The 144,179-nt window shown below is 39.0% G+C and overlaps 1 protein-coding gene across 1 annotated transcript; it reads right to left on the bottom strand.

Moving 5' to 3' along the window:
* Positions 1-20,674: 20,674 nt before the first annotated feature.
* Positions 20,675-119,991, bottom strand: MGAT5B (alpha-1,6-mannosylglycoprotein 6-beta-N-acetylglucosaminyltransferase B). Its single transcript, XM_074220979.1, has 17 exons — positions 119,946-119,991; positions 113,940-114,081; positions 82,551-82,663; positions 81,525-81,598; positions 77,574-77,744; positions 76,323-76,487; positions 75,353-75,522; positions 51,313-51,444; positions 49,153-49,286; positions 43,959-44,089; positions 42,139-42,144; positions 39,748-39,903; positions 38,017-38,163; positions 37,268-37,384; positions 26,014-26,088; positions 23,597-23,859; positions 20,675-22,695 (listed from the first exon to the last, which is right to left on the bottom strand). The coding sequence occupies exons 1-17, from the start codon at positions 119,989-119,991 to the stop codon at positions 22,497-22,499; spliced, it is 2,241 nt and encodes a 746-aa protein (XP_074077080.1). The 3' UTR covers positions 20,675-22,496.
* Positions 119,992-144,179: the final 24,188 nt, after the last annotated feature.

The raw sequence follows: 144,179 nt of genomic DNA on the forward strand, positions 1-144,179 counted from the left end.
TGAATTTTCTTAGGAATAGGAGAATAAAAATGTAATATGGGGTGACTAGGTGGCACAGTGGATAAAGCACCAGCCCTGCAGTCAAGAGCACCTGAGTTCAAATGTGACCTCAGACACTTAATAATTATCTAGCTGTGTGGCCTTGGGCAAGCCGCTTAACCCCATTGCCTTGCAAAAACAAAAGTATCTCAAGGGACTGTTACAATAAAAGATACCTTCCAGTGGTTGTACATAGAGTATCTGAATCAGAAAATGGATCAGAAAAAGTGATATTTTAAGTGAAGACTGTTATGTATTGTTACATAAAATCTTACCTCAAACTAATAGAAGATCCCTTTCTCTCAAAGGGAGAGGACCTTGCCTAGAACTTCAATAATATAGACTCCTAGAATGATCCTTTTATCAAGTGCAGTCTTAGAAATGCAATCCTCTAACTCTGGTGATGATAGTAAACATTTAAAACCAGACAAGTGAGTAAGGATTTTATTAAGCACAAAGCACACCTCCTGTTTTCAAGGAACTTACTGTCTATTGGGAGATAAAGCATATAAATGAATTGAGACAGTTGGTGCAGTGGATAGAGTGCTGGCTGGGTTTGGAGTAAGGAAGGCAAGTTAAAATCTAACCTTAGATGCTGTGTAGGTCACTTATCCTTTGTTTGCTTCAGTCTGCTCAATTGTAAAATGGGAATAATAATAATATTAATGTGTTCCTTCCCGGGGTATTGTGAGGATCAAATGAGATAATATCTGTAAAACTCTTAACATCATGCCTAGTACATAGTAGTTGTTTAATATATGCTTAATCCTATATTCCATATTTACAAATTATATATAGATATAATATATAATGCATATCTATATTTGTGTTTATAGAGGAATTCACACTGAGTATATACATATGTGTTTGCACATAAATATAAATATATACACATTCAAAAAATAATATAATTTTCTTCTGAGTCACTCCCTAGGGGGGGGGGGCGGAGCTGAAAGAAAGTAGATAAGAGCAGGCAAATAGGGATAGGTCCCTGATCTTAGAAAAGCACAAGGGCTGTTTCCAAGTCATCTCACAAGCAAATGCCAATGTTTTTCCCTTCCTGATTGGTTTTAGTTAAGTCTTTAGACTTCACAGAGTCCCCAGTAAAGACTGCCTCATCATAATTAAGGGGAACCCTACTCTCTGTCTTCATTCTTCCCTCAGTGGGGAGTAGGCCAAAGGGGAAGGAAGCCCTTACTACTATTTCTTCTGTCCTTTTAGTTGCTGTCAAAGTGGATAGTACTACTAGCATTCTTAAATCCTTAAGTGGTAATTTTGAGTTTGTTTCTGTGATTTTTAAATTGTATAAAAGTGGATAATTATCAGTTGGTATGATATATTTGTTTGGATGGGAGGGAGAAGAGAAAGGCTAGGAAGGAAGAATATATAAATTATTGAGCCTTTTGTAAACAGTATGGACTGCCAATGTAAGTGGTGAAAGGTTTGAGAGGCTCACATTTAGCTAGTGGAGAATTTATTAATTTGTCCAGAAAAATTGTTCTAGTAAAAACTGAACCAGTATAAACTACCAGGCCAAGAGGACTAAAATTTGAAAGGAAATGCCAAGCCCTTAAAAAGGAGTGAGCACAGATACAGCGGGTAGAACACCAGCCCTGGAGTTAGGAGGATCTGAGTTCAAATGTGACCTCAGATACTTACTGCCTATTTAGCTGTGTGATCATGGGCAAATCATTTAACCCTGTTGCCTTGCAAAACCAAATAAACAAACAAAAAAAGTAGAGAGTTGCTGAGAAAGAAAGTTTTGCTTCTGGAAAGGGAGGAAGAGAATGAATTTTCCCTAGCCTAGGTAAGAGACAGGCTCTTCAGGCTTTGTTAGTTTGACCAGTGGGGCTCACCAACAACCCCTGCTGAATTACATTGGGATCTTTTAATATTTCTTGTGCAATGCCTATGCTATCTCTTGCTTTCTGGCCTACTTTTGAGGGGAGGGGCGGGGAACACATGTCCTGGATATTTCACAAGGCTTATGTGACCTAAATACTATTATTAAAATTCAAGAACTTTAAATATTTTAAATTTCCTAGGAAATAACAACTGACATGTAGCTGTGTTTAAGTATTTTACATGCAGCTTATAGATTATATAAATACTATCCTTATTGTACAGATGAAAACACTCATATGGAATTTGGTTTGGGCATAATTTTCAAGGACTAAGGGGCACTAATGAAGAGGACCAGCTCACACTGAACATTTGGTTCAGAGGTTGATTGTTCTGTTGACCTCAGCCCAGGTAACTAAGAGATTTATTGATTGAGAACTGAACCTGAGGATATAGCAGGTACTATGGATGAGGTCCCTTTAATACTCACAACAATATTTTACTGAACAATTCATTGAACATAGTTTCAACATCTCTTTCAGGGTCTAGCTCCAGCCCCATATCCTCTATGAAATCATCTCTAGTAGACCCAGTCCTTTGTCTGTACCACTTATTTGGACTTTAGTAGAAACTGCCTTGGATTGTTATTTTATCCTTTTTTATATGTCTTTTCTCCCTAATAAGGCAGCATAAGCTCAGAACTCAATATAACTAAACAACAATTAATAAATACTCACTGATGATGATGATATTGTAGAACTACAGATCAGGAGGCAGGAGAGTGCTGGAACCAGCTTAAACCTATTCAAGAGATTCATTTTGTTAAATTTTCAATGTGAGCCATTTACACCTCAAAAATTAGTAAATATGGGTTGATTGTCTAACCCTAAGAAAATGATGGAGAAAATGTAAATTGTGAACATTATACTGAAAAGTGTCCATAGTTTTTAATATATTTGCATGTATTTAAAAAGCTGGTTGTCAAATATTTACTAAGCAAACCCCTGGCTTGAGGGGATTTTGGAGGTAATATAACTTTCTTAAGAGGTGAGAAAACTGAAGGGCAGAGAAGTGAAGGGACTTAATTATCTGAATCAGATGGCAATCAGGTGAGTTAGATCACTCTCTAGTAGGTCAGATAATTGCAACTTTCTGTTCATTCTAGGAAAGTCCAGAAAAGAGTATATATATATATATATATATCCATAGTGGTCAAAGCAAAGGACTAGGAGTCAGAAAACATGGGTTTTGGTCTTTACTTAAATCACATTTTCCCAGGCCTCACATTTTTAATCTAAATAATAGAGAGTAGAAATGGATTGCAATCAGACATGGCAATGTTCAAAGTCCTTTTGTTTTATGAATATGGGTTATTCTTCCAAGCACCAAGAATGTTCTACTTTTCTCTGGGACATTCTGTTTTCAATTGACCTCCCCCAAATTCTCTTTTCTGCTCAGTGAACCAGGATAATAGTGTGCTTAGAACAAAGATACAGCTGAGAAATAGCAGTTTTCTAAAGGGATAAGTTAGGATTTAGTGTTTCTACTTCAGTAGCTATTGGATCAGAAGGAATAACTTTTAGTGATTCCAGAGACTGGAGAAGGGATTTCCTGCTCAACTCAAAAAAAAAACACCTCACACCTGCTTCTTGATTTCTTATAACTTGGATTCCAAAACTCTAATTAAGATATAAGAATTACTGAAGGATTTTTTTTTTGGTTTGTTTGTTTTTGAAGCGGCCGTGAACTGGCCCTCCTAGGCCCACCTTGCTCCCCCACCCTAAGTCTCCCTAAGTTTCTATTTTCTATAACAGTGTCAGTTCTCGATAAATGAAACCTAAGGACCAAGTGGTTGGGAAACATCCTGTTAGACAAACAACTCTAGACCACGAGAAACTCAGCTGCTGCGAACGTGTCCCCACTCAGCAACTCGTTAAACCACAAAGAAAAATCCCCCTTGCGGTTTTCAGACATAAAAAGACTGTGCTGAGAGCAACTCGGGGCCAGTTCTTGACTGAGCCCCAGCGCGCTGGTTAATAAATCCTCCTGCTTTTGCATCAAGTCTGGCCTTCTGTGGTGACTGGGGTTCTCTGTCGGTCCTGAGGGGCTTTTCGGCCCTAACATCTGGGGGCTCATCCGGGATACACGGGGACCCCCTTCTACTCCAGGAGTCAGCCTTGGAGGTAAGACACTTGCCTAGGCATCCTAATCTATGTACTGTCAGTGTCGGTGTGTCAGTCCCCGTTCTATCTGTATCTCGCTTGAGTCTAGCTTCTGGTTTCTGTTTTGGGATAACTCCTGCTGTCCGTGAGGACAGCAGGTCCATGGTCCGCAGACGTGTCAAGGGACCACAGTTGTCACCCTGGGGGACGCCCCAGGGAAGCGGGGAGAGCTGGGGACGCTCGGCGTACTCCTTGTTGGAAGTAAGACGCCCAGGTCACATGGCATTCCTCTTCAATTGGTCTCTGCGGGCCAAGTTTCTTACTCTTTTGTACGTTTTGTGTGTAGGTATCGCCGTCTTATGTTTTGAAGTTATGGGACAAACAAACAGTAACCCTCTTAGCCTCACCCTGGGACATTGGGCGGAAGTAAGAGCCAAAGGACATAACCTATCGGTGGTATTAAAAAGGGGTCATGGAAAACCCTTTTGCAGCTCCGAGTGGCCCGCCTTTGGGGTGGGGTGGCCAGCTAATGGGACCTTCAATCGGTCTGTTATCTTGACAGTGAAAGGAATTGTATCCCAAACACAGAAGGAGGGCCACCCAGATCAACAACCTCACATCTTAGTGTGGCAGGACCTGGTGGAAGACCCTCCCCCTTGGGTCAAACCCTGGGTCCCTCCTCTAGTTAAAACCCTGGCTCTTAAGGCTGCCCAAAACCCCCAGCCTCCACTTGCTCCTCCTTGAGTCCCTATCACCCCCTTACCCTACAGTTGGACACCTCCCTCATGCGCTGCTCCCTTCCCCTCACCCTGATGCTTTCCTTCAGCCCCTGAGGCTCCGGGACCAGCCCTTGGCACTCGCAGATGCTGAGCGGCTACTCCCGATTCCACAGTGGCCCTCCCTCTCTGAGCGCTGGGTCCCCCTCCACCCACTACGGCCGACGGAGAAACCCCCCCAGCCCTACCTCCTGCGCTCCTCTGTATCCAGCCCTTCTCCTCTTCTGATCTCTATAATTGGAAAACTAACTATCCCCGCTCTCTAACAGCAGCTCACTGGGCCGGTAGAATCCTTGATGTTTTCTCATCAGCCCACTTGGGACGATTGTTGCAGACTCTCTTCACCACAGAGGAAAGGGTACCTGTGGTCCAGACGGGCAGCTCACGCAACTCCCCCACCTGATTGAAACCACTTTCCCCTTACTCAACCCGCCTGGGATTTCAACACGGCTGGAGGTAGGGAGCGACTGACAGTCTACCGCCAGACTCTTGTGGCAGGCCTGAAGGGAGCGGCCAGATGGCCCACTAATTTGGCAAAAGTAAGGGAGGTCCTCCAAGGACCCACAGAACCACCACCCTCTGTCTTCCTTGAGAAGACTAATGGACGCCTTTCGGCAAATTACACCCTTTGACCCGATGGCAGATAGCCAACGGGCCTCAGTGGCAATGGCCTTTATTGGTCAGTCTGCATATGATATCAAAAGAAAACTACAGAGGGTGGAGGGCTTATAGGACTACTCATTACAAGACTTAGTCAAGGAGGCGAAAAAGGTGTACTATAAAAGAGAGACTGAGGAGAGAAGAGAAAAAAGAAAAGGAGGGAGAAGAATTTGACCCGCATCCTGGCAGCAGTGAGGGGAGAGCAGGGTCAGTTGAAGGAGAAAGCATACAGGGTAGAGGGAGAGAAATCGGCGAGGGGTCGCCAAACGTGCACCTACTGTAAAGAAACTGGGCACTGGAAGAGAGAGAATGCCCTAAAAGGAAGATAAGAGAAGGAGGGACTAAGCTCTTGGCATTAGGAACCGACTCAGAATAGGAAAGTCAGGGATATGCGGAGAGGAAACCTGTAAAGTTCCTAGTAGATACTGACACCCAATACTCCATCCTACTGGACCCCAAGGAGCCTATGTCTAGCAAAAATCCTGGGTGATAGGAGCTACTGGCCACCAGCAATAACCTTGGACCACCAAACGAACTGTGGACCTGGGAACAGGGGAGGTGGCTCACTCCTTCCTTGTCATTCCTGAATGCCCTGCCCCTCTATTAGGGAGAAATTTGCTAACTAAACTGAAGGCGCAGATCGCTTTCCGCCCGAAGGGGCCCTCCGTTACCTTGGAAGGACAAGAAGTTGCCGCACTTACCCTAAGATTGGAGGACGGACACTGACTCTATCTGAGCTTGCCCCCATCATCATCAGGAGTCAGCTTAGCCTCCCGATGGGTGACTAAGTTCCCCAATGCCCGGGCAGAAACAGCGGGACTGGGGTGTTGGGGGCGGGGGGAAGAGGCTTGGTGGTCACTTAGCGGGGGAAACATAATCCCCTTATAAAGGAATGTTACAGAACTCGGCCCCTCATTGTTTAAGAGTTCATGGGAGGGAGGACAGAAGGGATAAAATAATCCCATTATAAAGGAATGTTACAGAACTCGGCCCCTCATTGTTTAAGAGTTCATGGGAGGGAGGACAGGGGGGATAAAAGTGTCTGCTGAGAGGTGGGGAGGGAGCGGGAATGTGATCACAGAAGAATAAAGACTCATGACCCACCTCAGGCGCTCTGTCTGGTTCTTCCCCCATCAAAGAGTGGGGGCCGGAGGTACCCCGAAGACTCACCACGCGTTGGACTGGTGAGTAAGAGGACGGACTAGCATTAAGAAGCCGGCGTTGTAAATAAAAACCCGGCAAGTGGTGCCGAAACCCGGGACCTGATTTTGCTAGGGAACGTCTGAATCCGCTGGTCGGATTCTCCAGACAGCCTCGGTCGTTTCTGACCGGGAGGAAGGAGAGGGCGTTTACTCTCAGATATTGCCTGAGGGACATATCCCTATTGTGTTGACTATGCTTTCTTTCTCTCCCCTTTCTCCTTCTGCTCTAATCACGCTCCTTGCCGTGCTGGCCTGTCTGATTGTGCCCTGCTTCCTCCTTCTCTTTTGCCGAACGGGAACTTTCCAGTTCTGCCACCTGTTAGGATTGCAGCCTCCGCTAGTAGACAGCATGGGGGGCCGGAATAGTATTCCCGCCTTTGAGCCGGAGGAAAAAGAGGCCGTTGCAGCGCAGCTTTATAAACTCTGCGCTAAGCATGGCTGTAAATTACCTATCAAGATGTGCCGTGCTTTTGTTGAGAATATCTGGAACATCTGCCCTTGGGTGCAACATAGTGGGATCCAACCAGATAAATGGAAGGTGGTAGGGCAGCAGATGGCCTCCTATAATGACACCTTCCCGGGAAAACTGACCCCCAAGGATTTTACAGTGTATAAGATAGTGGATGCAGCCCTGCATCCCCAGAAGGTGACTTTGGCACGAACAATCAGCACTCAGGTGGGTAGCTCGTTGGCGGGATCGGATTCAGAGGGCTCAGAGGAAGAGGGAAGGCCACCCCCTCCCCTGTATCCGTGGGAGGAACTTAGAAGAAACAATGGGGGAACAAGGGGCCCCCAGGGAGAAGATTCAGGGCCGGAAGTTTCCGAGCGCGGGAAGGGAGGGGTGCAAACAGCCCTCAGGGGTGGCAGGAAGAGGAGCGTGAGTAGGTGGGACCGGGAGGCTGCTGACGAGGAGGGAGAAGTCCGCGCTGATTGGACAGCTGCCGCGCCCCAGGCTTGGCGGCCCAGCCAGGAAACAGAGGCAAAAAATCCCCCGTGTTCCTTGTCCGCCCTTCAGAGATCCCCTCAAGGGCTCCGCCCATCCGGCCTACTTGCCACCAGTGCCTCCATAGCAATAGAGAAAGGGGAGGAGGTGGACTGGGATGACTGGGGCCTCTACCCGGTATTTACGGACCCCCTTACCGGAGCCCGAGACTACCGCCCTGTCCCTTTTAAGATGCTTAAGGAACTTAAGGAGGCCGTGACTAAATATGGCCCAAGCTCCCCTTATGTAAAAAGACTGATGCAAAACCTCTTTGCTACGCACCCTTGGACCCCTGCTGACTTTGACGAAATTGCAGCCGCGTGCCTAGATGCCTCCTTATATTTAGCTTTTAAGGCTCAGGCCCGCAGAGAGGCCTCTAAGCTGGCAAAATCCCGGGGTTATACTCCCCTGGATTTAGCCATTGACCTCCTGTGTGGAACTGGAGCCTATACTGACCCTGCTGTTCAGGCCCGGTATGGCCAGTTTGAGCTAGAGACTGTTAAAGAAACACATGTTGCAGCTTGGGATAAGATTGGAGCCATGAAAGGGGGGAGAGCCACACAGAAGTTGGTTGGGCTGAAGCAGAGAGCAGATCAGACACCCCTCTCATTTGTGAACGAGGTTAAAGAGACCTTGATTAATGCCCAACCCTACGGGGTGAGAGGAATTTCTTCCTTTTTCAGGCCTTCTGATCGTCGTAGGGATCCTTGGAGGTGCTCCATCTGAAGGAAATCCGACATGGGGAATACTCCGAGTTATTCCCTCTCCCCTTCCGGTAGCACGGAACTCCCCAATCTACCCTCGCCTGCTAGTGACCAATACATCGATGGGGCTCCCTTCTGCATATATGGACCCCGCTGAAGCACCGGTCCAGAACTCCTTCTGCTGGGACCTGAACAACTCCCTATGTTTCGACATCGGGGAAGAAAATCGGTCCTGGAACTTCAACTCCACAGGGCAGAACGATTTTAACTATAGCACTGCCCCGACTGACCCCTGCGTCGGCCTTTTCCCGCAGACGACTGTCAGCCCAGCAGGGACAAAAAAGGGGACCCAGCTCCGAGACCTTCTGGGTTGGCGACCCCTGGTGAATCAAACTCAACGGGACTTCACGATTCCTCGGTGGGGCCCCTCATGTGTGGCCACAGGGGAAGACATCGAGGATCCCATACCATGGAGGGATTGCCAGATGGCGGGAGGGTACCCCCTTGAGGGTGAACAAGGACGCTGATTCTGGGAATCACCCTACTTGTTGTCTGTTTCTGCCGCCTAGCTAGGCGACAGAGGGGCTATATGCTTCTTACTCAGAAAGCCTTCATGGCCATGGAGACGGGGGAGGATCCCCAAGTCTGGCTAGCCGCCATGCATGACATGTGACACCTAGGGGTAAGACGAGGTAAACCCCAAGACGGGCAACTTCTCCTGACCCAGCCACCTAAGACGGGCAAGGTCCTGGGTTGAAGGAGATGACCTAAGACAGGGTTCCTCGCCCCCGGCGGATCCCCAAGTCTGGCTAGCCGCCATGCATGACATGTGACACCTAGGGGTAAGACGAGGTAAACCCCAAGACGGGCAACTTCTCCTCACCCAGCCACCTAAGACAGGCCCTGAGGGTGTCGGGCGCCTAGGACGGGCAAGGTCCTGGGTTGAAGGAGATGACCTAAGACAGGGTTCCTCGCCCCCGGCTATCAGAGGCCAGTAGAAATGACACCGCTTAAGGCTAACCTCAGCACCGCTTAAGGTCACACCAAGTGATAACCTTGTAAAACAGAAAGGGGGAGATGTTGGGGGCGGGGGGAAGAGGCTTGGTGGTCACTTAGCGGGGGAAACATAATCCCCTTATAAAGGAATGTTACAGAACTCGGCCCCTCATTGTTTAAGAGTTCATGGGAGGGAGGACAGAAGGGATAAAATAATCCCATTATAAAGGAATGTTACAGAACTCGGCCCCTCATTGTTTAAGAGTTCATGGGAGGGAGGACAGGGGGGATAAAAGTGTCTGCTGAGAGGTGGGGAGGGAGCGGGAATGTGATCACAGAAGAATAAAGACTCATGACCCACCTCAGGCGCTCTGTCTGGTTCTTCCCCCATCAAAGAGTGGGGGCCGGAGGTACCCCGAAGACTCACCACGCGTTGGACTGGTGAGTAAGAGGACGGACTAGCATTAAGAAGCCGGCGTTGTAAATAAAAACCCGGCACTGGGGTTAGCGAAAACAAGACCCTCCATTGCCAATCATGCACTGCCCAGGACACCAGAAAGGGAACGGAGAGGTAGCTAGTGGTAACCAAAGAGCGGACCAGGAGGCCAGGCTAGCCGCCAATACTACGCCCACCGCTCTGCTCCTCTAAGAAGAAAAACACTGAGTATTCTGTGAAACCGACCCACGACACACCAGGAACACAAGAGCTGACAGAAGAACAGGCAACTCAACTACTTCAGCATCTTCACAGTCTGACTCGTTTGGGGTATAGGAAACTTGAAGCCCTAGCTCGGGCCACCCCATACAAGGTACCGGGGCTTAGGGAACTAGCACAAAAAGTGACTGAGAACTGCAAACCTTGCCAACTGCTGAATGCCCCTACACAGAAATCTCCAGCAGGAAGGAGGGTAAGGGGAGACCGACCAGGGAACTGTTGGGAGGTGGACTTTACAGAAATGAAACCAGCTAAATATGGGTGCCAGTATCTTCTAATTTTTGTGGAATACTTTCTCAGGGTGGGATGAGGCTCTCCACACAAAATACAGACGGCTGCTGTAGTGGCCAAGAGAACTTTTACATGAAATCTTTCCCCGGTTCAGGTTACCCAAAATGATAGGGTCAGATAACGGGCTGGCCTTCATAAGCCAAGTGAGCCAGGGATTAGCAAAGGCCTTGGGGACAGAGTGGAAACTACATTGTGCTTATAGGTCACAGAGCTCTGGGCAAGTGGAAAGGATGAATAGGACCCTGAAAGAAACTAACACAAAATTGCCTATAGAGACTGGCTTGAAAGACTGGACAGTGCTCCTACCGTATGCTCTGTTCAGGGCCCGGAACACCCCCGGGCCCTTACAGCTCACGCCCTTTGAAATCCTGTTCGGGTTTCCCACCTCCCCCTCCTTTAGTGGCGATGGTTACTCCTTCCCTCTGTCCGCTTGCTTCTTCCCTTCTTGACAGGCTTAAAGCTCTTGGGATTGTCCAGTGGGGCGTCTGGAGAAAAATAGCAGCTGCCTATGCCCCCGGGGACATACAGGTGCTGCATCGCTTCCAGGTCAGCGACTTCGTCACGTGGCCAACCTCGAACCCTGGTGAAAGGGTCCATACCTGGTGCTTCTCACCACCCCTACCATTGTCAAGGTCGATGGGGTCGCTGCCTGAGTGCATGCTTCTCATGTTAAGCCTGCTCAGCCACCTGATTCAGCATGGACGGCCAAGAGAACTGAGTACTCCCTCCAGCTACGCCTCTGTCAGGCAGGCAATGATAGTGACAATCCTTCTGGGACTTCCCCCGGCTAGCCCTTCTCCAAACCCCCACATGCCCCAAAAGCTGACCTGGCAGGTGTGGTCCCAAACGGGGGAGCATGTCTGGAGTGCCACTGAAGTACACCCCCCTTGGACTTGGTGGCCCACTCTGACCCCTAAGCTCTGTGCCCTCATAGCGGGCTTGGAATGGGGGGGACATCCCTGACCTCACTCATGAGGGGCTCCCTAAGGATGGGGAGACAGTACCAGCCCCAGCCTATATCTCCAAAACAACCACGGGGTGCAGCAACCCATGGGCCTGCAGCGCCCTGGGAAAAGCTAACTTCTATGTCTGCCCTTCTGAGGGGAGGGATAAAAAGAGGAATGCTGTTTCTATGCCGATCACTCAGGGGTAGTGAGAGACTCCATGTCAAACCTCCGGAGGCGGCTGGAGGATCGCAGAAAGGAGAGGGAATCCCACCAAGGATGGTACGAGGGCTGGTTTGGCAGTTCCCCCTGGTTCACAACCCTTCTCTCTACCCTCATTGGCCCCCTCATGATTCTCCTGCTACTGCTCACCATAGGTCCCTGCGTCATAAACCGCCTAGTGGAATTTGTCAGAGATCGAATTAGTGCTGCTCATGCTATGATCCTCAGTCAGCGGTATCAGACCCTCCCCTGAGACGACGAGCTTCCCCTAGAGTTTGAAGAATCAAACTTCCAATAGGAAAAGGGAGGAATGAAGCGGCCGTGAACCGGCCCTCCTAGGCCCACCTTGCTCCCCCACCCTAAGTCTCCCTAAGTTTCTATTTTCTATAACAGTGTCAGTTCTCGATAAATGAAACCTAAGGACCAAGTGGTTGGGAAACATCCTGTTAGACAAACAACTCTAGACCACGAGAAACTCAGCTGCTGCGAACGTGTCCCCACTCAGCAACTCGTTAAACCACAAAGAAAAATCCCCCTTGCGGTTTTCAGACATAAAAAGACTGTGCTGAGAGCAGCTCAGGGCCAGTTCTTGACTGAGCCCCAGCGCGCTGGTTAATAAATCCTCCTGCTTTTGCATCAAGTCTGGCCTTCTGTGGTGATTGGGGTTCTCTGTCGGTCCTGAGGGGCTTTTTGGCCCTAACAGTTTTGGACTAAATTTGTGCCACACAGCTAAGCTGACAGGCTTTGAACCCAGATCTTTATCATTTTGTTTGACCTCATATCTGTTACTTCTTGATGGTGGAGTTAATACTTAATAATATAAGAAAATATAAATTACAGGGCTAACTGGGCTAACTAGGTGGCAAAGTGGATAGAGCACCAGTACTAGAGTCAGGAGGATCTGAATTTAAATTTGGTCTCATACATTTACTAGCTGTGTGATCCTGGACTTGTCACTTTGAATTGTATCCAAAAAAAATAGAAAGTATAAATTTCAGATAGTTATAAAATATACATCCTGTGCTGTTATATTTAGGTGGAAACTTGGATTTGTCCACTCTTCCCTGATCCATTTTCCCAAGAAGAAACTGAGAGAGATCCTGAAAGGTGAAGAGACTTAGCCAGTCTGAGGCAAATCCAGGACTTTTAACACTAGCTAAATGATTCCTCATCCCAGGCTTTTTCCTCTACCTCAGTTTCCTGAAAGCCAACTCTTAATTGGGAACAAAAGGCAGTAAAGGAGATCATACTATTGAGAGAGAAAGAACACCAAAGGCAGGCCCTAAGGTGGGAAGAAACATTTCATCTACCACACAATCTACCCTGGGGTCAGATATTGGTGGTATCCCGAAGGGTAGAGATGAGATAAGAACAAAAAAGGGGCATCCTTTGTTAAGGAGGCTTCTCTGCTCTAACACATTTCTTTGTACTTATTGACCTTTGCCAGCAGGGAGGACTTCTTCCAGCCCTTTTATCAAGTCTTCTGAAGCTAGGTCAAATATTGCTTTAGACATCATACTGCTCTCAAAAGAGCTGTTTCTGAGCTAAAAGCCCATGAAAATTCATTGAGGCAATGTACTGGATAGGCAGAACTTCATTTGGTGGGTAGAGTTGGCAAAGTCATTATGCCTTTCCCATATCTCTACCTTCTTCCATTCCAAGAAACTTGAATATTTGTAGTGAGACTCCTTATGGATTTCATTTGATTTGCATTAATTTCTATTGAATAATTAATTATCCAGGGATTTAATACTTTTAACCTGAAGTCTGAATTATAATATCTTTTTTCATAATTACAATTATATAGAAGCATTAAACCATTGAAGAGTATCTGGGAATTGTAGAGAGAAAGGGGAAAATTTGAATTTGGTACTGACAAGAATCCTATGACCTATAGACAACAGGAAGGTCCAGGGACAGATTGGGAAGAACCTCCATTGAATAGGCCTGGGAAATCCCTAATAATTCCAGACCTTTTCTAGGAGATGATAGGATTATTGATTTAGGGTTGGAAGGGATATTAAAGAACATCTATTCTAACACCTCATTTTACAGATGAGTAACCCAAAGTCCAGAAAAGTTAAATGACTTGTCCCAAGTCCCTTAGGTATCAAGAGGCTGAGACAGGACTTGAATATAATTCTCCTCATTCAAAATCCAAAACTCTTTCTAATATACAAATTGCTATCTTTGTTACTTAATGTTCCAAGATTTGTTTAGTCTTCTCTGTGAAAAATACTTTGAAGCTTTTCAAGTAAATGTTCTTGATAAGTATAGTTAACTCCTTAATTTTTATCTCATATCTATTGTTACTAGCAAGGGGGAAATAGCTTTGGTTTAGATAGGCAGGGAGGGCTTGGAGCAGAAGCCCCAAACACTGTCTGTTTTGTCAATCAAGTTGATGCTTGGGTTCTTGTTGGGGTGGGGTGGGAGGATACAGCTCTAGAAGAGATGGTTTCAATGAAATTGGTCAGATACCCACTTTGGAACAAGGATCCAAAGCTCTTGGTGTGACAGCAAGAAGGCTAATCTGGCAGAACCCCACCTAGCCTCTTCTTTGTTATTAATTAGCCCTGTGACTTGGGCAAGTCACTTCATTTTTCATTTGTAGGACAGAGTTTTTTCATTTGGATTATAAGATTTTTTAATTTTTTATTTAATATTTATTTATTCTCATTTTGTACAAATAATTTTTTATATATTAATAAAATATTCTTGTTTAAGAGTAAACAAAATACCCCCTCCCCCAAAAAATATAGACTCACTTGAGCAATAAAGGGGAGAAAAAAATTAAAATTAAAAAAAATAATAGTAATAATTGTAGGTATGGCCAGGTGGCACAATGGACAGAGCACCAGCCCTGGAGCCATGAGCACCCGAGCCCACATCTGGCCCTGTACACCCAACAATCACCCAGCCGTGTGATGTGCAAGCCACCCCAACCCCACTGCCCTGCAAAAACCAAAAAAAAAAAAAAAGACCCAAAATAAAATAAAATAGTAATAATAGCAGGGGTGGCTGGGTGGCGGACAGAGCATTGGCCCTTGAGCCAGGAACACCCCGATCATAGCCTGAGCCCAATTTCTGTTTTTCTTGGAGTCTTTAGATGCAGGAGCTTGTGCTTCTTCATCTTCAGACTGAGTGTTTTGATCCTTCTTGGGCTCATATGCAAAATATTTCTCAATGGTGTTCCTCTTGTTTCTCTGCTTGCTCATTTTCCCAGTCTAAGCCTGTTTTGGGGTGCTTCCTGAGCTTTTGGGACACTCCCACAAGGATCTCAGTGTGTGAGGCTCTGTCCTACCTCCTGGTCTGTGAATGACCATATGCTCCCCCCTCTACCATGGGGCTGAGGTGGGGGGGCTCTGCTGTTCTATGGGGGGGGGGCCTAGACTGAGATCAGGATCGGAATGTGGTCAGAGCCCCAGAGTCCTGTTCCAGGGGCAGAGGACAGAGCTAGGCAGTCTCTCTCTCTCTTCACTCCCCTCCCTAGGTTCAATGGGCTCATGCCCTGGGGGCTCCTGCTTACTGGCTCCACCTGCTTCTGTTTCCTGGATCTGGGTTGGGCTGCTCTGCTTGCTGTGTGCCCTGAGGGCTGGGCTTCACGTGCTGGCTCTGGCAGAGGTCCCTGCTGTTCCCCCAATTTGTATCTGGTGTTCTCCAGGGTGTAGATCAGGAAACTCTCCCACTGATGTAAGCCAAGGCTCCCAGCGCCCTGGGGCTGCCTCTAGGAGGCTGAAGTTCTTTCACTCTAGTGGGCCACCCCTCCAGCCCCGGGCAGCAGAGCCTTTCTGCTCTTTTCCAGCTTACCTTGAGTAGGAGAACTGCCTCACTGGATCCCTCTGTGGGTTCTGTCTCTCGAAAATTTAGAGCCCTTAGTTTCGAAGATGTATGAGAGAGCACCTAAGACAGGATCTGCTCTTGTCGCCATCTTGGCTCCAGATTATAAGATTTTTAAGGGATTACTTCGAATTCTGATAGTTTATGATTAATTTTATGATTAATTCAACTTTTCCCTTGCTATTATTTGATCCAGCAATTGACTACTAAACCTATATTCCAATGAGATCAAATGAAGAGGAAAAAAGATCTACATGTATGTAGCAGGACTTTGAAACATGTCCAGATCACTTAACATTGCATCCTGTGTTTTCCTACTACATGAAGGGAGGGTGAGAGTAACTTCCTTTAATTTAATTTGGAACAGGTTATGTCTTTAAAACTGGCAGACTGTCTCAACTTCTCCTGTGTCTCACATGTTCTTTCCTATCGGGTCCAGCAGATGAATCACACACAATTTATTGAATGTCCCACAGTTTGAGTACTATGATCTGAACTTGGAAGAGGAAATACACCAATCCCTGCCCTGCCTTTGGATCTTAGAAATGAGCCTGAGGTCTTTGTTTATTATGTTTGATTTGTATTTCTGTTTTATGAGTCTTCTGAGGGTTGGAGTTAGGACTGGAGTCAGGATTCCAGGTGGGATATCACAGTTAACCAGCTGGTCCTGTGGGGAAGTCCTGAGAAGTCAGGGTAGCTGAGACTCAAGTCAAGGTAGGTTTTGGACATAGAATCTGGAAGCATATAGGTACTGATCTAAGCTAATCTTTTTCCTCTTCCCAGAGACTGAGTTGGTATAAGAGGGTAGGGATTAAGCACCATTTGTTGAAGGTATAAGTTTGTATATTTGTAAATATGACTTTGAAATAAATATTTCTTTGTAAAAGTCTTTTATTGACTAAATGGAACTGGGGTGCCAGGTTCTCATCTCATAGAATTGGGGGAACACCATCAGTAGGGACTGGAACCAATGGCAGAAAACTAGGATATCCTCAAATCCTTTGAAGGGAACCAGAGAAAGTTGGAGAGGGGTCAGATATATCATATCTAGCTTTCAGGCAGTGGGTCCAGGGTAGACAATATTATTACATATGCAAAAATATTTACAGTAATTCTTTTTAAAATATTCATTCTTATTTTCTGTTCTGAATTCTCATTTCCTTCTTTCCCCTATAATTGAGAAGACAAGGGAAAAATTCACTATAAATACACAATAATGTTTGTCCTTCATTTTTGAAGATCACAACATCAGGGAGGTGATGCCATGACAAGCAGGTGAACTGGATTTGAGTGAGGGAGATGCCATGTTAAGTCACCAGACACACTTTCTCCTCCAGAGCCACCTGAGTCCAGTGGCCAGATATGGATCAGGACAATTAGAGATGGCCTTGGATGTGAGGCAATCAGGATTAAGTAATTTGCCCAAAGTCACACAGCTACTAAGTGGCAAGTGACTGACTCAGAATCGAACTCCTGTCTTTCTGAAATCCAAGGCCTGTGCTCTCTCCACTGTGCCATCTAGCTGCCTGTTATAAATACATATCATCATGGAAAACAAATTCCTGCATTAGCTATGTTCCCCCCTGCCCCCCAAAAAAAACAAAGAAAAAAGAGAAAATAAAAGAAAATATGCTTCATTCTGCCTCTAAGTTCATCAGCTCTCTATCTGGAGGTAGAGAGCATCATGAGTCTTTTGGAATAGCAGCTGGTCATTGTGATGATCAGAGATTTTTAGGCTTTCAAAATTGATTATTTTTGCAATATTGTTATTATTGTATAAATTGTTCTTTTTCTATAGTAGTTCTTTTTCTTATAGCAAAGAACTCTAAGCAAAGTGAGTATCCATCAATTGAAGGCTAATTATGGTCTATAAATATAAAGGAATATTATTGTATCACACTAAATGATGAATGTGTCTGTTTTGGAGAAAGCTGGGATGACTTGTATAAGATGATACAGAGTGAAGTGAGCAGAACCAGGAGAAAAAAATCAATAAAGTAACAGCAACATTGTAAAGAAAAACAGCTTGGAAAGACTTAACAATTCTGATCAATGCCAGGACCAAATAGGACTCCAGAGAATCAATGATGGATGAACCATTCTACCCACTTCCTGACAGAGAGGTGATAGACATAAATTTTTGTACAAGGCAATTGTGAGAATGTTTTGTTTGACTATGCTTATTTGTTACAAGAATTGTGTTTTCCCTTTGTTATTTGGGGGATACATTTGAGAAAGGGATAAGGAAGAGCTAGTGACAGTGTTGCTAAAAAAAAAAAAGAAATAAAGGAGAATCACTGAATGCCCAGAATGGAAAAGCAAGCTATATGTAATACAGACTTTTGTTTCTCATATAATTCTCTTTCTCTGTTCTGTTTTGCACATAGAAATGTTCTCCTTTTATTTTTATTTTTGATGTCAATTAATTAATAATTTAAATAATACCTATAGATCAGCCTTCCAAAAGTAGTCCATTTTGGTTGTGACTATGAGTTTCTTCTTTGTCTTCCCTTCCCTTTCCTTGTCACCACCTATATTACTGTTGAATTTAATTTGATATTTCTGCCCTAAACCCTATATAAGTTTGTGTGTGTGTGTGTGTGTGTGTGTATTTAACCTTTCTTTATCCAGTTCAGATAAGAATAAGGTTATGTGGTTCTAAGAGAGAGAATGGGGTGGTAGGGGTGGAGAACTTTTCTCTCAGATTCCTTCTTTGGGAAATAATATATTCTCCTTATTCTTCATTTTGTCTGTATTATATTCCTTTTTCCCTCCCTTTTTTTTTTTTTAGGTTTTTGCAAGGCAAATGGGGTTAAGTGGCTTGCCCAAGGCCACACAGCTAGGTAATTATTAAGTGTTTGGAGACCGGATTTGAACCCAGGTACTCCTGACTCCAGGGCCAGTGCTTTATCCACTGGGCCACCTAGCAGACCCTATTTTTTCTTTTAAAACTAAGAACATAGGACACAACTACATCCAGGTACTATGTTTGTTTTATTTCATTGTGACTACTAAAGTCATTATGATTCTCAAAGTACTCTTCCATTAGAATGAAAGCACTTAATCATTAGAGTCTGTCAATGTAATCTCACCTTGTCTCCGACTACTGCCATTTTCCATTTTTGTCATTAGTTACCAGTCTAGAGGCTCTGAGATATAGCCTCAGAGTTGTCTTAATTTGTATTTCTGTTTTGAGTGATTTGGGGCATTTTTATATAGTTGTTGATAGCTTGCTTTTCTTCTTTTGAGAACTATCTGCTTATATTTTTCAGCCATTTGTTTATTGGAAAGTGACTTCTGTTTACATATTTTTAAATCACTTCTCCTTTTATCTTGAATATAAGACTTTAACAGAGACAACTGTAGCAAAAATTTTTTCCTGGTAACCATTTTCCTTCTAAATTTTGTGAATTTTATTTCCTACTTTTTTCCCCATTTATTATCCTTGATAATTCTTGATTCTCTAGATGAATTTTATTATTTTTTTATTTCTATAAATTAACCTCTTTGTCAGTTTGATTAGTATGGCGCTGAATATATTAATTTTGTTTGTGCAAAATTGTTTTCAATTTTATATAATCAAAATTGTCCATTTTATTGCCTATGATCCTTCCAATTTCTTCTTTGGTTAGGAACTCTTCTCAAGATGGTGCAGTGCATTGAATACCAGTCCTAGAGTCAGGAGGACCTGAGTTCAAATTTGACCTCAGATAATTAAAATTACCTAGCTGTGTGACCTTGGGCAAGTCATGTAACTTTATTGCCTTAAATAAAAAAAAATTTTAAATTATTCTCAAGTCCATATCTGCTCTTTTAATTTGTTTATGTAGTTATCTTTTCTATCTGGATCATGTAATCATTTAATACTTATTATGCATTTTATATATAGTATAAGGTGTTGGTCTAAACTTAATTTTTGCCAGACTATTTTTTCAATTTTCCAACAGTTTATATATAATGTATATATACATATACTTTCCCAATAATTTGGTACCTTGGATTTATCAAGCATTATGCTATTGGGTTCATTTGCTTCTGAGTCTTATTTTTTTCTATTTTTAAATAGCTCCCCTCTTCACCTGTTTGCTGAAAAGGTACTATTAAAGTTGTTTCCTGCTTCCTTTTTTCTCATTTCTAGTTCCCTGTTCCATATATTTCCCTCTTTATTGGATAATTTTTTTAAAAATCCTTTTATTTTGCCTATCTTGTAGATAAGAGAACAATTTCTTATTGCTACTATATTGGGTCTTTGTCTTAAATGAGATATATTTGAACTCAGAGGGGCTATGGAATTTCAACTACAGCATAGATTTTCCACTCCTCTCTTCCCTGTACCCCCCTCCCCCACTCCCACTCCCATGTGTTAATCGATGTGAGCACTGAGGCCAGAACATTGAGTGTCCTTTCTAGCAACTGTTTTCTTCCTCCCTTTGTGGGTAGCAATATTTGTTAAAAACAATTTCTGTATGGAACAACAGATTTCATCTGAACTCCCTTGCATGACAAATACCAAATAACTTGATTACTCCTCTGTAGTTAAGTATCATTTGAAATCTGGTACTACTAAGCACCCCCCCTCCCATTATTATTTTTGACCTTTAGAACTGGGAGCAATTGGGAAAGGCTTCTTATAAAAGAAGGCTTTCCTAAATCTATCTCTATTACTAACTTCATGTGTGACCTTGAGCATGCTACAGCTCTCCAGGCCTCAGTTTCCTCCTCTGCAAAAGCTGGAGTTTCTAAAGGCCTTCCTAGCTCTGGACAGACTATAAAACATTTATGAAATGTTGCTGCTTCTTTCAGGTTCCAGACTTTTGTTTCCTCTCCCTGTGTATTCAGAGCCTCCCCTACCCGAATCCCACAACCCAGAAAGGACCAAGAAAAAAAACAATCCTTACTTTCTGTCTGACATCCCAATAAAATATTTATTATTTCAAGAAATAAATCCTTTACAAAGAGAGGAAGATAGGGAGGGAGTAAGGAAGGAAAGGAAGGCTGAGGCAGACAGAGGAGAGGGAGGCAAGGAAGAAAAGAAAAAAAAAGTTTCTCTATTGTATTCCCCCACCCTCACCCCCACCCCCCAATCAGGAAGCAGACCCTTAATATCATGTTTCTAGCCCTAAAGACTTTTTAACTGTTCTCTTGGTTCCTTCTTGCTTTTGAGTAGGCTGGGACCCACTCAGTCAGAATGGGGGTTCCTTCTTGGTCTAGGAACTTAAAACCAATTCCTGTAATGCTGCCCTACCCTTCAGCAGCATTTCCCCCCACTCAATTTTTTTAAAGGAAGGGATAAAGAGGAGGGGTAGTGCTTGGTGTTGCATTCCAGGACAGCAGGTACCCCTCAAAGGGGAAGATAATTAAGGAGAGGGGAAGTGTGGCAGTGTACCTGGATACACAATAATACCCAAGTCTGGAAGGCTCTGGGCCTGGCTAGTCTATTTGTAAGGTAGAGGAAATGAGAGTGAAAGGGAGTCAGGACAGGGAGTCCCCAGTAATTGGGGCTGAGGACATGCTGCATAGGACTGGATTAATTTTAAGAGTTGACCAAAGACTTGAGAAATCCAGAGGCAGAAGGGACAGTTTCTTTTGGGGCATGAGGGTTGCCCCTTTGGAGTGGGAGGGTAGCTTTCCTCAGGGACTCTAATAGCAATAATAATAATAATAACAATAACTGATATTCATGTGGTACTTTAAAATTTGCAATATATTTGTGCAACTGGCTCCAGATGCTCACCAACTTCTGGGTAGGCAAGTACCCAGGAGTGAGCCATGGAGTAGTTTCTAGAAAACTGCATTTCTCTTAAATGAAGATAAGGGGCAGAGGGAGGGAAGTTATGGTGACCTGAGCCTTCAGAATTCTGCCAACAGAATGATTTGAAAATCCTAGGGATTTGTCTGGAAGGCTTGGAAGAAGCTGTCCCATCCTTTTTAATAGTCCTGGCCCTTGCATAGGAGGGTCACTGACTTTGCACCATGGGCCTAGGCTGATTTATTTTTTCATTTGTGAGGCAAATTTTATTTATTGTGAGGCAATCAGGGTTAGTTAAGTGACTTGCCCAGGGTCATACAGTTAATAAGTGTCATTTGTCTGAAACTGGATTTGAACTCAGGTCCTTCTGACTCCAGGGCTGTTATTCTATCCACTTCACCACCAAGCTGCCCCTAATTTAGAACTAGACTTATTAAATAAATAGATTTCAAGTCCAGACACAAAAGAGGGAATTTAGAATTACAGGGTAGAAAGATCAGCTCCCAAGGCCTGGGTAACAGTTTTTACACCCCCAATGATGGCTCCTGCTACTTGAAGGTGAGTTGTGCTGGGCCCTGAGAGCTGCTCAGCTATTTTGGCTGTTCAGTGGAGAGCCCTGAAGAAGGAACAGATCCGAGGCAGCACCAGACTACCAGGCCCTCCCTCATCTAACTGTCTGCCTGACCATGTCCTGCAGAGGACCAGAGTCCAGGGAGATCATGCAAATCCTATAAAGAAGGGCAGTTGTGAGGCAACCAAGAGTCAGTTTCCTCATGTATTCCATGCATTGAGATCTCAGAGGGTAAAAACATCCCTTTTCCCCTTGATCTCTCTAACAGGGCCTTCAAACCAGCCTCTTTCCCAACTCTCGGTTCCCACTCATTTACCCATTAATGGTTCTTGCCCTGGGCCCAAGATGTCTAAAATCTTACCCTGGTCTACATCTGGTTGGGCAGGACACAGAAGATGAAGTCATGGTGGCTGCTCTTTCGGAGGGCCTTCTAATTCATCTCAGTTCTAATTCCCCTAGTATCTAGGCCTTTTAGGGGTCAGAACCAGGAGCATAGAACTGAGACTGAAGGTTTGAGACTTGTCCTTTTCCCCTTCTCTACACCGCTATTACCATTTTCCTGCCTTGGAGAAGGACCCATTTCCACTATTAGGAGTATGCTAGCCTGGAGTAAGGGAGGGTAGACCATGAGAACCCAAATTGCTGGTGCTTTCTCCTGGGAATGGGGTGGGGTAGCCGCCACGTTCCAACAGTTCTCAGTGAAGGTAGGAGATAGGGGATGGAGATGAAGAGGAAGATAGAGAGAGGAAGGTTGGCACAAAGGAGGCCATCAACAGCCCCTAACCCCAGCTCCACCGAAAGACATCACAAGCAGTCCTGGCAGAGGGCCACTTGTCCCTTCTGGAAGTCTCGGCATGGGCAGAGCCGGCGATACTTGGAGTTGGAGCCAGCGCAGCTATAGAGTATCGGCTCTTTTTGCAGGTAGCACTCTTGACCTAGCTGGGCAAAGGCCGGGTACAGATGATTCATTTCTGACTCAGTTCGATCACAACTGACATTCAACCTGTGGGGAGGGAGAGGAGCACACAGACACCTGGCCACCCAGCTTCCCCCAACTCTAGCAGGTCTAAGGACATTGCCCTCCCACTCACCACCTGCTCAGTTCCCTATCAGCCCAAAGTTACCAATAGATTCCTCTCCCTTCCTCCCACTTTCTCCCCTCCCCTTTGCTTCCTTCACAGTGGCTTCTAGGAAAAAATAAGATATAAATTACTTATTCAACTCTTTCCCCCATCCTCCCTTCCAGAAGAGATACATATGGGGAAGCATGAATGGTCACTAAATGGTCACTAAACAAACCTGATTTTACCATTTGGCTTCCTACTCAAGTCAGGGGAATATGTCTGAGAGAAGGTCTGAGGATAAGAAGTGAATTAGATGTGGCACTCTTATAAGACATGGCCAGGGTGACCTTAATATAGGCCAAATGCAGGTGAGGTAGCTGCAACTTTTTAGATGAGTTTCTTTGGAGTCCTCTGTGATTTAAAAGTTTTAAAATGCTCAGAAGCCTTGGAAAGATGTGTTTTTTAACTTAGGAAAAGGGTATGAAGGGCTAGTAATATGGAAACCAAGAATCCAGGATGTCTAGGACTTGGGTACCAACCCTTTTTGAAGTGTCAGAGGAAGCAGGAAAATCATTTGGTGAAGCTTAGAGGTTTTCAGTACATTTGGGGAATAAGATGGGCAAGGGAGGAAGGATGGTACCACGGAAAGAGAATGGATCACAAGTCGGAAGTTAAGATTTTCAGTCTTGATTTTGCCACTTATGTGTATAACCTTAGAAAAAATTGCTTCATCTCTCTGTACCTCAGCTCTAAAATGAGGGAATTATAATACTATGATTTTTTGGGGTTACCCTTTTGCCCAGAGGCACAGCAGTGAAAGAGAAATGCAGAGTAACTCACTTCAGAAAAGCATCCTGGGTGTTGAGGAGGTGGAAGAAAGAGGGCTCACAGATGAGGCCCCTGTCCAAACAGGTATCTGTGCAGGTCCTCCCGGTCTCTGCCAGCCAGCCCTGAAGTGAGTGCACAGGAGGCCAGGCTTCTGAGTCCAGGCTGCCATTGTGGGACCAAACAAGGTGTGTGACATTGGGTGCCAGGGCACTGGGGGCTCCAGCAGGTTGGGGTGGAGTCATCAGTGGGGATGGTTCTGTGGTTATACAGAAATCCTATCAGAAGAAGAATAGAATTAGGAAGGAGAACTGGGTAGAGTTGGACAAAGACACGACCAAGAGAACTGGCTTCAGTGCCCCCTTTTCTTTCCTCTTGGAGAGGAACAGGGGAACTGGCCCTGAGCCACATATGTGTGGGAAACAACACTCAATTTGGAATCAAAAGGGTTGAGGTAAAATCCCTATTCTGCTTCTAGTATGTGACTTTGGTCAAGTCATTTAATTTCTTTTCTCCTCTATAAAATAAAAGGAGAAACTACTAGATGACCTTTAAGAGTTAACACACCTACCTTAAAGGGTAGTAGGATCAAATTAGATATTTGTTAAAAAAAAAAAAAAGCATTCAGCAAGGGGGTCTGTCATATTCTCTCTGCCTTCTTCCTCTTAGGTTCTTTCTAGCTATCAATAACCTTTCTTGGTACGTACCTTCCTTCCTTCCTTCCTTCCTTCCTTCCTTCCTTCCTTCCTTCCTTCCTTCCTTCCCTTCTTTCTTTCTTTCCCTTCTTTCTTTCTTTCCCTTCTTTCTTTCTTTCTTTCTTTCTTTCTTTCTTTCTTTCTTTCTTTCTTTCTTTCTTTTTAAGGTTTTTGTAAGGCAATGGGGTTAAATGGCTTGCCGAAGGCCACACAGCTAGGCAATTATTAAGTGTCTGAGGTTAGATTTGAACTCAGGTACTCCTGACTCCACTGTGCCACCTAGCCGCCCCCCTTGGTACCTTTCTTGAGCCTCTTTGGCATTTGGTACCAAACACAAAGCTGGTGATGGATTGACTTGCCTAAAGTTCTATAGTACCTTCACCTCCCTACTTCTATGAATTTCTTTCACATCTCCTGTATCTCCTGTTTTCGTTTTTTCTCCCCCCTTTCTATTTTCATCTTCTTGATTTGTTTTTGAGGTCTATTAATTTTACTTCATTCCTTATTCCCTTCATATTCTTGGGGCATTGTTGTGCTCTGCTTGGGGCAAGCTTGGGGCTAAAGGGGTTGCTGGTCCCTCCTTTGACTTGCAAAACCTATTCCTTTTTCTCCCTGGACTCTTTTCCTCCCTCACATACCTGTTTGCTTTTAATATTAGATGGTTTCCTTGGTTTATTTTTCAGAAGGGAAATTTTTTTCAGAGGTCTCTGCCTGAATGATAGAAAGGAAAACATACTTCCTGTGAGGTCTACAGGCTCTGCTCTCTACCCTCATTTTGGAAAGGTATTTCTGTAAATCCTGCACTGTCTATTCATGACTTGCTGAATGTTTATAGAAACATCATGTTGTTAATATGCCTTGAACATATATGCTTATCACCATGCTTGTCCTAGATTGTAAGGTCCTACAGAACAGGAGATAGTCTTCTTTGTCTATTTGAACGAGTGCAGGTTTAGGAGAACTTTGGAACTTTGTAATTGCTTTTTAATGATGATGATGGAAGTCTTGTAGGGGTGTGCTGGAGCCTGCTCAGACATGCTGGGAAATTGTCAAATTTTCAGTTTGAGCCTTTACACCTCAGAAATCAGCAAATGTCATAAATGAGGGTTCTATTTGTTGTTTTGTTGATTGTCTAGGCTTTTAAAAGTTATGAGAAAAATGTTAATAATGCATATGAAATATAAAAAGGTAATATGAGCACATAGTTTTCCCCTTCAGAAAGTTGGTTATTAAATATTTATGAGTACACTACTGGCTGCATGGTTTTTATAAAAAGAACTCTGGATCAGGAGTCAGGAGACTCAGGATATAATCCTAACTCTACCACTAAGTTTGGGTAAATTACTTGCCCTCTCAGTCCTTCATTTTCCTCAACTGAAAAAAAAGTGGCAATTGTATTAGATGATGCTAGATCTTAGGTTCATCTAGCTATGAAATTAGACATCTATATTTTCTCCTAACCTCCATCCCATTCCCAGATCAGTCTGTCTTCAGAATGGGATAGAGGTGAGAACAAAATAGAGATATCTATAGACTGGCTAGTCTAAAAAGAATCAGAAGATAGAGGGTCTATCAAAGACTAAGAGGTCTCTTCACTATTTAATTTATAGTTTTTTCTAATTTCTTTCTTATATCTGATGGGCATGGGTTGGTTAGGAAGTGGAGTGAAGAAGCAATTAATCTAACATGGTCCAGGAGAAGGCCTTAGGTAGGGAAGGAGGAGGGTTTGAGACTGACCTGATGTTGGATGTAGGCATAGATCCTCTCAAGCATTCCTTCACAGGTATATTCATAGGGCAGATAGGGGTCCACCTGTAAGAAGAAATAGGTGGAGTGAAGAGAGCAGGTAGGGTCAACCCATTCCCCCAGACTCAGCTATTACCTCCAGAGACCCAGGCCACTAGCAGTCTCTAGATCAATCTATGGTGGGGAAAAGAGTTTGGTGGAGATGAGAATATCCCAGGTACAGATAAACTATAAGTGGCCTCCCCTCAGCAATCATGCTTAATTTAGCATTAACTGGATTAAATTTTCAGACTATCACAAGTGAACAAGGATTAATACCCATATGGAAGAGATGATCAGCTATGTGGAGTCCAAGGAAAGCATCAATATGGGAATGGAGTTAAGGAATAGAGCTTGTTTAACCCTTGGAAATAACTCTTCTCTTGAACACACAGAGGGAAATACAGAATAGTAGATAGTGGGCTGTACTCGGAGACAGGAAGACCTGTGTTCAAACTCCAACTCCATTACCTGCTAGCCTTGTGATCATTTAACCTCTATCTACCTCATCTACAAAGTGAAACTAAGGCTCTCTGCAGTTCTATTTCATAGGGTTTTTGTATCAATCAACCAACAAATATGAATTAAGCATCCACTAGGCATAAACTGTGCTATGCACTGTGGATGTGAAACAGTCATTTCCCAAAAGAATTTATATTCTAGTCGGGGGAGGGAGGGAGGGAGGCAGGGAGGGAGAGAGAGAGAGAGAGAGAGAGAGAGAGAGAGAGAGAGAGAGAGAGAGAGAAAGACAAGAGGACAAATGGGTTAGGTGGCTTGCCCAAGGCCACACAGCTAGGTAATTATTAAGTGTCTGAGGTCGGATTTGAACCCAGGTACTCCTGACTCCAAGGCCAGTGCTCTATCCACTGCACCACCTAGCCATCCCCCATATCTTTTTTTTAAAGATTTTATTTATTTTGAATTTTACAATTTTCTCCCTAATCTTGCTTCCCTCCCCCCTACTCCTCACAGAAGGCAGTCTGTTAGTCTTTACATTGTTTCCGTGGTATACATTGATCCAAGTTGAATGTGATGAGAGAGAAATCATATCCTTAAGGAAGAAAAATAAAGTATAAGAGATAGCAAGATTACATAATAAGATGAGGGGTTTTTTTTTTAATTAAAGGTAATAGTCTTTGGTCTTTGCTCAAACTCCACAATTCTTTCTCTGGATATAGATGGTATTTTCCATCAGATACCCCAAAATTGTTTCTGATTGTTGCACTGATGGAACGAGCAAGTCCATTAAGGTTGATCATCACCCCCTGTTAGGGTGTACACCTGTTAGTGTGTACAATGTTCTTCTGCTTCTGCTCATCTTGCTCAGCATCAGTTCATGAAGATTCTTCCAGGCTTCCCTGAATTCCCATCCCTCCTGGTTTCTAATAGAACAATAGTGTTCCATCACATACATATACCACAGTTGGTTAAGCCATTCCCTAACTGAAGGACATTCACTTAATTTCCACTTGCCACCACAAACAGGGCTGCTATGAATATTTTTGTACAAGCGATATTTTTACCCTTTTCCATAATCTCTTCAGGGTATATATAGATCCAGTAGTGGTATTGCTGGATCAAAGGGTTGCATTGCATATCTTATATGAATCTGTTTTTCACATACATGTGTATCCAAGTCATATCCAGAGTCATCCCTTGGTCTAGCTGGGTATTTCAGAAGAAGGCAAAGGACAAGAACTGGAAGAGAAGAGTTCATCCCACAAAGCAGAGGTTTTTTTTAGCACCCTGCTTTCCCATCCACCAGGTAGGCATATTTTCTTAATACCATTACAGCATGTTTCTTATTTATGCTTATTTTTTTTCTTGTATTACAACAATTCCATGAAAGAAATCTTTTTTCCCCATGGAAGTTGAAGTTGGAGGATCTCTTAAGCACAGGAGATTTCCAGTGGGCTATGTTGATCATGTGTCTACATCAAGTTTGGGATCAATATGATGAGACCCTGGGAGTAGGAGGCTACTAGGTTGCTTAAGATGGGGCAAACTAGCCATTGGAAATGGCAAAGGTCAAAATTCCCATTCTAATCAAGGTAGGATTAGACCCATGAGTGGTTTCTGTACTTTTAGCCTGAAAGAAATGGGGAGTCCTAGCCTTAAAAAAAAATTAAAGAAAGGTTTTTCCTTTTCTTTTCTTTTTTTTGTATTCTTAGTGTATCACAGGTGCAGCACAAAGGATTTCTACTCACTTTTATATTCTCCTTCTTTTCTTTAGGAATGGGTAATGGTGGATGAGACTTCATAGGAAACTGAAGTCCTGCTTCCTGTAAACCCCATCCAGGGCTGAAGGGAAATCTAACCCCAAAGACAGGAAACATAAGACTAAGGGGAATCTAGCTATATAATTGTGGGTAAAGCAATCCCCTTCTCTGTGCCTCAGTTTTCTCTTCAATTTCTAAGGTTCAGTATGGAACATATCAGCTTTTCTTCTTAACCAACTTTCCCTATCTCTATTGAGGGTACCACTATCCTTCTAGTCATCCAGGTTTTCAATCTTGGTGCCATCCCTTATACTCCAACCCTCACTTCCAATGCCTACTCCCATGTTCAAACTATAGACCAATGAAATTGTCTTCATTTCTTGGCAAAATTTTCCTATTAATGAAAGAGTAAGGGAATATTTAGAAAAGGAACTGACTTCATCAAGAAAGACCGTATCAGACAAACCTTATTTCCTTATTTCCAAGGAATATTGTTCTACAGTATAAAGATATTCAGATATCTAGATTTTAGTACAGCATTTGATAATATTTTATGGAAAAGATAGAGAGATATTGATTAGACAGTGGAATAATTGGATTTAGTGCTGGTTGAAAGGCCAGAGCCAAAATTAAGTCATTAATGGTTCCAAATCAACTTGGCTGTAGTAGATCTTTCATGCAGTGCTCCAAGAATTGTGTTTGGCCTTGTGCTATTGAATATATTTTGAATCTGACTTATTTTCAGTGTCTTAGATAAAGGCATAGATGACATCTTAAAAAAAATTTCAAATAACACAAAGCTAGGATAATTAAATACTAGATATCAGGATAAAAAAAGATACTATTGATGGGATGAATCTAATAATATAAAACTCAATATAGATGGGTATAAAGTTTTTATTCTTTACATTTCCATTCAAGTCTTACACAAGTCTTAGACATTCTATTCAGTAGTGCAAGGTAGAAAAAGTATAAAGATCTGGGAGGTTTTGGTGGGATGCAAGCCTCAAATGAGTTGATTTTGAAATAAGAGAGAAATGAAGAATTTGATGGTGTTATTGTTCTCTACCCATATCTAAAGAATTATGTTCAATTTTGGGCATCACTTTTCAGTAGGATGTTGAAAGATTAGAGAGGGCCCAGGAAATAAATAGGATGGAGAAGGACTTCAAATTTATATTATGTTAGGATAAATTTAAGAAGTTGGATGTTTAACCTGAAGAAGATATGGTTATTGTTTAGTTGTTTTGGTTATGTATGACTCTTTGTAACCCCATTTGGAATTTTCTGGTCAAAGATATTGAAGTGGTTTGTCACTTTGGTCTTTGTTCAAACCCCACAATTCTTTCTCTGGTTATAGATGGTAGAAGTGCAAAGTAACTTGGCCAGGGACACACAGCTAATAAGTGTCTGAGGCTAAATTCGAACCCGGGCATAATGCTCTACCTAGCTGCCTAGGGGAACATGATAACTACCTTCAAGTATTTGATAAGTTGTCCTCTGGAAGGGAGATTAGACTTAGTCTGCTTGGTCTCAGATGAAGAATTAAGAGCAAAGGGATGAAATTTACAAATTGGCAAATTGAGCCTGGATAGCAAGAAAAAAATAATCCTGGTGTTCTAAAAGTAGCATGGAACATTTTAGGAAAGTCTCCCTCACTGAAGGTATTTAGGCAAATAGTGGATGACCACTTGTTGGGTATGTCTAAGAGATAATTCCTTTTAGGACATGAATTAGACTAGATGACTGCTGAGGTTCCTTCTAATTTTGTGCTTCTAATTAGTTGCTAAGTGCTGTTGACTCTGTCACTAGGACATCCCTCCAATCTATCCTCATCTACTGTTTCCATGACCTCTAAGGAGAAAGCAAGGTTCAATGGAAAGACCACTGGCTCTGGAGTCAGAGAACCTGGGTTCAAATACTGAATTAATACTTTACCTGTATAGAACAACTAGGAGGTACAGGGGTTCAGGCACCAGCCTTGGAATCAGGAAAGGACATGACAAGTTGGCAAGTTATTTAACTTTCCTGGGCCTCAATGTCCTCAAGAATAAATCAAAAAGGTTAGTTTAGATGATCTGTTAGACCATTTGCAGCTCTAGGTCTATGATCCTATCATCCGACCCTGGTTCAGGCCCTCATCACCTTTTGTCTATTCTATCACAATGGTTTACTAATTTCACCTTTCCTAATTTTATCTTCTTCACTCTCCAAATTGTCTTCCAATACCTATTGCTTTAATATTACTAAGATACAGCTCTGATCACATTATTCCTCTACTCAAATTTTTTTTTGGTAGCTCTCTATAATCTCTAGGGTAAAAATACAAACTCTTTAGTCTTGCATTTAAAACCTTCCACAATTTGGTTCCTATCTACATTTATGGTCTTATTTTCACTGTCCCATTCCCACCAATTTACACATTCTTTGTTACAACCAAACTACTAGTTGTCACCTAAACTTAACCTGCCTCCAAGACATGGATTCCCTCCTCACCTTTTCCTTTTAGAATCCCATATTTCCTTTAAGGCCTCCCTCAGACCCTCTGAAAATCCATTCTCCATTAGCTAGCTATTAGGGTTCTTTTCCTTCTCAAATTATCTTGTAAATACTTATCTGTTTAAGGCCACATCCTCTTTGTAGAAAGTAAGTTGCTAAACAGGAATTGTTTCTTTTGTGTCATGTACAATAATGCTAACAATAATAATAGTAGAAGTTGTTCAGTCATGTCTGACTCTTCATGACCCCATGAACCATTCTGTTTGTGGAATTTTCTTGACAAAGATACTGGAGTGGTTTGTCATTTCCTTCTTTTAGATTTTAGGTTTTTTTTTTTTTGCAAGGCAAATGGGGTAAAGTGGCTTGCCCAGGGCCACACAGCTAGGTAATTATTAAGTGTCTGAGACTGGCTTTGAACCCAGGTACTCCTGACTCCAGGGGTGGTGCGTTATCCACTATGCCACCTAGCCGCCCCATTGTCATTTCCTTCTTCAGTGGATTAAGGCAAAAAAGAGATTAAGTGATTTACCCAGAGTAATACTACTAGGAAATGTCTGAGACTGGTCTTCCTCTAATAATAACAGCTAATAATAATTAGCATTTATATAATAATTACTATGTTCTAGACATTGTGTTAAATGCTTTACAATTATTATCTCATTCAGTCCTTATAGCAACCCTGGGAGGTAACTGTAATAATTAGCTCCATTTTACAGTTGAGGGAATTTGAGAAGATAAGCAACTTGCCCAAGGTCACACAGCTGGTGAGTGTCTGATCTGGATTTGAACTCAAGTCTTTCTGTCTCTAGGATCAGCATTCCATTCACTGAGCCTTCTAGATCTAACCTCAACTTAAGAGACAGGCCTGGACATTTCTATGTTGTTGTTCAGTTGTATCTAACTATGACCTCTTAGACATGGTTTTCTGGCCAAAGATATAGGAGTGAATTGTCATTTCCTTCTCTAGCATATCCTTATTTTACAGATGAGGAACTAAATCAAATAAGGTTTGGTGGCTTGCCCAGAATCACACAGCTAATGTGTCTGAGTCTGGATTTGAATTCAGATCTTCCTAACCCCAGAACCTGTTTCTACCATTGTATATCTAATTATATTCTTTGCCCTTTGAGTCACCACTGTAGTTTGACTTTCAAGGCACTTACCCTATCTATGGGACCAAACCACATGGGCTATGCTCTTTCCATTACTCTGCCATACTCTACTCTTTCTTGAACTAATAGTTCAAAGAGTCACAAGAAGGGTGCTATGGTCCCAGCAGGCCTTCAAATATTCTTCCTGAAATCTGTTTCAGTCATGTTCCTGAAGGCAGCATCTGCTACCATCTGGAAGCATCTTATGTACAAAGCTCCAGGCCTAAGTTATAAATAAACACACCGAGGGAACAGATTTTCTTCTAAAAATGTTGTTCCCTATGCTTGCTGACAGCAGAATTATTCCTCCTCAGTCGTTTGAAGCCCTTGTCAAACCTAAATTCAAAGTCTCAGCTGGCAGGCAAAGCTCCCAGCCAGATACTTCCTGCCATAAATATCCTGCCAGAGAAGTCAGCCAGACTCGAAATTACACCCATTAGGTCTAATTACAGGTGAGCACCATAATCAGTTCCAATAGACTGTTGGGTGTTGATTCTGTTTATGAATACCAGGCTCCAGATTACTAACAAGAAAAGCAAAGAGGGGCTTTGATTGAAGATGTATTTGGCCAGAAGAACATCATCTTTTTCTTATCACCTGGAAAGGCCATTCTAGCATTAGAAAAAAATGTCAAATTTGCTAATCCATTTGGAAATGTAAGTTATGCCTCTTGATGGCTCTTTTCACCAAGATAAGTTAATGATGGAAATGGCATGAAAAATGCTTTCGTGTAAAGGATGAGATTTATATAGTCAAAGAGTGTGGTATATTGTCCCTGTTTTGAATAAACATTTTGATATCTAATACCAATAGAAAAAGAACACTAATATATCCTGCTCAAAAATGAATTTGAAGAAACACAGTTTAGACAAGAAATTGATTTGTAGAGTAGATTTAGGAATTTATTAACAATATGGAAATAATAACTTGCTTGTATGTGAACAGTTCAAAATTAGTTAGAGGCAAAGAAAGATCTATTATTTATTTAAAACTAGAAATATGTGATTGGAAAGAAACATAATTTTAAGAACATCAAAGAGATTGAAGACATTTTTGGGAATTTCAAGGTAGAGGCACAAAATATATCCCCTTAAACTTGCATATGTAAGTTTTTATGACTAATGAGGGCAAAACTAAGAAAATGGGAAATCAGTCAGTCAACCATTTATGTAGCCAGGTCCTAGGCTAAGTGCAGGACCAAATGAAGATGTGTAAAGTGAAGTGTAATTGAAATAGGACTGTTATTTTGATAAGAGAAATTTGGGAAGTTGTGACTTTTTAAAATAAAGGATGAATCTCTAAGGATAATTTAAATCACTGACCAGAGCAAGAGGGAGATGGGCTGGAGAAGATGATAGCAGAATGTAATAAACAATGAAGGCACAGGGGTGGGGATAGAAAGAATGCTCCAGCTGGCTGTTTCCTGATTGGTGGGCAAGAATGAGCATCATTGGGGTGGCTAGGTGGCACAGTGGATAGAGCACCGGCCCTGGAGTCAGGAGTACCTGAGTTCAAATCTGGCCTCAGACACTTAATAATTACCTAGCTGTGTGACCTTGGGCAAGTCACGCAACCCCATTGCCTTGCAAAAACCTAAAAAAAAAAAAGGAAGTCAAGTGGTGAGCAGAAAAGCCATTTTATGTGGGTTAGTAACACTGAAGCTTGCAGTTAGAATTATGAGTTAACTTAAGCATATAAATTTTCCTCTCTCTTGAATTTTCATTCTAAATTCCTATAAGTATGCAGCTGCTCCTCACCATGAGTACATTGGTGGGAGAATGTGATCTCGGTTTTAACGTATTTTGCATAGTATTATCTATGTATTTTCTTTAAAAATAGATGGGGTAGTGCTGGACCTGAAATCAGGAAGACTCATTTTCCTGAGTTTAATTCTAGCCTTAGACATTTACCAGTTGTATGATCCTAGGTAGGTCATTTAACCCCATTTGCCTCAGTTTCATCATCTGTAAAATGAGCAAAAGGAATTGACAAACCACTTCAATATCTTTATGAAGAAAATCCCAAAATGGAGTCATGAAGAGTTGAACTGAAATGACTGAATAACAAAAATCTACACAGTATTGTCTTTTTTTTTTGCCCTATTTAGTAAATTGTTATATTTAAGATCTGAAAGTATTGTCATTATAAAATGGTTGGTTATATAGTTAACATGCACTGTGTGTATGCATTATTGTGAGTAACTGGTTATTTGGATAGAAAACATATTGGATGGGTTCTCAAGAGCTAGAGTGTGTGAGTAAGAGAAGAGTATTTCTTCTCAATAGTGTTGTGGACCCTGACAGAGTTTAAATGTAACCATATGGTAGTGGTCCATTTCTTTTACTCATTGACAAGAGAACACATTGGAGTAGTTAGCCCAACCCAATGAGAAGTAGGAATGTTTCTGCAAGCTAGACAAGAAGTATGAGGTCCCGAATTTTATTCTGTCGGATTATTTATACCCCTTTTGCTTCTAGATCCCACCTAGTACATATATTGTATAAGCATTGAAATAGATTACAGACTGCTATCTTTCTGTCATTACAAAAAGGAAAGAGTTAAGGTTATATTCTTTGGATTTTCAAGGTCATTTGTATTAGGTACATTGATCTTCCCCCACCAGAATTTTCCTGCAAGAGGAGAAATAAACAAGATTCAATGTCCTCAAAGTCTATGCCTCAGTTCCATAGTGTAAATGTGAACAGTGAATGAAAGGAGATGTGAGACTTACTGAAGGTGAGAGGACCAGAAGTCAGAGTTGTGCCCAGCCATCCATGAATAGTGGAGGAGGAAGAAGGAAAGAATGGGGCTGTGCTCCTTGACTCCAACCTTGACTCTGACTTTTGAAATTTTAGTTTTAGTGAAATCTTTAGTTGAAGAAAGAAAGTAGTTTGCATTTTTATAGCATTTTATTGATATAAGGTGTCTTATTTGTTATATCATTGGTTGGGAGATAGCACAGCTTAGTAGGAAAAATAGGGGATTTAGAAGGGTAGGTAGGTGGCTCAGTGGATACAAAGCCAGCCAGGAGTCAGGAAGATCTGAGTTCAAATCTTGGCCTACTAGCTTTGTGACCCTGGGCAAGTCACTTAATCAGTTTAATAAATGATTCTTCTCTTCCTGTGTCCTGGTTCTTTTATTCACTATATAACTTTAGTGTGGTCCCTTGACTTCCCTGGGCCTCAGTTTTTTCATCTGTAACATTAGGAACTTGGCTAAGATGATCTTCAAAGTTCCTTATAGCTCTAGATCCTATGAATTCTCATTAACCTTGGGAGGCGTGTTGGACAAATATATTCCATTGGTGAGATAACTAAGGATTGAAGCTGAAAAGATCATACTCACACTCCCTTTTGTAGTGACAAAACAAAGTCATCCCCTGAAAGCAAAGCCATCTGACCTTTATGTAAACATGCTGATAAATCCCTAGATTTTCTAAGTGCTAATTTCTCACACGGCCTTGGTCTTTGAAGGGAAGTCCCAAAGGCAAAGTATAACAAAATAGTGTTGGGAGGAACCCTTCCAGCTAATTCTCCCTTCATAGTTATAAGTATTAGGTATTTCACATGCTATAGAGGTATAGAGGACTGGCAATTTCATTTGCTATTACCAAACTCTTTCTGGAAGCTATTCCTTTTTTTTTTTTTTGTGAGACAAACAAGTTTAATTCCCCATTGGAAGTTATTCTTGACATCCACTGTCACAGCAATCAGCATCACCTAACTTCCAGAGAGAAATCACTCCCCATGGTTACTCCCATCTCTATATTAGACATCAAATCTAGCCTCAGATACTTACTAGCCATGTGATAAGTCACTTAACCCCAAATGTTTTTTTTCTTTTATTAAAGATTCCAAATGGTTTTTGTTTTGTTTTGTTTTTTAGGTTTTTGCAAGGCAAATGGGGTTAAGTGGCTTGCCCAAGGCCACACAGCTAGGTAATTATTAAGTGTCTGAGACAGGCTTTGAACCCAGGTACTCCTGACTCCAGGGCTGGTGCTTTATCCACTATGCTACCTAGCCACCTCTTCCAAATGGTTTTTTAAAAAAGTATTTTGAATGACTCTGTCTTAGTGGGCAGACTAGGTGCTAAGAAAAGTGAATAGAAAAGCTGAGGGTGATTTGAAGGAAGTTAGGAACAAACAGAAATACAAATTTATTCCAACCATAAGAATACCTGGGCATAGGAAGTCTTCACAGCAAAGCAATAATTAGGAAAGGGCAGCTGGTACTTTGCTTCTAGGTCCCAACATCTGGGTAGGATTTGTACCTCAGACTCTAATACTGTGTGCCTTTGGGCAAGGTCTCTTAATTTCCTAGAATCTCAGTTTCCTTCTTAATGAAATGAAGGGGATTGAAATTCCAGTTCTATTTACTTATGATCTTAGCACTCCCCAGTCTCCATCTTCCTTGGTCCACTGGAAACTTCTTTTGTTAATAAACTCCTTTTTATCCTGGAATAGCTCCCGTCACTTTCTTTTTAACTTGATGCAGACACTGAAACCTAACTTTTTCCTAAAGGTACCAATTTCTTAGCTTCCAAGGTTAGCTGCTTCTTCATACCCCCTGGCACAGCCCTGCCATTTTCAGACCCTCTCTGCTCTGATATCATCACTCAGCAATCACTGTTCTTTTTTAAAAATCCATTCCATATTAAACAGACTTTTGGTACTTTTATCTATGGACCTCCAGGTCTCCCTCTTTCCTGAAAAGTTAATTACCAGGTTCATGATCTTTCCCACTTGCTTAAGCAATCCAGTTCCATACTGTCTCCTCCAAAGGATTGCTCCCTCTGTCATTGCTAAACTCTTTTTTTTTTTTTTTGGCAAGGCAATGGGGTTAAATGGCTTGCCCAAGGCCACACAGCTTGGTAATTATTAAGTGTCTGAGACTGGATTTGAACTCAGGTACTCCTGACTCCAGGGCCGGTGCTTTATCCACTGTGCCATCTAGCCACCCCCCAATTTATTTCATTGGTCAATGAGTGAAAGTATAATTCATCTTTCAAATGACATTCTTTATATCTAAAAAATAACCATCACGCTCCTCCCCATTTTCTTTTCTCTAGTCTAAACTTTGAATACTTTGGCCTCTCTGCTTTATAAATTTCAACTTCTATGAAACTATCTTCAGCAAAAAATGATGGTAGTGAATAGAAGAGATAGTTAAAGTAGAATGGCTATGTAACTGAATTCACATGACAGACCAGCAAACTGGTAGATAGAATAGACCATAGTCTACGAGCTGACTTTTTTTATCAGCTTGGATTCTCTTGGTTCTGCCTTCTTTCCAGGGAGCTTTCCCTCTAGAGAGAATTGAGCTTACCACAACCTCTTACCTGAATCCTCATGATGGCCTTGATGGCAGCCTCAAACTCTTCTGAGTTGTTGTAGTCAACTGTCCACACATGTGGCTTGCCAATGAAGTTCTCAGCATATGGGTGTTGAGAAAACACCTGGCCAGGACAAAAAATGTTTTGAGTTTTTCTGTGTCCTATAGTATAGAAAGCCAGACAACCCTCCAACCCAAGAGTTTGCATCCCAAACTCTTTGATCATGTTTGATTTTTTTAATATTTCCTTCTAACTCCCTCCACTGCCCTTTCCAACTGACTATATTCTAATACCATTTTTTGGATTCTTTACTCATATTTCCTAGACTCACAAATTTTTCTCTTTAACTTCACTTCCCATGCCTCAATCTCTCTCCTCATTCTGGCGACATAATGTAATAAGCAAGAAAGTGGTACTTGGAATCCCTAGATTCCAAGCTGAAAGTAGGACTCTGGTTCTAAAGGAAATTCAGTAATATTTACCCCAGGCCTTCTCTACCATTGAAAGGAGACAGAGGAACTGGAAAATGGCAGGAAGGATACATGGTGATGGGAATAGGTACCTGATGGAAAGTGTACATCAGTGATAAAATTCTAAGGGTACTAGGGGGAAAGGTGGGCCAATGAATAAGACTAATTAGCATGGAAAGGCCATTTAAAGGACCATCAACACTCCTACAGACATCAATGTCTCACTTCTAGTTTTGACTCTATCTGAATCCTCCCCCTTGGGACCAGCATTCTCCTATTACTTACCTCTCGGGAAGTGGGTTTTCCTCGAAAAAATTCATGATTGAGAGAGCTATGCGGTGGAGTGAAGCGGGACTGCAGGAAGATACAGCCATTGGCAATAGCCTCTAGAGGAGCAGGGCCTTCATAGGGGAAGCCAAAACCTATGAAGAGCTAGGGGAATAGGTAGCAGGATTGTCAGGGCAGGAACTGACTAAGGTCACACATGTTGGAGAAATAAGAGTGAGTATATAAGATTTTGGAGCAAGGTTGGGGAAAAAATGGAAAACAGGAAGATAATTCATAATTTTTCTCCCAGGGGCAATCATAGATTCAAGTAGCACTTATTTCTGCATAGAAACTTGTTTATTGTTCTATCAAGCTTGCCAATCTCAGTTAGATTAATACCATCAAGGAGTTCCCTTATGGGTCTTCCTGTGGCACATTACTGTCCACCTGGAAACCCAGACTTCCTTGCCATAGTTCCCAAAGCAGCAGATGCTAACTCTGTACACTTGAGGATGTCTGGAGCTAGTAGCAAACCAAGTGCTACTGGCCATCCAAGAGTACTAGCACCTTCACCTACCATTCCTTCACCCCAATAAGACTTTGTCCTCTTATACCCAGATATTCTAAAGTACTTTGTTTTATGACTCTCTGATATAATTACTATAAACTGAATTACAGTTAATATGTGCAGGTTCCTGACTTTCCCTTCATAAAAAGAGAAACAAAGGGACTATCTTTCAACTTGATTCCATATGGGGATGAATGGTGGTTCATAAACTTTATGTCCCTCACTCTCTAGCATTGGGTTTTGCATGTAGTAAGTGCTTATTAAATATTTCTTAAATTAAATTAAATGGAAAGTATCTAGAAGCTAGAACCAGGGTCAGTTTTACATGGAATCCTGTTGGTGAATGCCAAAGGGAGCTGACACTAAGTGCTAGTGGACTTGAACCAAATAGGGGAGAAAATAAGAGTTCAGCTACTTTTCTGTCACATAGCTTTCCTTTTCCTCCCCTCAAAATAGGAGTTTTTGACCTGGGATCCATGGACCTCTAAGGATGGAGGCATGGTGACACATGAAATAATATTTTTTTTATAACTATACCAATATTATCTGAAACTCTTCCAGTATAGTTTTTTTTTTAGGTTTTTGCAAGGCAAATGGGGTTAAGTGGCTTGCCCAAGGCCACACAGCTAGGTAATTAGTAAGTGTCTGAGGTCAGATTTGAACCCAGGTACTCCTGACTCCAGGGCTGGTGCTTTATCCACTATGCCACCTAGCCACCCCCCCCAGTATAGTTTTTGATAACTATACCAGCACAGTTGGAAACCAATATAGTTTGTTTCCTTCATGGTTCTTTGTATTTTATTTTATTTCTCTGTATTTATTTTATTCATTTATTACATTCATTGTTCTGAAAAGAGATCCATAGGCTTTACTAGATTGAAAGGTTCAAGACCCAAAAAAGGATAAGAACCAAATAAGAATTTGGAGGTCAACCTTCTAGCATACTTTATTCTGTAAGCTTCCCTTCCCTCCCTTTTCCTTCCTTTTTCTTGGTCTCCTCCCCCTACTGGCAGTCCCTGTTTTCCTGACTTTTCCAGGTCCAAGAGACTATGACAAGGACGAAAGGGAATGAGCTACTAGAAAAGCAAAGTTTGCTATTAGAGAATGGACTGGAATAACTTTTACTTCTGCTGCTCAAGTCCACCCACTGCCCTAGCCTTATAAGAGACTGTGCTCCTCACCTTGGCTTTTCTCAATAGTTGTTGGAATTCCTCCTGTGGCAGAAGGCCATGGTTCTTTACAAAGGGAGGAACTTCTGGTGGCCGCTGGGTTTCATAGTACACAGTGCCATGGATCTCCATGTATCTGTTCAAGATTCCCAGAAATTTCTCTTTGCCCTAGAGAGGAAAAGAGGAATTATCAATACCAGATATTGCAGAACTGTCCAGGAGATATTGTGGTATAACATTGTACTAGGAGTCAGGAATACATGGATTAATGGAAAGAACTCTGAACTAGGAGACAGGGAGAATTGACCTCTAATTCAGTCTCTGTCACTAGCTTATAATGTGATCTTGGGCAACAACTTCCTCATTTATCAAAATGACCCATTTGGATTAGGTTGATTTTCAACTCAATACTCCCATGACCCTTAGCTCTTTATCTAGGGAAGACAGGAGAGAGAAATGGAAGGAAGAAGTTAAAGCAAGATTCTGGCCCTAAGACTTTCTCATTACTGGGTCCAAACTGAGGAGGGGAGGATGAGATCATTGCATCATTTATGGCCTGGGAGAGTCCCATGTCCAAGTGCTCACATCACACCAGGCAAGGGACCTTGGTATTTGAAGCTTTGATGTGAAAAGTCATGCCAAGGATCTCACCACTTATCAGTTATTTATTCATTTTCATTTTAGAAATTAGAGACCTAGTGAGTCATTTATGGTCTCTGTGCCTGAGACAGCTTTCAAGATAATCTTTACAAGATACAGGTTTGACTACATCACTCTTCCCTTCTCTCTCCCCTCCTAGTTCAAAGTCTTCAATAAATCTCATTTTTTTAGGACAAAATGCAGGCTCTTTAGTCTGATAATGAATATTTTCCATAATATGTAGTAAAGATACCTTTCCAGCATTATGTCTTTCTACCTCCTTTCTTTGATCCCATGTTCCAATCAAATTGGACTATTTCCTAACATTCACCTCCCATTTCAGTGCTTTTGTACAATCTGACTCCTATGCATGGAACATACATCCTCATCTTTTCAGAATCTTCCTTAAATTTAAGGTTTAGTTCAGGTGCCACCTCCTTCTTGAAATTTTCTTGATCCCCCTAAATCATTAGTGCTTTCTCTTTCTCCTCAAATTACCTTGTATTTATTCATCTATTAAAAAAAAAGGCATTTAGACTTTATGACCTCTAAAATCTCTTCCAGCTTGGAATCCTTTGATCCATTAACAGGTCAGGTATTTTTCCAGTGCTGGGATATATTTTTCCTTATTCTCCCTGCTTCCCTTATAAGCTGACTACATGATTCTGGGGACAGAAATGAGGCTGTGGAACAGAATGAAACTAACTGGCTCACACATTTAGATGGAACTGTGGCCCCAGTCTCATTAACGCTGCACTCCCCTGCAAGGCAGAAAATCATTGAAAACTGCATTCTTCATTACTAGCCCCATTAAGCTACCACTGGACTGGAGCCTGTGCCCCGTTCAGGTACATAATAACCTTTTCCCTTTCTTCTTCTACTCCTTTTATCCCCTTCTCCCATCCTTAGTTATGAATCTGTCCCATGATTCAATTAATTCTCTATCTTCTTGCAGAAATTCTTGCAGAACTCTTATTCTCCTGGAGTTCCAACGACTGTTGCAACTACTTATGAGGTCATTTGCTAAATAACAGTGCTCCAAGCATTTAAAATTGGTGAAGAGACCCTTCACTTTCTAGTCTTCGTAATTTTCTTCTCTCAGGGCAGTTTTCATGGCACTTTCTTGTAAAACTGGGCTTGCTAGTTTTATTACCTTTGCTGCATTTTTTTCTAACCTCTAGTACCCAAATCTTTCCTTTCTTTGTTCCTCAGCAACCATCATTTTGATAGAGAAGCAACTATCCCATGTGAGAAAATCAACCTAATCCAAATGGGTCATTTTGATAGAGGAATAAGCTGTTGCCCAAGTCAAGAATTTTCCCAGATCCAGTCCTTCTCCTTCCTACTTCATGAAGGTCATTGAGGTTTTTACTAAAAATTAAAACTATTTTGCTCTTTCCTTTAATACTCCCCTCTTCATGTCTTTACCCCTTTACTACTAGGTCAAAACTAGCCTCTTGGTGCTACTGTTACCTTAGCCTATACAGTGTATTCCTTGGCATTCCTCTTACTCTCAGGGAGCAATCCATAGGACAATGTGTCAAACTGAGTTTGGGGGTCCTGACTCATCTAGCCATTCATATAAAGAGAAGAACCAAAGGAATCATGGACAGTTTTCTATCCATTTACTCCTCCCACAAAACTACTTTTCATAGCAGTTAAATCTAATCCATATAGCTCAGATTCCAAGTTTCAGCGTTCAAGATGCAACAGAAAGGAGGAGAAAAATCAAGCAGATGTTGGGGCACCCCCCTTGTCCCATACCTGCATCTGCAACATCCCCAAGAGGTTGGCAGAAGAAAAGAAGGGAGAGAGGGAATAAATTAGCATCACATTCATTGATCCAAACTCTAAGAATAGGATTAATTTCCTGAATTCATTGGAAGGGGTTCTCAAAAACGGGCTGGTTTTTTTTTTAATCTCATCTGGGTTAACTGAAAGAGTTGGTAAGTTTTTTATGTGATCTCTAAGGATCCCCAGGAAAGGGGAATTTACAACTTCCCCCAGTTGTCAGTTTATTATCTTACCCAATAGTCAAGTTTCTATTTGATATTTAACCTAATTGCTTTTGTCCTATCCCTATGAGGGAAAGAAGAATAACTGGATATGTTCTTCTGTCAAATAACTTTAAGGATGGTAGATGGTACAGGACTCAAGGTCAGTTGCTTTTTAAGTATCATCTCAAATGTCTCCTGGTCTAGCAGTGAGGGTTGAGTTCTGGAAATGGATGGGCTCTAAATTCCCTTCAAACAATAACATTCCATGAACTTACGTTTATGTGGAAACCCTTTTTCTATCTCAGTATTGGAAAAGACCTTAGTAGTCATTTAGACTAATCCATACCCTACAGGGAATCATTTTGACTCTTGCATTCTCTACTGCTCTTTGCTTGCAGACTTTTGGTGAGCACTATCTCCCAAGACATTTTTGTCTTGATATAATCTTTCTTGCCTCTCTGTAACTTTCAACTTTTTCTCCCAGATATAGTCTTTGAGTTAAGCAAAGCAAGTATAATCCTGTTTTCCATGTTTCCGAGTTTACAATACTCCAAAATGTATTCCTACAGTCTTTTAATTGCCAAGCTAAACATTTAGTTGGTTCAACCAATATTCCCATAGCATGATCTAGAGACTCTTTTCCCACCATTAATACCCTCCTCTTTTCACTTTCTGTTTGAAAATGTATTGTCAAGAATTGAATGCAATTCTCTAGAACTGGTTTTTGTCAGGACAACATATTCAGCTAATTGTATTGTCATCTAATTCATGTCACTCCATCTTGTTGGTTCACAGGAATATCATGAACTTGTCAAATACTTCACCAACATCTTCGTGTGTGTGTGTGTATATATAGTATCTATCTATCTATCTATCTATCTATCTATCTATCTATCTATTTATCTATCTACAATAGAGGTATATATATATATATATATATATATATATATATATATATATATATATATATATATACACACATTTCCATGACCTTCCAGTTTAGTGACCCAATTTAAAAAAAGAAAAAAAAGTTTAGTTTGGTATCACTTCTTTTGGAAGTTATGCTAATTCTTTGTCATCATTTCCTTTTCTAGATGTTTGCTAAACATCATTAACATATTTCTGAGTATACTATACATAACAATACATTTTCACAAATGATTGTTCAATCAAATGGATGGAAGAATCAAGTTTTTTTAGGTTTTTTTGCAAGGTAGTGGGGTTAAGTAGCTTGGTAATTATTAGGGTCTGAGACCAGATTTGAACTTAGATACTCCTGATTCCAGGGCCCGTGCTCTATCCACTGTACCACCTAGCAGCCCCTGAGAATCAGTTTTAATAGCAGAGTTTTTACTATCCTGAATTTCTCCTTATCCCACAGTCCCATGATACACATTGCTCATGATCGACCTTGGCCAGGTGTGATAAAAGGGGACCTTTTCATGAAAACTTCCCCTAATTCCTTATGTCTTGAGTTGTAATCCATGTCCGCAAATGCTGGGAATTTGGATGAGCAGGGGATGATAGAAGAAGAGGAGTGCAGCTTTAGCTTCAGAAAGATTTGCAAAGCCCAGTCCTGTCCCTCACCTTCCAGATGCTGGCTTCTTTGCCGTATACCACAGCCATATTACTGGCTTTGTTGTTCTTTATAAGTTGCTTCTCGGTTGAGTTGAGCTCTTCTGACACAAAACCCATGAAGGAGTTATCCGGTGTGTGAGCTGCCGGGAGATGCAGGAAGGATAGGAAGGAAGGAAGGTCACCCACACATCCAGGGCCTCTTCCTGGGACTATACATTCCCCCCACATAGGGAACTTGGTCATGCAGCCATTGGGGTAGGGGTGGCAAGGAAGGAGAGGGCCTAGAGAGGGAGTGGAAATAAAACTTCAAGGTATTCAGTTTCTGCTTTGGGGAGCCAATTTTCATGGATTTTTTTTTAGAGTTGGAAGGAAATTTAAAATTTAAAAATAATCTGATTAAGGCTTGTGAATGATTACCAACTTCTTCCTCTTCACATTACAGTCTCCTTCCCCCTCTGCCCCACTCACATAATAACACACTCTTTTAGTCAAAGGAAAACAGTTCTCTTACCTGGGTGCAGACAGATCTCAAATAAATAATTAGCCTTGGAGACATTAGGGTTTAAACCAAGAGCTTTCCTTTCAGCTCAGACTGTTCCATCTCCCTTCTGTCCATCTCCCAAAGGTTAGCCTAACTTCCAGTGCCAGATTTGAGCCTCCTCTATAACTCTTACCTTTATTCAGTAAACTTCCCCCCCACCCCCAACAGCTCTTTCTTCTTGAATTCTGCTTTCTTTTGTCCTATTTTACATGCCTATATATGGAACCCTCATCTCCTGAGCTCTAGTCCCAAATCCCCAGCTGTCTGCTGGACAACACTTGAATGCTCTTAGGCGTCTCAAACTCAAAATGTTAAAAACAGAGCTCATTATATTTTTCTCCCCAATCCATACTTCCGCCAAACTTCCCCGTGTCCACAGAGAGCACTCCTACCCTCCCAGCTACTCAGTTTCATCATCTTGAACTTATCTTTGCTTCTTCCTTCTCCTTCCTGTTCCATATCCAAACAATTGCCAAGATTAGTTAATTCTATAGTTATACCTTCCATATTGTAGAGGTTCGGGCATCCTCCCTAACCCCTCCCTCCCATATCTAGAAAATCTGGGTAAAATATTTGGACCCTCCCTTCATACCAGAAGTATTATGATATTAAAAGACAAAATATGTTGATATTTATATGATACTATATATATGTGTGTGTGTGTATATATACATATATATATATATATATATATATATATATATATATATACACACATATATAGTTTATGCACATTTGAGTTACTAAACTTTTTCTGTATTATCTGCTGGCCTTCATGTGTCCTCTCTGACTTCTACAACACTCCCCCCCAAATTCCCATTTAATTTCTTATTCCAACTTGCAAATTTCAGTATAGAAGAGATATAACTGTAACCTTCCGCAGGCACAGATCTGATCATGGTATTTCCTTGATCAAAAAATTTCAGTGGCTCCCCATTACCAATTGTCCCCCAAGCCTGTAAGCATTTTTTTTCTTTTTTAGATTTTTCAAGGCAATGGGGTTAAGTAGCTTGCCCAAGGCCACACAGATAGTGTCTGAGGTCATATTTGAACCCAGGTACTCCTGACTCCAAGGCCAGTGCTTTATCCACTGCGCCACCTAGCTGCCCCCCTGTAAGCATTTCTTATCTCTTAGAAAACTTTTCTTCCTTTAATCCTTAGCTTCTGTCATTTTTATAAAGCTTTGCTCAATCTCTGCCTCATTCCTCACCCTTCAGTTTATCCTTTCCTCAATTTTCCTAGTACTATACTTCTATTGATTTAGGTTTAGGTTGTGTTGCCCTACAGGAACATAAATTCTTCGAGGGCAGGAACTCATGATTTTGTCTTTACCTCTTTTTCAGCCTGGTATGGTGACATTTTTATTTTTTTTTGGGTCCAGGTTCAATTTCATCAGTTGTTTAAAAATGTGTTTGTTGAACTGAACTCAAATGACATCTCCCCATTCCCCCCTTTATCAGTAGTGACCTGGAATGTTTTCTAATAGTTTGTCTTTTAACCCTTTAAATCACTTAAGCTTATAACATTGTAATTTTCAAGTATTAGGTTGTAAGTTCTTTGACATAATATCTAAATCATGTATCTTTCCCAGAAGAAATATAGTATTATCTGAATATAATAAGTAGGTACTTAATAAAAATGTTGAACCAGCTGTAGCAGGACATAGTGAGAACAAAGCCCACTCCCACCATTTGGCTTTCCCAGTCCAGACTGTCTGACTTCTCTTTCTTTACCTTCTGCAGATGATCCCAGGGTCACCCTATTTATGCCTCCTTAGAAGAGACTTCAATCTAGCCTCAGACACTGATGAGCTGGTTGACCTTGGGGTGAGTCATTTAACCCTGTTTGTCTAGGAGGCAGCAAGGTGGTTCATTGGATAGAGTGCTGGCCTCAAATCTAGCCTCAAACACTTATTAGTTTTCTGACCCTGGGTCTTAATTTGTTTCTTTTAATCCACTAGAGAAGGAAATGGAAAACTGCTCCAATATCTTTGTCAAGAAAATCCCATGGAAAGTATGGTCCACAGGGTCAGTAAGAGTTGGACATAGACTGATCAATAACAAAGACATCTCCAGGACATATTCTGCAGCTGAGTGGCCAATGGATAGAACACTGGACCTGGAGTCAAGAAGACCTGAGTTCAAATCTGACCTCAGATATTTTCTAGCAATGTGACCTAGCACAAGTCACTTAATGTCTTTCACATTCCTCATCTATTAAACATGGATAATAATGGCACCTACTTCCCAGATGATCAAATGAGATAATAATTGTAAAACTCTTCAAATAAGGCCTGGCAATAGAGTTAAATAAATATTAACAGTTATCATTATCACCCCTTCCCTTCTCAGATAGCAGCAGGAAGGAATTTGTCTGGACTGATTTGGAACTGGATAAATGAAAGATTGAGATACAGAAATACTATAGATAATTAAATGGTTCCCTGGAGGAAAAGCCAGGAGGGTAAGATCTGGGGAAAAAAGCATTCAACTTCCACAGTTTTTCCCCCACTGGGAAAATAAATCGATAGTTATTAGTTTGAAAGGGACTGAGAGCTGTTTAGGAATTTCTTTTTAGACCTTGACTCTTAGAAAGCAGACTGAGTTAGATTTGGAATCAAAGAATATGACTGAAAATCCTGACTCTATCATTTACTTGAGGTTGTTCAGTCCAATTCTTTGTGATCCCATTTAGATTTTTTTCCTGGCAAAGATACTGGGGTGGTTTGACATTTCCTTCTCCAGCTAATTTTATAGATGAGGAAACTGAGGCAAACAGTTACGTGACTTTCCCAAGGTCATTCAGCTATTAAGTGTCAGTGGATGACTTTGAATCCAGGTCTTTCTGACTTCAGGCCCTGAATTCTGTCCATTGTGTGACCTAGCTACCCCAGAAAAACTACTTAAGGAACTACAAAACCTTAGCTTACAGGGGCCATTTTATGTGAAGGCAAATGATTAATAACATCTAGTAGTACCACTGCAGATTTTGGATTCAGAATCAGAAGTCAGTCAGAAACACACAAATGTGAAGTTAGTTAGACATAATTATTTATAGCTCTAAATCCAAAATACTTTCTGTTTTTGAACTTCAATTTTCTCACCTGTAAAATGGGCATAAAATGCTTTCCCTGTTTTGAGGATGTTTCCATTCATTAACTCTTTTGGTGCTAAAAATTTTTTTTCTTTCCTCTCAATGTTGACTATTTTGTGCCAAATTTGGGTCAAAATATGAATTTCACACTTTTATGTGCAATTTATGTGAGTTTCTTCCTAACTACCCTAAAATGGACCTAAAACAACTAAATCACAAATAAAACCTGCAGAAAACATATCTTTTCCTGATTTTCAACATATTCTGTTGAAAAATATGCTCCCGCACCAAAAGGATTAAAGTGATAAAAAATCAAATAAAAAACAAAAAACCTTGCTGTTTATAATAATGCTTATAAGTTATCAAAAAGTCAATATTCTTTGTTTAGAAAGTTGCCCAGAATTAGATTACTGGTCAGGAGGTAGGAGTGTTGGTATTTGAATGCAGATTTTCCTGGGTCTTCAGCTGGCTTTCTATCCACTAAACATAATCACAGAGCTGGTTGTTGTAGAAAAACAGCTAGGGCTAGCACAACCTACAATATTTATAACAATTTTCCTCAGTCCAGGAGTTCAGATATCAATGAATCTACATCCTATTCTTATCCCTAATCTGGAACCAGTTTAGAAAGATTACTATCAAATAGAAATCTTCCAGCTCTGAGGTTATTTTTTTTTGGTGGGTTTTTTTTTTGATAGACAATTAGGGTTAAGTGACATGCCCAAGGACACAGATAGTAGTATCTGAGGATGATTTTTAACTCAGGTCCTTCTGACACCAGGTCTTTTGCTCTAACTACTGTGCAATCTAGTTGCTCTCCAGCTTTGAGTTTGGACTAGGTTTGCTCCAATTATTTAGATTGTTTTCTATGGTATGACCTATTCCCCAGAAATGGTGGATAAACAATGTATTTCTGTTTGTGTTTCAGGAGACAATATAATATAATGGAGGGAGCTCTGAATTGGGAGTCAAGACAAATAGATACTAATTCTGATTTGACAAATTACTGAAAGATGTTAAGAAAGTGAACTTCTTTGGTCCTCCTCATTTTCTTCATGTGTAAAATGAGGGATTTGGGTTAGAAGAGCTCTAAAATCCCATCTTTTTCTAAATCTTATGACCTTTGGTAAATCTCTTGACCTCTCTGAAAATCTACTTCCTTCTCTATGAAATGAGAGGTTGGATTAAATGAGCTCCAAGGTTCCTTCCAGGTCTAAAATTCTTTGGTGTCTTCCAAGAAAATCTCTTTATCCCCTACTTCTCAGACTCCGCAAAAGATTTCTTCTGTGGCTATGCCTTCCTTTCTGAACCTCCCCACCTCTATCTGTTACCTCTGCATTGTTAAGGGGCAGTAATTATCAGAGAAACATAGCAGACACAGGGTAGAGCTTAGAGAAAGTGGAGGCTTGGGGAAGATTCACCTCAGTACCTCCCTGTTCCTTTCTCTCTTTTCTTTTCTGGGAAAGAAAAGAGAGAGTCTAGATAAGATTCTAGTTGACCCATATTGTAACACTCAGCACTCATGAGAAGGCCCTACCCCTCACCAGTCCCATATGGAGGGCCACTCACGGAACATCGTCATGAACTGCTTTGGGTTGAAGTTCCAGTAACCCCAGTTGGTTCGGTAACCATGCAGAGTGGCATACTCCTCATGGTTGTATGCAGGTTCTGTACCAAAGGTGTCAATGACTCGGAATCGACATCTGTCAGAAAAAAATAAGGGTCATGGGTCAATAATCTATCTATCTGTGTCTAAGTAGCAGTAGATATGGAATCTATATGTTGTGGAAATCTTTCTAGGGACAGGCTGCTCTTTGTCTCTGGAAGAGTCCTAAGCTTCCTATATCCTGAGACTGTAACTATCCTTTCTGGGGGGTATTCTTTTAGGCATGTAAGAAAATTCAATGAAATTGGAACACGTTATCTTTGGAGAAGGAAACGATAGTTTCAGAAGCTACTCTTAAAAACACCTCTGCTGCTTCCATGCTAGACAAGATCTTACCTTATTCTGATAACTTTCTACCACCTTCAATCCTGTCAGACTGTCTTAGTCATTTGTGCCTTACCTAGATGACCCAGAGAAACCTTCTTTATGAAGGATCCCACCATTCAGAGAAACAGGTCTGACTGTGGCCTAGTTTTACAGCTATATCCAGACACAGGCACATAACCCCCTTTCCCTAACTGCCAGAGGAAGGGAAGAGATGGACTCAGCATTTGTTCCTACAGAAATAGAAAAAAAGTCAATAAACTTTAGACTTCCTCCAAAAGGAATCTCATCTCTCTTCTCAGAGATACAGGCTGTTCCAAGGTGCTTGCTCCTCACATCAAAGGAATGTTGAAGTTGGCAATATTCCTATTGTGAGAGATTGAGGTTGGGTGGGGGTGCAAAAGAGCAGAATGAATTCAGCACATTCATTTTTAATAAAAGTAATAATGCAGCCTGTCACTTTTTACTCTAATAAAATCATGTAGGATAGTCAATGGGATTAGGAGAAAATGTAATAAATAGCAAGATGATCTGTGCTAAATTTAATTCCATATTTTGCTGGCTGTGGATATACCAGGGAATGATGCCATTTGTCTTTTTCAGGGCTAAAAAGGAGTTGAGGGATGTGAAGATAGAAGTTAGATAGGGGTGAAGGGATGAAACCAGTAGAGACCTAGGAGCCCCTATTTTATGTCTTAGATACCCTCTTGATGCTACCCTCCCTGATTCTTTCCCCATCACCATCCCCTTCATCAGTATGACTTCTTGCTCTGCCAATTGAGCGGCATTTTCCCAGTCATGCCCTCCAAATGGAAGTAGGGAAAAACAAAAACACTGTCCAGGTAGTTCATAAATGATCAAATGGTTTGGCCAAAGTCAGAACTAGACCTTGTCCAAGAAGCAGAAAGACAACCTGGGAAAGGAAGGAAAAGGGAGCAGAGAAGCTTCTGTACTCCTCTCATTTGTACTTAAATATGTTTTGGTGGGGTAGACAGGGATGAGGGATGATGCTGGGGGGTGATTCTGGTTCTGTTCTATTCTGGTTAGGTTGATGACCCAAAAACAAATGATGGGTGATTTGAAATGAATTGAATTTATGCACCTAGGTTCCCTCCATGTTAACCTCCTCCTTTATGGACAGATTTTGCATTCCTACCATAGTAGCTTATTAGACCAATCAGTACAACAGGGGAAATGTAGGAGAGGGAAGGAGGGGATTTATTCTCAAGCAGATACAACATGGCATCAGAAAAAAGTTACGTGCCATCTAGAAGAGGTTCCAAGGTCAGCAAAAGTACCTACCAATCTTAATGAAACTAGAACAAGTCATTCTTGTGAGGCATCCTTAAATTATATTTCTTTCTCTTTTTTAAGGTGAAAAAGGTACTATTGGATAACTTCTCATTTAAGCAATAGTTTCCTAAATGGGATTCAACTAATTTATTAATCTATCATTCTTATAACATGAAAGCACCCCCTTGCAAAAAAAAAAAAAAAAGAAAATCAGAGAACAAATAACCTGCCCTCTCCCCCACAAAAAATCCCTAATGTTGGCGGTCAATCTGGAAAGGAGGGACTAGAATAAAGGGGTGTTCTTCTGAAAACTATAGTCCTGGAGCTATGGTAGTAAGAAAAATCCTGGATTTGAGAATCCTTAGGGATTTCATCCACATGTTGCCTTCCAACTCTTCCCCCCCCCCCCCACTGCCCCCGTCTCTGGCCCAGCAATTGCCTCTCACCTGTATTTCTTGAAGGAGAGTCCCATGTGCTGTTTCATTTGCTGCAGGCCATGGTAGTCAGTATAGATGAGGTCAAATGGCAGGGGCACGGTGAGTGGGCAGCTTCCCCGGCCTGGCGGCACCCCTAAGTTACTGAGAAAGGAGCCCTTCAGAATTTGGGCCAACTGGCCAAGAAAGAACAACCCTGTTGCCCCAACCAAGTCTATAATAATAATAATAATAATAATAATAATAATAATAATAATAATAATAATAATAATAATAAAAATATATTAATAATAAAAATAAAATAGTACTCTAATTTGTTAAATGAGATTTAACTTCATTCACAAACTATTTATTAAATATCTAGTATGTTGCAATCACTGTTCTAGGTGACAGCAATATAAAGACAAGAACAAAACAGTCTCTCTTCCCAAAGAGCTTATATGCAACCAGGGAAGGAAAAAGGAGAACGAATTTATATATAGAAAATTAAAAGCCAAATATGTTCAAAGAAGATAAAAGGTAATTTTAGAGGATGCTAGTAACAAGGTGGATTGAGAGATTCTTCATTCTTGTACTTGAAGCTTAGCTTTGAAGGAAACTAGGTATTCTAAGAGATAAAGGTGAGGATGGAGGGGCATTCCAGGGAAGGGAGACAGTTTTGAAAGGTAGAGAGATGGGAAATGTAATGATATATATGAGTTACAGCAAGTAAGTAGACCAGTTTGGTTAGAATTTGTGAAGAGGACTGATATATAAATGCCTGGAAAGGTAGACTGGAAGGAGATTATAAAGGGACTTTAAATGCTAAACAGAAGAGTTTATATATTTGACTCATCTAGCTGAATTGCTGTGGTCTGCAAGAAACCAGTCCAGTTTATTAGCCAAGTGACTTGTTTACCATTGAAACTACTTCCCACAAGTAAACCTTCATCAGTCTACTAATTGTTTATTAAGTTGAACTTAAATTACGATTTTGAAGGAAGGAAAATAAGACCAGAGAAGGTATGATGACCTAGTAAAAGACAAACTAAACATTTTGTGAGGATAGAGAATAGGTTCAGAGAAATGGTACAAGCACAAGGAATAGAAGGAAAGGTAGGAGTTTATGATATCTAATCTGATATTCTTTAATTTGGAATTAATATTTCTGATTTATATATTTCTTAAAAAAATTAGTCTCTTAACCTTAATTAATAGTGTTAAATTTCAGTGTGTAAAAAAATATAAGACCTGTCTCCTACAACCCAAAATGTTTACTTGCCTGTGTCAATATTATCTGGTCATTTTAGGGATAGCAAACCTTAAGATAAGAAACACCATGGATGAGGAGAGAGCAATCCTATTGCTATTTATAAACATTTACTCTCCAGCTTAAGTGGGACTCTTGTCAATAGGAATTTTAAGCAAATATTACAAGATATGAGAGGATCATATTGTAAAAACTTGTCATCTATGTGAAATCTTACTGATTACTTAACTGTTTTTATTATTCTTTATCCTTTCTGTATAAAAGAACAGAATTTTGTATCAGGGTTGGCATTCATAAGGATACCATCTACCCATGGTTTTTTTGGTAAGATGCTAAAGTAAACTTCATTTACAAAACTAACTTTGTTATTTCAATTTTAGGCCAAGAAAATTGTGTTTAACAATGGTCAGATAGAAGAATTTTAGTGTTAATAGGATCATAGATTTAGAGATTTTGAGACTCAGAGAGGTTGACACTTACCCAGGGTCACACAAATACTGAGTGGGGTGGAAGATTATATTTAAAACTTGTAAATATTAAGAAATTATACTTTTCTATACAAAAACAAAACTTTCTGGATTTTCTTGTTTGGAAGTGGATAGGTTGAAGACAAAAAGATCTTTCATAGGGAAAGGAATTAAGGGTAAAGACTATCCTTTTAACAACTCTGGTGAAATGATTGGGTTACAGCCCCATCTAAGGGCAGACTCCTCTACTTCATCCCCTGAAGGTATCAGCTGTAGACACACCCAAGAGAACTATCCTTTTTGTTATTCAGAAGAGATTCTTAATACTTATCTCTGGGAGGAGTGTGTGTGAAAGTAAAAATAGTTTCTCATAACTATATTGTAATAGAAGATTCATTCCCTTAAGAGAATACTATGCCTTTCTCTTATCACCTTGCCTCACTAGTTAGAAATTAAGTCTCTCCTTATGTTAATTACCAATCTAGGAGAACAATGCTCAGGTTGTAAGGAGACCTTTTACTCTGGAGGAGAGGAGAGAACAGAAAGAGATACAGAGAAGATAATCTTCATAGATCAGTTTTGGGTAAAGATAGTGTTCAATTTCCTAGGTACAGGCCAGTAAGGATATTAATAGTTTTTCCTCCATTTCCCAAATGGCATAAAAATTCACTCTCTTTCCCAGTTCCTTGTGACTATCATGGGATGGTGTGAGAAATATAAGATGCTGGTCTTCACAGGGTGTGGAGGGGAGCCCTTAGGGAATCCATTATAAAGGGGGAAATGGCCCAGCCAATCACAAGGCTGGAAGAGTTTTCCTAATCCCATTCCAGAGATACCAAACCCCAAACTGGTTCTCAACCAGTCAAGAGTGACCTAGAGTGGGGGGGCTAGGTGGCGTAGTGGATAAAGCACTGGCCCTGGAGTCAGGAGTACCTGGGTTCAAATCCGACCTCAGACACTTAATAATGACCTAGCTGTGTGGCCTTGGGCAAGCCACTTAACCCCATTTGCCTTGCAAAAAACCTAAAAGAAAAAGTGACCTAGAGATCTTGACCTGATGCTACTGAGTTTGCCCAATTAGGTAATTGAATATTAACCCACACATCCCCTGTTATGATTGGGGTTCTTTAGCATATCATGCATCCTATGATGTGGGGGGGGGGATCAAATTAGGGGCATGTCATGGAATGAGTGGACCTCTTGTAACTCAAACTCTGAGAGCCTATGAACATGGGGATCAAATTAGGGGCATGTCATGGAATGGGTGGACCTCTTATAACTCAAACTCTGAGAGCCTATGAACATCCAAGAGGGAGGAGAAAGAGTTTCTGAAGACCATAAATTACCTGACATTGAAGACTAATTTGTGCTTCACCCCTAGGTGAAGTACCTGTAACTTGTAAGGTGTAACATAACATCTTGAAATTGGTATACAATACTGATGAACTTCTCTGGGTCACTAAATTGTGACATAATTTCCCATAAGTTCTTATTGTTTATACCTCTGTCCTGCTCCTGACTTTTCTCTTGGAGTTGTTGGACAACTAACATCATATCTACTATTGTTCTGAACTTTCTGAAGTCACATTGACTCTCAGAGTGAAGGATCAGCCTATTAAGGAGGACTAGTAAGTAATGACTAAATCAGAGACCTCTCTGTGATTGTCAAAAGACAATCTACTTCCTTTTAGAGCTGGACAATGGAGGCCTCCTTAAACTCCTCTTGCCATATAACCTAGAAAATTTCAATCAGCTTCTGTGGGACCAGTGGACCTTCTGTCTTGTAAATCTCAGCTGGAATAGAATCAACCAGGTGATTTGCCTAGTGGCATCCAAAACTCTTCTTCAGTTGCAAATTCAGCTACAGAAAGATGGTCTTCAACCTGAGGTAAATGGTCAATGGCTTCAGCACTGATTGATGAGAGCCTGTTGAGAACACAATGGAAGCGTTCAGTCCACTTCTCTAGGATCATATCTTTATCACTAATCAATGTGACTATCAGCATCGAGTAATTGAGAAGCACCATATGTCTTTGGCTCATAAATAGCCTTCAGGGCATCTAAAAAACATTTTGGAATGCTAATATCAGCATACTATCAGCAAAGTTGAATTTCATTTGCCTTCTTTCTGAGCCAAGAGTCCTGCATATCTCTAAGATTTATTTTTGATGTTTTGGAGTAGTTGCTTATATTGAATACTAACTTTTAGCTTGGAGAAGATAAGTCTATGATCAGTTCAGCACACTGTGCCACACATTGCCTCCATTATCTCACATCCTATCTTGTCTCTTATTACATTGATGTAGTCTATGAAATACCAATATTTTCGTGAGGGTGCATCCTTAAAGTTTTATCATATTTAGATAAATGGAAGACAGGATTGATGATGAGATGCACAAGTCTTCAGTAGTAAGTGAGCATTGCTGTTGCTATTTGGAACTCTATTCCTCTCAAGGATTTCCTGCCATGTCTGGTAGTCTGTGGTTACTCTTGCATTAAAGTCACTCAAAATTATAAGGTTGTTCTCTTTTAGCACATTGATGGTGAATGTTTCCAAGTGTTCATAAATTTTTTCTTTGACCTCATTAGCGTTCATCATAGGCACTGATTGTGGCATGGCACTTTCCTACAAGTGGCAATTGCATTATCGTGAATCTTTCATTTACTCCTTTTGGTAGGCAGACAGGCTTGTTGACTAGATCAGTTTTGATTGCAAAACCTAGACCAGCTTCATGGTGCTTCCCTTTACTGTGATCACTCCAGAAAAATATGTATCCATCTCTGATAAGCTAGTCTTGCTTCACTCAGGGCTGCTTTTTGGATGCTATACCTGCTGAGTTCTCTTGCAACAAGACCTTTTCAGGTCTACTGGATTCATGTTATCCATAATCTTGCACACATTCCATGTATCAAAGATGAGTATAATCATCTTTGCAAAATTTTTGCACATTTTTTTCCTGTGTGTTTTGACCTTAGGGTAAGATCCCCATCTGTTTCAGCAAACAGACCAGAGATCGGTGAAGCAGACAATTTTTAGGGCATTTTTTTCTTGCCCTTTCCTCACATCAGGAGGTAAGCAGTGTGGTCCTTAAAAAAAAAAAGCTGCTCAGACACCCTGGGGGTTGATGAATTCCACTGCTACTTTCAATATAAAGATGAACCTATGGTCTGCACTGCCTGTGTACAGCGTTGTGACTATAGCTCCTAGTGTATCTACACCTATTGCTTTGCTACTTGTCTATTGCCATCGGACTTTGAGATAGGTAAATTTGGTAAAAATGATATGGGTGTATAGGATAAGTTCAAGGAAGACTATTACCTCAGGTATGAGTGCTGCTTAGTCCTTTTCAGAACTGCTTTCCACTTTTGGTGTCCACCTAATCCACCTAACTCTCACCTGTGTTTCCAAGAAATTCTGGCATGTGCAGCAGCCACATCCTGGTAAACTATTTCCACAGATAAGCTACATCAGATTGAGGATAAATGAGGGGTCTCAAGTCCTTTGGTAAATTGGGGGCAGAGTGTCTACTTCAAGCATGCTCCTGGTGGAATAGGTGGATGAAAACAATTTGTTCCAATGGCTACGAAGGCAGCTGAAGAAAGTGTTATGGAAACCTTAGAGCTTGATTTGATTTTGAAGACACTAGGGTCATCCACTATATTCCAGCTTTCACCAATTATCTTGACTTAGTCTTGCCACTGGACATTGTTTAGAAGAGAGAATGAAGCTGATAACTTCGTGTAACTCTACCTCACTTTAAGACAATTTATGTGCAAATCAAGACATCACCTATACCCCCAAAAAGGCACAAATAGTAAAGAAGACAGAAGAGGTAAATTGATCCAGAGACATCCATTCAGCATTGGCATTTGCTTCCAGGAGTGTGATAATTAGGATCTTCCTAGTGAAAGAGAAAGATAGCTTTCTCAGTGAAAGATAAATTTTTAAATATAGTAAAGAAATCCTAAAAAGATCATCTCTGTCCACCAACCAAAGACATAACTGGAAATGGAGTCATGGGACTTTGGACTTACAAAGGAATCTTAGAACTAGATCAGAGGATTTAAGAATTGGAAGGGTTTATAAATTTTTTCTCCTGGTTTTCTGCTTCTTTTCTGGTTTTGGCGACATTTATTTTATCTATACAAACCCTTTTTTAATTTAATGAAACTGAAATTATTCATTTTATACCTCATAAAGCTCTCTTTCTTTTGTTTTTTTCATAAATTTTTCACCAATCCACAAATCTGATAGGTAATATGATAAAGATTCTTCAAATTTTCTTGTTATCTCTCTCTCTTTATATATAGGTCATATATCCATTTTGACTGTATCTTAATAAATGGTATAAAGGTCTCATAACTCAAATATATCAAGAACTTTGTCAAATCTATACAAATACAAGTCATTCTCCAGTTGATAAATGCTCAAAAGGATATGAACGGGCAGTTTTCCAATGAAGAAATTTTAACAATTTATAGTTATGTGAAAAAATACTCTAAATTGTTGATTAGAAAGATGCAAATTAAAACAACATTGAGATATCATTTTATACCTATCAGATTGGCTAAAATGATTGAAGGGGAAAATGATAAATATTGGAATAGTTGTGGAAAAATTGGGACACTACTCCATTATTGGTGGAGATATGCTCTCTAAACATTTTGGAGAGCAATCTAAAATTATGACCTAAGAATTATTAAACTGCTCATATCCTTTGATCCAACAATACCATTACTAGGTCTATTTCCCAAAATGATGAATGAAAAAGGAAAATAATCTGTATAGTTCAAAACATTTATAGCAGTTTTTTTGTGATGATAAAGAACTGGAAATTGTAGGGGTATTTGTCAAATGGAGGACAGCTAAACTAGTTATAGTATATGATTGTTATGGACTATTATTACTATACTATAAAAAATGATGAGCTCAATGACCTTCAAAAACAATGGATAGACTTATATGAAATAATGAAGAGTGCCAAAAGAAATTTTATTAAAAAACCACAACTCTGAACATCAGTCATTTTGACTATTATAAATACACCAAATTAAGTGACTATGAAGGAAGATACTATCTGTATCCAGAGAAAAGACTAATAGATAGAAGTATGTATAGAATGATTTTACATACACACACATACACATACATGCTTGATTCTAATGATAGCCATCTCTAGGATGGGGAAGAAGGATAGGGAAGAAAAGAAAAATTACATGATAATTTTATTATGTGTTTAAAAAGAATGACATATTGTACATAATAGATTTGTAGTTTCATGTATAATCATCTTTTTATCTATTCTACTATGTTATGAAAATGCTTATTTTATTTTTTAAGTTCAGAATAAAATTTTAAAAAAGTATGGCTCAACCATACTCAGGAATGAGTCCACAAGAAGAGTCCTTCCTGATATTCCAGAGTCAGAGGAAAAAAATAATTTTCAATTTGCAGTGACTTCACCCAAGAGAAGTGCCTGCATCTGCTTCATTGCTCACCTCATAAAGAATCTAAACCTTCACAGAAGCAAAAAGGTCAGCTGTGAGGAGAATCAGTAGGCAGTAGTTTTATCTCTTGCAATTTAAGTTCACTTTTATGGGCAATTTTACACTAAATGGCTGTTTGGAGCAATGACATGAATTGAAGAGGTCTCCTTTTCTGAAAACCTTTTTCCAATTACTGCCAAAGAAGGGCAGCAATTCAATCTATCAGGCTGAACTGACTCCTAAGGTTGCTCCTCAGAGCTGTAACTAGCATGGGGTGAATGGAGCTTTTCTCCACAGAACAAACCTAGGAGGTAGGGGGATGGAAAAACATCCTCCTTAGATGTCACAGTTCTTTCCCAAAGGATCCTCTTCCTAGAATGGTAGACCTTCACATTTCTTCTCCATGACAACTACATCCCTCAGACCTTATACTGTGGTCCTGATCTTCTCAAGACCTAGGGCACAATTGTCCCTCTCATGATACTTTTAGAGGAATTGTTTACCCACTGTGCAATCCTCCTCACTTTTTCAAACTGTCTTCTTCATTATTTGGACTCCCCCACCCCACCCCCTCTCTAAACTGAATTTGCACCAGGCACAACCAGTTATACCTTAGATGTTCCTTCCTACCTAGTCTCAGATTCCCCAAACAGGACTATGCTAGAATTTGGCAACAATGAGCTGGAGTGTGTGTGTGTGTGTGTGTGTGTACTGGAAGGATAAAAAAAGGAAGATAAGACTTACTTTGGAAGTTTTATAAGTCACAGTGATGGGAAGAAGGTATATATGCCCCTAGTCCTTTTGGTTGGAGGGTAAGAAGATAGAGCAGTGGAGAGAGAACCAGGCTCTGCACTGACTTCCTAATCAGGAAGGCTTATTTCCATAAGTGCAAATCTGGCCACAAATAGTATCTTAACCCTGTCTCAGGTCCTCATCTACAAAGTGAACTGAAGAAGGAAATGGCACCCACTGCTGGATCTCACCATGGAAAAATCCCAAAATGGGGTCATGGACATGATTGAAACCATTGAACAACAGCAAAAACAAGAATTGGAGATGAGTGAGCAGATGTAGGCAAAACTTAAGAGGACCTAGGATTCTATAACATTAGAACTAGAAGGAACCTCAAGCATTAGAACTAGAAGGAAATTCCAAGAGAGGTTACTTTGACTTGCTCAAAGTCACACAATTAGTAAAGGTTTGGAGTAGGATTTGAATTTGAGTCTTATGACTCCTAGTGTTGTCAGACTAATAAGTTTTTCTTTAAAATGAGAAAATTCAACTTCTTATGAGCAGTTCATAAAAAATGTTCCTGAGGGAATTTGCTAGGTGGAGTCAAGATGGTGGAGAGAAACTAGGAAGCTGCTTGAGCTTATCCCAGTTTCCCTCTGAAATAACTTTAAAAGAAACTTTTTTGACAGAACCCACAAAAAAGACAGAGTGAAACAACTGTTGAACTCAAGAAATCTTGTAGGTACTTCAAGAAAGGTCTGCATCACTTGGGTAAAAGGGGAGCACAGTCCAACACATGAGAAAGCCAGTGGGAGGTTTATGGCTACAGCACAAATACCAGCTCAGTGGGCCAGCGGTATAACAGATCTGCCCAGTCCCAGTGGAAGACATGTTGTCAGCCTTGGAACACCAATGCCACAGGTGGGATTGAGTCTAACCTAATTCAGGGAAGCAAAATGCCAGCACCTGAGCCTGCTGACTCCCAGAATAAAAAACTTGTAACTGTATCCCCTGTGTCCTAAGAGCAGAGCTCAACTTTCAAAATAAGCAAAAATGAAAAAGAGCCTTAACAAGAGGAAATTACTATAGTGACAGGGAAGATCAAAACACCATCTTGAGGGGCAGTGGATAGAGCACCAGCCCTGGAGTCAGGAGGACCCGAGTTCAAATTTGACCTCAGACACTTAATAATTAATTGCCTAGCTGTGTGACCTTGGGCAGGTCACTTAACCCCATTGCCTTAAACAAACAAACAAAAAATTTAAATAAATTATTAAAAAAACTATCTCAGAAGAGGAATACCGTAGTGACAAGTTGCCTACATGTACCTCAAAGGAGATTATGAATTGGTCTCAAATCTAAAAAGTTCTCTTGAAAGAGCTCAAAAAAGGATTTTTAAAACCAAATAAGAGAGAGAGAGAGAGAGAGAGAGACAGAGAGAGAGAGAGAGACAGAGAGACAGAGAGAGACAGAGAGGAAAAACTGGGAAAAGAATTGAAAATTATAGAAAACTGGAAAAGAAAAGCAACACCTTTTAAAAGATTGAGTTGGTCAAATGGAAAAGGAAATACAAAAGCTAATTGAAGAAAATAAATTGAGCAGGTGGAAACTAATGACTATAATTTATCAAGAATCAATAAAACAAAATTAAGATCGGAAAAAAATGAAGAAAATGACTGACTTGGAAAATAGATCCAAGAGAGAACATTTAAGAATAATTTGACTAACTGAAAGCCATGATCAAAAAAAAATCTGGACAATATCCTTCAGGAGATTATCAAGGAAACCTGTCCTGGCATCCTAGAACAAGAGGGCAAAATAGTCCTTGAAAGAATCCACTAATAACTTTTTGAAAGAGATCCCCAAATAAAAACTCCAAGGAATATTGTAGCCAAAATTCAAAATTATCATCTAAAGGAAAAAATACTATAATCAGTCAAAAAAGAAACAATTCAAATTCCAAAGATCAACAATCAGGATATTGCATGAATTAGCTTCAACATTAAAGGATTGGAGGGTCTGGAATATGATATTCTGTAGGGCAAAGGAACTTGAATAATAACCAATAATCAACTGTCCTGCAAAATTCAACATATTCTTTCTGGGGAAAACATGGATTTTCAATGAAATAGAAGACTTTCAAGCTTACCTGATGAAAAGATCATAACAGAAAATTTGACCTTTAAATAAGACTCAAGAGATGTGTAAAAAAAGTAAATGAAAAAAATGTTAGTCAATAAGACTAAATTGTTACCTTCCTACATGGGAAGATAATACCTGTAACTCTCAAGAATTATATTTCTATTGGGACAGTTGAAAGAGGTGTAATTAGACAAAGGGTATGGGTATAAATTGATTATAATGCAATAATATTTTAAAAAGCAATTAAGAAAAAGATTGGGGGCAGCTAGGTGGCATAGTGTACCGACTCAGGAGGACCTGAGTTCAAATCTGTCCTCAGACACTTAATAATTACCTAACTGTGTGACTTTAGGCAAGTCACTTAACCCCATTGCCTTGCAAAAAACAAAGAATTATACTGGGAGAAGAAGGTGAGGCAGAAGAAGGTAAATCAGCATCTTTTATAATAGAAGAAAAGAAGGGAGGATGTGAGTATTGATTGAATCTTATTCTCAATAGATAGGTCAAAAAAAATAGGAGAGATAGGGTGAAAGGAGAGAAAAAAGTATAAATGGGATAAAATAGGATAGAGGTAAATACAGAGTGAGTAATCATAATTGTAAATGTGAATGGAATGAACTTTCCCATAAAACAGAAGCAGATAGCTGAATGGATTAAAAACCATAATCATACAATATATTGTTTACAAGAAATACCTTTGAAGCAGAGAGACAGAGTAAATGCAAAAGGCTGGAGCAGAATATATTATGCTTCAGCTAAAGTTAAAAATTGCAGGGAATAGCAATCCTGATCTCAGATAAGCAAAAACAAAAATAGACCTAATTAAAAGAGATAAGGAAAGAAACTACTTCTTGCTAAGAGGCACCATAGACAATGAAGTAATATCAATACTAAATATATATATATGGCATAGTATCCAAACTCTTAGAGGAGAACTGAGTTACAAGAAGAAATAAATAGCAAAATTATACTAGTAGGGGACCTCAAACTCCCTCTTTCAGAATTAGATAAATCTAAACATAAAATAAATAAGAAAGAAATTAAGGATATGAATAGAATCTTAGAAAATTGAAGATATAGAAAACAATATACCTTTTTCTCAGTGGTATATGGCTTGTACACAAAAACTTACTATGTTTTAGGGCATAAAAACCTCACAATCAAATATAGAAAGGCAGAAATATTAAATGCATCTTTTTTATACCATGATGCAATAAAAACTATATGTAAGGTCAAAATGGGTACATGATTTAGACATAAAGGGTGACACTATGAACCAATTAAAAGAATAAAGAATTGTTTACTGTCATATTTATGGAGAGAGGGAGAATTTATGACCAAAGAAGAGATAGTGAACATTATGAAATACAAAATGGATAATTTTGATTACATTAAAATGAAAAATTTTTCCACTAACAAAACCAATATAACCAAGATTAGAAGGAAAGCATCAGACTAGAAAACAATTTCTACAGTCAGTGTCTCTGATAAAGGTCTCATTTCTTAAAATATATAGAGAACTGAATTAAATTTCTAAGAATACAAGTCATTCCCCAACTGATAAATGGTCAAAGAATATGAACAGGCAGTTTCCAGATGAAGAAATTAAAACTATATATATAGGGGCAGCTAGGTGGCTCAGTGGATAGAGCACCAGCCCTGGAGTCAGGAGTACCTGAGTTCAAATCCGGCCTCAAACACTTAATAATTACCTAGCTGTGTGGCCTTGGACAAGCCACTTAACCCCATTGCCTAACAAAAAAACAAACAAAAAAACCAAAAAAATATATATATATATTCATTTGAAAAAATGCTCTAAGCCACTATTAATTAGAGAAATGAAAATTAAAACAAGTTTGAGGTATCACCTCACACCTATCAGATTAGTGTAGGAAAATTGAGACTCTAATACACTGTTGGTGAAATTGTGAACTGATCCAATCACCCTGGAGAGTTATTTTGGACTCTGACCAAAGGACAATAAATACCCATTGCCTCAGCAATATCACTACTAGGTCTGTATTCCAAAGTGATCACAAAAAGGGGAAAAAAGATCCACATGTAAAAGATTACTCATAGCAGCTCTTTTGAGGGGATGCTCATCAGTTGAGGAATGGCTGAATAAGTTATGACATATGAATATAATGGAATATTACAGCTCTACAGGAAGCAATGAGCAGGCAGATTTCAGAAACCTGGACTTACATGAACTGATGCTGAGTGAAGTGAGCAGAACTAGGAGAACATTGTATACCTTAACAGCAACATTGTGCAATGATCAATTATAATGGTCTTAGCTGTTGTTAGCAGTAAAGCATTCAAAGGCAATTCTAAAAGAAATGTGGTGGAAAATGCTGTCCATAAGCCAGAGAAATAACTTTTGAATCCGAATGCAAATAAAAGCATGCTATCTCCACTTTTTTTAATATTGTTTTTTGCTTTTCCCTTCTCTTTGTTTTTCCTTCATGCTCTGATTCTCCTTTTACACTGTGATCAATATGGAAATATGTATAACATGATTGTACATATGTAAACCTATATCAGGGTGGAGGATAGGAAGGGTTGAAGGGAGAAAGCTACAAAAATGAATGATGAAAATAATCTCTACATAAAACTGGAATAAACAAACAAATAAATAAATAGTGTTGGCTTTTTTGGCAAGGCAGTGTGATTAATTGATACAAGATACAGCTAAGTAAGTATTAAATGTCTGAGGATGGATTTGAACTCAGGTCCTCCTGATTCTAGAGCTAGTGCTTTAACCACTGTACTACCCAGCTGCCCCAATAAATAATTTTTTAAAACATGGGACTGAAATGATTAAGATAAAACACTAACTATAATTACCAATGGATTTTTTATTACCTAGGCTTTCCCTATTCACCATAATTAAGATGTCAAAATCTCTAGGAAAAGATAGGTCAAACCCTGTGAGGTCATGCCACTAAGGCAGTATCTAGGGCTCAGATCTCATTTCTCTCTCCCCACAGGGAAAGTATAGATTCTCTCTTTCCCTTTAAGTTTATTTCATTTTCCAGAGGAACATAGCATAATGAAAAGAGCACTGACCTTGAGTCAAAATCCCTAGGGTTGGTTTTGGATTTGGGTCATTTAAGCCTATGACCTTAGCCAAATTAGTTCTTTTCTCTGAACTTCTGTTTCCCAATCTATACATGAGTGGGGTGCCCCTATCAAACTTTGATAATTTTAAATGACTGAAATGGAAAAACACAAAACCAAATACAATTCAGAGGAAAAGTCAGTATAGGAACAATGCACTTACCCAGAGCAAAGTCAGCTTTGGTGTTCTGTATTTCAGTTGTTTATTTGCATAGAACAGTTTGAAAAACTTTAGAGTTAATGATTGGGGAACTATGAGCTCCATACCTGTTTTATGATTATTGGACAAAAGTACTTTTACTATTTATAATTCAGCCAGTAGAAATGAGAATTTGGATTCTCATTATAAATTAGTGTCTTAAAGTGAGGCAGACCGGATTAAAAAGAATGGAGGGCAAAAGAATACATTTCACAACTGTCTAAAAGGGTGGTTGTAGCTTTCTATATTGGGTCACCTATACCATTCAATGAATCAAAAAACACATATTAAACATCTATTATGTGCCAGGCATAGTTAAACATTGGGGATACAAAAAGAAGCAAAAGACAGTCCCTAGGGGGCGACTAGGTGGCACAGTAGATAAAGCACTGGCCTTGGAGTCAGGAGTACCTGGGTTCAGATCCAGTCTCAGACACTTAATAATTACCTAGCTGTGTGGCCTTAGGCAAGCTAATATACAAAGAAATATATACAAAACAAAAAAAATGAAATAATTAGCAGAGGGAAGGAATTAAGAGGGGTTAAGAAAGGCTTCCTATAGAAGTTCAGATTTTAGAATGACTTAAAGAAAGCCAGGAATGTCAGAAGAGGGAGAACATTTTAGGCATGGGGAAATAGAGAAAATGCCAGTCGAGAGAGAGAGTATCTCGTTCAAAGAATATCCTGGAGACCAGCATCACTGGATCAAAGAGTACATGTAAGGGAGTAAGGAGTAAGGAGACTGGAAATGTAGGAAAAGAGTTAGGTTATGAAGGACCCTGAATGCCAAACATTTCATTTTATATTTGATCCTGAAGGTGTTAGGGAGTTTTGTGTGGGGGTTTGGGAAGTGGAGTGTTGGTGATGTGATTGGACATGTGTTTTAGGAAAATCACTTTAGAGGTTAAATGGAGGATCAACAAAGCCTTGGCAGCAGTTTGGATATAGGTAGGAGGGTGAGATATAATGAGGAATCTAGGATGACTCCAATGTTATGAACCTGAGATTCTGGGAGGATGATAATGCTCTCTTCAATAACAGAAGATAAGAAAGGGGGGAGAGTTTAGGGGGAAGATAATGAGTTCTGTTTTGGTCATGTTGAGTTTAAGATACCAGCTGGACATCCAGTTTAAGATGACTGAAAAGTCATTAGAGTTGTGAGAGACTGGCCTGGAAAGAGAATAATCAGCATATAAATGATAGGAAGGAAAGAGAGCACATTCTTTTCTCTTTGACATCTAATATGGAGGAGGTGGAGAAGAGGAAAGGAGATGTTTCCCTATACTGCCACTTATTGCTGAAGAGGGGGAAAAAGAGAAGAAATCAGATACTTCTCTCTGTTGTTGCATAGTTGACTCAGGGGATAGAGCTCTGGAACTGGAGTCAAGAAGATGTGATTTCAAATTCCATTTCATAAGTTTACTAGTTATATTATCTTGGTTAGTCACTTAACCAATTTCCTCATCGGCAAAATGGGAACAGCAAGAATGCCTACCTCCTAGAGTTGTGGTGAGGATAAAATGAGATATTTATAAAGCACATTGCAAAACTTATGTAAATGTGGACAAAAGAGAAAGAAAATATTTATCAGAACCATCACTTGTTAAAGAGGTGGAGAAGGATCTCTTAGAATCCAACTGAAGAAGCAGAATTAGAGGATCTTCTGCCAATCCTAGACTAAGGATCTCTGCTCTTTTGAAAAAACAAACAAAAAATCCAAAATACTACTTCAGTAGAGAGCCTGAAGCTGGAATCACCAAAGACTAGAACTGTCACGGGGGAGCAAGAATAAGCTTAGGTGACAAGAAGGAAAGCTAATAGGAGTCTAGGAGCAGTTTCTATGAAGCTCTGGTTTAGTCATTTTGTCAATAGTTACCAATTTTATCAACACAGAAACTATAACCATTAGGGAAGTTTGAAAGCAGTTCTTGAGAAAAAGAAAGGTCATTAACACCTGTGGTTCATGAATTTGAGTATCCTTGATCATATATAGTCCTCATTGTACTTAGCAAATTGAGTTTTGTACCTACTTTCCAGTGACACTATATGCATTGGTGGATGAGTGCATCACAAATATATAGGTATTCTACCAGATAATAATCATTTTTTCTTTATCTTCTGCTTAAAAAAATTCTGATTAAGTAAACATTTAATAAAAATCTGTCAAGAGCTAATGAATGGTCAGCTAGGTGGCACAGAGTATAGAACACCTGGCCCTGGAGTCAGGAAGATCTGAGTTCAAATTCAGCCTCATAATTATCTGGCTATGTGACCTTGGACAAGTCATATAAACCCATTGCCTTACCAAAAAAACCCAAAAAAACAAAATGAACAAACAAAAAGAGTTGGCTCATTTAGTGAAGGGAAATACACCAGTAGTGGGGGTTCATGAGCTATAACAGTAGAAATGACTACTTCTCAGAGTTACTCCTAGAATCTTGACTGATTCTAGTTGTGGCAGTCACCTTTCTTTGTGGAAGCCAAACTATATTGCAGGGTAGTCATATATTGAAAGGGGGAAATGAGCCAGCTTCAAATGAGAGAAGGTGAAAACCTCAAAAAAAGAAGAGAAGTTGTTCAGGCCAGTTTGAGAGACTTGATAGAAGTGAGATTAGACATCCCAACACCAACTCCTATGCTACATTTGAAATAGAGGTAATCCATTTACTACCAACCTCAAAAGCTTGTTGTGAGAAAGTGCATTATAAAATTTAAAGACCTACAACAAATGTGAGCTATGAAAGTAAACTATTTCTTTACCAATTATCCCTTCTAATCAGCAAACACAGAGAATTGCCAAGAAAGAAACCTTCTCTATGGAAGCTTGTTAATGAATCAAATTCATTTAACCAGCATCATACAAGAAAGTACTGGCTCTATGGATGCCCCAGACAATCTAACTCTAGTAAGCAGATGTGTTAGAATCATAGAATATCAGAGCCAAAAGAGACCTTTGTGATGACCTAGCCCAAATCCCTTCTTTATACAAAATGGAAACTGTATCTTGAAAAGTTCAGTATAACTCAGGCTTTTTGGATAGATCACACCATGCTATAAAATTAAGGGAGGTCATGAGTACTGGATTTGAAATCAAAGAACCTGGATTTGATTCTTGGCCCTGCTATTTGCCTATGTAGCTTTGGTCACAACACTCAGACCTCAGTTTCCTTGTGTGTAGAATGAGGGGGTTGGATCAGATGACTACTAAAGGCCCTTTCTGGCTTTAAATATGTGATCTTAGTCTCTCCTACAGATTCTTTTATCTGCCTACTAGAAGACCATCCTATATCAGTGAGATCATGGATCCACTAGGGAAGAAAATATTATAAAAGAAAAGGATTGAACTGGTAATCAAAATTCTAGGCCCAGCTCTGCTATTAGCTAGCAAGATGAACTCTGCTTCTTGCTTATAGGGTCAGAAGGAAAGTCTTCTGGGAGTCATTTCTACTCTGTTAGTCTTAGTTTTTTCATTTGTAAAATGTGGGACTTGGACTATTTTATCTCTAAGGTACCTTATTGCTTTAATGTTCTATTGTTTTATGGACCTAGTGATTGATTTCCATTCAAGCCACATGCTCCAAAGAGAACATGATTTTTCCTTCTAGCCCTTTCTTTAAACATTTTTTATTCAGGCTTTCATCATTTGCCAGTTAAGTCAACTAATTTTCTCCTAAAACCAATTTCACTCATGAATGGACTAAAAGCTCAGTTATGCAAATAAAATTGAAGAGCATGGCTGATCCCAAAAAAGCTAAAAGGGAGAGACATAGGTTAAAAAAAAACAGAAGAAGAAAGAAGGAAAAACAAATCAATTGATCCCAACACTTGTAATAAAACTTCATAATGTAGCTGGAAGATGGATCTGCTTTGATAGACTTCCTTCCTTCTAGCCTTGGGGGATGTCTTCCATCACCTTATGATGGTCTTGTCAAGGAGCCTGTGGTTATTGCAATGCCATTGCTAGAGTAGTATTGTAGTACCAATAGTAAAATGATGTTATGTAGTAGCATATCCAGATGTGCATTTGGAACAGGGAGAGAAGCCTGCTTATTTGTCCAGTCACATTATTTAGACAGGAGCCAAGACATCTGCCAGGAACATCTGTGAATAAACTAAAATGAATCTATTAGTGGCATCTATGTCCTGCTAATTTTCCTATACAGGTCATTTCACCAGCCAAGGGAGACATTTCCAGCACTGAAGCTGAACAATGAGTCTCTAAATTCAGTTTAACTTCACATCTCACTGACCTATTTTTATATTAACCTGAGCTATACTCCTGTGTGATTAGCTTCTGAGCTGAGAAACCCAAATTCCAATCGATCCTAGAGGATGCTACCTTCTTCTTGATGACCTGGCAATCTGATACCTCTTATTTAAGTATACCTCTTCTGATATCCCCTTTCAAGACTAAAACTATTATCATAAGATGAGAAGGGATAATAACTTTGGCCTTTAAATTTATTAACCATATTTAAATCCAAACCTGGGAACAGAGCTTTTATCTGAGCACCAATAGAACTAGGAACAATAGTTTTGGAAAATCAAATACCATTCCTTTTATATATCTTTACCCCACTTCTTGTCTCCAGCTTACACCTAACTCCTTTTGCATCCTACCCCCAAAAATACTAAGTGCAAGGAGAAAAAAAGTCATATCCAAGCAAAAGATCAAAAAAATTTCACTAGACTCATTTGAAACTTAGTTAGAAATATGCCTAGGTTCTCCTAAGCATACTATTTCATCATTATCCCTTGGGTACCTATTTCTCCCCCATCACAGTATTTCTTCCATGTATCATACTACCCAACACATCAGATACCATCACCACTGACTCAAAAATATTTTGTTTTCTATTTAGCAAATGGGGATTTAGAATATATTCTTATATACATTTAAAGTCTTGGTCCTTCAAGCTAACCTTCAATCACTTACTTGGTTCCTATCCCAACCCATTATACTTAGTGCCCAGATCTCGGGCTTGGTAACATTTGTAAAGTTGACTTTGTGCTCTTAAATACATTTTTAAAACCATAAATCTATCTCCTGTGCTGAATCTAGAATAAGAAAATCTGTGTTTGAATCCAGGCTGTGCCACTTCTTACATGTGTGATCTTTGGCAAGTCAGTCCTCTGGGTCTAGTTTCTTGATCTACAAAATGAAAGCATTGGACTAGATAGATTACCTCTAAAATCTCTTCCTATTCAAAACCTATGATTCAAAAACAAGTGTTTCTATGCTCACGATGATTGTACAATTCCATTCTGGTATTCAACCTATAATTATAGATTGACATGAAGACATTTGTAGTCCATGATCTTTCCTACATGAGGAATCTGTACTTAGCTGAACCAGGAAAATTTAAAAAAAGAAAAACTGAAACAATTTCCTTGGTGGTTTAATAATGCGTATCTATGCTTCTTGCTTATAGGGTCAGAAGGAAAGTCTTCTGGGAGGCAGGTAAGAAAAAAACAGAAAGAATGCTGGATTTGGAGAAAATGTCTAGATTTGAATCCTGGTCTTGCTACTTAGAATCCATGTGTCTGTGGTCAACTCACTTATCCTCTCTAGGTCTCAGTATTCCTGTCAGAATAATGAGAAGAATGGACTAGATAATTTCCAAGGTCTTTTTCAGTTCCAAATATTTTTATTTCTTCTTTTTGGATAAGCTTGTAATTTCACTGATGGGGGCAGGAATATTCTCTCTCTCTCTCTCTCTCTCTCTCTCTCTCTCTCTCTCTCTCTCTCTCACACACACACACACACACACACACACACAGTCTTAGGACTATAATACAATTGGGATGCTCAGAAGTTAAACAACTTGCCCAAGTTCATCTAGTTAATATAGATCGGAGAAAAGATTTGAACACAAGTCTTCTTGACTCCAAGACCAGACTTTGCCTATCTTTAAATTATGAACTAAGTTAATTTTGTTGACCTGCTTATGTTCTATCTTACACAACATAGCAATTTTTAAATTGGATTTTTTTCCCTTTTGCTGTCTTTTTTCCCCCCTGTACCTTATGCCTCAAGAAAATTATCCAAGATTGATATGCTCTTTGCAAAATTTTGGGAAGATATAATACATAAAAACAAGTAAATGCATGATGAAATTCTCTCATACCTCAACACAAATCTAGTACTGAAGTACATTATCAATATTTGTGTAATCCTTGTACAGAAGGAGTCCTTGACACTTTTCTGGGCCCTAAGAAACTCTTCAGAAATATAACTTTGCTAGGTGCCTTTGGGTCTGAAAATAATCCGACAGGACCCAAATGCTTGACTCTGGGAGTCACAGATATATCATAAATTTGTCTAAGATTCACAAAGAACCCTTGTTAGTCTAATTATTTTGCTATATTTGTAAAATTCCTGCTTCCTTCCAGGACTGCCTCCCCCTTCCCCAGATGTGGCTGGAACCATAAGATAGTAAATTTCACTCCCTCAAACATGTGGGAAGCCCTGGAATATGTGACTCCCTCCATCTCAGGAACCATGTTCAGACATAACACAAAGACCCTGACCTTTTCCCACTCTGTCCAGCCACCCATCTATACTGAACCATATGTTTACATATGTTTGTAGTAGTATGACAAAATAATATATCTGTTGTCTTTGCTTCTGTATCCTGCTTGCTCTCAGTACCCCCCCCAAAAAAAACACCATAAAAACTCTATCCCCTGAACATTTAGGTACTGTCTGATTTGGTACTCTTCATCCCCAGGCAGTCCCTAGGAAATTAAAGATCTCCAAATTTAACAAATTTTGGTTTCCATCTTGCTCTTTGGGTTCAGCAGTACTTCAAACCACTCCCAGAAGGATTGCAAATTTGAGGTAAAGTCCTTGAGGTCAGGGACTATTTTGTATTTGCCACTGTATATTCTGTGCTTAGTACAGTCTTACAAGTGGTAGGAACATTATAAATGTTTATTGAATTGAAATGAATTTTCTATTTAAAAGTCTCTTTTTGGGGCCACTAAACCCAAAGACCCTATATTCACTGATTTAGAGATGATATCTTTGCTGATCAATGGACATATTATAGAGTTATGGAGAAGATGAAGAGATTTGAACTGAGTGATACAATTAGATGAATTTGGAAATTAGATTGAATGGATAAGTTAAAAGAGTAGTTGTTAACTGTCCCATGTTGACATGGCAGGAAGTTTCTAGAGATATATTTGGGCCTGTGCTTTTAACATATTTTAAACTAATGATGTGAAAAAAGACATGGGTGACTGTTCATCTGATATATGGATAACATTAAGTTAGATGGGAAAGCTAACATTCTATATAACAGAGACAAGATCCAAAAGAATCTTCAGAGGCTAGAGTATTAGACTGAGTTGAATAATGTAATATTCAATAAGGATATACAGAAAATGTTACATTTTATATATAAGTAATATATTGTATATAACATTATATATTATATATAATATATAAATAACATATAATAAATAAATATATAATGTATATAATAATACATTATATAAAAATTCATTTTAACAAATATGCATCAACAATAAATATAAAACAGGAAAGGAAAGTTTAGACAATTCTTCTGAAAATAGATCTGAAGTTTTCAGTGAATTGAAAGCTCAGTTTGAGTCAGCAGTGTGATATTGAAGCAAAAAATGAATGAATTAAATCCAGGGTTGTAATCATAGAAGCATAGTTTCCAAAAATCTGTCCCTCAATATCTTGCCCTCATCAGATCTTATCTGGAGCACTGTGTTCAGTTCAGGAGTCTATACACTAATATGATGAAGAATATCTAGGAAGGCAATCAGAATAATGAAGGTCCTTGAATCCATATTATTTGAGGAACAATTGAAGGAGTATATGATATTTAACCTGGAGAAGAAACTTGAGGGGAAAAAATGGTATTATTCAAAGAGGGATTCATTTTTCTTTGTTTTATACAGCAGGAAGAACCAAGGAGCAAAGGGTTTAAGTTGCAAAGAAGAAAATTTACTTTGGTATTAGAAAAAAGCACTCAAAAAACTTCCTAATAATTAGAGAGACACAGAGTGGTATCTCTAGAGAGGTAGGGTTTCACCTTCATGCAGAAGTTGATTGGTCATTTATTGGAATTTCTTTTATGTATAGATTGAAATGACCACTGACATTTTAAATCCCCAATTCTGTGATTCTCTGATCTTATCCTAACAACATCTTGGAGCTGTATGAATAAGCCTATATTTTGTCCCATTGTCACATATGGGGTCCAGAGGTTAAATTATTTGCCCAAGTCTAGATAGTAACGTAATTAAAATTATAGTGTTATACTTTTGACTCTCAAAACAATATTATATTTACTGAGCCATAGTGCCCTTATATAGTCAGCCTAGGTACCTTTTTGAAGTCATACGTATTAATGCTATAAATCATAATCATTTGGTAAAAAATAATATATATAATCTTTGAAACTTAGCAAACAACTTCCCCATAAGCATTCCTCCCCCATCTCCCAGTTTCTGAGAGATCTTTCTCAGCAACTTCAAAAGATTACCAAACGTGGGAAAATTTTCCCCTTTCATTACTTATAATAATTTAGTAGTTATGTTGCATTTATTCCCATAGACACTGTCCATAAATCTCTCAAGGAAGGGCAGCTAGATGGTGCAGTGGATAGAGCACCAGCCCTGAAGTCAGTAGTACCTGAGTTCAAATCTGACCTCAGACACTTAACAATTAGCTGTATGGCCTTGGGCAAGCCATTTAACCCCACTGCCTTGCAAAAAAAAAACCCTAAAAAAATTAAAAAAAATAAATCTCTCAAACTCTCTGCTTAGCAGGAGCTGGGAGATAATTCTAATTCTAGGAAGCAATGTTGGAAATGACTTGAGTTCAACTCTGTTTTTGTCTCAATGAGCATCCTTGTTCTCTGGCAGGTAACATACACACACACACACACACACACACACACACATACACATCTCAGCAGACAGAGGCTTCACACAGTAGAAACAGCTTCCTACCCTCGTGAAGACTTTCTCTTCCTTCAGCACCACCATTCAGGGACAGTTCTTAGTCCTGGGCCCCTTATTTGTGTATTACCAAGGAATAGAATTGATAATACTATGCAGGGTTGAAAAGTGAATAAAACATCTTGAACAACTTTTCACCTGCTCCTATGAAGTACTTATTTCTCTCCTTTTCCCATACTCTGTCCCATATTCCTACGCTTCTAAATGGGGATAATACCTATTATACTTTTGACTCTCAAAACAATATTATCTTTACTGAGCCATAGTGCCCTTATATACTCAGCCTAGGTACGTTTTTGAAGTCATACTTACTAATGCTATAAATCATAATCATTTGGTAAAAAATAATATATATATAATCTCTGAAACTTAGAGGGGAATTGAAGAAGATCAAATGAAATAATGTATGCCAAGCTTTTAACAAACCTTAAAACAATATAGGAATGTAAATAATTATTGTTATAATTTTGCTGAAATGGAGGATCTAGTCTGTTACTGTGTGGAGAAAGGAATTCGAAGAGATGGTGTTATATAATAAAATAAATACTGCATTTGGAGGTAGAGGACAAGGATTTAAATCCTTGTTTAGTCACTCACTACTAGTATATGACCTTGTACAAACTTCTCTCTAAAATTCAATTTCTTTGTCTATTAAACAAGGGGCTTGGACCAGATTACTTCCAAGGTTCCTTCCAGCTCTAAATTTATGCTTTTCTGAACATTTTGAAAGGGGAAGGAAAGGGCAGACCTCATGAATACATCCAGAGCTGATAATCCTTCATGATGCACAGTGGGGAGTCAGACCTCATCTATAATATGCTAACTGGAAAGCTTACTGAAAAGAGGCAACAATGACCTGAAAGAGTATGTTTAATTCATTTACCAGTGATTTGTGTATTTTTTGTGTTTTGTATACCCAGATGCACCCTTGGGAAAACACCAATGGAAAGCAGATTTAAGAGAGGAATGAAACTACAGAACAGAAATCTTTCTATTATTATTCTTCCTCCCTTCTCATGCTCCTATATTTACTCCTGAATGACTGTTTTCTCAGCAGCCCAAGGCAATAACCTCTAATTCCCCAGTCTTTTGCCTCCATCTAAAAACTTAGCTATAACAGCCAGGATAGGGGTAAAGAAATAGTAGCTGACACTTCTGAATTTCATGTTGAGCTAGAATGGGACCAAGAAGTAATCCAGTGTGAGGAATCCTAAAGAAGCTTTGTAGATGAATCAGTTCCTATCAGGATCAGGGAAGCAGAGGAGAGCTGACCTACATAATTCAGTCCAATTCTATAAAGTTAGTACTGGTTACATATTGAATACAAATAATATAACTTCAATGAGCTTAGAAGTAAGACATTGATTAGGAGGAAAACTCCCATGTAGCCTCAGTACACTTCAAAATTTTAAACATGTATGTTCTGAGGAAGAAAAATATGAACATGTACATTAGGAAATTTTAGACTTATAGATTTAATCAGAACACCAGGCATTCTTTCTAATGGTCCCAGATCTTAGTATCTTTGGCTTGACAGGGCCCTCCAAAGTTCATGTTCTCTAATCAAAGTTGCTGATCAACTGAGACTCTTTCAATGCTTCTTTCCAAGGTGATTCTTTACCTCTATTTTTGCAATAAACTCTTTCACACACTCACCTCTGCAACTCTTTCAAGGAAACAGTGATCTTCAGGTTGTGGCCTAGGACAAAGAGGACAGCTAGGATGTCTGCCCACTGTACCATCTCTCCCAGGGGTCCCCCTTTCAGTACCCTTGGACTGAATACATCCCCAGATTCCTCTGTCAAGAAACCAATATGGATAAGGATCTGAAGCCAAGAGAGAAGAGAGTGAGTCAGTGTAAAGAAAAAAAGTCAAAGTTTTATCTAGATTTATCTATCTCAGGGGTGTGGGGAAGTTGATCAGAAGCAGATGTCATCTCTAAATTACAATTGATTTCTTAAGTGATAGCAAATTAGATAGATACCAAGAAGTAGATGGGGAAGCCTTATGAGCAGGATAGAGCAAGTTATCCAGATTAAGACAGATAAATCTCCCCAAAATCAGATCATTGCTACTCCTATCACTAATAGTAGAAAAATATAGCCTACAGTCTGTCCTATAGGTCAGAAGCCACATGTTCCAGCCTTCTCCTAGGCTTTGGGAGTGACCTGTCCTAATTCATGTATCATTTTATCCCCTTGGCTTTGGCTCAAATTTCAGTACAATTTCCATTCATCAAGTGCCTGTTGGTTAAGAGATCTGTACTTAAGTGGGTGTCTAGGGTCTGTAGTACTAACCCTTTATTTTACTTGCTCATAAACAACATACAATTTCATGGCAATGGACCAGGCAATTAGGACCACAATAGAAACTTGGTCTAAATTTAGGGGCTCTTAGAAGGATCTCTAAAAGCATGCAAGTACTTTCCCTCAAGCCAGCTAGTTGGGGCAACAGGATGAGATAAGAGCGAGAGAAGGGGTCAGCGTTACTTGTCTTAAGTGATGGGTATAGCATTTAGTATGGGAGTTGGTGGCACAGAAAGCAGGGTATGACAGGGCGAGAACACACTCCCACACCAGAGTGTGAATCTCCTGGTGTAGCCCCAGGGGAAGTCTTCCCCAACTACCTGCTTCTGGTCTCTCCTGGCTCCTTTTAGCTTTGCTTCTAGGCGTCGTGCTGCCAGAGCCCAGTGAGCTGCCAACTGCTTGATCCTTTTCTTCATGAAGATCAATGACTCCTTTCCACTTCCAATCAACTCCAAGAGGTGGGAGAGATTGTTGCGGAAAGTTGCCTATAGGGAATGACATGGGGGAGAGGGGTGCAGAAATTAATGCTTAAGTTGGACAAAAGTTGTATCTAGAAGGTTTGGGGGAGGGAATGTCAGATATCTTTTTTTTTGCAAGGCAAATGGGGTTAAGTGGCATGCCCAAGGCCACACAGCTAGGTAATTATCAAGTGTCTGAGACCAGATTTGAACCCAGGTACTCCTGACTCCAGGGCCAGTGCTTTATCCACTACACCACCTAGCTGCCCTGGGAATGTCTATTAATCTTTCATTATCTAACCATACTGCAGGACATCAGACTTTCATCAATGTGGGCATTTTGTCACCTGCCCATCCACTTCATATGTGTCCATCTTTCATCTTTGACCTCTTGCATTTGATTTATATATAACAAATCAATATTATTATTTCAACTTGATAACCTGTTGGTTTATGACTTCACTCAAGTAGTTGTAATGGCCTATACCAAAACTCCCTTAAAAATGGTCATGACTTTTAGATTAGAAGCTTCTTGAGGGTAGGAATACTTTCATTTCTGCATTTGTATCCCCAGACCCTATAATCCTTCTTATTCATTGATGATTAGGGGCTGGGTTCCATGAGGATTTCTCCATCCCTGGTTAAAGAGATACCTTTAGAACCATAGTTGCTAATCCTCAAGATTAAATGTGAGGCTGGATTAGATCTAGGACAGAAATAAAAAGACAAAAACTGGCACTAAGAGTCTGAATCAAAGTGTTCCTTTTAGGATGAAGGGTCATTTCCAGGCCTTAGCTGTGAAGGATTGGATCAGTTATAACTCTGCTCAAGAAATTTGGATCCACTATAGGATGGGCCTCTAAGGGCTCCCACCTTAAAATCTATCTGTAAATATTCTAAACTGCCTATATATCTAAGAATCTCTTAATAGGAATGGAAGTGGATATGGACAGTTGACATGATAGCTTTCAGTTGGACATGGGAGGGATCTGGACTTTTTTTTTTAATGTTCTACCCGAAGGACTATATCCCTTAGACTCATCAGGCTACAGAATCTAAAGGTCTGTGGGGTAAAGGAAGTATATAGGAATATTTGTCATGCAAAATCCTTACCTGGACTTTGGGCAAGGGCTTAGGGGCAGGTAACAATGCTGTTTGATTCCTCCAAGACATTAATGGACAGAACCACTCTACTTCACTGAGGTAGATTAGGAAGGAGCACTCAGTACCATCCACACCAAAGAAAGCATAACAGGGATCAGAAGTCCATCGAGCATGCATCCACTGCAGAAAGGAATGAGAATCAGTCAAGACGACAATTCCTTACCTCTCAATACCAACTCAATCACCACAGCAGAATCAGCTGACTTAATTATGATGGAGACCATCAGGAGACTGTGTTGTAATCAATTATAACTTCAGTTCATCCTCCAGTAACAAAGGTGAGTGAGTCAAGAGCAAGGTGACAGGATGGTGACAGGTGGGGAAAGGAACAAGATGAGGGCAATCCTACCAAGTGTTTTAGTGATGCTCTCTCCTCTTAGAGGGAACCCCTGGTAGTGGCATGGAGGAGTAGGGTAGTTCTTCCTTAAATTTAGGAGGCAGCATGGTATACACTCAAGACTGGACTAGGAGGTACTGTATTAAAATTCTAGTGATTAAGTATGCAATCTTGGGCAAGCTACCTTAACTCTGTGGGCTTTAGTTTTCCTCTTCTATATATATGAGGGAATTGATTCTCTAATTAACTAATCTTTAATTAATTTCTCAAGGATTGCCTCTCTTAGCCCTAGATCTATGATCCTTGGTACTTGAATCCCCTGACAACATATGCAAGTGCAGACAGGTATGTCAAAATTAACTGTGCTTTTAAAGCATTTTACAGACATTTCTTCATTTGACCTTCACAACAACTCTGTGAGGTAAAGTCCTGACTTGACAAGTGAGTAAACTGTGTATATGAGACATTAAGTGATGTTCCCATGGTCATGAAGCTAATAAGTGTCAGAGGCAGGATGAAACACATATTTCTCCTGATTATGGATCCAATATTCTTTCTACTGTACCATACATTCTCCTGAGAACAGAACTACTAACCATGAGGATGAAGCCCTGCAGATGTTACACCTTTCCCTGTCCCCTCATTATTCAGTGGTTATTTCTGTATATACTAATGGGCAGTCATTTCTTAGTTTTTATTTCAGTCCCAACAGAACTGGACAAAGAAACTCCTGTCAGCGAGGTTGAACTGGAGTAAGAGGGAAAGGCAAAGGCAGAAAAGGGGGGGGGAAGAACTAGGGAACCAGAATATTACCCTCTTAGGGCAATCCTGAGACAACTATCATCAGGAAAAACCTGAGACCACTGGCTGGGAAGTGCTTGAGTGTAGGGTCTCACCTCCCTCTGACATCTAGCTGGCAAGTTTCACTAAGGAGAGGAAAGAGGAAAGTTTGATCATGAGGAGACTCTTCTTTTTGTTGAAAGTTTTTTATATCATTTTAATGTGTACTTAAAATAATTACATTCCTTAAAAATCTTATGAGGAAAAGTTTGATTCTTCTGGGAGTACCTGAGTGACAAATCAACAAAAAGAAATTAGGAAAGTGGTCAGAACTGGAAACCTGAAAACTTAACCAATCAGTGAAGTCCAGGAACTTAAATCCTCAAATTCTTTTTTTTTTTAGATTTTTCAAGGCAATGGGGTTAAGTGGCTTGCCCAAGGCCACATGGCTAGGTAATTATTAAGTGTCTGAGGCCGGATTTGAACTCAGGTACACCTGACTCCAAGGCCGGTGCTCTATCCACTGCGCCCCTCAAATCCACAAATTCTTAAAACATCTAAAACACCTACTATGCACAAAGCATTATAGGAGGCACTGGGGATACAAAGGCAAAAGCCAAGAGTTCCTCAAGAAACTCACATTCTATAAGGAATAGAAGTATAGAAGTAAATAAAGACAAAGTTTGTGAAAAGTAATTTCAAAAGAGAATACCAATATTGGGAGAGGCAGCTATATGGCAAAGTTGATAGAAGGGTAGACCTGAAATCAGGAAGACGTCTTTCTGAGTTCAAATTTGGCCTCAGACACTACTAGCTGTGTGACCATGGGCAAGTTACTTAATCTCTGTTTGCCTTATTTCACTGGAGAAAGAAATGGCAAACCATTCCAGTATCTTTTCCAGGAAAACCCCAAAATGGACACCCTTGTTTTAAAGGATAAAGTCAGGGTTTTCAGGGAAGAAGGCATAGAATGTCTAAGACAAAGGCTTTGGAAGGTCAGTACAGAATGGCCTCAAGTCCATTGGAAGACTTTTTAAAGCTAGATTGGGGGGCAGCTAGGTGGCACAGTGGATAGAGCACCGGCCTTGGAGTCAGGAGTACCTGGGTTCAAATCCAGTCTCAGACACTTAGTAATGACCTAGCCGTGTGGCCTTGGGCAAGCCACTTAACCCCATTTGCCTTGCAAAAAAAAAAAAAGCTAGATTGGAAAAACATCAGTTTCCAGAGGGCCAGAGGAAGGACCCGGGAGCAAGATTCGAGAAGGCCAAAGATAGCTACAGAATGGAAGTGGAGGTCAAAACCAGGGAATCAACCAGAAGGTACCCATCTAGATAGAAAACTAGCAGGCAGAATCATGAAGAGTTGGTGTGGGGGAGGGAGGAAGAAGAGAGAGAGGGGGAGAGGCAGAAAGGAGAGAGATGAGAGAGAAGGAAAGAGAAAGAGAAAGAAAAGAAGGGAGAGAGGAGGAGGGAGAAAGAAAGGCAGGAGAGAGAGGGAGAGGGTGAGAGAGTACAAAAATTTCAACAAGGGATATTTTTAAATGACTTTTTAAAAATGCATATCTTTTTCATGCCAGAGAATTTCATGTATATATATATATATATATATATATATATATATACATATATACATATATATACCCCAGGATATATAGGTATTATTTTGTGACACGTCTAGTTGCATATGAAGGCACAAAGCCTCCCTTGGACAGTAACACTCAAGGGGAGCAATTTTCAAATTTTGCCTAGGGCATATACTTGCCAATGCCTGAGCAAGGAGGGCTGGGGGAGGGGGAGAGGGTGGAGTTCTTTACATAAACCAGAGCAGCAGAATTAACAGAATGTCAGAACTGGAAGGGACCTTAGGGATTATCTAGTAGGACCCCTCCATTTTACAAATAAGGGAAGCAAGGTCCAAAGAGGTTAAGCAACTATCTAAAGGTCATGAAATCAATCAGTGATAGAGTTCTGATTTGAATAATAATAGCAATAATTGACATTTATTTAAGTGATCTTAGCATCAATCCTGTGAGTTAGGCATGACTATAGTCCTTACCATCCCCATCTAACAGATCTGGAAGCTGAGGTAGAGAGGTTATGCAGCTTGTGCAAAGTCACACAGCTCATGTATAAAATAGAAGTAAAAATCTAAGGCTTCTTGATATCAAATGCATTTACTATACCATACAGCAATGATTTCAAGAGGGGGAAAGGGCCCTCTGCCTGACAATGTATCCACAGAGGCAGCTGGTTTATAATGCTTCCCACTGAATTATTAAGAGTAATTCATAAGTACTGACATCTGTCACCTCTACCTAAGATCTCATGTATCTTTTTTTCCACCACAGTTACTGTGGTATATTAGAAAGAGTTCTAGATTGGGAGTAAGAGGAATCAAAATCTTCCTTTAACTTATTCCCTGTATGATTGGGCAAATGACTAATTTGGGAAAATGACTAATTGGGAAAATTCTAGGCCTCAGTTTCCTTAATTACTAAATGAGATCTCTTTGGGCTTCAAATCTATGACTGTGTTCTCTTTCTTTCTCTGCATCACCAGAACCACCTTGGACCAACCCCCTGTATAGAGATTAGGTGGGGTACTCTTTGAAATAGGACCTGTCCTGCTCCTTGCATCAACATTTTCTGAAGCCTTCAATATCCCTTTGTTTCTGCTATGCTTCTTGAATAACTTTGATTGATTGATCAACTGAAGGATCATTCACATTCTCCTTTCCTCCCTCCCCACAGAATACTTTCCTTGGAGCATTTGGGAATTACTTACCTCTACCTTTCCAGAGCAGTCTGGGTATTTGGGGTCATTGGGCACCTCACATTGATCCCTCTGGCCTTCAGACACTAGGAGGGGAGGGTCAGAGGAAAAGGCAGATAATGTGGAAAAATAAGGTCCCCAAGTCATACCCTGCCTTCCAGAAGGGAATGTCAGTCTAATATAGGAAAAGGGCAGATGGATTTCCCTAGCACTCAACTTCTTAAATAAGAATTGTACACTGAATGGATTGGTTCAAGAGACTTATGCTAGTCTTCCCCATGATCCCAAACCATGTTTATGCTAGCAGTCCCTCTTACAGATGTTTACCCTTGCCCACTCCATCCCCTACTTCCTTCCTAAGGAATTGGATTTCACTCCTGTAAAAAAATGATCTCACTGGACAAGCAGGATGTACATTGGTTTGGCAATATCTACTCATCCATTTATTAAGGAAAATGTAGGCTTGATTGGCAGAACTGACCTTACCCTATTATCATACAGTGGGGTTGAGTGAGTGTTGTCTGGAGGAAGGGTATTTTCTACCCCTTCTTCTCTCACCATACACACTTTTACCTAATTATTTCAAAATATTTTTGAGTTTGAGTCTTTCAAGTAAGGAGTAAGTCTCATCTCTCCTAAATGATCTCCTTCAATTCTTTAAGTTAAGCACATATAGAAAGCAAGGGCCACTGCTTGGGGTTAAGAGCAGCTAAGTGTCTAAAGAATCCCCCCTCAATTTATTGTTCATCCATGTTTAAAACTTCTATTTCTGACAGGGTTCGGGAGTGAAGGGAATAGGAGAGGTTGCTAGTGCTAACCTTGAAGCTAGTGCTATTACACTTCCTACATCAACTGTTACCAATTCTCTGAAGTTCCATCCTTTCAAAAGTCCTACTTTTGGGAAGCTTTATCCAATAACCTAACCTTATGGGAATTTGCTTAGCTTTTGAGGCAAAAATTATCACTATCCTTTTTGGAAAGGATTTGAGATAAAGAGAAGGCAAATATTTACAGTAAGAAGTCAGTAGTGAGACCCACCCTTACTGTGCAGGACACTGTTGCGCAGGATTTGATCCACCTTCACTGCAATGTCAGAGACATTCTGGGCAATGGCCTGGATCTTCTCCATCAGCTTAGCACCTGGTGGGAACCTGAGCAAGGAAGGAAATGTGAACTTTAAGTCTGAGAAAAACCCATTTGGACCTTCTCAGGGCATCATTTCCCAAAAAAGATTTTTTCAAGCAATGGACCCCATGAGACAAGTAAAGAATCCGAGCACTGGGTCTATGTATATCCTCAATTATTAAAGTCAAGAATATCCTCAGGAGGAGAGCAAAGCAATCCATAGCCATATGAAAAATTGCTCTAAATCATTAATTATTAGAGAAATGCAAATTAAAGCTTCTCTGAGGTACCACCTCACACCTCTCAGACTGGCCAATATGACCAGAAAGGATTAATGATCATTGTTGGAAGGGTTGTGGGAAATCTGGGACACTATTACACTGTTGGTGGAGCTGTGAACTCATCCAACCTTTCTGGAGAGAAATTTGGAACTATGCCCAAAGGGCAACAAAAATGTTCATACCCTTTGACCCAGCAATACCACTAACTGGGTCTATACCCTGAAGAGATGATGAAAAAGGGCAAAAACATCACTTATACAAAAATATTCATAGCAGCTCTATTTGTGGTGGCAAAGAACTGGAAATCAAGTAAATGTCCTTCAATTGGGGAATGGCTTAGCAAACTGTGGTATATGTATGTCATGGAACACTATTGTTCTATTAGAAACTAGGAGGGATGGGATTTCAGGGAAGCCTGGAGGGATTTGCATGAACTGATGCTGAGTGAGATGAGCAGAACCAGAAAAACCACTGTACACCCCAACAGCAACATGGGGGTGATGTTCAACCTTGAAGGACTCGCTCATCCCATCAGTGCAACAATTGGGGACAATTTTGGGCTGACTGCAAAGGAGAGTGCCATCTGTATCCAGACAAAGAGCCGTGGAGTTTGAACAAAGCTCAAGGACTATTCCCTTTAATTTAGAAAAAAAAAAAAACAGATATCTTATTGTCTGATCTTGTTATCTCTTAGACTTTTTGTCTCTTCCTTAAGGATATGATTTCTCTCTCATCACACTCAATTTGGATCAATGTACAACATGGAAACAAAGTAAAGACTGACAGATTGCTTCCCATGGGGGGGTGGGGGGAGGGAAGTAAGATTGGGGGAAAAAATTGTAAAACTCACATAATACCTTTAATAAAAAAATAAATGAAAACTTCATTAAAAAAATAAAAAATAAAAAATAAAAAAATAAAAAGAATATCCTCAGGGAATGATGGATGGCCACAATAATAATTGACACATATATTGCTCTAAAGCAAATGCTTTCAAAATGCTTTACACTTCTCTTATTTGAAGATAATAAGCATAATAGCTGTGTAGGGTAGGCTTTATAGATGTTAATCTATCCATTGAACAGATGAGGAAACTGACATTCATAGTCTCAAAGAATAGCCTGGGTCACACAATAAGTCAATGCCAGAGGCAAAGTTTATAGCCAGGCTTTCCTGGCTTTATTTTTAATCCTGATAATACTACAGGTATAAAGCATAAATGTAGAACCATATGATTGGAAACATTTCTTTAAAGTTTTTATTGCTTTTTAAAAAAAATCACCTTTTCCTAACATATTCCTACCTTCTATTCCAACTCAGACAGTTATCTCTTATAGCCAAGAATTTGAAAAGCAGTTTAGCAAAACTAACCAAAACATCAATTAAATTCTACAACATATACATTATACCATATTAGTAGTCTCCCACCTCTTCAAAGAAAGGAATTGCAAATCCCATCTCTCTCTTCCTTGCAGTCAAACAGCCATTATAAATAAAGTGTTTGGTTTCATTTGTTTCCTATTTACACTGTTGTAATACTATATATATTGTTTTCCTGATTCTGCTTATTTTATGAATTTTAAATAATTCTCATATTACACTATATTCTTCATATTTATTGTTTCTTATGAAGCTGTACTATTCTAAATATTCCATCACATTCATGGATCAAAATTTGTTTAGCCATTTCCCAAATGATGGTCCCCATGTACTTCATTTCTAGTTCTTCTCTACTACAAAAAATATTGCTACAATATTTAAATGTAAAAAAACAACAACAAAATAACATTTATATCTTGCTTTAAGGTTTACAAAATATTTTACAGATATTGTCTCATTTAATTTTTGCAACATCCCTGAGAGGTAGGTACAATGATTATTTTTAGTAAACAGATGAGGAAAATAAGGCTGAGAGAAGTTAAGCAATTTGACTCATAATCACTCAAGGAGGAATTTGAACTTGGGTTTTCCTCATTCAAGTCTACATATCTTATTTATTACAACATAATATCATAAATATATTAGACTTTTTTATCTTTGACCTCAATATAGCATATGTATAGCAGTAATATCTCTGGTCTAAGAGTTTGGACATTTAAGTCCTTTTCTAGTGCAGTGGGGAAACACTCATAGAGTATGCAAGAGGATGAGCCTGAACCCTGGATCACACATGGTCTGGTTCCTTACTAAAGGAAAGGTATGACTAGAAGATTCTGATTGCTTCCTTGGTATCCATGACTGGAGAGTGGGGAATGTTATGCCAAAGATGATTTAACGACTGACCCATGAAGAATACAATGGGCTATAAGAAATAAGGAATGAGAGATAACTTCTGGTCTTTTATCTAGACTTTTTAGCTGGCCATAGCCAATTCTTGTTCTCTTCTATGGGACTTCCGTGGTGGGAGGAGAGGACATTTTTCTTCCCTTCCACTCCCTATAAGTAGCGATGACAGCTTTGAGCACATGACAGTGAGAACATGTGCTTGCCTAGAGGAACCTGAGATAGGATTTCAACTTTCTAGTTGTCTCTTCTATTTTGTGTCTCTTTCTCCAAGCATAGAAGACCAAACAACAATCCTCAAGACTGGCAATTTCAGACTTGAGAACCAATTTGTGAGTTTGAAAGGCCAAGAGTTTCTGGCAACAACCATGCCACTTCTTGGTTGGAGGGGTTGACCACCAAAAAGATCATCTGAAAATCAAAACACTAGCCATGACAGGTGAACAGACTTGAGGCTCAAATTGCTTTTTGGAAAGTACAGATTGTAAAAAAAAAAAAAAAAAAAAAAAGGTGAAAGTTGTTTGTTGGTCTGCAAGCCTCTTGGGGGTATTTCTTTTTCTTTTTTCTAGGCAATGAGGTTATGTGGCTCCTCCAAGGTCACACAGCTAGGTAATTATTAAGTGTCTGAGGCCAAATTTGAACTCAGATCCTTTTGACTCCATAGCTGGTGCTCTATCCACTGTACCACCTAGCTACTCCAATTGGGGGAGGGGGGAGGTATTTCTTATCTCTCTATGGAAAGTATAATAGAGATGGTTATGGGTTATAGTTTATGTTTTAAGGCATTTCACTTATAGTGGAAGCTGTTGTAAACCTGATATCTACTACTTTGTATGTTGAGTAATTTTCTGAGAAGGGAACTTTAGCTGTACTTTAGCTTTGATATAGAGATTTTCTTCATAGTTCTATCTTAGAGTAGAAACATAATGTCCTGACTTTATAGTGAGACTGTCTCAGAATGAATTTGGTCTTAAGTTCAGGGCCAGGGCCCCTTTGTGGGACACTGCCCCCATCCAGTCACAGGTGTCATTAAAATCTTTCCAAATTATCTTCCAGAATGGATGGACTAATTTACAACTCCACCAATAACATATTAGACTGCCTATCTATCCATATCATTGATTATTTCCATCTTTTGTCATTTATTGAAAGTGAGGTAGCCATTTCCTTTTTCTTTTATTCAGAAATTTTCATTTGGTATCTATTGCCACAGACCTTAAATAGTACAGATGGAGTCTCTCTGATTTAACAAGTTCAGCTTGTTCAAAATGAAATTATTTGGCATCACCCTCCTCATACTGGACTCAGCACTGGCAGAGATAATACTTTCTATTTTCAAAGTAATCCATAAGGATAATGTTTGAGTCCCCAGTTTAACTTTTCTTTTAGTAGCATAGACTTATGAGTAGCAATCAAATGCATGCAGGAGGACTTAGAACCCAACAGACCCGGGAGATGAAGGCATAGAACAACAACAAAACAAAACAAAAACAACAGTAGAAAGTTCAAATTTTTATAAACTTCCTGACAGATTCAATGTGCCAGAGTCAGGTGAGTGGAGGAGGGGTAATGGGTCAAAAGAAGTGTTACAAGTACATTATGGTTGCCCTATTGCTCTAAATGATCTGAGAAAAAAGGAATAGATGTTTTGGGGACCAGTATTTCTTGAACCCAATCTCAGATCTTACCTCTGCCTAGGCTGTGTCATTTTACTGTGGTTACTTAACCTCTCTAAGTCTTAACTTATATAGTAGCCACCTCAGCATTGTTATAAAGATCAAAAGAAAAAATCTGTATGTATCGGTAGTAATTAGGGGGAGTTTCCCTGATCAAGAGTATGCTCATAATGTATGAGTGGAACTAAGCTGAGCACCCCATGGCCTTTGAGGAAACATATGTTCAGGGCTGAAGGACTTTGGGATAACACAGAAATCCTTTGGTGTTGAAAGAGTGCTAATTTGAATAAAAAGATCAGGAAGAGTGATCCACTCGGCAGACCTTAAAAGAATAATTTTGCCACCTGGTGTTCTCTCTCTTCCTATTTTCTTTTTTTGTTGTTGTTTTTTTTTGTTGGGTTTTTTTTTTAGGTTTGTTTTTTTTTTTTTGAGAGGCAAATGGGGTTAAGTGGCTTGCCTAAGGCCACACAGCTAGGTAATTATTAAGTGTCTGAGACTGGATTTGAACCTAGGTACTCCTGACTCCAGGGCCAGTGCTTTATCCAATACGAGGGCTAGTGCTTTATCCACTATGTCTCTCTTCCTATTTTCCAAGAAAATCACAACTTTTTGAGCCTCTTCCCTAGACTTTCTTCAAGGGGAAGGAGGAATTCATGTTTCCTCTCTGTCCCTTCTCCTGCCCCTGCCCTTCCCCCAGCCCCCAGCCCCCAGCCCCCAGCACATTGATGGGGTCTGCTCAGACAAGGCAGAGTTGAGCTTGGACCCTGGACTCCTGACTTTGTATTTCTTTTCCTGAGTTTGGGTGATGGCCTCCATTGCCCTCCATCAATCAAAAAAGAGTTGGGCTGAGATCCCCGCATCTGGAGTAGCAAAGACCAGGTACTGCTAGGTGTCCAGCGCAGTAACTTGACCAATCCTGGAGAAGCCAAAGGGAGTCCCAGGGAGACTATTCTTTGTGATGGTCAGGGCCATCCTGAAATGGGTTCTCCCAGAGAGGGGCCAGTGCCTTGGAAAGTATCTTAGTTCCAGTAGTGTCCAGTGAGCTCGAGTTCTGGGAGGGTTGTACTAGAAGAGCAGTGCAGCCTAGATCTATGAAAGGCAAGTTGATATTGTCTAAAGGTCTGAGAGGAAAGGCCATATTGATGATTAGTCCATCCAGAGACAGTTCTGGATGAACTGTGTTGTCTGAGATTGACGTGCTAAAATATCTTGGTGCCTTGTATGCTGTCACTATTTTGTTGCCAGGTATTATATACAAGTACTTTTGCCTGACACCACTGGAGCACTGAGATGTGCTGATACAAGAGAAAAAAAATGTTCTCATGGGCCAAGGACTCCCACAGCATCCAGACCATCACCAGAAGTCCTGTTTCCTCTCAAGTCAGGCCATGGGGTGAAATGGTTCTGGTAAAGGCAAGTCAGAAGGGTGTCTTTGAACAACACTCCCCTAATTAAAATAAACATAATTGTGCAAGTCATGTCATCATGCATGTGACATGGTCCTCTTCAATTACAAAAGATAAACATCCTCATAAATGACTGAATAGAAATACTAAGTGATAAACTTTTCAAATCTGTTAATTACCTAGTTGGGAGTTTGTATTTATTGTTGTTCATCCTTCATTCTTGAAGAAGACAAATGATATCACAGTGATGTTTTGACTTGTAAGTGAATTGGAGTTAAGTGAGTCAGAGCTATGGAAAATCATCAGCCTCTCTCTTTCTTTCCTCCAGAGTCATCAGAGTCCAAAGGGAAGATAAAAGTCAAACTGATTGGTTGCACTGGATGACCTTGGTCTTTTTAAACTAAGGTCTTTCCCTGATCTGAGGCAGCACCCATTCAGTGTTTGAGGGGTAGGTAAGAACTGAGACAAGAGATGGCCTAGTTTGCTATCACAAAAGAATCTATCTGGGAAAGGAAGAACCACTGAGTTTCTGACCAGAACAGAAAATAACTGCTACTTAAAACATTCACTCTGAGCCATCAAAACCCAAACAATGAGCAAAAGAGGCTTGGACTTGGACCTATTATTGGCCACATGATGAAGCCAGAGTGTTTTGAGTTTACAGGCTAGTGAAGTAGCTCCATTTGAATCACAATAGGTCTTTCCAAAATCAGTTTTTTTCAGAGTTATATTTCATAAATGAAAACCACACAAGAAAAAGAGTTAATTGCCCCAGCTTTAGGAGGAAAGAAAAAGATAAGATAAATAAGAAGTTAAAATTTAAAAAAATCTATACCCAAGATATCTTACAAAATGTGACCAAAATTATATTCCTTTGGACAGAGACCCACATCTCCCCATGTGGACAAAGAGGAAAAAGAAGAAAGGAAAAAAAGGAGGAGGAGGAGGAGGAGGAAGAGTTTGCATATTCCTGAATCAATGCTAACTATGAGCAATAGGAGTTTTCTAAAGCTACTAAACTACCATGAGAAATGGCCATTTCTCAGAGAAGACCACTAACAGGATGAACCTTAGGTTGGTACCTTGAACAATCTGGAAATAGCTGGAAAGGACTTAGGGATCATCAAGTCCAGATAATGGCCCAGAAAGCTTAAGTAACATGCCCAGAGTCTTGCAGATTATGTCTGAAGCAGAAGTTGAGCTTTGAGATCTAAGTGCCTCAAAATCTGCCCCTTTCCTGTATGCCATACTTGTCTTTCAAGTTGATCTGACAGTGCAAGAGTCAAGGTAAAAGTTTAAGTATTAACTTCCCACAAGAGAATAATGGGAATTATGGGCTATTATGTCAAGTATTAAAAATTTTGAGGGCAGCTAAGTGGTGCAGTGGATAAAATACCTGCCCTGGAAGATGAGTTCAAATCCAGAATTAGATACTAGCTGTGTGATTGTGGATAAGTCACGTAACCCTGATTGTCTCAAAAAAAGCTGATACTGCATTCTATGAGTCTTTTGTGTTATAAGTATTTCTTTTGGATGGAGGAATGAAATAACTGTCCTATATATAATGTCCCTTATACTTTTCTAGAAGGGACCCTGTTGATCCCTTTGGATTTGGATTTAAACCAAATTTAAGCTTTACATGACTTGCCTGATGTTCCAGAGTAAGGGTATAAAAAGCTAGGGGTTAAACTCCACCAGGACCATATCTGGTTTAGATGAGTTAGAACTGTGACCACTTTGTGGGAAAGGTTTCCCAGTCCCTTCTTGGTCTAGTTACACTTGAAAAGCATTTTTGCAGAAGTTCAGGTGCTTTATATACTATAACAAATGCCAGTTTTTATTTGTATTTCCTGAAGGGGTAGTCATGATCTTGGAGCTAATTCCCAATGCTAGAAGATGGAACTGCAAAGGAACTTGGTACTCAGGTATAAAAAACAGGATAAGAACTAGTCAGGAATCTAGAAAATAGTAATATCAAAGTAGAAGGGACTTTGGATTAAATGATAGAAACAGAGAAGGAGGAAGAAGGAACACAGAGAGGAAGTCTGGAAGCAGGCAAGCTCAGGGAATTTCATTGAAGTCTAGAGGATGCCCTTGAATACCAGATGGCTAGAAACAGAGACAGAGATACAGAGAGATGAAAGAGTGAGAGAGAGACAGAGTCAAAGACAGATATACACACAGAGACTGAGAGAGACAGAGACAGGGACAGAGAGATAGAGAGAGGTCAAAGAGTTCCCTAACCAGCAGCTAAATAGGTATTCAGTCAACTTACAAAAGAAGAACCCTTCCCCTATGTTATCCTCTTTTGAAACCAGGAAAGAAAGGGGAAGGACAACTTGTCCCAATACTCATCTAGCCTTGGTCTCCATGAGTGCTAATTTGCTTCTATCTCTTTTGCATTTGTTTTTTCTTGAGTATCTTAAGATGAATATGGGCCCAGGATAGTAAGTTCAGAAGACCCCAAGGTCCTATCAGCTATTAAAGCTGAATGGTACCATAGCTTTGGCATTTCTGAAACAGCTGAGGGAGAAAGAATCTGCATCTGGAGTGAAGAGTTACACCAAGGATAGACACTGGAGATAGTCATTGGAGGAAAACAGTTTTAGGGAGCATAAGTCCTTACAACAAAAAAAAATGCTGGCTATGGACCCAGAAAAGTAGTAGATTTTGAAAGTCGTTTGAGCAGTCTGCCAACCAGAGAGCTGAACCCATGAGACCTTTGTGAGAATTCTGCAAAGACAGGGCTTCTAGAGGCTGTGAGTTATGTATTCCCTATATGTGTGCCTCACTTTCATTTTACTCTCAAGTCTGAGTTCTCTGCATGTAGATATGAGAGAATGCACCGCAGGAACTGAGGGGAAATGTTCTTAACATATTGAGTAAATGTTTTTTGCTAATTGTAAAGTTGTTGATTGTTGTAAAGACTAACAGACTAGCTTCTGTGGGGGGGGGTCAGGGGAGGGAAGCAAGAATAGGAGTAAAATTGTAAAACTCAAATAAAATCTTTCTTTTAAAAAAAAAGTTGCTGATTGTTGACAGGAGTCACACCACTAAGACGCAGAAGTGACTCCATAGGAATTTTTTTTTAATTTTGTAAAAAATTATAGCCTTTTCCAGTTTTCTAAAATTCCTTGGACAATTTTTTCTTTGGGCTCTGTGGTTCTCAAGAGCAAGTTATTGTTTTCTGAGCATACCTTTTTAGCCCAAATTACTTCAGACTTTTTTATTATCCCTAAAAACCTGAGTTGGAGTGCAAGTTAGGTGAGTATTTTGACTGTATGACAGTGATTTAAACTTTCTGAGTCTCAGTTTCCCCAACTGTACTCATCATACAAGTTGATGTATGTGGGTAATGCCTGTAAAGCACTTGAGAAGATTTCATTATCAGCTATTAAATTTCTCCAGGCTCCTTTTGACTTTGTCAGTGAACTACAGTGTCAAGTAAGGCAAAGAGAAAGGGAAGAGGAAAAGGTTGTCAGTTCTGTGGATTTGGAAGGGCAGTCTGTTCTCAGTCTATAGAATGGGTCAGGTAAAAGTAGTAATAGAACTAGAAATATGGTTAACATTCCCCCATCAGGAGCAGCTAGGTGACTTAGTGGATAAAGCACCAGCCTTGGAGTCAGGAGTACCTGGGTTCAAATCCGGTCTCAGACACTTAATAATGACCTAGCCTTGGGCAAGCCACTTAACCCCATTTGCCTTGCAAAAACCTAAAAAAAAAAAAAAAGGAAACAAGGGGTTTCAGTGCAAAGAAGATGGGGTTAAGTGGCTTGCCCAAGGCTAGGTCATTATTAAGTGTCTGAGACCGGATTTGAACCCAGGTACTCCTGACTCCAAGGCTGGTGCTTTATCCACTACGTCACCTAGCCGCCCTGAAAACTTCCTTTTTTCAAAGAAAGAAATTTATTTCCCTTGGGAATCTAGGAGAGGAAAAGAAGTTAAGAGGTAGGAGTCAACAAAAGTCTTAAGAAGGTTCCCCTGACCATTTCCTATCATTACTTCTCCCCCTTAACCTGTAGTACCCTGTGCCTTTACATTATTTGTTTCTTGTCTAAAGCACCCAGTGGCTGCTCTTACATAAGCTTGCCTTCTCCTAAAAATATCCTAAATTCAAAAATTACTTTTCCCTCTCTTTTAACACCTCCTCCTCCTCATTTCACCTTTCACCTCAGCAGGGCTAATCTCAGTAGGCTACCAGGAGGAAGTAATCTGATTAAATCAAACCCCATTGAGAAGTTAAAGGAAAAAGCTGTGCTAAGCCTGTAAATTCTGAACCTTTAAATCTTCACAGAAAAACCAAGCAATTCATACCTGAATCCTGAGGATACTCAGCTACAAATTCATCTCCCATCTCTTCTCAATTTCTATTTTTGAATCTTCCATAGTTGACTGACTATAATAATGATTGATATTATATATTGCTTTAATTTTTGAAAAGCACTTTGCATATATTGTCTCATTTGATCCTTACAATCCTGTGAAGTAGACTTTAGAGATATCATTTTTATTTTACAGATGACTAAACTGAGGCTGAGAAAAGGTGAGTAAGTAAATGTCAGAGATGAAATATGAGCTGAGATCTCTTAATTTCCATTCAAGGACTCTTTCTTACACATCACCCAACCAAGAGAAGACCAGCAATAGTAGGGATCAAGGAAGGGTATGATGTTGTTAAATCAATTACCTTCAGTTCAGGTGACATATGTTTTACTACAGACAGTAACTATTACCTTGAATCATGGACTCAGAATGTGAGAACTCAAAACTACTTTAGATGTGACCTAATCACACAAGTCTTATTATAATGATGAGGGAACTGGGACTTAGAGAAGATTGCAGAGTGGCTGAGACAAGGTTAGATGCCAGACCTCTATTTCCATCCTGTGTCTCTATATCACTTGTGTCCCTACATCACCTGTGCCATGAAAGGAAGGGAGCAAGGCATCTGGTTCAGGAAATGAGCTAGTGATGGAAGATTAGAACCCATCATTAGACTAGAAATAAGGTTACCTTTCTTCTGTCTAAGCAAGAGTTTAAACAGTTCTTTGTTTCCCTGTCAAGCACTTAGAATGATAAAATAAAACAAAAAGATCCTCCACTTTTCCAGCTTCAGCATAGCTTGCTAATTGGTTGAGCTAAATTATGGAGCCCCAGGTAAACTACAGGATGTCCCTGCCCAACAAAAAGAACAATTTTATCTGCAAAGTCATTGAGTAGCAGACTCTTGCTTTATTCACACTAAGCAAGCCAGTGACACAAAAAGAGACATCAGGAGTGATCTTGTATAGCAGCAAGCCAGAGAGAACAAAAAAGGAGGAAGAGGAGAGAGCATTCCCATCAACTATAGCACATGGTCATTGGAAGAACTTAGCCACTCATGATCTGCAGAATGTGACTGATTATTAGAAAAAGGAAGCAAATGGATTTATTCTTCTCTAGTGTCAGCTAAACCTCCTTTCCTACTTCAATTATTACCTACAATGACAGGCAGAATTTACCTTACTCTATTCCTTCCCATCTCCTTGATAGCTGGTTCCCCTTCACCACCCTCATCACAGAGTTATCCCAGGTAAAGAGTGCCAACTCTTCCTAATTTGAGCCTTAATCTCTGACTAAGGCAAAGTCTTCTAGGATTTTAAATTTAATTGCAACAAAATTAAATGCTTATTAAAACCTTGATCTGGTTGTAACATATCAAGATGGACCGATTTCTTATTTGAGTAAAGAAAATGAAGTAACTCAAAAGGAAATGTGAAATGGAGAGTAGCCATCAGTAAGTTATAGTATATTTTCAATGAAGAACTGATTAGTCAGCAGTCAATAAGTATTTTTTAAATATTTATTATGTGCCAGTCACTGTACTAAACACTAGGCTTGCAAAGAAAGGCAAAAGCAAAACAACAACAAACAAACAAAACAAATCAATCCCTGTAGTCAAAGAGCTCACACTCTCATGGGTAAGACAATACCCAAACAGCCAGGCACATACAGGCAAAGATACGGGGTTTTTGGTTGTTGTTGTTGTTGGTTTTTAGGTTTTTGCCAGGCAATGGGGTTAAGTGGCTTGCCCAAGGCCACATGGCTAAGTAATGATTAAGTGTCTGAGATCGGATTTCAACCCAGGATATGGTTTTTTCCAAGAACAATTTGTGGCTGTGAAAGTTGAACTATAAGAAAGGTTGAATATCACAGAATCAGTGCTTTTGAATTAAAAAGGAGACTTGAGAATTCTTTGGACAGCAAAGAGATCAAATCAATCAATCCTTAAAGAAATTAGTTCAGAACATTCACTGAAAGGTTAAATGGTGAAAATTGAAGCTTAAGTACTCTGGCTACATAATGAGAAGACAGGACTTATTGGAAAGACCCTCACATTGGAAAAGACTGAGGGCTAAAGAAAAGAATGGCAAAGAAAAAAAATAGTGTCATATGGAACCAATGGAACCAGTAAACATGAGTTTGGATTGACTTGAGACATAGTAGAAGATAGAAGGGTCTGGCAAGCTATGATCCATGAGATTACAAAGAGTCAGATACAACTGAACAAGTTAACAAGGACAAAAAGAAGGTAATCTCAGACACTAGCAATAATGATAGACCAGGAAACCCTTCTTGTAGATGGAATTTGAGTTGACTCTTGAAAGAATATAGGAAAAAATAGAAGATGGAAGTGAACATTCCAAAGGAATTAGATAAAGGAGAACCAAAGAAAAAACAAGGGGGTTAGAGATGAAATGTCTTGTGTGATGAATGGCAAAGAAACCTTTATCATTGGATCTGAATATATGATGAAAAGCAAAATGTAAGAAGACTAGAAAGACCAATTGGTGGAGGACTTTAAAAGACAAACAGAGGGTTTTATATTTGATTCTGGAAGTAATAAGGAGTCATTTGAGTTTATTGAGTATAAGAAAAAACAGCATAAAAGATATAAGCCAGGGAATTTGTAGATTGGAAAGAGAGGTGGACTGGTCATTTATTGAGAATGAGGGATAAACCATGGATTCCATTAGTACTTATGTGTTGGCAAGTGATCTTGAAGGAAGACCTTACATTGAATGAACAATTTAGCAGAGGATATGCATTAAAGTCACCCAGGATGAGAAGTCAAGGATGGATTGTGAGTTGCACTATTTTTTTTTAGGATTTTGCAAGGCAAACAGGGTTAAGTGACTTGCCCAAGGCCACACAGCTAGGTAATTATTAAGTGTCTGAGGCCAGATTTCAACCCAGGTACTCCTGACTTCAGGGCCACTACACCACCTAGCCACCCCCATGAGTTGCACTATTGATGAGATTATCCACAATGATAAAATTCCAAAACCATCAAGGGATGAAAGAAGGAAGAGGAGTTATGGTCATGTGTTCTGGTAAACTTCAAGGAGCTTTGAATCTGGACTGATTTGTGTTATCGATGAAATCCTCAAAAAGAATTCTTAGAAAATGATAGTTGACTTGACAGACAACTCATGTGGACTTGGACAAGTTGATTCTAGCCATGAAAACTAGCCCATAGTGCAATATGAGCCCCCTGACAGTGTAAACACTGGGGCACAGGCTGGAAGATCCCTGTCAATAATGCTTGACATAGGATTCTTGCTAGAATGTTACAAATTATCTCACAGGCCATAGGACAAATGCCTTCCTGGAGAAGCTGGCCCTTGACAGCTTCCTTTTTGTCTTGCAAGCTATCAAGATATAGGGAAGGAGAGATCTTTCATTCCCCCAGAGCTCTTGCCATGGCTCATTCACAGGTCAAGGGCTCCCATGCTCCAGATTTCTTCCTCTTTCTAGCTGTTTACCCAAGCTCCCTAAATGTAACCCTTTGCCTCTGTCCCTGCAGTTTTCCTTTTTCTGCTTATAAAGCTGGATAGCCTATTACAGTTTCCGCTACCCTTGCTGGGTAAATGAGCTCTCCAGGATGCCTCCATAAGGACGTTTAATTTCACTTTCCTCCTGTGATTTATGAGGGCTGCATTCCTCTAAAAGTGGTATTGATTTTCCCCACAGCTGGCTAGCATACTTGCTGGGAGTTGTTATTTTATTAAGAAACCAATAGCTTTTCTTTCTAAACACACACACCAAAAAGATGCTAAAACAAAGGCAGACATAAACAGACCCGCATAATGAGAAAACATACACAAAGACATAGACATTCCCTAGATCAGGTCAATCTGTCAGATCCCTGGGAGGATGCATCACAATAAAATGTACAACTATACATGAACTTCCTAGCCATCCATTTTGGAGGATTAACCACCTTGAAGGAGACTAGACACAATTATCCAACTCCAGAGGTCAATATTAGTGATCTCTAAATTTTTAACTTGAAAGTATGGTATCTCTTAACTATGTCTGGCTTTTCTCAGAAAGCCTACCTCCTTTGGACACAGCTTTATTGAATTGGGAACCTACTTAAAGACAGTAGATAACCTCCTGTCACTCCTTTACTTCTGTTCCAGAAGAACCAACCAATATTAACAAGATAAAACTGGAGTGCTGTAGTTTGAAAATACATCTTTTGGAAAGAAGATGACTGTCAGACATTTGCAATTCCAATCATTAGGCTGGGTTATCTGAGGATGGATTGGAGTCAGATTCTGAAATCCACATTCAGTGGATTTCAGAACTGTGTCAAGCTTCTCCTATTCTACAGGAATAGGAGGCATTCAACTACTACAATCCTGCAATAATAATAAGTTGACTTATATTTAACTTTCTTTTTGGAGGCATCCAGTGTAAGGAATTTCTTAACCGAGGTCCATAAAAAAACTCATTGGAACTTAAAAGGCAGTCTGTCAAAGAGTTACAATGAAGAAGTGAGAGGTCAAATGATTTGTCCATGGTCATGTTTGTCAGAGAAAATGGTTGAAAACAGTACTTCCTTACTCCAAGTATGGATATTATATTACTTCTTTAACTTTTATAAGGCACCAAGATGTCAAAGTAGTTAGAGTGATAGATTTGAGGTCAACCTCAGATCTTTACTAGCTGTCTGATCCTGAGCAAGTCATTCAACTTCTCTCAGCCCAATTCCTCATTTGTAAAATGGCAAAAATAATAGCACCCACCTCACAAGGTTGTTATGAGGATTAAATGAGATAAAGAGCTTGGCAAATCTTAAAGCACTATACAAATTCTAGCAAGTTATTTTTTTATTTTTATTTTGAATTTTTACAAATTTTCCCCTAATCTTGCTTCCCTACACCCCACCCCACGCCCACTAGTCTTTACACTGTTTCCATGGTATACATTGATTTAAGTTGAAAGTGATGAGAGAGAAATCATAACCCTAAGGAAGAAAAATAAAGTATTGTGCCTGATTGTTGCACTAATGGAATGGGCAAGTCCATCAAGGTTGGTCATTACCCCTATGTTGCTGCCAGATGTACAATGTTCCTCTGGTTCTGCTCATTTGGCTCAGCATCAGTCTATGCAAATTTCTCCAGGCTTCCCTGAATTCCTATCCTTCCTGGCTTCCAAAAGAACAACAGTGTTCCATCCCATACATATACCACATTTTGTTAAAATTGAAGGACATTTATGTTAATTTCCAATTCTTTGTCACCACAAACAGAGCTGCTATCAATCTTTTTTGTACAAGTTATTTTTTTATACGTTACTAAAATATTCTTGTTTAAGAGTAAACATAGGGGCAGCTAGGTGGTGCAGTGGATAAAGCACCGGCCCTGGAGTCAGGAGTACCTGGGTTCAAATCCAGTCTCAGACACTTAATAATTACCTAGCTGTGGGGCCTTGGGCAAGCTACTTAACCCCATTTGCCTTGCAAAAACCTAAAAAAAAAAGAGTAAACATAATATCCCCTACTCCCCCCAAAAAAAATATAGACCCTCATGAGAAATAAAGGAAAGGAAAGGGGGAAAAATGTGTTTCAGTCTGTATTCTGATATCATCAGCTCTGTCTTGGGTGGATCACTTCATTTATGATAAGTCCATAATAAAAGTTACTTCCATATTTTTGCATTGATGCTGTTGCTGATTGTAATTCCCTTCATCCATTCCTCCCCACTACCATATATTATATTTTCTCTCTCCTTTCACTCTGTCCCTATTCTAAAATGTACTGTAGGGTATCTGACTAGCACAGCAGACTGATCACCAGCCCTGGGACCATGAGGCCCCAAGCCCACATACCACCCCTGAGACCCAGCAACCACCTGGTCCTGCAGGCCTGGACAGGCCACCCAATTTCAGCCCCCTGCAAGAAGTAAAAAATTAAATGTGTTATATCTGACTGTTCTCTCCTATGATCTATCCTTTCCTCTTTCACCCACATCCCCCCATCTTCCTTTTCCCCTTCTCTCCTTTTTACTCTAGATATCTAAACCTATTGAGTGTGTATGCTGTTTCCTCTCTGAGACGTTTCTGATGGGAGTGAAGGTTCCCTCATTCCCCCTTGCCTTCACCACCTCCCATATCATTGCAAAAGCTCATTGTAAAAAATAAAAAAAATCTTTTATATGAAATATCTTAGCCTATTCCACCTCTCCTTTCTTACTCCCAGTGCATTTCCCTTTTAGCCATTAACTCCATTTTTACAATACATTATATCTTCAGATTCAGCTCTCTCTCCTGTGCTGCATCTATAAAAGTTCCTTCTACCTGCTCTATTAAACGAGAAGTTTCTCATGAGTATTATCAGTATCATTTTTCTATGCAGGAATACATGCAGTTCATCATCATTAAGTCCCTTATATTTTACCCTTCTCGTCCACTCTCTATACTTCACCTGAGTCCTGTATTTGAAGGTCAAACTTTCTGTCCAGCTCTGGTTGTTTCAACAAGAACATTTGAAATTCCCCAGGTTTGGGGGTGGCTAGGTGGCACAGTGGATAGAGCACCAGCCCTGGAGTCAGGAGTACCTGAGTTCAAATCTGGCCTCAGACACTTAATAATTACCTAGCTGTGTGGCCTTGGGCAAGCTACTTAACCCCATTGCCTAGCAAAAACTTTAAAAAAAGAGAGAAGGAAAAAAAAGAAAGAAATTCCCCTGGTTCATTGAAAGTCCATCTTTTCCCCTGGAAGAGGATGGGTAGTTGATTCTTGGTTGCATTCCAAGCTCTTTTGCCTTCCAGAATATTATATTACAAGCCCTATGAGCTCTTAATGTAGTTGCTTATAAGTCCTGTATGACCCTGACTGCAGCTCCATGATATTTGAATTGTGTCCTTCTGGATGCTTGTAGTATTTTCTCTTTGACTTGGGAGTTCTGGAACTTGGCTATAATATTGGGGGTTGGTTTTTTTGGGATCTCTTTCTGGGGAAGATTGGTGGATTCTCTCAATTTCTATTTTGCCCTCTGCTTCTAGGATATCAGGGCAATTTTCCTGAAGGATTTCTTTAAAAATGAGATCAAGGCTCTTTTCTTGATCATGACTTTCAGGTAACTCAATAATTTTTAAATTATCTTTCCTGAATCTGTTTTCCAGATCAGTTGTTTTTTTCAATGAGATGTTTCACATTTTCTTCTAATTTTTCATTCTTTTGGTTTTGAAGTAGAGTCCTGATTTCTCGTAAATTCATCAATCTCCCTGAGTTCTATTCATTGTCTGAAGGATTTGTTTTCCTCAGAGAGCTTTCTTATCTCTTTTTTTCCATCTGGCCAATTCTGCTTTTTAAAGCATTCTTCTCCTCAATAACTTTTTTGGACTGTTTTATCCTTTTGGCCTATGCTGGTTTTTAACATGTTATTTTCTTCAGCATTTTTTTGGATTTCCTTGACTAAGCTGCTGACTTCATTTTCATGTTTTTCCTGCATCTCTCTCATTTCTTTTCCCAATTTTTCTTCTATCTCCCTTACTTGATTTTCAAAAATCTTTTTTGAGTTCTGTTGTAGCCTGAGCCCAACTTCTGTTTTTCATAGTCTTTAGATGCAGGAGTTTGTACTTCCTCATCTTCAGATTGAGTATTTTTGATCCTTCTTGGGATCATAGATAATGTATTTCTCAATGGAATTCCTCCTTTTTCTCTGTTTACTCATTTCTCCAGCCTGTGCCTGGTTTGGGGGTGCTTTCTGAGCTTTTGAGTATTATTGGGACACCTGCTTTGGGTTTTTTTTTTTTGGTACACCCTACTGGGACCTTTATTCCCCCAAGGGCATATGCTCTCTTGCTTGTGCTTTGATATGTAGATGACCACAGGCACTCTCCTCTGCCCTGGAACTATAAGGAGGAGCCCTGCTATCTTAGTATGGAAAGCTAAACTGCAACCTGGATCTGAGTGTGGGCAAACAGCAGAGTCCTGCCCCAGGGAGAGCAGAGAGCTTTCTGCCATCTCCCCTGACCCCCTTACCATCTGTGGGCTGTGTTTTGGAGGTGCAGGCTGCTTTCTCCTGATTCTTGATGCAGGTTCTGCAGTTGGTGCTCCTCAATCCACACTCATTCTGGTGTAGCAGAGTTCTCTCATGGCCCTTTCAAGCTATTGCCACTGATCCCTTGACTGGATTGGGCTGGGCTGAGCAGCTGCAGCTTTTTTCCAACCCCCAGTCTCAGTGAAACAGACCTTTCCCACGGAACTTCTACGTTATCTTATACTGGTAAAATGTATCACTCAGCCTTTCTTTGGGTTCTGCCCCTCTAAATTTTGTCTACAGTCATAATTTGTTGACTTTTTGAAATTTTAGAAGGGAAGGAGTTTCTGGGAAATGCTGCCTTCATGCCACCATCTTGGCTCCACCCCCTTCAGCTATAGTTATTTTAAAAACACTTTTATTTCTGTGATCGTATTCTCATATCCTTCTGAAAAGGTCAACATCTTTATTTTTCTATGAAAATGCTGAAGTTTAGAGAGGTTGTGACATTGCAGAATTAGAGGCAGAACCCTAGGCTCTTACTTTCAGTTCCTCACTTTTGCATTAAGTTCTTCAAGGAATCTAGTCAACTATAGGTTAATTCATACTTAAAATACTGGGGGTCATTGCTTTTCCTCTCTCCATTGGGAAGAGAGAGCAAACAATAGAAGACAGATCCTGAACACAAATCTAATCTGGATTCTGTCCACTTGAGGAGTGACAAAACCCACTAAGAAGATATAACTGGAAAGAAAATTTTGAACTATATCCCAGAATGCATGCCTGTTAATCCAGAGATATATCTAACTACACATGTGGCCTGAAAAAGGTTGCAGATAGAAAAGGACTGACATATATAAAAATGTTTATAATAGCACTTTTTGTTACAGCAGAAAATTGAAAACAAAGTGTCTATCAATTGGAAAATAGCTGAACAAATTGAGGTATATGATTGTAATGATTATTATGGCACTATAAGAAATTATGAAAATGAAAGATTCAAGGCACTTGGAAAAATATGAATGAACTGAACTATAATGAATTGAGCAGAACCCACAGAACAATTTTCATGAATACTATGATTATTTAAAAGAAAATAACTTTAAAAGACTTTAAAACTTTAGTTAAAACCTTGATTTATCCATGATATTAAAAGAGTGATGATAAAAAAAATCATAGACAGGAATTACATTTTCATACATTAGCAAAATGTTGATTTCTTTTGTTTGACCATACTTGTGACAAGAGAGGGCTTGGGGTGGGGGGAGGGGAGTAGGCAAGAGGAAGGAGACAAGGGTAAGGATAGTGATGAAAAAAGGTATTAATGAAACATTAAAAATATACAGAAAGAAAAAGTTCAGAAGGGGACACAAATAATCGGAGCAATTTTGCTCCTTTCTTGTCAAATGTGAGATATACTTCCAAATAAAAAATCAGTTCTATATACAATTCTTTATATTTTCCTGTATTAAAATGTTTGTGTTTCTTGATAATAATTTTAATAATTTTTAATAAAAGAAAATTAAAAAGCAAGATTTCCATAGAATTATTGAATGGGAAGGGATCTTGGAGACCATGTGATCCAACCCCCTCATTTTACAGAAGAGGCCCAGAGAGATAAAATATCTTGTCCAAGATCACACAGCTAGTTAGTAGAAGAGTTAGGACTAAAATTTAGTTCTCTTGATCTTCACACCACCACTCCCCCTTCCCACAGAGGACTCTTTTCATTTCACTGAACTGCCTTTGTCCTCCTCTCCTGTAATAGGACATCTATAACTGGTCCCTCTGTGAGAATATGAGAGGAAAATTGGGTCATGCCTAAATAGAAATTTAGCCTGAGTACAGCTTTAAATGTTAGTGAAAAAAAGAACATTCCTTTCTCTCTTCTGGCACACCATTCTCCACTCCATCAATTTAATTTCATGTTAAATCTTCTAATGGCTGACACTCCTCATGTAGCCTTGCCAGGACCTTGAAATGTGGTGTAGGAAACATTTTTTTAAAGATATAATTTTTAGTAGTATTTGTTGTTTTCACATCAACCATTTTCCCCATTTTCCCCCTTTCAGAAGGGAAGAACTGGGAAAAAAAATCAGTACATTAAAACTAACATGTCATAAAAATGGACATTTATAATTAAGTGGAACACTGGATAGAGCACTGTGCCTGGAATCCGGGACACCCTAGCCTCAGATATTTACCAGCTGTTCAACCCCAGGCAAGTCATTTTTACCTCTGTTTGCCTCGGTTTCCTTATCTATAAAATGGGGATGATAATAATAATAGCACCTACCTCAAAGAGTTGAAATGAGGATCAAGTGAGATAATTATAAAGTATTTAGAACAGTGTTAGCACATAATACTTTAGCTACTTTTCATCATCATCATCATCATCATCATCATCATTATTATTGGCAGTGTTCCATACCCATAATCTCCCATTTCTGCAAGGAAGGGAGGGAGGCATCTCTTCATATGTTTGTTTTGGGACCAAGCTTGCTCATCATATCAAAGCATTAATTTCTTTCTTTTTTTTTTAAGGTTTTTGCAAGGCAAGCGGAGTTAAGTGGCTTGCCCAAGGCCACATAGCTAGGTAATTATTAAGTGTCTGAGACCAGATTTGAACCCAGGTACTCCTGACTCCAGGGCCGGTGCTTTATCCACTACGCCACCTAGCTGCCCAAAGCATTCAATTTCTATAGTTTTATTTTGTTGTTGAGTTTTCCATTGACTTTTGTGGTAGTCATTGTGTACAGAATATGGTTTCCTGTTTCTGCTTATATTAGTTCATGTAAGGCTTCCCTTGCTTCTCTATATTATCCAAATTAATAATTTCCTACAGTGCAATTATATTCCACTATATTCAAAACTACCACTTGTCAAGCCATTCCCCAGATGTGTCCTGTTCATTGCTACTTCAGAAAGTCCTACCATATGGAGCTGTGAACTCATCCAACCTTTCTGGAGAGCAATTTGGAATTGTACCCAAAGGGCAACAAAAATATGCATACCCTTTGATCCAATAATGCCACTACTGGATCTATACCCTGGAGAGATTATGAAAAAGGGTGAAAATATTCATAGCAGCCCTGTTTGTAGTGGCAAAGAATTGGAAATTAAGTGAATGTCCTTCAATTGGACTGTGGTATATGTATATGTGATGGAACACTATTGTTCTATTAGAAACCAGGAAGGATGGGAATTCAGGGAAGCCTGGAAGGATTTGCATGAACTGAGTAAGATGAGCAGTACCAGAAAAACATTGTACACCCTAACAGCAACAAGGAAGTGATGATCAACTTTAATGGACTTGCTCATTCTATCAGTGAAACAATCCAGCACAATTTTGGGGTATCTATGATGGAGAATACCATCTGTATCCAGAGAAAGAATTATGGAGTTTGAACAAAGACCAAAGACTATTACCTTTAATTTAAAAAAAAAAACCTTTATCTTATTATGTAATTTTGCTATCTCTTATACTTTATTTTTCTTCCTTAAGGATATGATTTCTCTCTCATTACAACTTAGATCAATGCATACCATGGAAACAATGTAAAGACTAACAGACTGCTTTCTGTGAGGGGTGGGGGGAAGGGAAGCAAGATTAGGGGAAAATTGTAAAATTCAAAATAAATAAAATCTTTCTAAAAAAAAGTCCTACCATAAATATTTTAATGCATATGAGGCCTTTCTTTATATCATTTATCTTAGTGGGCTATATACCTAGCAGTGAAATCTCCAGGTCAAAGGATATTACATAATACATATTTAATATATATAATATATTTTAGTTGCTTGGTTCACATAATTTCAAATTACTTTTGAGAATGACTGAACCAATTCCTTGCTCTACCAGCGGCATGCTGGTCTTTCCATAGTCTTTAGAAGATATTTTGAAGATTGATAGTTTCCCAAAATTGTTTGTGAGTAGAACTGAAGAGGTCTAAAGAATAACAGTTTAGTGCAAGAAACCATTCAGGTTGTCTCAGGACAGCCACCTCATTTTAGAGATAACAAAATTGAGTCCAGAGATGTTTAACTTGGTTAAGGTCACGAACTACCCTGAAACTTCTACAATTTTTATCTAGAGTCCATACTAATAACATTTTGTGCCTTTTCTAAACATTTATATTGCTCTATTTACCAATTTTTCTATACTCTTTATATATTCAAAGTCCCTGATAGAATGTAAGCACCTCAAAAATTGTTTTATCTCTGTCTTTGTATCCTGAGGGTAGCTATGACACTTGACACTGGTCAAGGCACTGGAATCAGGAAGACTCATTTTCATGAGTTCAAATCTGGCCTCAGACACTAGCTATGGACCCTTGACAAATCATTTAATCTTGTTTGCCTCAGTTTCCTCATCTATAAAATGAGAAGAAAATGGCAAACCATTCTAGTATCCTTGCCAAAAAAAAACCAAATGGAGTCACAAAGAATCAGATGTGACTGACCAAAAACAAAACTATCCTCAGTACCTAGTACAGTGAATTGAATATGGTAGATGCTTAAGAAATGTTTAGTTCTGTCCTATCTTCCTCTACCAGATTGTGAGATTTATGAGACCATTTAATGTTTTGTATATAGTGTTCAGTTCTATCCATAGGAGGAACTTAATCTGATTAAAGGGAGAACTTCATTATTTTGCTTTTGCTCATATATTGCTTACTTTATCTGTCTAATTATTCTCTAGCTGTAAATGTAGGTATATTGTCTTTCTAAATAAAGTGTCAGCATTTTGAGGACAGGAACCATATTTTTTTTCCTTTTGTCCTTTCTTCCCATTCCATCCCTCCAAGGATACCATGCATATGGAAGACATTTGAGAAATATACACAGAGTCAGTTTAATCATTCACACCAATGGAGAGGAACCTTGCTTTGGAATTGGCTTTGGAATTCATAATGTGAATTTTTGTAGCAGATTTAACTTTTTAATTATTCATTGTTCAGACTGATATTAAAACTAATTTGCACTGCAGCTAACAATCAAAAAAGGTAGTTCAGAAGCATGTCTAGGGAAAGGGAGAAAGCATGAGGATTTTTTTAAATGCCACCAATAATATTCAAGGTGGATAGACCACCTGTACATAATTATGAGAACAAAATCATATACAAACATATATGTTATTATGTAACATGTAATGGGTGGTTAATCAGCAGTTCTATCTTTCATAGACAAAGGTATTCAAGGAAAGGTTCAAGAAATGGGCACATAATATACTCTACTGGAAAAAGTACAGGGGCAGAAGATCCAGGTTCTAGTCCTAGCTAAGCTACTAATTTTGTGACCTTAAATGAATAACTTCCTCATTCAGAGGTTCTAGTTTCCTTACTTGTATAATGAAGATTGTAAATACTGGCATCACAAGAAGGTTGTAAGGGTAAAATGAAATAATGAATCAATCACTATTATGTGCCCAGGCGCTGAAGATAAAATGAAATAGCTCTTGTCTTCAAGAAGCTTTCCTTTCTTGAGGAAGAAAACATGTTCATAAATGTATATGCAGCATATTGGAGGCAGCTAGGTGCCTCAAAAGACAGATAAGGAAACCAGAGTCAGGAAAATCTCAGTTTAATTCCAACCTGGGCAAGCCACTTAATCTATGTTAGTTTTAATCCACTGGAGAAGGAAATGGTGAACACTTCTGTATCAAGAAAACCCCAGTGGCATGATATGATCCACAGGGTCATAAGAGTTGAACACAACTGATAACTAAACAATAACAACAACCAGAATATATACAAATGAATGATGTAAGCCATGTGCTTTCTCAACTATAAATGAATACAAGAATATCAGCTTGGAGCATCAGTTTCCCATTTGTAAAATGAAGTTTGGACAAATGGTTTTAAAGGGTTTTTTTCCCACTCTAAAATGCCCAGAGTTTATAAGTATGTGAATTTACCCACCATTCATTTTCCTGAAACTAGAACTCTTTTGTCCCTGAAATGTAGAGTTCCATAAATAGGATTTGATAGGTTCTAATAGTCATGATGGATTGTTTCGATTTTTTAAGGATAGAGTTATGAGGTCTCATAGACCTCTTCCCTCATGAAATCCCCTCTACCCATGAAACCAACTCCATGAAGAGAGGATAATTGCAAAATGGAGAGAAAGGCAGGCAAAAGGGATAAGTCAGAGAGATGTTGAAACCACAGAGAATAGCAAGCAGTTCCTAGACCAGGACAGGGGAAGAATAGTCAATCTGACATCCTCTTTGATACTCTAGGACTCAATTTTATGGCATTGCCTTAATCACCATTGAACTTATGCAAGAATTGTCACTGTCCTGTAAACTAGAATCCTATTGGAGAAAAGAAACCATGAGCTCAGTAATATCCCAAAAGACACCATTGCAGGTATGGGGGACTGAGTTTGGGTCAAGGTGAGTGTGGGTCACTTGTCTTGTAGGTTACAAAAATTTTGTTAATCTAATTATACCTTAGATCTCTACATAGTTTTTAAAGGTTAAGGTTGGTTAAAAAGTTTTCCTCACAACAATCCCTTGAGGTAGGTTTGGAAGTATTAGATGTTTTTAGATAAGGAAACTGAGGCCCAAATAGGTAAATGAGCTTGTTGAAAGTCATACAACTATTAAAAACTGTAATTTATACAGTCCTTTATGATTTAAAAACCTATTAACTAGCAATAGTAATAACAACCATAATAATTACTAGCATTTATGGATTATTTAGCATTTATACTTTTATGATCTACAAAACATTGTACATGTTATCTGTCCACCTTAGAACAATTCTGTGAGGTAGGTACTATTTTTTACTATTCCCATTCTACAGTTGAGTAAACTGAGTCTGAGGTTAAATGACTTGCCCAGGATCACACAGTTATTTCTTGAACCATAATTTGAACTCAGTTATTTCTGATTCCAAAACAATCCTAGGTGATCCCATTTGATCCTCACAACAACCTTTTATGACAATTAATTTGCAAGCATTTTTTGTGGGCTTTCTATATTCCAGAAACAGGTCTTGGGATACAAATAATAAAATGAACCAGTCTCTGCCCTTAGGCTACTATTCAACTGGGGAAAACACATACAGATAAATACATAATTTAAACAAAATAAAGTGAGGAGTCACTAATATATTCAGGGTTCATGAAAGGAAGGAAGCATCTTATTTTAGGAGGTAACATGAGCAGAACTTTGTGGTAAGTCAGGAATTCTACAAGGCACAGGTAAACAATTCAGGGGGGGTTGTAATTCAGGTATGAGAGGATAATTTTTGCAAAGACATGAAACAAAGAATATTGTGAAGAAAAAACAAGGAGGTCATTTGAGCTGGGACATAGAGTACATGGAGAATAAATCCTAAAAGGGTTGGAAAGGGATTCCGGAGTCAAGTCAGCAGACATTTCTTATGCACCTATGTATGATGGTGCACAGCAAACACTATGTTAGGGGATACCAAGAAAGACAAAAACAATCCCTGTACTCAGGAGTTTTCAATCTATTTGGTGAGACAAAATGCAAACAACTTCATAAAACCCGGATATTTACATGAGAGATGGAAGGCATCCCTCTGAGCATCAAGGGAAGCCCGGAAAGACTTCCTAAAGAAGGTAAGATTTTAATTGACACTTGAAGGGAGCCAGGAGGCAGAGATAAGGAGGAAAAACATCCCTTAGGGAAAGAGCACAAAGTCTGAAGATGCAGTGTTTTGGTTGAGGAAAAGCAACTAAGTGTGGGAAGAAGGTCAAAGAAGCCTGGAAAGATAGGAGGGAGCCAGGTGATGAAGGGCTTTAAAAGTCAAAGAGAGGATAGGAGGGGCGGAGCCAAGATGGTGACAATAGCTGATCATGTCTTGGGTGCTCTCTCATAAAACTTCTAAACTAGGGACTCTAACTAAAATTTTAAGACAGAACCCACAGAGGGACCCAGTGAGGCAGTTCTCCTACTCAAGGTAACCTGGAAAATAGCAGAAAGGCTCTGCTCTCCAGGGTTGGAGGGGCGGCTGGCCAGAGGTGTGGCCTGCCAAAGCAAAAGAACTTCAGCCTCCCAGAGGCAGTCCCAGGGTGCTGGGAGCCCCGGCTCACAGCAGCAGGGGAATTTTCTAACCTATGCCCCAGGGAACACCAGGCACAAATTGGGGGAACAGTGGAGGGACCTCTGCCAGAGTGAGCACATGAAGCCCTGCCTTCAAGACACACAGTGAGCAGCCTGGCCAAGGCAGTCCAGATCCAGGAAACAGAAGCAGGCAGAGCCAGTAAGCAGGAGTCCCCAGAGCATGAGCCCATTGAACCTAGGGAGGGGAGTGAAGAGAGAGAGACTGCTGAGCTCTGTCCTCTACCCCTGGAACAGGACTCTGGGGATCTGACCACATTTAGATCCTGATCTCAGTCTAGGCCCCCCAATAGAACAGCAGGGCCTCCCCCACCTTAGCCCCGTGGTAGAGGGGAGCACATATAGTCATTCACAGACCAGGAGGGAGGATAGAGCTTCTCACACTGAGATCCTTGTAGGAGTATCCCAAAAGCTCAGGAAGCACCCCCAAAACAGGCTCAGGCTGGGAAAATGAGCAAGCAGAGAAACAAGAGGGAACACCATTGAGAAATATTTTGCCTGTGAGCCCAAGAAAGATCAAAACACTCAGTCTGAAGATGAGGAGGTACAAGCTCCTGCATCTAAAGACTCCAAGAAAAACAGAAATTGGGCTCAGGCTATGACAGAACTCAAAAAAGACTATGAAAATCAAATAAGGGAGTTAGAAGAAAAACTGAGAAAAGAAATGAGAGAGATGAAGGAAAAACATGAAAATGAAGTCAGCAGCTTAGTCAAGGAAATCCAAAAAAATGCTGAAGAAAATAGCATGCTAAAAACCAGCTTAGGTCAAATGGATAAAACAGTTCAAAAAGTTATTGAGGAGAAGAATGATTTAAAAAGCAGAATTGGCCAGATGGAAAAAGAGATAAGAAAGCTCTCTGAGGAGAACAAATCCTTCAGACAAAGAATAGAACTCAGGGAGAGTGATGAATTTACAAGAAATCATGACTCAATACTTCAAAACCAAAAGAATGAAAAATTAGAAGAAAATGTGAAACATCTCATTGAAAAAAATAACTGATATGGAAAACAGATTTAGGAAAAATAATTTTAAAATTACTGGAATACCTGAAAGTCATGATCAGGAAAAGAGCCTTGACATCATTTTCAAAGAATTACTACAGGAAAATTGCCCTGATATCCTAGAAGCAGAGGGCAAAATAAAAATGGAGAGAATCCACAGATCCGCCCAAGAAAGAGATCTCAAAAAACCAACCCCCAGGAATATTATAGCCAAGTTCCAGAACTCCCAAATCAAAGAGAAAATATTACAAGCAGCCAGAAGGACAAAATTTAAATATCAAGGAGCTGCAATCAGGATCTCACAGACTTAGCAGCAACTACATTAAAAGCTCATATGGCTTGGAACATAATATACTGGAAGGCAAAAGAGCTTAGAATGCAACTGAGAATCAACTACTCAGCAAAACTGAATGTCCTCTTCCAGGGAAAAAGATGGACTTTCAGTGAACCAGGGGAATTTCAAATGTTCCTGTTGGAATGGCCAGAGCTGAACAGAAGGTTTGATCTTCAAATACAGGACTCAGGTGAAGCATAGAGAGTGGAGGAGAAGGGGAAAATATGAGGGACTTAATGATGATGAACTGCATGTATTCCTGCATAGAAAAATGACACTGATAATACTCATATGAACCTTCTCAGTTAATAGAGCAGGTAGAAGGAGCTTTTATAGTTGAAGCACAGGAGAAAGCTGAATTTGAAGATAAAATATGGTGTAAAAATGGAGTCAGTAGAAAAAAGGGAAATATAATGGGAGAAAGAAAAAGGAGAGAGAGAATAGGCTAAGATATTTCATATAATAAGATTTTTCTTTATTACAATGAGCTATTGCAATGATATGGAAGGGGGAGGCAAGGGGGAATGAGGGAATCTTTGCTCTCATCAGAGGTGGCTAAGAGAGGAAACAATATATATACTCAATGGGGTATACACATCTGGAGTAAGAAGGAGGGGGGGACAGGGGGAAGGGGTGGGGGTATGAATGAAGGAGGAGAGGATGGACCATGGGGGGAGAGTGGTCAGATATAACACATTTTCTTTTTTACTTCTTGCAACGGACTGGGATTGGAAGGCCTGTCTGGGACCATAGGGCCAGGTGGATGCTGGGCCTAAGGGGTGGTATGGGGGCTCGGGGCCTCTTAGCCCCAGAGTCAGGGATCTATCTGCTGAGCCACTCAGCTACCCTACAGCAGAGTCAGTGAAAGGAGAAAGAAAATATAGTACATGTTAGTGGAGAAATATGAAAGGAGGGAGTTGTGATCAGCAATGACAATGGTGGGAAAATATGGAAATAACTTTTGTGATGGATTTATCATAAAGAATGTAATCCACCTGTGACAGAGTTGGTGGTGTTGGAACACAGACTGATGCACATTGTTTATTATCATTATTATTATTTGGGGGGGGGGCAGTGCAGGGCAAATGGGGCTGGGTGGCCTGCCTGGGGCCGAATAGCAGGGTGATCTTTGAGTGTCTGAGGCTGGATTCAGACCCAGGTGCTCCTGGCTCAAGGGCCAGTGCTCTGTCCACCACCCAGCCACCCCTAATATTATTACTATTTTAGTTTATTTTAGGTCTTTTTTTTCTTTTTTTGGTTTATGCAGGGTAATGGGGTTGGGGTAGCTTGCATGTCATACAGCTGGGTGATTGTTGGGTGTACGAGGCCAGATATAGGCTTGGGTGCTCCTGGCTCCAGGGCTGCTGCTCTGTCCACTGTGCCACCTAGCCATACCTACAATTATTACTATTATTTTTTTAATTTTTTTAAATTTAAATTTAAATTTTTTTCTCTCCCTTTTACTTTATCGCTTAAGTGAGTCTATATTTTTAGGGGAGGGGGTATTTTATTTACTCTAAAACAAGAAAATTTTATTAGTGTATAAAAAATTGTACAAAATGAGAATAAATAAATATTAAATTTAAAAAAGTCAAAGAGAGGATGTTTATATTTGATTCTGAAAATAATGACAGTCATTGGAGTGGGGTTGGGGGTGGAGATTATGATTAGACTTGCATTTTAGTACAATCACTCTACTAGTTAAAATGGATGATGGATTGGAGTAGAGAGAGATGAAATGCAGCAAGGCCATCCAGAAGGATATTGCAATAGTTCAGGTAATAATACTTGGTGATGAGGGCCTAAATGGTGGTGACTGCAATGTCAGAGGAGGGAAATAAGTTTAAAGTACCAAAGAAGGAGAAGGTGAGAATGACAACTAGGTTGAAAACCTGGGTGATTGGGAGGATGGTATTGCCTTCAACAATAATGGAGAAGTTAGGAAGAGGAAAGAGCTTTTTGGGGGAAAGACAGTGAATTTACTTTTGTTCTGTTAAGATGTCTAATAAGCATTTTCGAGATGTAGGCCTGGATGTTCAGAAAGGTTAGGGCTAAGAATTATATATATAGAGATGGTAAATGAATCCATGGAAGATCATTAAGCACAATTGCATGTTGGAAGAAAGTGATGAGAGCCTTGACGGACACCAGCAATAAATGGGCATGCCTTGAATGGATTTCCAAGATTGATAAAGAATGGTCTACTAGGTAGGAGGAAAACAGGAGAGAGAGAGGAGAGAGAGAGAGAAAGTAATGTCATAAAACTAGAGGGAAGAAGTAACCCGGAGAAGAAAGTTACTGACAACTTCAAAGGTTTCTGAGAAGTCAAAAAGAACAGAGGTTAAGAAAAGAGCCATTAGAGTTTGGCAATTCAGAGATCATTGGTGACTTTAGAGAAATTTTAAATACTAAATGAAGGAATTTGATTTTTTTCTTTTTTTTAATTTTAGAGGCAACAGGGAGTCAGTGAAGCTTCTTAAGCAGGGAAATGATGTAGTTATACATTATACAGTGTTTAGAAATATCACTTTAGGGCAGCTACACAGTGCAATGGATACAGCACCAGTCCTGGAGTCAAGAGGACCCAAGTTCAAATCTAACCTCAGACAATTAATAATTACCTAGTTGTATGACCTTGGACAACAAACTAAACCCCTTGCCTTGCAAAAACCAAAATCCAAAACAAACAAAAAAAGAAATATCATTTTGGAATCTATGTGGAAGAAAGCTTGGAAAATAGAGTAAGACTTTGAGGAAAAGAGACAAATTAGGAGATTACTTCAATGATCAAAGCAAGAGGTGATGAAGGCTTGAACTAGATTAGTCCCTTTCTGAGTGGAGAAAAGGATGAAGATATAAGAGAAGTTGTGGAAGTAGAATTGATGAAACTTGGCAACTGATTAAATATGGAGTTTAAAGCATAGTAAAGATGTAAATATACCTGCACATTTGCAAAAAGTGTCTGGGAGGATGGTGGAAGCTTTTAATGAAGAGGGAAGTTAGGAAAAGGAGTAGTTTTGGTGGTAAAGATCATGAGTTCTGTCATGGACATATTGAGTTTGAGATGACTATAGGACTTCCAGTTGGAAGTGTTCAATAGGCAGTTTGTTATGTAATAACAGAGTCCAAGAGAGATAATTATATAAATCTAGGACTCATCTGAAGAAGAAATGCATAATATTATGCCTATTTTACAGATGAAGACTTTTGGAAGAAGGAAAGAACTTGTCACTGGCAGAGCTAGGTAGGGCTAGACTCTAGGTCAACTCCCAATCTTAGTGCTTTCCTTATTATGTTAAGTAAATTATTTTTTGAATATTAATGTATAGGCAGACATATGCCTATTGAAACACATCCACCCTGTTACAGCCTGTCATGATTTTCACATGGACAAAATATATTTTTTCCCCAAATGTGCATAAAATGTGAGAATTTAAGCTTGGGCAGTAGAAGAGAGAAGAATGCAATGGAGAGGGAGTTACATGAGTTGGGAAATCTAGATTTTAGTCTTAGCTATGTTTCTAAGTTGCAATATGATGCTGAACACACTCTTTCCCCATTCTGTGCCTCAGTTTCTTCACCTGCAAAATGAAGCAGTTGATTATCTTAGGCTTTAGACTGGAGACAACTTCAGAGGTCATTGAAAACTGAAGACCAGAGAAGATAAATGACTTGACCAAAGTGTCCTTAAGTAAGCAACAGAACTGATCCCAATCTTTTTTATGACTGCAAATGATGCTTAAAATCAACAGATCTTAGTGGAAAAAATATCTAGTGTTAGATTTCTTCTTATTAGGTATGAACTCTTCTCAAAGGTGGGACAGAACACTTGATTTTTTCCCACATGGTTTACCTACCCATATATATCACTATCTAGACTAGGAGTCATATAGCCCTTCCCCCAGTACTCACCTATCCATGGCATGTCCCTCATCACCCCTGCGAAATTCACTGCCATTCTCTAAATGCACCATTGTGTCCATGCGCTTCACCATCAACTCCAAAAGGTCACTCATCTTGCGCAAGACAACCCGGGACTCCAATGCACCAATAACTGTAGAAAGAGAATTCAGCAGAATTAGGCCCAAGTAATTACAGTGAGGAGGATTTTTTAGAAGCAATTTGACTTAGAAGGACCAGGGTAGAGCAGAGATGGGATCCTTTTGTGTTGAGAACTGCTTCTTAGTAACATAATATCGCTAGAATAGGGGCCTAGGGCACAATCCCAAACTCTAGATTTCCCTGTAAAGTAGGATTCTCCAGGAGGACAAATGAACATTTTGCTGACTTCAGTACAACATACACTTTTTGCAATTTAAATGAAAAAGAGAAAATTGAAAGAATAGTAATAGATCTTTCAGTTGTTCATTCAACAAATATTTCTGAAACACTCACCCTACACAAAACAATGTACTTGGTCCTGGGAATACAAAACAGAAAAAGAAGATAAAAGAAAAAAAGAAAACAGTCCCCACTCTTAAGGAGATTCCATTCTATAGGGAAGATACAACACATTCATTGATAAGAAAAGGAAAAAATATGAGGAAGGAGAGCTCTTAAAAGGATCAGTGAAGGATAGAGGTGTTAGCAATGAAGGATTTAAGGATTCTAAGAGGTGAAAGTAAGAGGGAGAATGAATTCCAGGAGATAGATTGTTGAGTTCAGAGGCCAGCTAGTAGTTGTTTGTTTGGAGTATAGAGTGATGTGAAAGGGAGTAATGGGAAATAATTGGAAAAACAAGTTAGAGGCTAGAGTTGTGAAGGCATCATATAGCAAGGTGAAGAAGTTAAGTAAAAAAATGAGAGGTGAGACAATTTCAAGTCAGGCAGATCCCTAGGATATGAAGTCAATAGAGCAGTTACTGACCCAAGGCACTGTTCTTTCCTCTGCCTCACTCTGATCCCTAGTTGAAAAAAAGTGTAGGTGAATTCCAAGCAAAGCAGAACACTAATGTCTTCATTTGAATGCCTTGGGCAAAATTTAAAATTATTCCTCCCACCTCCCATCTCATAGAATCTCCATATGACAGAAGTTCTGAAGCCACTTGCTGCCTCTATTTTCCATACACCTCTCAACTTGCAATATAGTTTTAGCACCACTACGCTACTGAAGCTTGAATCTCCAAGGTTACCAAAGAACAATTTACTAATTGTTAAATCTGTTAGTTTTTTATGTAACTTTTATGTTATTTTAATTTTTAAAAAAATAATCATTTTTCCCCATCCACCTCCCCTGCTCTTGTAAAAAAAAGAAAAAGAAAATCCTTAGAACAAGTATAGATAGTCAAACAAAACAAATTATTCCCATTGGTAATGTTCAGAAGTGTATATCTCATTCTCAATATCTCATATCTCAACCTCCCTGTCAGGAAGTCAGTAGCAGACTTCATCAATACGTTAGGCCTCTGGAATCAATGTTTGTCAGTGATCAAGTCTTTCCTTTTTTTTTCCAAAATTGCTGTTATAGAAAAAAAATTGTTTTCATTCTTCTCAATTCTTTATCAGTTCAAATGTCTTTCCAAGTTTCTCCGAAATTATCTTTCCATCACTTTTTAATAACACAATGGTGGTACAAGGATATTCCACTATAATTACTTATCATAATTGATCTTAGACAATTCCCAATAGGTGGGTATCACCTTAGTTTCCAGGGTTTTTTTTTTCTTGCTATGAAGAATTGCATTACATATTTTTATACAAATGGGTTCTTTTCCTCTTTGTTAATCTTTTGAGGATATGGACCCAGTACTGGCATCCTCAAATCAAAGGTATGCACATTTTAGTGACTTTAGGGACTTAGATGAATTACTTTCCAGAATGGTCAAATCAATTCACAGATCCAACCAGAGTGCATAATGTGCCTATTTTCACATAGTCCTCCCAGTGATTTGTTAATTGTTACCTCAGTCCTCTAGATTAGTTATTAGAATGTTCTTTTCACCTAGGCCAATAATCTTTAGTCTAGGGTTGGCAGAAGATCTCTGCTGTGACTCACACAGGGTCTGAGCTTTGAGCAGTCCTTCCACATTCAGAGATGGTTTCCCCTTCTGTGAGGGTTTAAACTTTTAATGGTCATTAGCCAAGTTAGAGGTCACAGATTCTTCACAAGTCTTGTGCAGAAGAATGGCTGGAGATGCAAGCAAATATTGAGTAGTCTATGCCGTAAGGCAAAATCATTGTCTAGCTGACTTCTCTGTATACAATTGATCATACAAGTTTCAGAACCTTTCTAAAATATGGAACAATTCCTTTGCAATCTGAAAAGAGACATTTTGATGTCTCTACTACTCACATCTTTCAACCTAGTCTAAAAGGATTACACTTTTAGGTCTTGATTACCATATTCAATGATATTTTTTCAATTCCTATCTTTTGTAGATCTTTTTTAAGCATTTGATTCATGGGCAAAATTCTCTTCCTGAATATTCTTCCCTCCCTGGGTCTTCATGACACTGGTTTTTCCTGGTTCTATTCCTCTTTGTCTGACCACTCCTTTTGATCTGTAATGGTGGGTGTCCCTCATTGTTCTGTCCTGGATTTATTTTCTTCTCTCTAAATATATACTCTCTTGGTAACCTTATCAGTTCCTATGGGTTCAGTGATCATCTTTATTAAGATGACCCCATGGGGCAGCTAGGTTGCATAGTGGATAGCGCACTGGCCCTGGAGTCAGGAGGACTTGAGTTCAAATCTGCCCTCAGACACTTTTTTTTTAGTTTTTTTTTGCAAGGCAAATGGGGTTAAGTGGCTTGCCCAAGGCCACACAGCTAGGTAATTATTAATTGTCTGAGGCTGGATTTGAACTCAGGTCCTCCTGACTCCAGGGCCAGTGCTCTATCCATTTTGCCACCTAGCTGCCCCTGTCCTCAGACACTTAATACTTTCTTAGCTGTGTGACCTTGGGTAAGTCACAACCCCATTGCCTTGCAAAAATAAAAAAAAGTATTAAAAACCATCAGAGAACCAAGCTCTCAGCCATCTCTGATGTTTGGCTGGTAAGCTACCATGTAATAATAATGTTTGTCCTTCATTTTCGAGGAAGACCATGACATCAGGGAGATGACTTCAGAGGCAGAGAAGCTTCAGTAAGCTGAACTGATTTACAGTGTCCTTAGCATATAGCCTTTGTTGAATATCCTCCTCTGTTTATGATTTGGCAGACCTTCTTTTTTATTTTTTTAAACAGTTGGATGAACAACAAGTACCTCATTTTGATCTGATATCAAACATAAACTTCCTGGGAATGACCTAAGTTAGATATAGCTCAGAACAGTTGGGCAGTGATGCAGGATTGAAATAGCATGGTCTTGTTGAAATGTGTGATGGCTGACTGAGAGCAAGGTGAACCCAGACTAGCCTCCATGCTTTTAAGGTTGGTTGACTTTGAGATAATCCCTCTCCTTTGGGAGATTAAAGTATAAACTGTCATAGTTATATATATATAGCCTATATTAAATTGCTTTTTGCCAGGTGCGGGGGGTGAGGAGGAAGGAAGGGAGTGAGAAAAATGTGAAACTCAAAACCTTGCAAAAAAATTATTGCTGAAAGCTACCATTGCATGTAGTTGGGAAAATAAATAAATGAAAAAAAAATTTTTTAAGTGAAAGCTGTCTGACTATTCAGTGAAGACAGATTTATGTGAATATGCTTGATGTCAATAAGGGCTGTAACCTTAAAAAAACCCAACTGCTACAAACTGCTAGTGGCTAAGTTTATCTAATTTCTTGTATTTAGGGGTGAGAGAGGTCTATAGGTCCACCAACTAATAGTCCTAGACCAAAACCAATCTCTTTTCCCAAGATTGTAATGTTAAAAAAAAGTGATAAAAAAAACTGGAACTTTCTATGTAGTATTTGAGAGGAAACAAATCATAGGGACTTTGTTTAGAGGTATATGAAAGGAAATTTTCTGATTCTCCCCAGAAATCCAGAGACCTTTCTGGAATTGAAGATAAGGACAACTGTTCCAATTAGAGTATGTTGCAATTTGAAAAAGTTAAAAAGGAAGGCAACCTCACGCTTGAACTGTGTACAACAATTCTCTCTCTCTCCTTTCTCCCCCCCATCTTTGTCTCTGTTTCTCCCCCCCCCCCCATTTCTCTCTATCTCTCTTTGTCTGTCTCTTCTTTTTCTGTTCTTTTTCTCTCTCTGTCTGGCTCAGGATTAAGTGACTTGCCCAACATCTACTCAAGTGTCTAAGGCTGGATTCAAACTCCTGTCCTCCTGACTCTAAGACAGTGTCTTTCTACTGTACCACCTAACTACCCTCTGGTGGAGAGGATAACTACTGAGAGGAAAAGGAACTCAAACCTCAGCATGATCATCCAGAATCCCTTGCCATGGCCTGAGATGCCTGTTGGCTCATAGGACCTAGGCTAGCAGAAGGGGCAGCTAGGCCTCAGTAGTGGCAAGGTTCTGTTCTGGCATGGAGAAGGGCAGAGTCAGGCTCTACATGGGATTCCTGTCTTGCCCTTGGGAAAATAGGGGATAATATAACAGCATAAGCCCATAGCAAAAGTTTCAGCAGACAAGTCAAAGTTAGGCCCGGGAATGAGGGTCCAACAAGGTCAGCAGAGGTTAGACTCAAGTAGTAGAAACTTTTAGTCAAATAGATACCACTGTGGCAATACCTATAACACATGCAGGCCTTGTCACTATGGTGTAGCAGTTGACCCTGGATAGTGGGACAGAGGCCATTGGTAGTGGTTACTGGCCCCAGGGTAGGAGCAGCAGACAACAACTCGAGCCCCATTAGCAACTACATTCAAGTGGACACAGACAAAAAGACACCAGAATGAGTACTAGCATGAGACTGGCAAAGGGCCACTACAACCCTTTGATTACTATAGAATTTATTGGTCTTTCTACATAAGATTCAGTGGTTTTTGGAAAACTCTTGCCTGGGGAGGGTGTGGTGTGCTAAAAGGTGGCATTGTTGGGAGGTGGTCTAAGAAGGCAGAGATTATGTGACTCACACAGTCAGGAAATGTCTGAAACTGAATTTGAACTCAGGTCTTCTTGACTCCAAGTCCAGAGCTCTATTCACTGTGCTACCTAACAGGCAAAGATTACTCTCCTCTCTCCTCTATCTGGCCCTACTTCATTAGGAGGATGTCCTGGCTTCAGAGACAGACAACATCAGGGTACTTTTTCCTGACCTATGATTAGGATTGATGACTATACAAGAAGCATCATCTGCTTGTTCTCTTTCATAAACTCTTTGCAAAGACTTGTGACTTATCACCCATCATAAGGACCAAATTATCTAGATTCTTGGACTCAAGTCTTTCAAAGTGGGAAGGACACTTTAAAAAAAATTACGTAGTTGTGTGATCTTGGGCAAGTCACTTAATCCCACTGCCTTGTGAAAACAAAAACAAAAAACAAAGTAAGGAAGGATGCCTAAAGTTTTGGGTCTTTGTTCTCCCAATTTCAGTAGTTCCTTCAGAGAGGATTGTTAACATTATTTATTTTGTGTTCTTTTTGCTATTTTTCTGTTCCTCCTACATATTGAAGCCCTCATTCCAGTATACCCCTCCTTCATTCTTCTTCCGATCTAACATACAAAGAAAGAATCCATTTGTCCTGAATTTGAGGCATATTTCTGGATACCTTAATTCACTGACAGCCTGGGAAGAACAGAAACAAAGCCAAGGAATGCCCAGAACTGGGTCATGGAAACAACAGCTTTCCATATCTTACAGGAAGATGAAGGCCCTTTATGCAGGAGATCCTGTTTTTTAAAATAGCAAAGCACTTGAAACCAAGTACCATTAAACAGCCATATAATTCTCTAATGTTTCCTTTCCAATCATTGCTGATAATTAATAGTGGATGCGTGTCTGTGTGTGCGCGCATGTATGTGTGTGTGTGTGCATGTGTGTGTGTGTGTGTGTGTGTGTGTGTGGCCACTCACACACCCATGTGTACATGCCCTAGGGCCAGAGAGCCCATGTGTTTGGCCATGCCTTATTAATTAAATTTTTGGATTTTTAACAATCTTGCTGAATAAGCCCAAAGACCTTCAGCTCCAGGCACTTCTCTTCCCAGATGAAAAAGTCCAATAATTGATTAGCCAAAGGATTTCTAAAAAATGAAAAAAAATTCACACCAAGTTTTGAGGAGATGGTGAAAGACCTGGGATAGAAAGGTCGGATCCACCACACACAAGAGAGGGTCATGGGAGTACATTTTAGATCCTAGGATTAAGTGCCAAAAGAGAACACATTAAGCATCATTTAGTCCAATCACTCATTTTTAGAGATAACCATGGCTAGGAAGTAGCAGAGGCAAAGTTTGCTCTTAGGCCTTCTGATGTTAAACCTAGTGTTCTTTCCACTATCCTCATACATGATCTATTATTGCTTTTTTTCTAATAGTAATAGTGTTATCTGGGCAGCTAGATGGTATAGTGGATAGAGCATTGACTTTGGAGTCAAGAGGACAGGAGTTTAATTCCAGATTCAAACACTTGACACTTACTAGTTGTGTGACCTTGACTGCCTCACATCCAGATCCATCTCCAGTCATCCTGGTTCATCTCTGACCACTGGACTCAGATGACACTGGAGGAGAAAGTGAATCTGGTGGCTTAGTACAACACCTAGAGACACCACTCAAAATCCAATTCATGAGCATATCATGGAATCGCCTCCCTATTGTCAAAATCCTCTTTGAGAATAAAGGACAAATAATAACAACAATACTGCCAAGACCTGGTTTCTTACTCTGACTTTGCCACTGACTAGCTGCTGGAACTTAGAGGCATTATTTGATTTCTCAGACTTCATCTTACCTGAGTATAAAACAGATATAAATGACTTCTGGTCAACCCCAGCATTATCTCATGGAGAAGGGAAGGGGAAAAGTATTAAGTACTTACACGGTACTATGTTTACTGTACTAAACACTTTATCCCATTTGATCCTTACAACATCCTGGGGAATAGAGGTTATTATTATTATTATTATTATTATTATTATTATTATTATTCCCATTTTATAGTAGAGGAGACTGGGCAAGAAAGAGGTTAAGTGATTTGGTCAGGATCACGCATCCAGGAAGTGTCTAAGATTGGATTTGTACTCAACTCTTCTTGAGGTCAGCCAGAAGATCAAGTGCTGTGTCTAAAGTCAGGAAGGCTTATCTTCCTGCGTTCAATTCTGGACTCAAATACTTTTTAGCTGTGTAAATCTGGTCAAGTTCCATATATTTGTTTGTCTGAGTTTCCTCATACTTTGGTATCTGCCAAGAAAAACTCAAAAAAGGTCATGAAGAGTTGGACATAAATGAAACAACAATGTCCTGGTTCCAGGTCCAGTACCTTATCCACCATACCACCTAGCTGCCCCTATGTGCATGGGAATGCAGTGAAGCAAGGGCAAGGTGATTAACTCACAGCTGGGTGAACTGGAGATCAGGGTTAGGGAGGAAGTTGTACCATTTTGTGGAAGAAAGACTAACTCCTTATCAATCCTCCCTGTCCTCAGTGAGAATGATGACATTTGTATCCTTGAAGAAGAATAACCTTAACTTTTTTTTTGAGGCAATTGGGCTTAAATGACTTGCCTGGGATCACAGATAATAAGTGTCTAAGATCAGATTTGAACTAAAGATTTTCCTGATTCTAGGGCCCATGCTCTATCCACTGTACCACCTAACTGTCCCTATATGCATTTTGCATGACTACAGGTAATTTCTTAAAAGCAATCTTTTCTTACTTCATTGAAACAGGTAGTTTTTGAGCCTGACCCTCACCTCATGTATTATATTTTTTCTTTGAAACTTCATGTTTACCATGACTCCTTGTCCAGCTGAAGTCTCTCTTCTTCATTACCATGTAAATATAAATTATTCCCCAGCTAGATACCCTTACTACCCTTAGCACATCTAAGGTTAGAGGGGAGAGGTCACTTCCTTTGGAAAAGCTAATCAGTTTGTCATATCCAAAGGGGGAAAATGGCTATGGGGAAATGGGGAAATCTTTGAAGGATAGAGTTTTCCTACAGGTGAAGGAATAAAAGTCAGGGTATTCATAGTATTCCTAATATGCTGAGATTTTGCCCTTCCTAGATCCAGAGGAAGTTTCTTAAAATGAGCAGTTTTGGTGTCTGGGCTGGGGATGTGTTGTTTCTAAAAGAGGGCTGGGGACCAGATTGGATGAAAAAACTTTCCACCTATATGGATCAACATGATATCTGTAACTTGCACTCTTAAGAGAGTATCCTGGAGCACTGAGAAGTTGAGCTATTTGAGGAAAATACAGAGTTAGTATGGGTCATAGATAGGATTTGAACCCAGATCTTCCTAGTTCTAAGGTTAGCTCTCTAATCTCTTCTTCAATACTGACTCTGGATCCTTAGCTTATTAAATTCCAACTTTACTTACAGACCACCACTCCTTTCTACCCACCCTTGATCTACCCAGCAACTTCAAAGAGTCACATGGGAGACAGATTAAATTTATCCTGCTTGGTCCAATGAACCAAAAGAAAAATAATAGTGCAACATTGCAAAAAGGAAAAATTTACATGCTTTATTCACTTTAATCTTTACCAACGGGATCTGGCAGAAGTAGTGTTTAAACATTGCAATTATTAACAGTTTGGTCTACAAGAGGTAAAAACTGCATAACCATAACTTCTAAAGATGAAAATACATAGGGAAAATTCTAATCTATAGAAAAAAAGGAAGTTTTTAGAACTGGAGCTATTAGCATCTTCTCAAAAGAAAGGAGGAGAAAACACAGAAATGAAAGGAATTGATAAACTGAATAGTATCCAAAGGAGAATGATTAGGATGGTCACTATCCTTGAGATCCTAACATATTATCTCTAGGAAAATTCAAGCTTAAATCTACCTCATATACTTACTAGATTGTGTGACACTGGGAAAATTACTTAAAATTCTCTATGCCTCATTTTCCTCACCTATAAAATAGAGGTAATGGAATACTATTATGTTTTAAGAAACGATAAGCAAGATGCTCTCAGAAAAACATAGAAAGACATGAACTGATTCAAAGTGAAATGGGCTTAATTGGGACAACATTGTATACAATAACAGCAATATTGTATAATGATCTATCATGAAAAACAGTGATTATCAGCAATGCAATGATCCAAGACAATTCGATAGGACTTATGATGATACTGTCTATCCACAGAGAAAGAACTGGTAGAGTCTGAAAGTAGATTAAAGATATATTTTCTATATTTTTCTTGGGATTTTTTTGTCTGTGTTTTATGACAAAGAATGACTTACAAGAAAATGAATTTTGCATGACTACACATGTATAACCTATGTCAAATTGCTTGTCTTCTCAATGAGGGAGAAGAGGAGAGAATTTGGAATTCCATTTAAAAAAAGAATATTAAAATTGTGTTTTACATATAACTGGGAAAAAATAAAATATTAAATAAGATTAAATAAATAAATTAAAATTGGGATAATAGACCTGATAGTCTCTCAGGTCCCTTTCATCTCTATATGTATGATTATGATCAAGGAAGCTTAACTTGGAGAAGAAAAAAAAAGATGAGAAATGATATCTTTATGAAATCTTCAAATATTTGAAAGGCCATTATGCAGAAGGGGAATTATATTTGATTTGATCTACTTGGCTCCAGAACTATGGACAATAGATGAAAGTTACAAAGAGGCAAATATGATGTAAGGTAAGAAAACAATGTCCTAACAGAATTATATGAAAGTAAAATAGGTTGCCTCAGAATATTCCGAGTTCCCATCTTGTGATGAGTTTTCAGTTCTTCAGGCCAAGCTTGATCACTTGTTGAATACCTTTTAGAGGAGATTATTGATCAGTACTGGCTGATCTAGTTAGTTTCTGAGTTCTGCAATTCTGCAATCCTGTTGAATGTCTAATCCCCTTTCTATTCTAGAATACTGACTCGTGTGAATTGGTAAAAGAGTGGATGGACTTGATGACTTCAAGGAGCTTTATTAAATGGAATTTCATAAATAGGACAATTATTTCTTCTCCTTCTTCTTAATCCCCATTATATCAAGTAGTACTTTTGAATAAGAGGGTGACAGAATAAAGTCAAACACATTTTTTTTTTTAGTTTTTGCAAGGCAAATGGGGTTAAGTGGCTTGCCCAAGGCCACACAGCTAGGTAATTAGGGGTTTTTTTAGTGTTTTTTTTTTGCAAGGCAAATGGGGTTAAGTGGCTTGGCCAAGGCCACACAGCTAAGTAAATATTAAGTGTCTGAGACTGGATTTGAACCCAGGTACTCCTGACTCCAGGGCCAGTACTCTATCCACTGTGCCACCTAGCTGCCCCCAAACACATTTTTTAAAAAATTTCTTTACCCTATCCCATCCCATCCACCAGACCAGGCATCTTGAAGCATTGTATCACTGAGTTGCCCAGCTTATAGTTAGAAATCTTCCCCACTCACTCCTACACTGGTTACTTACATTTTCATAATCACCAGAACTATTTCTAAGGCTTCCTTAAACCAGAACTCCTTTGTGATTCCTATGCCAATCAAACCATTGGCAAAGTTCATGTGAGCTGTGTAGATAATTGGTTCTCATAAGTTTATTAACTTCATAGATCCCAGAGAAGCTTGAGTGAAATCATTTGCTTCTAGTTAGTAGATTTATTTCCTGATATCTCTTGGCATCAAGACCTGGGTCTGGCATGCCATGTGGTTACACTATTTGACCCTTCTTCCCCCTATCCAGACCTCTCCACTAAATAACAATATCCCTCTACATTAATACAGGTAACTGGAAATAAGAACTCAATGTCATATCACAATTAATTAAATAATTGATTTACTAATAATTTATTTAGTTATTCAGCATCTATTAAGTTGATTGTATAGTTCCTTCTCACAGATAGGAGAAGTGAAATCAGTGACAAGAGATTTAGGCTAATATGTAAATGAAATCATAAAAATCTCAAATTTGGAAGAGACTTTAGAGTTCATGTATTCTAACATTAACAGGAAACCCCTCTTCAATATCCCTAACAAGTGTTCATCAAACTTTGTTTGAAGCTCTCTTCTGAGGAGGAATTCTCTACTTCATGAGGTAGTTCATTCTGCTTTTCTACATTCTAAATCAATTCACAAACATATTTATTGTCTATAATGTGAATGGTGCCATGTTAAGCCCTCCAGAAAAAAAATGGCAAAAAGAAAAACAAAAAAAAAAGTCTTTTCCTTCACAAAGACCTTTTGCTTTACTATCAAATATAATTCATTCACCTGTAATATAGTCTCTGGGCTGTCCTCTCAATTTGGCACCAATGCAGAATGGGTGCTGTGGTGGAGAGGAGGAAGGATGATTACTCAGGTTTCAACCAAATTATATATACACTCTCTCCCCATCCTCCACCCAGGTCAAACATTCCCTGACCTCAAATGATCAAACAAGAGTGCTTATGACATATTTATCCATTATCCCAATTCTGGATAGCACTCTAGTGACTTGGGAAGGTTCAAGTATCATTATCTCAAGCACCTTCCCCAGGGCCTCTTATAAAGTCTTAGTAAAGTCTTTGTGACACAGTTCTTAAGCCAGAGACTTGCTTTTGCAAGGATCCAGGTCTTCCATAATTAGTGGGCTTGAGGATTTTATTCACTTCTAGAAACACAATAGAGTCACATGCTCAGAGAGAGTTTTGACTGACTACATGCATAGCCTCCAATTTTTCCCGAATTATCATAATTAAATCTGTTCTCTGGTTGAATAATTCTACTCCACCTGCCACGTCAAACCTAGTTTGTGCATAGCTATCAGCTTCCACAAGTCTGATGTTCAAATCTTCAGATTATGCTCAAGCTACCCTCTATTCTGGGTATCCTCTATTCCTTAGGAGTTGCTAGGAGTTGGACTGCAATAACTTAATTTGTGAATGCCTCAGGTTGACGTTCAAGTCTCTTATGGTACCCTATATGTTTGCCAGGTAATTTTGCAGCTGATATATTAGGTTGGAAAGGAATATCCCTTTCCGATTATCTGCATGGGGAATTCTCCTTTGGTTGGGATTCATTCAGCTAAATTCCCTGACTCCTTGGTAAGAATTAGTACCAAGTCTATTATCTTCAGAATGATCATCTTCCAGGCTGTTTTCTAGTTCTAACAATCTCTCTATAGCAGCCCTATGAGGTTGTTTTTCTCAGAGACTCTTAGATTTCAGTTCATATTCTGCTCTGATTCTTTAGAAAGTTTTATCATTTCTACAATAAGTAGTAGTTTATTTTGTTACACTGTCCTTTTACACTAATGACTATTTGGTGGGAGTGAGGGTTAGAGGGCTGGAGGGTGGGTTATATTATAAACAGACAGGTTGCCCAGGTCTCTCCATGAGTTAGTATTAGGCCAGCTTCCAAGCTCTATTATTTTATGTCTTTCCTACATAACTACATCCCTTAGCAGAACTTTATAGTCTGGATGGAGCCCTTGGCAAAGAACTTGGACTTCATCCTAATAATAGTTTCTATCAGAGCCACTCAGATCCAAGGCCAGAGATAGACAATAAGCCCCCTTTGATGTGTCTCTTTTTTTTTTTTAGTTTTTGCAAGGCAATGGGGTTAAGTGGCTTGCCCAAGGCCACACAGCTAGGTAATTATTGAGTGTTATTGAGTGTCTGAGGCTGGATTTGAACTCAGGTACTCCTGACTCCAAGGCCAGTGCTCTATCCACTGCACCACCTAGCTGCCCCATTGATGTGTCTCTTTTCTGAGACATACACTGGTCATGGGTCTCTCCATTTTCTTTAACCCCAAAGCAGAAGTTGGCAGAAAAACATGACTCTTACTCAAATATTAACAAGTATCAACTAGAGGCTGAAGCCTAATAACTTGTTTTTTTAAAATTTTATTTATTTAAGGCAAAAACCAAAGGCATTGGGGTATTTTTTTTAAGGCAATGGGGTTAAGTGACTTCCCCAAAGTCACACAGTTAAGTAATTATTAAATGTCTGTGGTCACTTTTGAACTCAGGTCCTCCTGACTCCACGGCCAGTACTTTATCCACTGTACCACCTAGCTGCTAGGTATAGTATCTTGTAAGCAAATATAGCCCTGCCCCTATATGGACTTGGCAAAAGATACTTTAAATGGCAGAATCATATAGTGAGGATGCAGAACCTTTATTATCCCTTAATTTTATACCTACACCCTCTTCCTACAAAGACTGCTTAATTGTAGGTAAAATTGTTCTCTCCTCGGTTTAACTGAATTTCATCTTGCTCTTCAGTTAGAAAGATTTCCCTGAATTTTGTATATTCTATTGATAAACTATTCTATATAATTTCCCCAATTACTATTTTACTGCTCGCTTTGATAAATGTTTGCTAATAACTGTGATTATCTTTTTTTGTACTAAACATTTTGTGGGAGGGGACTGCTTCCTTCCCAGAATGATCAAAGAAAAAAGGAAGTAAGCAAACATTTATTTAATAAGCTTATTTATTAAATAAAGGTTTATTTATTGATTGGTTGATATTAAGGTTCTATTTTATGCCAGGCTAAGTGCTTTACAAATAATATCCCATTTGATCCTCACAACCCTTTGAAGTATAGGGGCTGCTATTAATCCCCATTTTACAACTGAGGAAACTGAAGCAGACAGAAGTCAGGTGACTTGCTCAGGGTGACACTGCTAGAGAGTGCCTAACGCTGAATTTGAACTCAAGTCTTACTAATTCCAGGTCTAAGGATCTGTCCACTACCATGTCTAGTTAACAAAGAAAGTGATTTTTATTTTGATCCCTCAAAAATAATCATATGCAATGTTTATAGGCAAGAGAGAAGTAGCCAGTAGAAAAGTAGTTATTGAGAATTAGTAAGAAAGGGGGATGGAGGAGGAGGGCAACATGTTGAAGGAAGAAGGATGGAATAGGGTTTTTTTGTATTTGCCTTAGAAAGAAAAGCTCCCTCCTTGTGTGAAACAGGGATGAAGGAGAGATAGTAGCAGAAGACATCTGACTGATATGATAAGAAACAGGTTAAAGAGAAGGAGCTCTCAATCCAAATGGTCTCACATTTTTCAGTAAAATATTAACCCTGTATCCCTCCTTTTAAAAATAGGAGAGAAGAGTGATCACTTATTCACAACAATCTTACTACTCCCCACAAAACTGGAACTTAAACCTCCCCGTTTTTGGCAGGCAGTACCCCATTGTAATATCAAAATATAAGTTAGTATATTGTTATTCATTCAAATTTGGAATTAAACTCCATGCACATAGTTTATCAACTCAGTGACAGCACATTTTAGAGCCAATAATTCCAATTTGTAAATTGGATATTGAGTCATGCTGTCAAAAAGTCCTCTTGTTGGCAAATGCTATAGGTTTTTTGATAACCATCTTTCTCTTGGTCAGGAACATGAAAAGCTTGCTCGGGTCTGTATAAGCCAATAGAGGTGTATGTCTGAGGGAATGGACCAAAGCTTTCATTGCTAGTTTGCATTTTCCATACCAATAATTTCCTAATGATTTCTGATGGTTTGGATCAAACTGGCCTTGTTCCAATTCTTTTGCCTTTTTTCTTCTTGATCATATATCCTTGAGATCTTTGAGTAATTTGTCCATATCAGCATAGTTTGTCACAAATTTGCTTTATGGTTCATCACAAACAAATAATGATGAAGACTAAGAATATGAAATGTATTGTTTTACTAAACAGCAGATCCTAGAGGGCCATTGGGTTCCAGTTCTTCTAAGAAAAACATTTGGGGGTGGCTAGGTGACGCAGTGAATAGAGTACCGTCCCTGGAGTCAGGAGTACCTGAGTTCAAATCCGGCCTCAGACACTTAATAATTACCTAGTTGTGTGGCCTTGGGCAAGCCACTTAACCCCATCTGCCTTGCAAAAAACCTAAAAAAAAAATTTGAAGAAAATTCAATCGAAACCTGTTATAAGACTATGGACTATCTATATAAGGACTACATTAGAGTAAATCTATAGTTTCCTAAGGAGACTGTTGGTGCTACCAGAAACATAGACACCTTGGCTTTGCCACATTCAGATCCAGGGAATATTTGGCATGGTAGTGCTGATTGCATCCAACTTATTCAAGATATTGAGAACTTATCATAAAAAAAAAGAAGCTGGGACTCAATACTTGAATATTTTGACCAAATAGTAACAGAAAGCATGCTCAAAGCAAAAAATGTCTTCAATTCAAAAATAATTCAGAGACATTTGCCTTGGTGACTCTCCAGGGCTTGGAGAAAGGAAGGAAAAATTGAGGGGGTAGCTCAGAAAGTAGAAAAAGGTGTTCTTTGCAAGAGTGGGATGTGGAAAGGAGAAATTAACAAAATCCAATTTACTGATTCTTGACTCTTGAAAGAAGCCACGGAGGATTTCCTTACATGTCATGGATAATTTCAGAAATAACTCAAAATAACAAAACTCAACAATATCATTACAGAGTTCAAAAATCTATTTGGATTCTCCATAGTAGTGACAAGGAGTCTGAGATGTTTCAGTTGTAAGTAAACAGTATGGAATGCTAAGTATTCAAGATGTCTTAGATTGCATCCTAGATAGTCAATCTTTCTCCTACCCCAATCTTGGGACATGTTCTTTTACAAATATACATAATAAAGAAAAGTGAGCACAAACTTAAGAGTACAAAATAGGGGCAGCTAGCTGGCACAGTGGATAGAGCACCGGCCCTGGAGTCAGGAGTACCTGAATTCAAATCTGGCCTCAGACACGTAATAATTAACTAGTTGTGTGACCTTGGACAAGTCACTTAACCCCATTGACTTGCAAAAACTAAAAAAAAAGAGTACAATGTAATAGAACACATACATTAGGAAAATGTATAGCTAAAGTAACTCAAGCCCATAGTATTACTTGACCTTGATATCCTTTCTCTTTTGAAGGATTTCTCAGATTGCTCCTAATATGTTTAATGTCCATGGTTTGGTGAGAGCAATATCCTAATTCTTCCTTCTCAGGTAAGTTAGTTAAGTTTTTTCTTAAAGTATTAAAACAATTCTCAAAACTTGATTGAGTCAAGGAACCAAAAGTTCAGGCTATTGATGTCACACCAATAGAGTTTCCAACTCTTCTCTAATGGTTGAACTATTAGAGGCAAGTGAGATTCAGCTAAATCAATTCACCGTGTTCTCAAAGCATATCCTTTGTTGAATAACTCTCTCCTAACTATGGTTAAGTAAATCTCCTTTTGTTAACTGTTTTTATCTCCAACTACTTCGGCTCATTCTTAGGCTTAAACTACCTATGATAGTCTGAATCAGAACAAACTCAGAATACTGAACTTGCCCTTCTTCGTAGGTTAGGTTAGCTCTTGAATCAACTTTCGTCTCTACTGCCAAAGGTCTCTTTCCTTGAAGCTGCTTCCTACACTATATATTGTTTGTATCTCTGGAGAGCATTTCTTTGCTCCCTGCCTTGGTCTTCTTGACTCTCTGAATTCTGTTGGATATAGCATTTGCTGTAAAATGTCAAGACCTAAAGGAGTGGAAGAAAAAGAGAAAATTCTCTTCTCTTTCTCTCCCCTACCCAACCTTTGCTTGAGGTAAGGTAGTCACAGTTCTTTCCCTCAAACTGACAATCTCCAGGGCTTTTAAAAGCTTTCAGGAGTAAGGCAATTCCACCCCACCCCAGCCAATAGTCAATTGTCTTTTAAATTCTATCAGGGATTAAAATTTTAGACATGCCTTAATACCTCATTAACATGTCACTTCATCATTTCTATTATCTGACCTTTACTTTCTGTGAGTACATCACCATGGTGGGAAGAAATATTCAACCATATCTTGCCTTCAGTGTGCCCTCTCCCTTCCTGCTCCAACTCCCCCCCCACACTAAGATTAAATAAAAGGTAAAATGAGGAAGGAGAAAGCTCTAACAACTGGGGGATCAATAAGGTTTTGTAAAGGAGGCAACAGTTGAGTTGAACCCTGAAGAAAAATAAGGATTTTAAGAAGCAGAGAAAGATAGGAAGAAGATTATAGGAATTCATGGAGGCAGGAATTAGAATGTCAAAATGTAGAAAGAAATAGCAATATAGTTTGGCTGTAACAGAGCATGCATAATGTGGCGTAATATGAGATAAGCCTGGAAAAATGAGTTGGAGTCAGAATATAGAGGACCTTAAATGTCAAATCTTTATGAGGGCTCTGCATTTTATACTATAGACAATAGAGAGGCAATGAAGGATTGTACAAGAGAATAAAAAGACCAAAACCTATGCTCTTATTTCAGGACTTAAAGGTGACTCTTCTCTCCATCAGTGCAGATTGCAATTCTACATCCCTTCTGATTCTGTGCAATTCATGTTTTCCTACAGACCTTCCACGGAAGGACTATTTAATTGACTGAAGGCTTTTTCTAGGACTTTATACATTTCTTTTGTATGGGTTCTGTGAGATCTGTACTGGTGGAAGAGCCACCTCAATGAGATTTGTTGGTCTCTCAGGGTACTAAAATAAAAGATAAATTGGAGTAAGGCATGGAAAAACAAATAGGAGAATATAGGAATACCTCTGAGATTGCCAGTTTGGTTCTAGACTACCACCATAAGGCAAATATCACAATAAAATTAGTCACATGATTTTTGGGGGGGGGTCTTTTCCAGAATGCACATAAAAGTTGTATTTACAGTCCTACAAGCTATTAAGTGTGTAATAGTATTATGTCTAAAAAAATAATGAATATATCTTAATTAAAAACACTTTATTGCTAAAATTGTTAATCATAATTTGAGCCTTCATTGAATTATAATCTTTTTTGCAGGTGTGGCATTCTGCCTGGATGTTGATGGCTGCTGACTGATCAAGGGATTGATTGCTAAAGTTATTAAAATAAAACAATGAAGTTTGCTGGATTCATTGACTTTACCTTTCACTTGAAGACTTAGAGGTCATTGTAGGGTTATTGACTGGTTATTTTCAATATTGTTGTATCTTAGGGAATGGAGAGATCCAATAAGAGAGAGAGAGAGAGAGCAAGGGAATAACTAGTTGGTGGAACAGGTAGAACACAAACACAACATTTATTAAGTTCACTGCTGTATATGGCCATGGTTCACTGCACCCCAAAACAATTACAAAAATAACATCAAAAATCATCATAATAGATATAATAATGAAAAATTTGTAATATTGTGCTACAATTATCAAAAGATGACACACAGAGACTTGATATGAGCACATGCTATTAGAAAAATGATGCCAACGGCTTACTATAGTGTTACCACAAACCCTCCATTTGTTAAAAACAAACTGAGAAGCACACTCAAATGTAGTGTCATAAGATGAGGTATGTTTGTACTAGAATAGTGTCACAAAAATGATAAGGACTTTGAGAACTGTCTATTAATGAAAACAAGGGGATGTATAAGAGTTATTGTGGAAATCTCAGAAACAGAGAGGTTTTGTTTACACTGAGTTGAAATTTGCCTCTTTGCAACTCACTTAACACTTGTTTTGCCATCTGGAACCAAGAAGAAGAAATCAAAACTTCCATTAAAACTTCCTTCTAAATTAATATCAATCTATTAACAACTTTTTTTTAGTCTGGTCATTCATCCAAGTCGAAATCTATCCAATGATACTTTCATCCAGACAAGTGGTGCCAAACTCAAATAGAAACAAATTCCTTCAGCAGCATGGCTTAGAAAATACAAAACTAACATTATCTTGTTGCATTGTATTTTTATCTATTTTGTTAAACAATTCCCAATTACATTTAATCTGGTTCAGATCTCATGCAAACTTGACAACTCTAAACTAGATCATAGATCACCATTTTTTCCTTAAAGATACAAAAGCTTTTCAGAACCAGAACATTATGCGTACTAACAGTATCATTGGGTGATGATCAGCTTTGATGAACTTATTCTCTTCAGCAGTACAATAATCAAAGACAATTCTAAAAAACTTGCCCATCTCCAGAGAAGAAAATGTGGAATTTGAAGGCATACCAGAGCTTACTATCTTCAATTCTGAAAAGTCATCATAAAGGGGCAGCTATGTGGCACAGTAAATAGAGCACTGACCCTGGAGTCAGGAGGAGCTGACCTCAAGTCCAGCCTCAGACACTTAATGATTACCTAGCTGTGTGACCTTGGGCAAGTCACTTAAGCCCAATTGCCTTACCAAAAAAAAAGAAAGAAAAATAATAAAATATGTATTATGCTCTTTTTTGATGTGATTTGATTCTTCTTTACATGTATAGCCTAGATTAGATAAATTTCTGTCAGGGGGAAAGGGGAGGGAAAAGAGAGAGGGAGAAAAATATAAAACTCAAATCCTTGCAAAAAAAACAATCCTTGAAAACTACCATTGCATGTAATTGAAAAAAATAAACAAAACATTAGAAAAAAGATACAAAAGTTTTTGTCAAATGCCTTATAAAAATCTAGAGATGTACAAATCTGAACATGACACTTCCCATTAAGATGATCACATGAAAAATCATTGAGGAACCCTGCTCTTTGATAGGAATTCCAGAAAAGATCTAAAAAGGGATACCACATAGAATAATGATCAAGATAACAAAAGAGAGGGGCTGCTAGGTGGCGTTGGGGCTGCTAGGTGGCATAGTGGATAAAGCACCGGCTTTGGAGTCAGGAGTACCTGGGTTCAAATCTGGTCTCAGACACTTAATAATTACCTAGCTGTGTGGCCTTGGGCAAGCCACTTAACCCCATTTGCCTTGCAAAAATATAAAAACAAAAAAAAAACAAAGAAAACAAAAAACAAAAAAAGATAACAAAAGAGAAAGAAGAGTAAACACTTTCATTTATCCTAGATCTGTACCAAAAAAAGCAACTAGAAGATTTTGGACATTTGGAGAAGGATCTTAACAGAGAAGAGTGCAAGCGTTCAAGTATAAATAAAAGGCATATCCCATTTTACTGTGCTTCTTAGACAATATGTTCAGGGTTTTTTAAAAATAAACTTGGGGGGGGGCAGAGCCAAGATGGCGACAAGAGAGGAACATCTCTTAGGTGCTCTCTCATAAAACTTATAAGCTAAGGATTCTAACTAAATTTTCAAGAGACAGAACCCACAGAGGGACCCAGTGAGGAAGTTCTCCTACTCAAGGTAACCTGGAAAAGAGCAGAAAGGCTCTGCTCCTGGGGTCAGAGGGGCAGCCTGCCAGAGGGGTGGCCCACCAGAGCGAAAGAACTTCAGCCTCCCAGAGGCAGCCCCAGGGCACAGGAAGCCACGACTCACAGCAGTAGGGGAGTCTCCTGAGCTACGCCTGGGAGCACCAGGCGCTACCTAAGGGAAGGGGGGGAGAACCTCTGCCAGAGCGAGCATGTAAAGCCCAGCCCTCAGGGCACACAGCTGCAGCCCAGATCCAGGAAACAGAAGCAGGTGGAGCCAGTAAGCAGGAGTCCCCAGGGCATGAGCCCATTGAACCTAGAGAGGGGAGTGAAGAGAGACTGCAGAGCTCTGTCCTCTGTCCCTGGAACAGGACTCTGGGGTTCTGACCACATTCAGATCCTGATCGTAGTCTAGGCCCCCCATAGAACAGCAGGGTCCCCTCCACCTCAGCCCCATGGCAGAGGGGGGGCCGCATATGGTCATTCACAGACCAGGAGGGAGGACAGAGCCTCTCACACTGAGATCCTTGTGGGAATGTCCCAAAAGCTCAGGAAGCACCCCAGTCCCCTTAGACTGAGAAAATGAGCAAGCAGAGAAACAAGAGGAAAACCATTGAGCCAGAACTCCCAAGTCAAAGAGAAAATATTACAAACAGCCAGAAGGACATAATTCAAATACTGTGGAGCTGCAGTCAGGATCTTACAGGACTTAGCAGCAACTACATTAAAAGCTCGTAGGGCTTGGAATATAATATACCGGAAGGCAAAAAAAGCTTAGAATGCAGCCAAGAATGAACTACCCAGCAAGGCTGAATGTCCTCTTCCGGGGAAAAAGATGGACTTGCAATGAACCAGGGGAATTTCAAATGTTCCTGTTGGAATGGCCAGAGCTGAACAGAAGGTTTGATCTTCAAATGCAGGACTCAGGTGAAGCACAGAGAGTGGAGGAGAAGGGAAAAATATGAGGGATTTAATGATGATGAACTGTGTGTATTTCTGTATAGAAAAATGACATTGATAATACTCATATGAACCTTCTCAATTAACAGAGCAGGTAGGAGCTTTTATAGATGAAGCACAGGAGAAAACTGAATTTGAAGCTATATTGTGGTGTAAAAATGGAGTCAATAGATAAAAGTGAAATGTAATGGGAGAAAGGAAAAGGAGAGGAGGAATAGACTAAGATATTTCATATAATAAGATTTTTCTTTATTACAATGAGCTATTGCAATGATATGGAAGTGGGGGAAGGCAAGGGGGAATGAGGGAATCTTCGCGCTCATCAGAGGTGGCTAGGAGAGGAAACAGCATATATACTCAATGGGGTATAGACATCTGGAGTAAGAAGGAGAGAAGGGGGACAAGGGAAGGGGTGGGGATGTGAGTGATGGAGGAGAGGATGGACCATGGAGGGAGAGTGGTCAGATATAACACATTTTCTTTTTTACTTCTTGCAAGGGGCTGGGATAGGAAGGCCTGTCTGGGACCATAGTGCCAGGTGGATGCTGGACCTAAGGGGTGGTATGGGGGCTCAGGTACTCTTGGCCCCAGATCCAGGGATCTGTCTGCTGCACCACTCAGCTACCTTACAACAGAGTCAGAGTGAAAGAAGAGAGAAAATATAGTACATGGTAGTGGGGAAATACAAAAGGAGGGAGTTGTGATCAGCAATGGCAACAGTGGGAAAATATGGAAGTAACTTTTTTGATGGACTTATCATAAAGAATGTGATCCACCCGCAACAGAGTTGGTGGTGTTGGAACACAGACTGAAGCACATTGTTTATTATTATTATTATTTTTGGGGGGGTGCAGGGCAAATGGGGCTGGGTGGCCTGCCTGGGGCCGCATAGCAGGATGATCTTTGGGTGTCTGAGGCCAGATTTGGATCTGGGTGCTCCGGGCTCAAGGGCACCACCTGGCCGCCCCTACTATTATTACTATTTTATTTTATTTTGGGTCTTTTTTTTTCTTTTTTTGTTTTTTGCAAGGCAGTGAGGTTGGGGTGGCTTGCATGTCACACAGTTGGGTGATTGTTGGGTGTATGGGGCTGGATATGGGCTTGGGTGCTCCTGGCTCCAGGGCTGGTGCTCCATCCACTGAGCCACCTGGCCATACCTACAATTATTACTATTATTTTTTAATTTTAATTTTAATTTTTTTCTCTCCCCTTTATCGCTCAAGTGAGTCTATTTTTTGGGGGGGAGAGGGGGTATTTTGTTTACTCTTAAACAAGAATATTTTATTAATGTATAAAAAATGTTATTTGTACAAAATGAGAATAAATATTAAATAAAAAAATAAAATAAACTTAACTATGTAGCAAGTCATTGATGCCATTTATCTAAAGCATGTGCTTATATTGTTTCTCTGTATCACATTTCAGTTTTTTTTTAATTGTTATTAAATCTATTATGATGATTTGTGATCATTTAATCCTTGATGTTACTAATATAATTGTTTTGGGGTGCCACAAACCATGCTCAGATAAGATGGAAATCAATAAATGTTTGCATTTATTGTGACTGCTTAACTGACCAGCTGTTGCCCATTTTTCTTCCTCTTCTCTGGTCTCCCTATCCCTGAGGTACAAGAATATTGAAAGATAGTACATAGTACACCATACTATACCATCAACATTGAGACAAGACCATCCACTAGAAAAAAAAATTATGACTGAAGGATCAGACAATGGATAGTACTTTTTTTCAGCAATAAAGTATTTTTAAAATTATATATTTTATTTTTTAGACATACTATTGCACATTTAACAGACTACAGTATAATGTATACACACTAGGAAATGAAAAAAATCTGTAACTCACTTTATTGCAATATTTGCTTTATTGTAGTTATCTGGAATAAAACCTGCAATATTTCAGAGGTATGCCTCTAGAAACAAAACTTATCAGTGTTCTCACCAGGAGCATTTAATTTTTTCAAGGAGAGGTAGAAGACTAGAGTACTCTGACAGGGGACCTCAAAGTAGTTTTGGATGCCAAAAGTATTCTGAGAAAATCCATAACAACTATAATCCAAATCTTATGGAAAGAAAAAAGACATAAGAACTATAAGAGAATATGAAAGAAAGAAATTAAGAGATTTAAAAAATAAAAGCTCTGGAGGAAATAAAAATTAGAAAAATAATTAACTGAGAACCAAGGATGGAAAACTTACTAAGTAGAAGACTACCTGAAAAATAGGAAACAGCTCACTAATTTCAAAACAACAACTTGAAATAAAATAAAAATATTGAAAAATAAAAGAAAATAAGATATCTATTAACAAAAACTAAACTAGAAAAAAAAGACCTAGAGAGACAATTTAAGAATCATTCTTTCTGAAAATCATGACCAAATACCATCTCCTCAAAAAATAAACATCACTTGGAAACTATGTTTCAAGAAATCATAAATAATATAGAAGGTCTTTTTCTGTGGTGATAAAGAACTGGACATTAAGTGGATACCCATCAACTGGGGAATGACTACAAGAAATTGTAGTATATGATTGTGATGGAATATTATTGTGCTATAAAAAAAGTTGAGGGACATTGTTTCAGAAACATCTGAGGAAACTTATATGAACTAATACAAAGTTAAGTAAGCAAAACCAGCAGAACCTTGTATGCAGTAATAGTAATATTGTAACAAAGATCAATTGTGAAATCCTTAGGTACTCCGATAAATACAAATGATTCAAAATATTTACAAAAGACTCATGATCACAAATCTATTCATCAGAGAACTGATGAATTCTGAGTATAAACTGAAGTATAAATTTTTTTTACTTCATTTTCCTTACATTTTTTGGCAGCATAGCTAATGTAGAAATAATATTTCGCATTATTTCACTGCATGATTGATAAAATATTTGTCTTCATAATGGAAGAGAGATTGGTTAGATGAAGGGAGAGAATTTGAATTTCAACATTTTTTCAAAATGAATGTTCAAAAACAAATAAAAATAGTTGTTTAAGAAAATAAATCATTAATGAAAACTGCCAAGTTCTATTAAAACCAGCAATCAAAATGAAAATGAAAAGAATCTTCTAGTCACTTCCTGAAATTGAAAACCTCCAAGAATGTCACACTGCAAAGTTAGAAACTTCAAGTCAAAGGAAAAACACTACAAGTGGCCAGAAAGTAAAAGTTCAAATATCTATATTGCTTTCCTTCCCAATGACCAGGGGAGGGACTGGAGGAAAGAAGAGAATTTGGAAATTTTAAAAAATGAATATTAAAGATAAATAATGATTTTTTTTTAGGTTTTTGCAAGGTAAATGGGGTTAAGTGGCTTGCCCAAGGCCACACAGCTAGGTAATTATTAAGAGTCTGAGACCAGATTTGAACTCAGGTACTCCTGACTCCAGGGCCGGTGCTTTATCCACTGCACCACCTAGCCACCCCTTAAATAATGATTTTTTAAAAACAAGTTAAAATACCAAAACACTATGGTCACAATTATACACTTGGCAATTCCCAGCAATAAAGATCTTCTAATGCAACATTCTAAAGGCAAACAATAAAGGTTGAATATCAAGAATGACTTACCTTGAGAGACAATACAGTTCTATAGAGACTAAAAATGGGCCTCTAATGGCATGGAGAATTTTTTCCCCAAGCAATCTGATGAAAAGTTTGGAGAGGAGTTGAAAAAAAAGCAAATACTTCAAAAAAACAAATACAGGAACAAAAGAGAAACCTAAAAAGATACATACATTCTCCTCCAATAGAACCGAAGCTCCTTGAGAGCAGTAATTTGTCTGGTCTTTCTTTGTATCCTTGGTTCTTAAAGTACTGGCACATAGTAATTTTTGGAAAAATGCTTGTTGAACATTGAATGACAATTGAACAATTGAAAAGAGTTAAACAACTATGAAATACTTACATTCTAATGGGGAAGAGCAAAATGTCCTTTCAGAGTCCTAAAGTTTTCAAGGATCATAGAGGGAATTAAATAAGACAAACACAAGACAAGCAATAGTTTTGTTCAATATTAGTGATCTTAAGTGAAGAAAGTAAAAGGATGGCAAAGGGAAAATATATTAGGAAAGAAATGAAGAAGAAAGAAGGGGGAACTTGCATTTTCTCAGTATCAGGTGTGCAAGAAGAAAAGTATACAAAAGTAGAGGAAGGAGGGGCGGCTAAGCAGCACAATGGATGAAGTATGGACCCTGGAGTCAGGAGTACCTGAGTTCAAATCCGGCCTCAGGCACTAGATAATTACCTAGCTGTGTGACCTTGGGCAAGTCACTTAACCCCATTGCCTTGTAAAAAAAACCTTAAAACAAAAAAAAAGTAGAGGAAGGAGTACAGGGAGTAGGCATCACATGAATATCTTTTATCTGAATCAGTCAAAGGAAGATTGAATAAATACATATACATAAAGATTTGATGCAGAAATATAATTAACTCAAAATAGAAACAGGCACAGGGAAAAGCAAGCATATTTTAGAGGGAAAGGTAAGAAAAGTTGTAAAGATGTAAGAAAAGGGTAAGGGGGTGGCTAGGTGGCACAGTGAATAGAGCACCGGCCTTGGAGTCAGGAGTACCTGGGTTCAAATCCGACCTCAGACACTTAATAATTAACGATCTGTGTGGTCTTGGGCAAGCCACTTAACCATGCTGCCTTGAAAAATCTTAAAAAAAAAAAAAAAGAAAGAAAAGAAAAGAAAAAAAGGGTAAGAAAAGAAAATGAAAGAGTTAGAAAAATCTGAAAAATTTTCAATGGAGTGAGGCACATAGAGCATGAGGTTTGGAACCAGGAAGATTCATCTTCCTGAGTTCAAATTTGGCCTCAGATACTAATTAGCTGTGTGACTAGGCAAGTAACTTAACCCTATTTGTCTCAGTTTCCTCATCAGTAAAATGAGTTGGAGAAGGAAATGGCAAAAAACAAACAAACATAAATGGGGTTATAAAGAGTTGAAAATGACTGAAAAACAAATGAACACCAACTGAACAATACAAAACAAAGTGATTAGAATTAGGAAAACAGTATATACATTGACTAAAACATTGTCAAAAAAAGCAGTTTTTAATAATTTATGAATGCAATCACATTATGATAAAGTATGCTTTCATTTTCACTTGTGCAATGTGTGGCCCTGTCTTCTTTTTTTTTTTTGCAAGGCAAACAGGGTTAAGTGGCTTGCCCAAAGCCACATAGCCAGGTAATTATTAAGTGTCTGAGACCAGATTTGAACCCAGGTACTCCTGACTCCAGGGCCCGTGCTTTATTCACTATGGCACCTAGCCGCCCCTTGGCCCTGTCTTAATATTCTTGTTTATTGTAGGAGAGGGAATTTTTTTTTCAGAGTGGACTGGAAAGTAGAGGAGGAAGGTGAGGCTGACAATTGTGAAAGCAAATAAAAAAAGAACTGAAATAAAAAAGTCAATGAAACATTTTTTAAATGTTTAAAGGACAGAAGGAAATTAGAGAGACATAAACAAACAGGACAACTTTGGAACAAATACTTAGTATTTATTATGTACTTAAAAAAACAAGCTATATATTACAGAGATTCATAGTTTCATGTATAATTCTCTCTTATTTATTCCTTCTACATGGAAATGTTCACTTTCTTTATAGTTTTCAAGTTCAAAATGACAAAAATTTAAAAACTTGAAAAAGAAACTTAGGCCTAACAGGTTTAAAAAATCCTTAATCTGGGACTTGAGTGGCATTGTAGCATAGTGCATAGAGAGATGATGTCTGAATCCACTAGGTTTAAGTCCCATTTTCGATTAGTGAATCTTGAGAAGCAATTTAATCTCTCAGTGCTCTAGACAGATATCTAAGAGTTAGTAGCTCAAGTTACAGAGGTACCAACCTGAAAAGGTAGAGGAAGTTTTTCTATAGCCTCTCACTTGATCTTCACAATAGTCTGTAAGGCAGGAATGTCACAGAAATTGAAAGAGGGAGCATATGCACTTAGAAAACCACAAATTGATATCATCTATATCATATTGCATTTTTGTTTATTTTATTAAATATTTCCCAATTATGTTTTAATCTGGTGAGATGCACTGGGGAATTCCTCAGATGACTGGAGGCAGTGGGCCCCAATTTAATACCTGTGCGTATAATACCTGTGCGTAGTATAGTGTAGGTGTCATTAGCCCCATTTTACAAATGAAGAAACTGAGGGTCAGAGAAATTAGATGATTTATCAAAATTCATATTTATCAAATGTTGTATATGAAGCAGCAAGATAGTGACAGTGAAAGATTAGGAATTCAGAAAAAAAAAATCAGGTCAGGAACCAGGAAGATGTGGGTTTCAGTCTTACCTTAAAGCATCATGGCTTTGTGAGTGTGGGTTAAGTGAAAGCATTTAATCTCTCTGTGCTTTAAGCAACTCTCAGATTATAGATTATAAAAATTGTACCCATCTACATTGATAGCGATGTTTTCTCATCCAGAGAATTTCCTGTTCCAATGAAATCCCAGGTACAGACCCTATCCTTACCTACATGTCTGCTAAGTGGCAAAATTGGCATTAGAATACAGGTCTTCTGATTCTTAATGATCTAGTGTTCTTTTATCATTATACATAATAATGTATGCCACATGACCCCTCTAGAGATGATCCCTAGAACATGACTTTTTAATCCTCAGCCAACAATGTAACAGGTAATTAAATAGCAGAACAGACTCTGATCATCATTGAAAACTCTGAAGAATTAATTGCTAAGTAATATAGGTTTTGATCTATGCCCATTATCTGTGGCCAGTCTGAAAGGGCTATTGGCATTCAGGCAATGTAATGACCATGATGATAATTTTCTTAAAAGTCTCATTAGCATTTTAGGGATAGAGGATGTGTATATAAGTGACAATAGTACAGATCACTCCCTTGATTTAAATTAACCTGTGCTATAGAGTTTCAGTCCTAAAGAACAGCTAAAGCACAACTTTAACAAAAACTGAAGCCTCAATCTTAAATTTCAAATTGGATGATGACATATAATAATGAACAACTAAGTGAGCTATTATGCAACCTAGTGATTGCATACTTAAAAACACCAAAGGAAGAAAATAGAGGGGAGCAAGCCAGAGGAAATAAAACTATAGACCAATAGCCCTTATGAAAGTGACAAATATTTTAAATAAAATATTAGTAAATAGTTTATAGCAACATATCAAGAAAAATTGCAGACTATGACTGGATAAAATCATATTAGAAAGGTAGGGTTAATTGAATATTGGTAAAATTATAATCATATATATCATATATATCATATATATCACAATATATCATATTAATAACTAGTTTTTAATGAATAAAAAATAAACAAAAATCAAGATTATATCAGTAGATGTAGAAAAGGTTTTTGATAAATTATATTGATTCCTATTAAAAATGCTATAACATATTAATAAATGAACCTATAATAATATTTATTTAAAAACCAAGATCTAAGATTATTTTTAATGGAAAATCACAATAGATCTTCCAGTAAGGCAAAGAGTAAAGCAAGGATACTAAAAAGAAGAAACATCACCTTGCCAAAAAAAGTTCATATAGTTAAAACTATGGATTGCCCAATAGCAATGTATGCTGTAAGAATTGGATTATAAGGAAAGCTGAGTACAGCAGATCCGACACTTTTGAACTGTGGAACTGGAGAAGATTTTTGAGAGTTCCTTGGACAGCAAGAAGATCAAATTAATCAATACTTAAATTAATTCAAACTATTCATCAGAAAGTCCAATACTGAAGCTGAAACTTAAATACTTTGGCCACATAATGAGAAAACAGAACTCATTGGAAAAGACTTTAAAGTTGGGAAAGATTGAAGGCAAAAGGAAAAGGACATGGTAGAGGATGAGATGGATAGAAGACAATGTCATGGAAGTAACAAATATGAATTTGGACAGACTTCAAGAAATAATAGAGGATAAAGGGGCCTGGAATGCTATGGTTCATGAGGTAAAAAAGGGTCAGACATGACTGAACAAAAATGATGTCCACTTTCACCACTATTTGATGTAATTCTAGAAATACAAGCTATAGCAATCAAATAAGAAATTAAGGGAATAAGCTTAAGCAAAGGAAAAAAAATTGCTTTTAGCAGATGATATGATGGTTTACTTTCAAATAAACCTGAGAGTCAGTTTTTAAAAATAATTGAACAATAACTTCAGCAGTTTAATGATAAAAAATAAGCCCATATAAATCAACAGCATTTATGCTTATTTCCAACAAAAATTCAGGAAAAAAGTAGATGGTCCATTCAAAATCACTAGAAAATATATAAAATATTTGGGAATCTACCTGCAAAGACACATGTAGGAAGTATAACTCTTTTTACCAAAATAAAGACAAACTTAAATAATTTGGGCTGAATTACTTTAATGAAAATGATAATCACTTAAATCTATTTATTGTGTCATACCAATCAAACTTTCAAAAAATTACTTCATTGAGAGAGAAAATTATAAAATTAATTTGGAGGAGCAAAAAAGAAATCCTAAGGGAGGTAATAGAAAAATTTAGCAAGTAAACAACCACTAATACCATTTTTCAAGCCATACTCCAAAGCAGTACTCATCAAAACTATTTGTTACTGTTTAAAATTTTTTTAAGTTAATAGGTAGAAATGATTAAACATTCAACACTCAGAAACAAAGAAATAGAGCATAATGTATCATAAATCCAAATATTACATCTATTGAGGTAAAGACTAACTATTTGACAAAAATTTCTGGGAAAACTGGAAAGTAGTCTAACAAATGATAAGCACTCTCAAACCATACACCAAGATAAATTTCAAATAGAATACATGATTTAGATTCAAAAGGTCATATCATAAATTAGAGGAGCAAAGAAGAAATTACCTTTTGGAATAGAAATAGGAAAAGTATTTATGACCAAATAAGATCAATCATAGAAGATAAAATGAACAATTTTGATTACATAAAATTAAAAAGGTTTTGCACAAACAAAACCAATGGAGTTAGAAATAGAAGGGAAACTAGAGAAAAAAGATCTTTGTGGAAAGTTTCTCTAGGGGCGGTTAGGTGGTGCAGTGGATAAAGCACCAGCCTTGGAGTCAAGAGTACCTGGGTTCAAATC

This window comes from Macrotis lagotis, chromosome 2 (assembly GCF_037893015.1).
Source record: "Macrotis lagotis isolate mMagLag1 chromosome 2, bilby.v1.9.chrom.fasta, whole genome shotgun sequence".
NCBI lineage: Eukaryota > Metazoa > Chordata > Mammalia > Peramelemorphia > Peramelidae > Macrotis > Macrotis lagotis.

What these genes read in the sequence shown, in the direction of transcription:
- MGAT5B (XM_074220979.1), bottom strand. Translation starts at nt 119,991, where the DNA reads ATGGCCAAACACATGGGCTCTCTGGCCCTAGGGCATGTACACATGG. An exon ending in ATGCCTACATCCAACATCAG is followed by an intron (nt 23,860 to 26,013) that starts GTCAGTCTCAAA and finishes TTCTTCTGATAG; the next exon opens with GATTTCTGTATAACCACAGA. An exon ending in ACCCAGGATGCTTTTCTGAA is followed by an intron (nt 22,696 to 23,596) that starts GTGAGTTACTCT and finishes CCCTCCCCACAG; the next exon opens with GTTGAATGTCAGTTGTGATC.